The sequence below is a fragment of the Barbatula barbatula genome (genome assembly GCF_947034865.1).
Source record: "Barbatula barbatula genome assembly, chromosome: 3".
NCBI classification, from domain to species: domain Eukaryota; kingdom Metazoa; phylum Chordata; class Actinopteri; order Cypriniformes; family Nemacheilidae; genus Barbatula; species Barbatula barbatula.
The window spans coordinates 9,241,215-9,380,214 of record NC_136764.1 but is presented as its reverse complement, the minus strand read 5'-3'; the positions used below and the strand labels follow the sequence as shown (position 1 = coordinate 9,380,214).

The following is a 139,000-nucleotide window of genomic DNA, read 5'->3' as shown; positions in this document are numbered from 1 at the left end:
GCTAACAGATAAAAAAAACATCCACTTCCTATGTAGACGAACAGAAAAAACAATCACAATCACATGATCACCAGCCAACCAATCAGGTAGGTCCATCCTAAATCAACCGTTTCAAATACGTCAGAATTCCCCCTCAATGTCCCCTTTTCCAGAAACTGAAGGGATGGCAGGTTTCCAAAATACAGTGAGACGGTTTATGCCATGGATCATAGCAGACAGACATAAAGCTTTCACCCCATGCCTCCTCTCATAGCAGCGACTACATTAATACAACATAAATCAGAGGTCAAAGTGCATTAAAGAAAATAAACCTGACGTCAGACAGAGAAACCAAAGACCTGCAGATGTGATGGTTCAAAAACGTGTTGAAAGCTTTTTTGGGGGGTGAAAAAATAATAATATTTTCCACCCTCTCTCTTTTTGATTCACGCCTTATTAAAGCCTGTCCTGCAAACGTCACCTACACAGGGAAAATCATGAGTCATATAAAAAAAATAAGTTATTTGCATAAGGATGTATGGAATCTTTATATACAACAGAGACTAATGCCGTTGTGCGTTTTTCTTGGAATGCGCAAACTGCAATAAATCCCTTATATGAAGCACCGGGTGCTGAAACCAAACATGAAATATCTACAGTGTGTCAACTTTTGAGAAGTCCATCATTTTAGGGTTAACACTGTAGTATTTTGTCCTCATAGCTCTAACTTAGAGGTTCGATGAGGACAAGCTCTGAGTTGGGAGGGTGGGATGGTTTAGGCTGTCTAAAAGGCCGACAGTTTATTTCTGTTCCTGCATAGCGACTCGTTTTTGCCAACTCAGCGAAACCCCTGCAGCTTCTGAAGAGTGTGGGTGGGATAGAGAAAGCGAACAAACCCACAAAAGTCCTGCGCAGCCTCTGAAGACACACTCCTTCACACAATTGCATGATCACGAAACGCACTTGAATTTCTTGGGCCCCCGAGCAGCTGAAACACAGTCAAAAGGAAAATCACACTGCTCTTCTAGCCACACAATATGGTCATAAAAGAGAAAGCGCACAGCTATGGCCGGATGGAACAAAAGGATGGGGACAGACCGTCGGGCACCAGAGCCACATCTATAACAGATGAGGCCCTGGATTATAGAGTCCTGCTGAATGCATATGACTGAGACAGGAAGGCCAAATCTCAGCCTGACCTTAAATAAACTCATAAAGCATACAATTACAACCTTAATATGTTCACAGTAACAGAAGTGTATTTTTGCCTTCATAGAATGCAAATAAAGTTGCAAACAAACAAGTCTCAAAGCTTAAATAACTAAAACGGAGAGAATCTTTCAATAAACATTCACTAAACCACTAACAGGGATAATTCACCCCAACATTTTATTTCTAAATGATTTACTCACATTCATGTCATTTTAGACCTGTATGACTTTGTTCTGCAGAACACAAAAGGTATTTTGATGAACATTGGCAACCATCAACATTGACCTCCATTGTACGAACGAACACAAACATTTCTCAAAACATCTTCTTTTGTGTTCCACAGAAGAAAGAGTCATATACAGGTTTTCAACGACAAGAGAGTAAATAAATAACAGAATTTATTTTTGGGTGAACTATAAGTTTAAAACTCCAAATGGAAATTGAGCCTGTGCGCTGTGTCAAAGTTTTTAAAGCATTCCTCCAATTAAAATGAAAGAAAAACTCATATGATCACAATCCCTTACATGTCTCGCTGATAGGAAGTGCACGTCTGCAGTGATGTTATGTTGCAAAAGAAGAAGGAAACATAACATGTGATTTACAAACCAACACTCTGCCACACAAAGATTCATTATTTCACAGTCGAGACCTTCGAGTGTAATGCCGCCCGTACCCTCTTATTCTCTGTTCTGCTACTTCTGTTCTTCGCCCTCTACACCTCACTCTTTTCCAACGCCTCTGCAGGAAGTGCACACTGGAGTTTATTTTTGAATCGGACAAAAGGAATGCGTGCCATTTCCTGTTCATTACATATAGGCTAGAGAAATGCACAGGTCCAACAGAGGACTTTTCCAGCTGAGATACAACAGTTCAAGGCAAATAATTTATACAAAAATGATAATTCGTCATTGACTCTCCCTCATGAAAAAAGTTGGTTGCCAAACACTGGACTCTATTGACCTCCATTATGAACACAAAAATCCCAGAGACTTTTATTAAAATGTCTTCTTTGTGTTGTACAGAATAAAAGATTAATATACAGGTTTTGACCCCACATAGTAGGGAAAATAAATACTATGGGAGTCTATGGGGGATTAGATCTGTTTGGTTATCGACATTCTTCCAAATATCTTCCTGTGTGTTCAGCAGAACAGAGACATTTAAACCAGTTTGGAACAGTAAATGATCACAGAATTTCTTATTTTTTGGGTGAATTATCCCTTTAACTTCCTTGAAGAACCATGACTGACATGGGACCAATCAGTTTTCTTTCCTTCATGTGGCATTTAAAGACAGGCAAACCTAAATGCAGATGTAATCCTGAAAGAAAAGCTTGTCTTAAAAGACTTGGTAAACACAATTTTCAACAATAAAATAAAAAACTGTTAATAAAAATCCACACTCTTATTTCAGGGAAATTGGATAAAGGCCTATTAGATTGAAGATTATTTTTAATAAACTTTTAATTTTTGTGCAATATGCATAAGACAAACTTAAACAAGTGTGCTTTCAAGGCTGAGACAACTTTATTTCAAAAGTAAGCATATTTCAAGAATAAAAATACACCTACTAACAGTTTCCAGTAAATTTTTTGGGTCCTGTCAAAATAACTGAGAAAAGTCAGCAAACTTTCAGGCGCGATCCTCTACAACAGCCCCAAAAGTTGAGTTATTATGTGGATTTTTTTGTACTAGGAGCCACATATGTTTAGCTTCTGCTGCAACTGAAAGACAAATCGGTGGCTTCCACAGAAGACAAATTGAGAACTCTAAATAAAGAATGCGCTTTAATGTGGAAAGAAAATATGAAATAAAAAGACAATTCTCCATATGCCAAAACCTCTGAACCAACCCAACCCAGACTTGTCTATGATTCAGAATCATGCATTTGATCGGGTAAAAACTCACTTTATAAGTATGAGAAAATATTTGATTGGGTCGGTTTATATGGAAAGACAATAAATGGATATTTCTCTCTTCACAAAAAAGAAAATATAATAAAAATCATTACGCCACACCATTGCCATGAAAACGGAGTAACTAAATACGTGATTTTGTCATTTTCATCTCTATGCAGATGAAATGAACAAAACATCTTATTTTTTACCTCCTTGACATAATCAAATGAATGAAACTTTCAAACAGTTTGCGCTCATTTTTCACACAGAGAGGGGTAGCAAGCGAAAAAGGAAAAGGGGAGAAAGCGGAGGAATAAACGGCTCATTGCTTGTGCATCCTACAGCAGTGGGGTCCCACACTGTGCCCAGTGGGGTTTAGAGCATTATGGGTAATGAGAAGAGAAAAACCGTAATGTTCAAATGGTTTAGACTAGCTGGGTGGTTGTCTTTTGGAAGAGAGAGAAAAAAATTGGCTTCTGTTTATCCAATAGACACTCCAGTAGAACGTAATATTCTTTATGAGCGTGTTTGTGTGCACTTCAAAAGATTTAAAGTGACTGAGTCTGTAACAACAGGCCAGGGCAGATTGCAGCCAACAATACACGAGTTTAATACAAACAGAGACATATAAAGCAATCTTGCAGTTTCATTTAGGCATTTGCTTGTTTTTTTTTAAATAACCTATAGCATTTTGGTATTACACAAAAAGAGACGCTCTGTTGAGAAACTGCTGTGTAAGATGTCTGTGGTTTTATCCTTCGCCATAAACACATGGCACATTCTACAGTCAGCAGGTTTAGAACATGTTTCAACACACTCTCAGTGTTAACAATGACTTTTAATTAGGTTTCCATTGAAAATGCTGTTATGACTTAACAATAAAGAGTAAAACAGTAAACGAATCAATTTTACTGTTTATGAGACGTTTCTAACAGAGAATGTATTAATACAACAATGATGTGGAAAAGCACTTTGAAAGCACTTCAAGGTAAAAAAAACTGTCGAAACAAACTACGACCAAGCACTATTAAAAATCCAAATTTCACATACAGTAGCTGTGACTATTTTTACATATAAACGTCTTGAAGTGATTGAACGCTTGAGAAGTTTTAAGCCAAGATGTGTTTCACAGTAACACCGGGGGTAAAGTGTGAGAACAAAACTGTAATTGTCAATTGACATGTCATTAAAAAAAAATACAAGGCTAACATCCAACCACTTTGGCCAAATATAAAACCGCAAAAAGAAACAAAAATTATAATGTTCAATGAACCATCCTTAAACTGTAGTTTATAATGTGCTTTTGAAATCATAATAATGGTGTTTCTTCACAAATGCAGCAAATGAGAGGTGTAACAATATTATCACGGCACAATATATCGCGTTATCAAAAATAAAAAATGTGTGCCAATATATTTTTAAGATCCCTGTGATTTCTTTCATCCTGCTGGTTGAGCTACGGTCTGATCTCACAAGAGTTCGTAACTATTTTGCGAGGTGACGATTACTCGAAAAAAGCAATACTGAAGCCCCACCCCGAACCCTGACGTCACGGACGCAAAAAAAATCGTACTAAAATGTAAGAGAGATGGCACGTATTCATACAATTTAGCCAAAATTAGTCACACCGTAAAGTAGCTTCGTTATTGCTTTGAAATTGTGAAGGCTACAAACATGTAACCTTCATCAAAACATAAACTGTAGATTTGAATGTGTTTTTTATTTTATGCTTTTACTGCTTTAAGAAGTTCTCTCTAAGGGTTTCCTTTCTTAATTTATGTTAAAATGTAGTTTTAAATTTGTAGTGCCATCCTACTCCGAAAACCTCAACGTTGAATGTTAATAATTACAAACCAAGTTGTTATATTATCCCAAAATCTTGCGATTGTATTTTAAACTTAAAGTCATTTCAAATCTAGACTATACTAGTACTTGGAATAAAGGCCCATAGCATTTCATCAATCGATAACTGTATACAGTATATGCAGTATAATATTTCTATAAATGTTATATAGAAAGCCAGAAGGATCAAACTGTTGGGATCTTTCTTCTCTCATCATCGCTACAAAAGACTATACAAGTGTACTCTGTGTACTGCTATATTTTGTGTTACTGTAACAATTGTTTAGGCCAACTTAACATTCGCCACTGGCTGGGCTATTTCAGGTCACTTAAACAGTGACGTTTTGAAAGCTTTTGCCCTTTTTTGGTAAATCTGTCTATGAAAAGCATACTTATAGTCATCTCTGCACATTAAGCTGGGATAAAAGAAAGTACTTTTAAAATCTGAAAAAATTTGAAAAATGATTTAACGGTACAAATCACATTACTACTGAGCCCTAGGTAGTAGACATTCAACATGATATATTATTCCCCCATTAAATGTATAAATGTATAAATGTGTCAGTGCAGCTGAAATCACGCTGTTATGGTAAGAGTTTACCAACCAACCGCAGTCATGCTCCAGGGAGTTACAACTTGCCCTGTAAGTTTGCGAATGAAGAGGTTGTTAGCATAAATCATTTGCCACATCAATGGTTGCTGGGGATCTAGATGCAGAAACGCTGGCATAGTGTTGCCCCCACACAACCCAACAACGCTCCAGATGGGGACAAAGTTTATGCAGATTGGCTCATTAACCTCACTATGCTGATCTCTCTGCGGTAATGACATACACAGCACGACGGGACTTCAATAATACATGGCGACATACTATCCCCAGAAAAGATTACAGTGTAGCTGCCACATTCCCGGCCCCCTGAAATAGCGAAGGCTCGACATGGAGTCTACATATGTGAGCACACATGCTCGCAGACACTCAGATAAAGTGTTTAAACCCAAAACATAATGGCATCTGCTGTCATATTCCCTTTGAAGATGTTTATGATTGTTTCAATTCTTCAGATGAAAGGAGCGAACATACTCTGAAGTGCAGACGACTTTGTGCGTTTGAGGGAAATATACCCTATAGAGAGATACAGTATGTACAGCAGTATATTAAATTGCATATTGTAGTGGGTTTTGTTGAGACTTGGACAGGGCGTGTATCCCCTTAAGACACACTGTGCATTCTCTGGATTTTAGAGCTGGGTCTGAAAGATATCGTTGAATGGTGACTGGTTTTCACTGTTCGCAATGAATGGCCACATTTATGCTGCTAAATACCACACACCTCAAAACAAAACCTCGATTTTTTGCCTGAAAAGCCATCAGTGGGCTTACTTCATTCAAGGGATCATGCACTTCTAAAGAAACTTTCTAAATAAATAGCTCAACACTTGATCATATAATATTTTATTAGTTGTTACAATGTTCATGCTACCAGAAGACTGCATTGCGAGGAATATATATTTTGCGAGGAATTTTATATTTTCATAGCTCGAAGATAAAATATGCAAAATTAAAAGAAAGGGCTTTAAAGAGATACTCCACCCAAACATGAAAATTGTGTCATGAATGATTACCATAGTGGAAAAAGTTGTAAATGGTAGTCAAATGTGCCCTAGAACCGCTTGCTTTACTAAATTCTTCAAAATATCTAATTGTGTGTTTAACAGAACAAAAAATAATGGTACAATTATATATATATATATATATATATATATATATATTTCCTACTATGGTAATCAGTTATGTCCCGGAAATGTCAGTTGCTAACAATTTTCGCAACATCTTTTTTTCTTTGTGTTCATCAGAACAAAGAAATCTATACAGGTTTAAAACAACTCGAGGCTGAGTAAATGATGACAGAATTTTCAGTTTTGGGTGGATTATCCATTTAATTCATCTACTTTAATCCTTTCTGGCTTTTCTGAGACTTTGTGCAGCTCCAAACCTACTCTTCTATGCTGTAGTGAGCAAACGTGATATCCCAAATTGGAAAATTTTGATCTTTGCAGTTTATTTAAAATGTTATACATTTGTCATACCACAAAATACCAAAAAAGATCAAAGATCAATAAATATTAATCACATAAAATGGTTGTTACTGTATGCTTTACTTAATGTGAGTTTTTTTCTATGCATTTTTCTATATTAGAATAAACCCCACATTCTCTACACTGTAGTTAGCGTTTTATGCCAATAAAACAAAATACCCTTGTCCATTTTGTACAACACTGTAAATCTCATTTGGACTGTTTAACGAAACCTAAGCAAATACTGCACAAGCACAAGTACCTACTACAGCTATCTACATCATTCATATTTGCTAGATTCAGATAAGATGGAGAGAGCAACTGTCACTTTCAATGAATTTATATCATGGCAGCTAATGGAATCGATGCGCACATTAGATCAGGCACATTAATTTATCAATCACTTGTAGAGATAATGAGAAATAAAATGTAGTGCTGAAAACACGGGCATATATTAGTACATTCTGTTCAGAAACAACTCGAAGTTGGAAACAAATGTAGTTTATTGTTCCCTTTAAGATTAAACAGGTTTCCACTGACTAACCATACTTGTTTTTCATCACATTTAACTATATACATTGTACACAATGCAAATACCTTTACATTTTGATCGGTATTGTTATCCAAATTACAAATTTACTTTAGTGCAAAGTGTGCTTCTTTCTTTTTTTAATTGCAGTAGCTTTCTTCCCTTTTAAATGTTGTACATCTCTGAATCTACTTCTAGAGGCCTCTACATCCAAATCTGTAGATATTTGAAACACAGTATTAAATTTGAGTATGCCTGTTGCATGAACTGATAAAAACCCAGTCTGGTTCTTGTCGTCTCTTTAGGCCTGTTTATCATGTCTGGTGTTCAGGTGTCTCTGGAGGCAGAAGTATACCCGTGGATTACATTTGGAGGATGTGTGTATGGGGGGGGGGGGGGGGGGTGGTTGAAGAGATTATAGACAAAGAAAGTGGAGGTGTGTGTGTGGGAGGGGGGTGGTCCGGTACAGATCTGATCATGCAGCTTGTAAAATATTTAACAGCCAACTCTCCAAGTGTATTACAGACCGGTAAGGCAACAAACAGATTTCACATATTGCAATTAGACACATCTGGATCCTGTCAATGCCAGACAGATTTCGGTTTTCAACAATAAATCTGAACCAGTACAGTAAACAGGTTCATTCAAGTGCATTGTGGTTCTCTGAGATTCAAACCTAAAGTCTTTGCTTGGCTTTTAACTTTTAACCCTCTCAGGCACACAATATTAAATCTCAAATGCAAAAAACGTTTTTCATTCTAAGAACTTTTCCAGTCTTTGTCCATCGAGGATAACGTGCATAATCTATAAATGTTATTGCACCGCCAAGTATATTTGACACATTTAATTTATGTTGCAGTTTTTAAAAAACACTGTTTAAAAACAATGACAAAACATAGAAAACAACAAAAACAGCTATAGAATATAATGGTGAGGGTCAAAGAAAACCATCCATAATGGTTTGGATTTAACATACTGTAATATCACACCACTGCCCGGAATGGATATAAGTGGCTTTTAAAGACTGTTCTCACACCCACAGCATATCTTGTTTCAGAACAAGACAAATAGACTGCTTTACTACATACTGTATGGTCTATTTACTTCAATAATATAAAAATTGCTATTATAAACAAACGGAACAACAGATTACTGTAAAAAAGAATGATAGAATTAATATCTAAATGTTTACTTACTAATAGCCTACTCCTGGGACCCGTTTCAATAAGGAGGTTCATGCAACACTGAGTTAAAATATGAACTCTGAGTTGATTTACTCAGATAATCGCTACTCTGAGTTTTCTGTTTCAGAACAGCTGGTTTCAATGAGTTCAATCCACTCTGAGTAAGTTCAGCCGAGGTTACGCGTCATCACCGCGGCTTTAAAAAGCCATCATCAATTGAGCGAAGATAACACGATTCACCATGGCAACGCCACGTGACAAAAAGCGCTCCGTTTATTTCTCGCCAGTCGAATTGGAGGCACTATATATATATATATATATAATGTATATCGTATCGTATATGTATAAACATATATACCTACGATTTTTTGTCATGTAGGTGCAATCCTTCTGCAATAAAAAGAACATGGCAGAAGCTGGAAATGAAATATAAAAACATCCTTCAGTCCGGTGAGTTTAAATGCTCTTGCTAGTAGGATGCCTGACTGGGAAATGTTTGATATATTTAATAAACTGGCCTTGAAAGTTTTGAGGATATGAGAACCGAGCACTGTGGCTGTAGAAGACAGAAAACTGGCCATGCTTGCCCCTGCTCCAGCTATGTGTAACGGAGGCCAGCTAGAGATGCTCTAGCGACAGACGCAATAGAGAATGCGGTCGTTAGGCTCGTGGTTAGAGCGCCCGTCCCTCGTTCTGACCGACGGCAGTTCGAAGCCCGCGCAGAGCGGGGCGAGTTGGACCTTTTAAATGTGCCCCCAATCACATTGGGAAATCCTAAAGGGTATTTGAATTATTAGAGTTGGCAGCAAGAGCACATTTATTTGATCAGCTTATTCAGAAAGACGTTCACCATTCACCTGCAATCCTATGAAACTCCTCTTTGATGGCTCTCACAGTAAACTTAACACAAATGTATAAAAAGAGCTTGAGAGCGATTCACACTTTTCTTACTGCTCTGCATACAGTTGCCTTGCTAACGTGTTCTGCATCCCCGGTGTTATATAGAAAGCTTCCATTAGCAAAGATACGTAACAGAGAATCTGCTCAGATGTAAGAGCGCAGCCACGAGTGAGGTTTGTGATGTAAGGATGAAGCAGATTGTGAATATATTTAATGGACTGTAAAGAAAAACTGTATCGCTCAAATAAAGAATCCTCCGGATATGATAAAACATCCAAACGGGGCTTCACCATATATTCTCTCCCGACGTAAATGTAACTCTCTCTGAATGAATGCAGCTTCCTCGTCTACGGGTACTGAATAAACGGACATTTAATGTCTGTGTTACGAACTTGTGCGCGATTAAGGAAAACGAATGAAAAAACAAACGGCGAAGGCAATTTCAACACCGCTCGTGCTTCTAAAAGGGGCGGGGATTGAAACAAACCTCGGGTTAGTGGAATAAAACCTGCTCCTGACCAGGTTAGGTTCACAGAGTAGGTTACTATGGTTACTCACTCTAAGTAGAAGATACCTTGATTTCTGAAACGGGCTTGACTTACCCCACGGTCACGGGTTTGATATACCTCGCGTTCTGAAACTGAAAACCCAGAGTATCCCGTTTTCTGGGGTTAACTTACTCTGAGTTTGCACTTACCCTGCTTTCTGAAACGGGTCCCTGATGTCTAACAGATCATTCTGGTAAATAAGTACATTGTTAGAAATATCACAGTGCGTTAAAATATAGGCTGCTGTGAACATTCTGAGTGAAATGGATCAATGAACCTGCAGAGGAAGCACTTTAATATCATGCATCATGCATCCAAGTTAGAGACACAGATCCCAGTTGATGCGCACATAAGCTACAGCCTGAATTCACAGACTGCAACCGTTGCATCGTACAAGCCAAGTAAACGTTACTTACTTTCGTCATTTTGACTCATGAACCGATGTGAATAACGACAGTCCGCGAGAGGTGCATTCGCACAATCGCACAAATCTTCCCGGATCCTCCGGCTGGTCAGAGTCGCGCCGGTGCCGCCGAGTCGCTGTACTTCCACTCACGGTTTCGGTGTCTACACACACGGGGAGGTTACATTGTGTCATATGGCCTGCTGGAAATCATACGATTGGCCGATGGGATGTAGGTTGACACAATGCTGTTGTTTAGGATTGGCTAAATGTAAAGCTATTTGACTCCGAGTCCGCCTTCAGAATGAACATTTGTGTGGCAGAATGTGGTAAGGACGAAAAATGAGTTTGGGGTGGGGTCCGTGGAAAAAACAGAGAATGTCAAATCATACTTGCTTATTTATGATGCATGTTTAGTTTAGAAGTGTCTAAACCAATGTGCTATATGAGGTGCCTAAGAGATGTTACTGATATCCTTCTGATATTTTGCAAGTTTATTTATTGTGCTTACAACGGCCATACATTCTTAAAAATGAAGGTTCGTCAGGAACCTTTAACATCCACAGAGCCGTTTTGTTGCACAGAAGGTTCTCTGTTAGTGCAAAGGGGATGAAAGGTAAGAAATTGTCATTTTAAGAACCTCTGACTGAAATTATTTTGGGGGGACCACACCTCGCTCTTCAATGGCATCATTGCAAAGAACCCTTTAGCATCTTTGTTTTAAGAGTATATGTCATTTGTTTTTAAACACTTCCTGTTTACTCTCCAGACCACAAATCTGAATGAATTTTCTTGGTTTACAGAATCAGATTATTGCTATTGGAGCACATTCAAACAGACTCATTTGTCTTGGCAGGAAAGCAGAAGGAAGTATATTCCAGTCATGTATGTTTTTGACCATGATCTGGAACAGATCAAATTTTTGTTGACTAGTGGCTACACAAAATCCGAACTACAACAAAGGGGAATAAAGAACATCTTTATTTTCTCTGTGTGCCAGTTCTGCTAAAGCGCAGACGTCTGCCACGCATTTTAGTGAATTATTTACAAAAGAGAAATGCAGAATAGAATTGAATAAATGAGTAATGTAAATTATTATTTGGATATTAACCTATAAACTAACTAAACAATATTTGAAGTGCATCATTACCATTACACCAGGAAATACATTCTTAAATCAAATTAATTATCTTCTCTCTGTGAATTTAGAGCTATGCGGAATACATGGTTACTGGTTTATTATGTTATCTTTTGAAACCATGATTTAAAAGGACGTGGTAGACAGTGTGAAAGAATAATAATTACTCTCTTCTCTCTCTCTCTCTCTCCTCTGCACACACACAAACAGAAAGACACTCGTGTGTTCAGCAGTTATTTGCCAGGTTGATAAGTTCACTCCCGCTAAAGGATAATCCTTAATGAAAGTGTTGCAGGTTTGTGCAGCAGAGGCTGAATTCGGTTGTCTCCATGGTGACATGGATGTTCACACGTGGGTAAAACATTTTACTGGGACGGTTTTCAGTGCAGGAATTTATTGCTAAATTTAGGCAGGACATTTTCACAGCTGTGTAGGGATCACGACATGATACGTGTTCGGCAGAATGTAATGAGACAAACTTGTGCATTCCATCACGAGCAGAAATTCCAGATTTCATTTAAAATGTTTCCAGTTTTCGTATTTCTATAGGAAATAATATGAAGCTTGTCTTGTTTCACGTCCTTTTGCATACATCCTCAGTAATGTATTTGGCGAATATATCAAAATCTCTTACAAGGTCTTACAAGAGAATTTTGGAGATCAGTGTTGGACAAATTGTGCTGCTGTTGGTAACATAATGTGAAGTCTGCATTGAAATTAACTGTATGTATGTACAGGTAAAGCATTCATTGTGGCGCACAAATGACCCCACAATGTTAGGAAAAACTGAAATCAATAAACATACATAATACTTAAACAAGTTAATAACATAATTAATGATATGTAAATTCAAAAGAGGTTTCTGTGAGTGTTTACTGTAGGGCTGGTTAGGAGAAGGGAATAGAAAATATTATTTGGTCAGTATAAAAACAATGGAAGTCTATGGCAAGTCTCTGTGTTGGTCACTGCCAATACGAGCGGAAATCTGATCTGCTACACGATTACCATGGCAACCCACCAAAGCATGTGATTTAAGCACATCGGGGCCAAACAATACAGAGAATGCAAATTTGCATGTGTGCTTTAACAAAAGCATTTCAATGATCGTATAGTGAATAATAATAAGTCATACACTCGTCTATCATGTAGCGAGCATGAACACCTTGATGTTTGAACTCTACATTATTTTTGTGCCTGGTGTGTCGGATCTCAGAATGACTGTTTGATTCTTGACGTGACTTGAGTGAGGGCAGATGTTTGTTAATTAGAGTGATTAGGTCTTAACTAGGGGAGAAGTCTTTACAGAGAGCCCCACTGTTTTAGAGAATAACACATACAGTAGTTCATGTCATCTGCTCATAACAAGCACGGCAATATTCCCAAAAAGAATAAACAAAGGAAACAATGTTCTAATTCTGAATTCTGATGGTTCCTGGTTTACATATCTTGAAACAGAGGCATCCAATAAATGTAACACTGTGGTCTCAAACATCTCAGTCCCACAGTTCAGATGGAATGAAACCCAGAGGTGACGTACATGTTAACACGTTTTCATACTGAGCTAATGATGTTTTCTGTCCCTTGGTCCAAATTAAATCATTGTAATGTAATTTGTTTATCAAGACAATTTCAAAGATATCAAAGGAGGTTACCACAACGTATATGTTGTCCGTTTTTACTGTTCTTGTTGGAACATTAGTCTCTGTTATTTCTCAAATTTAAATTTATTGTGATGGTTTTAGTTCAGATGGTTTTTTAGTTTAGATGGTGAATAGTTCAGCCCAACAAAAAACCTGTCATCAGTTATTCATTGTGTTGTTCCAAACCTGTTTTTGACTCTTTCTTCTGTGGAACACAAAAGAAGATATTTTGAGAAATATCTCAGTGGTTTTGTGTTCACAATTGAAGGACCAATGTTGCTATCAACGTTCATCAAACTATTTTATTTTTTGTTCTGCAGAAGAAGAAAAGTCATACAGGTTTGAAATGACATGCGAGTGAGTAAATGAAACAATTATTTGTATTACTGGTTTGGGTGAACTGTGCTCACAAATTACTTCGCATATTCAGTGGCCAAATATGTAATGCTTTTTATTTTGCTGAATTTTTTTTGTTAAAGCAAGTTTAGGATTTATGTGTGGTGCACTTTCTGGATTGCAGAAGTTATTCTTCCTGTTTGTAGTTGCTAGAATCTTTCAACAATAATTAAAATCATGTGAATGTCCTGTACTTCTTGATTTCTTGATTCTCAATTAAAGGGAACAGAAAACATAAAAATGCGACCCTTTTGCTGCTTCATATGGCATGGCTTAATAATGAATTAAGCAATGAACGCTGCATTATACACGCTGCATTCTACACTTACTGCTTGTGTATTGCCCTGACCGTCAGCTGATTTGGTGTTTCCATGACATGGTGGGCTGCAGGTGGGCTGCAGGAACAGAATGAGATGCTGAGTAATGTGCCCAGGCTTTGGGGGACTGCTGAAGCTGTTATGCAACTGTGACTGTTTGCTGGGAGCAAAAACAGAACAAGGACATTCTGACCCATCAGGAGGAAGAGACTTCCCTTCGTGCGATACTCAGTTGCATTGGTACCCTTTCCATGACAAAAAATTATGAAGGTATATCAGTGGCAAAACTTGAAAGCATGTCGATTTTTATTTGTGAATTTGTAAAGTAAGTAATTTTACCTGTACACTCACATCCCCAATGTGAACTCTGGTAAAATAAAAAAACTGAAGTTGAATGTTGAGATTTGCACTCGTGGAAAAAACTCACCAATCTGTCGAGGACAAAGGCAGAGTGGTATGACACGTATACAAAAAACACGATAAACACCTACAAAAACATAAAGATAGACACATCATGAACCAAAGATAGTAAATTTCCATTACAGAATTTTCAATGCTGAATTTTTGTACATTTTTATTTAGATTTAGGGTCACCAAACATGAACACTAAATAGCCAGTGCCATTGGTGTCTTTGTTAAATCCAATGCCGCTTTGGACTGATAGCTGAATTATCCAGTGAGCATTAAGATATTCTCCGGGGCGCCGGGCCTGTCGCATCGATGCAAGCGAGCAGCGCCTGAATGGGGCGAGTGACTTGCTGGGGGAGTTTTTTGGCATTGTTGTTGGCTTGGCCTACATGCTCATCCAAGCATATTCTCTTATCGCAGAAACACTTCGAACATCATTCATCTCTCCGAGCATCATCCCGCTATTTCCTGATGCTTTTCAGTCTTATTTGAATCAACGACTCATGATGCTGCCAAAAGCCATTACACTTTTGATCAAGCTCCGGCTAATGCCATGTTGTTGCTGCATAATTTAGACCGGTTTTAAAAATAAATGGTAGTACTGAGCTCGTAGCTCCTGCACGGTTTATTACACGGAAAACATTTTTAAGATGGCAACTGATGACAGTGAAAAAGCACATTTTCCCCACATTAGCATGCTTTTAATATTGGATGTGTATAAGTGGACATGGTCGACTCAGAAATGAGGCTAAAAATGATGAGCACTTTTCTGGCTAGATTGCGCTGTCGTCTGTCACTATTTTTACCACTCCAGATGGACAGACAGGTTTCATGAAATGTTTATCATGGCCGTATTAACAATCCTACACTTCAGACATATTCCTTGAAATTATATATTTATATAACATCGATCAGTTTTTAGAACCTTTTGTTCAGTTTTGTAAACATTTCAGGTTAAAATATTTTTGGAAACATCAATAAACTGATGTTAATGAACATCATAGGTTTGGTTTGAAAGGAAGCTTAGTTTTTAAAGGTGGCATATGACTGGTCGTGTCTTTTATTTGAAACCTGTGTTTGTATTAGCCCCGATTCACATTTCACGCCATAAACCACGAGGAAAACGCAAGCTGCGCCGGTTTCTCTCTTCAAATGACGCCCTATTGCAGGTGTGTTTTGTTATCTTTATAGTTTATATCAAAATCTTTATATATTGTTGGTTTCTCTTGTTTAGCTAGCTTGTTTGTGTAATCTGCCATGTTTATGGACTAGTCTGTTTGTGTTTGTCAATCTCTCATGGTCATATCGTATCATATCGACAATAAATGATTTTAAGTTTGCTATGTTTTTTCACATTTAGACCTTGTGAAAGCCACAGTTCATTTTGGAGCAACTGTACTGCATGTTACTTGGATTTATTTTTATTAAATGTTACTGTTAAAAACGGAGGCTAATATGTTTCACAATGGCTTCGTAAGCTTGTGAATTGTGTGTTTGTGTCCCTTGTGCTAGGATGTGTTTCCAATTAATTTAAAGCAGCAATAAGACTAAAAAAGTGGTCTGTCACAACTTCAGATAGTGGCTTTTAAAAGGTTGGTTTTAGTTTAAAAAGAAACGTTATGGAGCTTTGGTCTCAAAAAGATTAAAACAAATATTAGTGCAGTATTTTGACTTTGTCATCATGTATTTCTGATCACGATAGTTTGTCCAGGTTTAGGTGTTCAAAACATAAGACAGATTCAGGGAAAATGATTATTAATTCAGATTTAAATGAGATTTTCTGTTTAATAGTTAAGTGTTCTTGGCAGATTTCTAGTGGAACGGCTCTCCAGATGTTACTTACACAGGATACAAAGGTGCAGATTGAAACGTTATTTCATCAGATTCTCAATTATATACTGGATTGTAGAGGAATATGAAAAATTCATAATGCAATTTAAATCCAATCCAAAATGCCATGTGGCCAGTGAAGTGATATCAACATTGTGTCCTCTTGTCTCTTGTGAGGATATTTCACTTCCAAATAAAAAGTTCCCCATGTTTTACTCACCCTCAAGGTATCCTATCTGATTATGGTTTCCTTCCGGAAGAATTATCCAGTCAAGAGTTACAATACCACGTATCATTTTGCTTCCAAGCGGTAGAATGGAAGTGAACGTTTGTTGATTTTTTGAAGCTCCAAAAAGTGCATCCATCAATCAAAGAACTCCATGGTCTTAACAAAGGTCTTCTGAAGCAAATTAATGCGTTTGAGAGAAATGACTTCCGGCTGAAACTAGCAAAAACACTTTCAACACATTGCGCAGGGTATTCGAAAGGGCCCAATGTCTTTATAAGTTCATGTTTAAAACTTCATTCAAATGTGTAAATATTAATATATGCATATATTGTGCATTCCCTCTCTTCATATATGACCATCCTCTCAAACAACTTAAACATACCCTGCTGAAAAGGTAAATCAATTCTTTAAAAATAATTGTTCATTGTTTATTGTTCATCTGATAAAATGCTAATTATTACAGAAAAAATAAATGAGAAGCATAACATCCCACTATGCTTTAACATCAACTAGGATTTATATTCAACTTTAAACAGGGGATTTATCAAACAACCATATGCTGTAAAATGAGTCTTATTTCTCCGATGACAAGATGACCTTTGCAGTTATGTTGTGTTGTTTATAACTGTAAAGCCTGCAGCTGAGGTTGAGAGTTGGGCAAACAGGAAGTGACACGGTTGTGTGCGTGATTTGTGTCTGTGTGCACTGACCCTAATTATAACAGACAGTTTGCACTTATATAAGCAGCTCAAAACAGCCAGCAGGCTTGAAGACCATCCTCGACCAACATATGTAACTTATGGGAGGATGAACCTATGTATGCATCTGTGTCTTTCATTTATGCATTCAAGTGTCTTTTTCTGTCCACCTCGCTGTGATTATCATTTAAAACAGTAAATATTGCATAAGATTACTACATTTTTACATTAAAAGTATGCTACATTGTTGTCTCATTTGCATACTGTGAACTAAACTATTTCTGACATTTGTCATCTTCCAGCAGATCAGTTTTTCTACGTCTCTGTACGAGAAACATTATACAACACGTCTCAGTAAAAGTGCTGATCTAGAAGCAGATTTTTTCCAGTTTCTGGAACAGCCTCTGTCATACAAACAAATTCTGGCTCAGCGCTACTACACATTCGACTATTCAAGGTAAACGTCTAAATGCTGAGGATGATAGAAGATGGGCACAACAAGCAGCTTTATCGATGGGAAAATATGCACAGAGGCAGAAGGATGAGGATTGCTGTGGTGTTTACTAATGGATTGGATAACTATTATATTAAACGAGTCCACTGTATGCACATTGCTGCTGACGATTAGTTTCCCTTGAGAGTAAATCTTCTCGCTGTAACATCATAAAGAACAAATGAAACACAACTGAACTTAAAGCTGATACATGGCAAACTGGGTACAAAGGGACATGCACACTTAAAGGAACTGTTCACCCCCAAAAATACATTTCTGTCTTCATTCACTCACCCTCAAGATGTTCTAAATCTTTTTTAATTTCTTTGTTCTGATCAACACAGAGAAAGACATTTGGAAGAATGCATGTGACCAAACAGTTCTTGGCCACCATTGACAAAAAATAACTTCTGTTCTGTTAAACACAAAAAAACGGAGTATTCTCAAACTAAAAGTGAATTTACCTGGGTACAAACTCAAACCAGGTTTGTGATACAGGCCACAGTATACACAAAAAAAGATACAGATTTGGAACAACTTGCGGGTGAGTAAATGTAGAAAGAATTTTAATTTTTTTCTCTTCTAACTAAATCTAACTAAAATACGAAATAAATATATATAAATTTTGTGTTTTCTGATGTTTAAAATTACTTTTCTGATTTTGTCTAGTATCATAGAAACATGCACTTTCTCTAAAGCTGCTTTAGAACTATGTCTTATAAAATGTGCTAACAAATATGAATTGAATGGAGTTAGGGTCACATAAATAAAATATGAAATCTACCGATAAACAAAGTGTCAGGCTGTGAGTGTGTACTGAGGTGAGGGTTTACACAAAGCTTGTCATTCTCCATTCTCAGCTCACTGTCATGCAGGCCAAGACAAAATCCTGCATCCTGACTCAAGAGATAAAACAACAATGTGTTTATCTGTGAGTGAACAGGTTCATTAAATTCGAGTGGCACTAGTCTCCATCGCTAGGAAGGATAATGAATGTTTCCTAAATACTACCTAAACATTTATTAATAGTAAATCCATCTCCTGTGTCCAGTTTAAATAAAAAGTGCATGCAACATGCACATGCCTCTGAACAACAGACATCATTTGAGACACAGTAAAAGAAACTGTCATGATTCTGCCGCATCATGTCATGTTTCTCTTGGTTTAGTGGCAGGATCATGACAGAGTCTCATGTCTTGTTTGGAGAGAGGCAGTAATTGGCCTTCCATTCACTCTCTCCTACACCTGTTCCCCTTATTTAATGCCCTTGTGTCTTCTGTCTTGTGCTGGTTCATTGTGGTTGTGTGGTGAGTTCTTGTGCTTGTCAGTGTAGTCATGTGTAGTTTGTCAAAAGTTAATTTAAGTTTTGTTTCAGTGTAGTTAGTCTTAGTCCTGTCTTGTTATTATATTTCCATGTTTTGTTATGTTTCCCCCTCGTGGGTGTTTGTTTTATATTTATTAAATATCTGTTAACCCCTTACCCGCTGTCTGTACCTGGGTCCTCTGTCCGTGTCTCACCCCACGCTCATGACAGAAACACCATAGTGTTCACACAACGAACAAATGAAGAGACTCACTCCTCTCCACCTTTAGCTGGAGTGTGGTGAGTGTACTGGCGCCGTTGTACTGTGGCTGCCGTCGCATCATCCAAGTGGATGCTGCACACTGGTGGTGGGTGAGGAGAGACCCCCTCATATGATTGTAAAGCGCTTTGGGTGTACAGCAATAAACAATAAAGCACATCAGTGTCAAAAACACATCCGAAAACAGCCTATTCAGTTCATGAGAGGAGCAAAAATGATTTAGAACACATGCAGGCCACATAAATGTGCAAGCAGAACTGAAGCAACACAAAGCAAAATCAACAACTTTTAATTAGCCAATAAAAAATAATTTACTGTTCATGTATGCAGAAAAAGACACCAAACTCCTTTAGGAATTTATGCTCATTATTTTTGTCTTTCGCTTTCATTCCAGATTTCTTTTCATAATACACATACAGACTTTCCTATAAATAAAACATAATTTTTCTACTTAGGTCGTGTGAAAAGGCCCCTTGTCGAAATGCCAGGAAAGCTTTAGCAATTTTCGGCTTTAGACATTGTGACATTCCTGTAAGTTTTGTATGGATGAATGTAAACAAAAGCTGCACACTAGGCGGATTCTGAACCGCGGGCGTTACACCAGAGACATCCAGTCCTTTAAAAGGGATAGTTCACAAAAAATTAAACTTGTGCAACCTTTTCTCACCCTTTTATAATTTCTAACCTGTATATGACTCGTTCTTCTGTGGAACACGAAATAAGTTAGTTGAGAAATGGTTTTGTGTCATACAATGGAAATCAATGGGGGCCACTGTTTCTTTGGTACCTAACGTTGCAAAAAATTTCATTTTTGGCTGAATTGCTTCATTCCTATAGAATTTCTTGAATTTAACATACTTGAAGCAGATAAGGACTTCAGGATTACTCAGAATTGCTCTCCAGATGATGTCTGGAAACAGAATTTACCCCCCTGCCCTACACAGAACAGGACAGAGCACTAAAGGGATATGGACATTACTGTCTCATTTGTGTGAGTCTGGTACACAATACCACCTCCAGTACTTCAACTTTCTTTTTTTGCCATTTCTTTTATTCTTTTTTGGCATTTCTATTTTCATTTAGTAAAAACAGTTGCTAAATGAGCTTTGAGAGAACATGTTGAAGATGTCTTAACTCTTGTTTTATATATCAAGACGAGTCAAAGCTCAGCGTGGTGTCGCCGCTGCAGTCACAGCGTTTAAGAGAAGATAAACTTTAGGGCATATGGAGCAGACTCCCCTCTGAATTTTATTCAGATAAATACAGGTTTTTGATGCCAGTGGGGGAAGCACAGCCCAGCGTGACCCCACCCTCTAACTACAGCCTTGAGGTCTGTGTGTGTTAAAAATACCCCACGCTGTCCCAGACACAAGAGTGATCCCGTCTGCCTGCATTCTGTGTACTCTTTCTTCATTCAATTCTCATTTTTCTAACTCAAATGTAATGGGGTCTTTAGTTTGTTTACTATTAGATATCAAACTGTATTTTAAGACATCATCACTCTTATTTTTATTTTGTGGTCGTGTGACTGAAAGATTGTGAATTTGTGTGTTCGAAGGGGGAAATATTGTTCTTAACCAGGTGTTGCTTTAACTTTAAAAGGGTGTTTCATGATATTGTATATAAACCATTTTTGGTTAAATCATTTCATAAAGAACATTCTGAGAAATCTAAAGGTTTCACAAAAGGTTCTTCAAAGTGGGCAATAGACTAAGCCCATAAATGAATACATCTAGGGATCCTAGCTGTTAAGCCTTATGTCTGTTGTTATATATGATATATATACTCTATAAATGTGTAAAGCGTCACTGTCCTTCTGAGACCTTGAATGTCAGAATGTGCTAATTTTCAGGAAATGGAAAAAAACACTGTACTTTTTAAATTATTACAGATACTGTGTTGTCTGTCATGGTTCCATCTGATCCATCTGCCCCTGATTGCCTCTCGTGTCCCTCTTTGCACTTTTAAAAAAATGGACAGTTTCCCAGCATCCTCTTCACCTGTGCCTCATCATTTATCACCTCACCTGCCAGCTATTTCCTCATCACCCGCACTCTGTGTGTATATACAGCACTGTTGTGTTCCTCGTCCAATTGTTTGTGTATATGGTGTTGTGTATATTCTTGTATCTTCTTCATTGGATTCTATTAAGTTAGCCTATTGGACTATCTTCGTCTCTTGAGTGTTCGTCTGCACGAACCGTTACATTGTCAAAGTTGAAAGCACTTTTTAATAGTTTTTATTGGTTAAATATTTGCACTGATAAACATAAAGTTTGACTTATAATATTGACTTGTGGCCAAAATAAAAATCACAAAATAAGGAGATACAAGGTTTTAGGAGGACAGCAGCAAAGTATGAGAATTTTTGTCTCCCTCAATTTTTTTACAGGACTGGACATAATAGGACAGCTATTGTGGGAAAACAAAGGGAGTATCTGCGATAACAGTGCAAGGGCACCGACGTCAGATAGCAAGAGACATATATCTGCTCGGAGCAAAGAGCATACACTGCATATAGACATACTGAGATCAGCGACTGTCTTTTGTGTGTACTTCATAAAAGATGGGGCTTATGTGTGTGTGGGAGTGAAGCGTGTTGGTGTGGGGGTCAGTGGAAAACACACTGCCTGTGTTGTGTCTGTGTGAAGGCATCTTTGTATGAAATATGTATGCACATTGGGAGTGCGTGTGGCTGGGGCTTGGATGAGTCTGGTAGCATTTTGCATGATAATGGCTCACACTTTGAATTGAACGTCATGTGAATAATCAAACATCTGATGGTCTCAATCATGACATTCTTTGAATGTTTGTGAGGGACTTTTAGTCTGACTGAGACATAATTTACAAGTAAATAATATCAGAAAATAATGTCCTAAAAACAAACGTTGTTTATGTCATGTATTTGAATGCAACGTGTTCTAGTTTCTTGTTCATGAAAAGGAAAGATTTTGGCTTTTTGTACTTTCTTAACAGTACTGTATTTTCAAGTGTTTCAGACACATTTAAAATATTCTGATAGCAATTACTAAAATCATATTTTATCATCTGGAGTTTTTTACTTTTTTCAAAAGCAACGACAAAAATTCTTTAGGATGAGCAAACTAAAGTTAAAACGTTTGGATTATGCTGCCATCTAGTGGTATTACTACAACAACGCAAGCAATATTCCAGCTTTAATTTACTGCAAGGCAATTCAGCGTTGGATTGACTGGTTATGGTCAATATGAGTTGTATTCTTTTTTTTTTTTTTTTAAATATTATTTATTTATATTAGTATCCCTCCAGTTTCCATTGCTAGATTTAAATTTATTTATCTTACCATCAAATTTCGTTTTTCATATTTTAGTTAATATAATATAATAACATCCGAAAATCAGATAAAAGTCACGGACATTCAGGTTTCTCCCATTCTTTTCAACCGATGACCAAAGAGTGTCCGCAAGAGGACGACATTTTTTCATCAACGCAGTTCTCGTAACTTTTCTCTCCATTGAAGTCAAAAACATTACAATTAAAACACTGTTTGTCAATATTTTGAGGAAAACATCAGGTGGTCATCAATAGATGGTGGTTTCAGCAATCGATTAGCAAACTATTTTTACTCCCAGTCCAACATCTGATTCATTGCAAATGAACTGCTCTGTGTTCACAGAAGTGATGAACTAGACGTTAAGGACATTAATAGTGTGTAAACAGCCAACTGCTAAAAGGAGATTTAAGTCATGTCTGGATGTCTCTCTCTCTCTCTCTCTCTCTCTCTCTCTCTCTCTCTCTCTCTCTCTCTCTCTCTCAAGATTCAAAGAAGCTTTATTAGCATGATAAAATCAATTTTACATTGCCAAAGCACAGGAAAATTAAATACAAATATTCTGCACAAATTCAGATTAAGATAAAATAAAATAAAAGTAGCCTATATAAGCGTGTTGTGTGTGTTGTGTCAGTGTTTTGTTCTGTTGTGCTGGTTGTTCTTTTGTCATGGCAGAACTTGACATATCTTGCAGCTAGGTTCGAGCTCATTGAGTTTTCTCCCAGATGAAATCTTGCCCTTTAGTCTTTGTGGAAGTTTGTAAACTGGGGGAAGAATGTTTCTTTGATGTGTGTATAGTTTGGACTTGAAACCAAAACTCGGTTTCCACTTGTTTCTGTGTGCAGTGTGGACACAGTCGCTCTTCTCTTGGTGTCCATGTCTGTATGTGTCTGCCCCTTCTCCACAGTGAGTTTGTGAACGCTGAGTCTGTACATGCTCAAGACTTTTCTTAAGTTTCTTAATCAGATACGGTATTATGCCAGTTAATTTTCTCTGTTCAATGACAGATCATTCCAATTTAATTTGCTGAGCCGTTGCTTCTGTTCAGTTTGAGATATTTCTCTTTTTGTGTTTTTATCATTTGGTTTAGTCTGGCTGGGGTTTGGGGTTCGGTTGGGCATGTTTCGGGTGCAGAGTTAGTTCTGAGATCAGTTGGATGAAGGGGCTTCTCATTGGGATCAGCTCTTGAAGGCTTAAGGCTTTGTGATGGAGTGTCTCTGTATCCCTGTTCTTAAGGTGAGTGTAGAATTGTATAGCTCTTTTATGTATTTTAATTATTAAAGGATATAGTCCTAATTCTGCTCTGCAGGCTTTGATTGGAGTTTTTCACTGTAGCTGTAGAATGCTTTTACAATTTTCTGTTTTCAGAGTCTGTTCCATATGGTGAACTAGTCTGAGAGGGCCCCAAACCTCACATCCATACAGCGCCATTGGTTCTATAATTGATTGGATTATTTTTAGCCAGATTCCAGTTGGGGATGTCAATTTTCCATTTTACACATTTATAGCCTTGTCTAAGTTTCAATGTTACCAATACCCCCCCCTCTCTCTCTCCCTCTCTCTCTCTCTTTATGAGTGTGAGTGTAAAAGCTCAATAAATGACTTCCATTTGTGCTCAAGCATCAAGGGCCTCTCTTTGCCAGATAAAAGTCTTCAACGTAATGGTGTGTGTGCGTGTGATGAAAGGGTTGTGTATGTGGGTAGAGGGCAGTAATTACAGCCATTCTCCAAAGCTGATAGTCACATCCAGCCACTGCCACGGTCACACCCCTTCCTGTCTGAGAGATGTGATTCCACGACTGCTGTGATATACAACTTAAAGACTACACCACGATTAACTTAAGTTAAAGCTATAAAGCTGTCTCTCAACAGCTCAGTCATACTGTCAACACAACTGTGTTGCAATCTTGTTCCTCAACCTTAATAAAACATGTGTCACTAATTCAATTGATTTGTATTGGGGTTTAAAGGCATCCCGAAAACTGCATTTGTATTTGTATTGTCGAAGCCTTCGACACAAGCAAATCAAATCAATTAAAGACATATTAATATTAACGAATAAATACAACCACAACGTGAAATATATTTAAAAATAAGGATAGGCAATACTACAATAACATAAAAGTACAGTACAGAGTACACTAAGAGGAAATTAGCTATTAATTTATTAAAAATATAAGAGAAATACATTTAAAAAAAATAATGAAGTAATTCATCAAGTTAAACTTGACTTCATGTTTTTAAGCTTAACTTTGCTGCTTCAAGATCAGTCTGAATCGTCTGAAAACGCATCTCTTCCGGCAACATGTAGCTGATTTTAACCTCTAATTCTTTTCTGTCTTCTTATCAAAGAACATTTTAAATAAAAAAATAATAATTGTACTAACAACACTATTCTTAGCTTTGTATACTGTGCTAGGCTTTAATGGACTAGTTTTGATGCACTTATGCACTTTGTTGCCTATGTTGTTATAATTGCTTCCAATGTTTCCTCATCTGTAAATTGCTTTGGATAAAAGCGTCTGCTAAATGACTAAATGTAAATGTTATATTATAACAATTATAAAAATCTTAATACAATAACACAGCGAATGATTAATAACCGTAAAATATTTATCATTTTAGCATAATTAGCTATTTATTAATCCACAGTGTACAAAATTTGATTTTGTAATGAGAATTGTTGCCATCAGTAGTGCTTGTATGCGTCTGGGCGTTTCGCGCATGCGCGCTCAGCTCTCTCCTTTACCAGGCCACCAGTGCGGCAGGCGGACCGCAGGGAGAGGGAAAGATTCGAGGACGGACAGTTAGAAAAGTTAAAAAAGAGGAAAAAATCATGACAAGAGACAGCGATCTCGTCGACCGTCCTTTCGCCATTGAGTGAAACATCCCTCACCACGGTTATCGCGTCACCTGTTATTTATCGATGTTTATAACCCACAAAACTTGAAGATCATAATGCCGGGAAACCGATGAAAACTACTGCAATCGCCTGGAATTTCGTGTTTGGATATTGAATCCAGCGCTCGGAGATGCTGCCGGGATTGTTTTCCGTACGTACGGTTATCATAATAACGCATTGCGAACGAGGAGTCGGGATTATATAGTTACATTCTATCCGTTATATTTCACGTCATATTTGGCGCATTGGATCCGACCATGGGAATGTCATCCACTGGCGTGATCTCATAATCTGGGACGTGATGCAGCCACGCGTGGATGTCAAGATGGGTGATGCCGCAGAGATCAAGGAGAGGAAGAGGATGTTCGTCGTGCCTGCGATCAAACCTTTCGATCACTATGATTTCACGAGGGCCAAGATATCGTGCAGTTTGACATGGCTCATTGCCAAAGCCTTTGGGTCGGGTAGGTGGTGCTTAACATTTTCGAAATATTACTATGGCCGAGAACGCGCAAGTTTGTTATGCGTGTTTAATGATAGCGTTACACCTACATACTAACTGTGAGTGTCATTTCTGAGTAGGGCAGTGTCTGTATTAAGTGTTGATATGAATCACTCATTAATAGCTGGAATATAATGAATTGATGAATTGAAGCAAGCGCATGACTAACATAATAATCGACAAACTGTTGCGCATTTTCTTTTAAGCACGACCCACTGGGTATCCTCTCCTATAGACTAAGGATTGATGAATTCTTATATAAGCCACACAAATATGTTAAAAACGAGCTGTTATGTACACAATACACCATCAGTGTACATTTAACCATTCCTATAGCCAACAAGGGCTGGGGCATCCTTATGTCAGCTACAATATATGACATATAGTAGCAACTTTTATCTAGGGCTGTGCAATTAATCGAAAATTAATCGTAATCGTGAATTTTGGCCTTCAACGATCACAACGACGATTGTTTTGCGTATCATTTTGCAAGGATCCTCTCTTTTCTCATGGTATAAATCCACAGTGCACCCACCCGTTTCCTTTAACGTGGTTCAGCTGTGCTATTTCTTTAAAATATTAAAAACATTTCTGTTGTTTTTTTAAGTTAATGAGTAATCCTGTAAATAATCGGGATCTCAATATTATCCAAAATAATCGTGATTATGATTTTTGTCATAATCGAGCGGCCCTATACTTTTAACCTAGTCAAAAGTCATATAGCATGTGTACACTATTGGCATTTCTTTCACAGTTAAATTGGGACCAATCCAATGATCCTAATGGTAAAATCGAATGCATCTTATCTTGTAAAATGAAATCCGGGATTATATACGGCTTTTATTTTTCAATGTAGTACACATGTGACATCCAGCAGTATGCAGTGGTTTACATGGTGCTGTAACCTTTGCCAAGTCTGCAGAAGTCATTAGGCCAGAGCTCCACATAGGACTCATGAAAATCTGCTGTCTGGCTTATGACTCTGGGTCAGTCCCCGCAGTAATGAATGCTTAAAGCAGATTCCCCCTGCTCTCTCTGTACACAACACAACACAACGTAATAGGATTGAATTTTCCAGAATAGCTCCCTAGAGAGGATATTTGAATGAACACACAAACACACAGAATCAGACTTGCATGGATGTAGAGCAGTGTGGCTTTGAGTGTGGAGCGGCCCGGCCCACAACAGAGAAGCCTGTGGGGTGCAGTGCATCAGGGCCAAGATGAGTGTATGTGTGCGTATGAAGTCGGTTTTCTTATTGCAGTTGCTGGTCTACGTGAACTGTAATGTGGTTGGATTTGCTCTCATCTCTATTCCAGATGTCAGTGCTGCTGATACCACACTTATAAGAATCACAGATCAGATACTGAATAAAAGTACTATTTGAAAGGGTAATACTGTAACATCTTACTATTAGTTATCGCTTGTCACAGCAGAATAAAACTGCTGATGTGAGAAACAAAAATTTGAAAATGAAGCCCGCCATTACATGAATGACCCCTGTTCAGTCTGATCAGAAATTGAAATATAAACTGAATACAAAAATCAGCTTTGAGCATCAGTTAACTCTCATGGCAATATTGTCCTGCCAGTATTTCTTTCCTCACATCTGTGGCATACTGAACATACCACGACAGAGGCCATGTGTGCCTGTTACATCACTGAAGCCTGCGGGGCCATGAGACTGTGTGACGAGCACATGTGACCCTGTGCTGGAAAACAGTTCCATCTAACATGTTATTAAAGACAAAAAAGGCATGTTAAAGGGACAGTTCACCCCCGAAAAATGCTGTCATGATTTACTCTCCCTCAAATTGTTATTCTGAATTTTTATACATTTTGTTCTGATGAACGCAGAAAAAGAAAGCTTGTAACCAAACAATTCTTGGCCACCATTAACTAAGCCCCAGATCTGTTTGCTTTTCCTACATTCTTCAAAATATCTTCTTTTATGATTAACAGAACAAAGAAATGTATACAGATTTGGAACAATTTGAGGTTGAGTGAAAGTAGGGCTTCAGCTACCGATTGTTTTACCGAGTATTCTACTGATTTTTCCATCGATAAATCAAGTACTTTTTCCTTATTAAAGTTACCATTCTTTTGGCATGTTTCTAGTTTCAAAAACGCTTTATATTTCACATTTATCAAGTCTATTGTTCACCGCTGTCCCTCTTTTTACAAAACGATTAGATTTTTTCCGGTTTGAATTAAGTCCCTCCTTTCGAAACGCTCTGATTGGTAAAGCTGACCTGACCCAGTCTGTCGTCATTGGTTCCTCGCTTAGAGCGTGTGTCTGAAGATGTCCAACCCATACCATATCAGCGAGCTTCCGCTTTTCAGGCTGTTGTGATTGGTCGGTCCCCCTCTCATTGCACGTGTATTCATAAGCTTTGGCTTTTAGCTATAAACAATAACAATGGCGTCAATTTCACATCATCAGTTAAAAACATGATGATCGATCGAAGTGTAACGGTGGACTGCTAGTGCATGTGCAAATGTCAATCTTTGTTAGAGATCACCATTTTTTTCATACTATAGCGAGGGAAATGACACCAGCCCGATTGGCGTTAGACCGGTTATATTAACACAAATAACAGAAAGTTATTTTTGCCTTTTTATATTGGACCCAAGTTGGATAATAAAACGAGCATTTAGATGTATGCACGCACACACACACACACACAATATCAGTGTATTGCACAGAACAGCTTTCACAGCCGATGTTAGTCATGGAAGCGGTTATTCGTTCGTTGGAAAATTGGCATCACAGGGAATGGCTCCTTTAAAGAGCAATACTAAATATACAAGAGAAAATAAGACAGGTCTCTTAAAATGAACAGCACATGTTTTTCCATTTTAGAAAAATAAAATAAATGTATTGGTGAAATTGCATACATTAATATCTGTGAAAACTAATCCCATTTAGGAAATTCCATTGCCATATTACATTCAAAATGCAATACAATACAAATATATAAATAAGAAACATGAATAAAAAAAGAAAGAATCATTTCAAAGGTGAACAACTACAGCGTATGCATGATGCATTTAGTTTATCTAAATTAGTTTTGGGCCTCTTCTAGTAGTCCACATCTAGTTTTATGGACTCAATGCATCCGTAAAACAAGTTTCATTTAACTAAAACTGAGTAAAATACCAGTTCACAATTTCAATAAGCTATCACTTATTTATCAGCATGAGAAATACGTGTGACCGTGTGTACAGACTAAAATGTGTGTGTCTCACGGTGACATGTACAGAGTTTGGGAAACGCCCTAAGTAAAAGATGACAGAATACATTTTTTTTAGTGAACCATCACTTTAATGTAAATGCAAATGTTTAAGATGGCAGAAAACTGGGGAAATCCATGGTGCAGAATGTGAATATTATGAGACAATAAGATGCTTGTAAAACCCAATAAATGGATGGGAGTGTGTCAGCATTTTTATGTATTTTAACTATTTAATTGGCAACAAAATGTTTGTGGTTTTAATTCCCAGGACACACATACCTGTAAATTATACATTTATGTGAACCATTAGAATATTACTGTTAGGACCTATAATGCATTTCTCAAGCAAATATTATTTTACCACACAAGTTGTCCAAAAAGCATGTAAACAGATCATTACATTAGTTATGATTTGCATTTTATAAGCAGTATGCCAAATATTTTTATTGATTGTGAGGACTGAGATTTAATTTCTCAAGCAAATATTGTTTTACCACACAAGTTGTCCAAAAAGCACGTAAACAGATCATTTCATTAGTTGAATATTACCTGCATTAAAGAGAGTTCACCCAAGAATGAAAATTCTGTCATTATTTACTCACCCTCAAGATTTCTTGGAAATGTACAACACAAAAGAAGATGTCAAAGGAAGTAGGGAAAGCAAACAGGCACCATTGACTACCATTGTAGATTTTTTCTTACTATAGTTAATAGTGCGCCAGAACGTTTTGGTTACTAACCTTCTTTCATAAATATATATATATATACAGTATATATATATATATATGTACTGCATATTTGTGTTCAGCACAAAATCGATATTTATACAGGCTTAGAACAACGTGAGGGTGAGTAAATGAAGACATTTTTCAGTTTTGGATGAACTATCCCTTTAATAAGCCTGATTTTTGCGCTAGAATGAAAAGTTTACGAGTTGCTGTACTGTTCCAAAAGTGCAGAGTTGTTTTTTGTGGGATGTGGTGAGTCAAGCTTTTCTCTTTTTGACCCCAGACTTCCTCCAAATGTTTGTCGTGCCTCTGGGAGCTGCTTCCTGCCTCTGTCCTCACTTTAGTTGGGATGAAACAGGAAAAAACCTTTAGCCTTACCAGGCTTATGAGCATGTTCAGGAAAAAACTGAGTTTACAGACCGTCTATGTGTGTGTGTATACACTTTTGGCTCTGAACTACTAGAGACTGGCAGAGAAAGGGTTTCCATTGACGCAGCAGCTTTACATAGAATAGCTCAATGTTTTTAAGAGATTTCTGATACAGTACTTCGGTAAATACTAAAAGTACACATAAATACCGTAGTCAGCAGTTTTAAGTTAATTGCAAATATTATATTGCAATGAAGGTTTTTATATTGTCACAGCTAACAAACATAACCAAGTGTACACTGTAAAACTGTGCCAGTAACTTATTGTAGATTTAATTGATAATACTACTTTCCTATTGGCAAAATTAAAACACTTCAAAATGAGCAGGAAGAGACTGGCATTAGCACAGCAACACTGCAAAAAATGACATTCTTCCTTCGCATTTTTCTCTTGTTTTCTGGTCAAAATATTAAAAACTTCTTAAATTACGATACATTTACATAACAAGAAAAGTGACCCGCCATATTAAGTCTTGATTAAAATAAATACTAAACTATGTAAGTTTATGCTTGAAACTAAATTGTAACTTAAATCTACAATAAATTACTGGCAAACCTGCTGCGAAGTTGTGATGCAAAACTGCATATTTAAAAATATGGGTGTAACATTTTCGGTGAGGTGTAAATGACTAGTTCACTAATCTATGGAAAAGCAAAGCCTTATATAATAAGACATTGTCAATTTTTACCTGACATGCTGTTTTAAGATCACAAAGCTTGTGGCCGGAGGCATAAATAACAGTCTGCAATGGCAGAAGCAGTGGTGCTATTAGGGGTATGAACCATCATATTTCAGACACTCAGACTCAAAATGCATGTCATGTCCTGCCATGTGTCCAAGATCACTCAGGAGGAATTGTACTGCACCTTTAAGGCACACATTTCCTGCTGATAAAAAAGAAAATGAACACACACACACACACACACACAAAGATATATTGAAAGGAAATGTCCTGGGACGAACAGGAATCTTCATGGCCTGAAGTCTGACTCACAGTCAAGCATTATGGGATGCCAGGAATTTCCTTGACCTTCTAGATTTGATTTTGTTCTTCAGACATTTGCACTGTCTGTGTTGTCAGTCTGTTTGCAGATGTTACTGGTGCTGTTTATTTGGCACCTATCCTGATTCCTGTTATTAAGTGTGTGTCATGTCTGCAGTGTTTTATGACTCAGTGTTTGTCTGTCTGTACACAGGTGTTTACATGTGTATCTGTAGTGCAGTGTGTGTGTGTAACTCAATTCATGTCTGTACCTGTCTGTGTGTGCCTGTGAGTCTATTGTGCTGCTCTTAACCATTTTGTTTATGGTTCCCCCATGTGGTTGAAAAGTGCAATTGTCTGTTATCACTGTCATAAAAACTGTCAGCGTGGGCAGGGCAATACACGCGAATTTGTTGACTAAGCAGAAGCTGCTGTTCATCATGTCACTTCATAAACTGTGCATGTACTAAAGCACTCCTTTGGCTCCTGCAGGGTATACTACTGGGCTATACTACTAGCTCAAACTAGATTCTGAGCTAGAAGCTGGTTGCTAGCCGTTTGCGCATAGCGTGCACATTTGCAGTCACCCAAAACACAATGCATGGACGTGAATGTGTTTAGTAACCGATGACATTTTCTGTAGTTATATTTTCGGAAACGACCAGTTGAACCAGTAGCTCCAAAACAACCTGAGCTCAGCCTAATAACTAATAAGCTTAAAACTACAGGATAGTAAGAAAATTTATGTATAACACTTTCAAATCCAGTAGCAGGAAGGCTAACGTTAGGTCTCCATCCGTTTTGCAACCTGTTGCCTCTTGCAACAAGTGTAAGTGCATCATATATTGATTCCTGTTCGGGCTCGCGTCTGATCACTCTCTATCTTTTCCTCTTTGTTTTTATTTGGGTGATGGTTTGGAGATTTGTTGAACTAGATCGTTTCATCTTATTGCTAGATTTTTCGCTAACTTAACCCAGGCTACAAGTAAAACGTGACGTATGCCGCAAAGCAGGTGGACCTACCCGCACACCGAAGTTACAAGTGTGATTTCGGCCGATAGAGGGCTGCTTAGGTAGGAGCGGCAGTAAAATTCGTCCAGTTAAGAGTTGTCCTACCACTAAAATAATTTTAGAGAGGATGCTGGAAGAATGAGCTATGCTGTGCAGCATCATGTGAAGTCAAACACACCTGTTGCCGTTACAGAACTTAGACCAGCGGATTGTCGCCAGTGATCAATGTTTCTCCTTCCGACACTGCTGTAGGTCTCCATGGTGTTTAGATGAGTGTTTCCGTATAGCGATGGTTTGGTGTTGACTGACTACTTTGAACATAAAATGTTACTGTCAACACATTTGGTGCTAGCTTTTTACATTTATATTTACCTTTTTGCATTTGGCAGACGCTTTTATCCAAAGCGACTTACATTGCACTATACTATACATTTTTAGTTTTTTGAGGTGTTTACATGTGTGTCTGTGTAACTCTATTCATGTCTGTACCTGTCTGCGTGTGCCTGTGAGTCTATTGTGCTGTTCGGAAAAAATCTGATATAAGCAATAGTCTCTCTCTCCCTCTCTCTGGTTTACACTTGTATTTGTCTTTTGTTTATGTTTCACATTTACATTTATGCATTTGGCAGACGCTTTTATCCAAAGAAAGACTTAAGACTTATTTTCTCCAGCAACACAACAACACAGTCTGAGTTATATTAAAGGTTTAATGAGTAATTTTTTGGAGGATCTATTGACAGAAATGCAATATATTATACATAACTATGTCTTCAGAGGCTTATAAAGTACATCATAAAGTGTACCTTACAGAATGAAGTGTTATGTTTTTATACCTTAGAATGAGCTATTTCTACGTACACCGCAGGTCCCCTTACATGAAATTCGGCATGTTATTTCTACAGTACCCCTAAACATACAAACTGCTCTACAGACAGTGTTTCGTAAGAATGTTACATGGTTTAAATGACCTCGTAAATTATAAGCATGTGTTCTAAACATGTACGTTGATGGTTCTGTTCTCTCTTCCTCCTGTAGACTGTGTACCTGTGGAGTTGGAGGATCCATTTTACCGGGACCAGTATGACCAAGAGCATGTGAAGCCTCCTGTTGTATCACTGCTCCTGTCTGCAGAGCTGTACTGCCGTGCAGGGAGTCTGATCCTCAGGAGCGATACGGCTAAACCTCTACTCGGTCATAACGCTGTCATCCAGGCCTTAGCTCAGAAAGGCCTGTACGTCACTGACCAGGAAAGACTGGTGACCGAAAGAGACCTTTGCAAGACCCCCATACAGATGGCAAGTGATTGTGTTCAACTTTTACTGTTCATAAAACTGACTTAAAGGGATAGTTCATCCAAATAAAAGATCTTTCATTGTTTATTATTTACCAGCGCATCGTGCCATTCAAAACCAGTATGAGACGCTTTCCTGGATATGGACATGAATATGTTTTGCTTTGGTCATAATTTTCATACGATGTTTCTAGTTAATGCAGCGATAACATAAACTAGTCATGGACTGGTATGGCAATGCATACTGTGACCTTATGTTGCTATCTCTAAGCTGCTGTGTCTGCACTTTATTCAAGCATGTAGTGTGTGGGAAAACTGGACACCTATGAGGTACTCCTGATGTCTGCAATGCAGTACTCTCTCTCTCTTTCACACTCTTTCTTTCTCTCTGCAGTCCTAGCCACTATCCTGTCAGGTGCATTTACCTTTAATAAGCCACAATACTCAGACTATTTGTTGAAACAATACATACAGTACACACAATGTACTACAGTATCAGCAGCCTTGCAGCACTCTTATAGAGAGAAAATAGTCCCTTTGTTGCAATGTCACCATGTACAGTATATCCTGTATGTACAACAGAAAAACATACCTTTCGCTTTCAGATTTTCCAGCTTAGACATACACATGAGACGAGGTTCAGGTGAAGGGCATGACCTTATTGTCTCGCAGTCCACTAAACACACTTGTCTCTGTGCAAGCGTGCAGTAATATGCGCACATGGGTGGGCATGTCCTTTGGCATGCCGATTAGCACTGCGGCATTGTGTCTGCATGTCGAGCTGTGTCTGATTTTCAGTAAGAAAGGAGTGGTCTGTAGTGTTGTGAAACTCTGCATTGATGAAATTCTCTCCGTTCAGCATATTTTTGAGAAAAGTGTTGACTTGGCTGCCAGGTGCCGCATACTGTAGGATGTAATGCAGCATTTGCCATATAGATTATACTATAGGCGTAAAGAGTGATAAACTCAGAACTTGTCCTGTCGCTGACCTTGAAGTCAAGAAATTATAAGAATAGAATAAGAATCTTTCATATTCATTATGTATTGCATGCTGTTGACTTTTTTGGCTGGCAGGGCTTCACCCTTTGGTTACTCTGTCAACAGGATGGAGGAAAAACACAGCGGGTCTCTATGTAAAGGAGAGAATGAAAGAAAAACATGTTTGCGTAGCAAAGCATAAACTTTGTGAACATGGCATCACATACAGTATATCAGCATATTGCATCATGTGACTACAAGACTTATGCTGCGTTCCAGACACCTCGGTTTAAGGATATTTCCCACATTAACCCGGAAATAATTTCTAGAACAGCGCTTTTTAAAAGTTAGAAAAATACTTAAATCAATGTAAAGGGCTAAAAAAATGTAAAGTAACTGTGTAAAAGTAAAAATGGTAACAATGTAAAGTTCTTTGTCAGAGATTTGGACTGCTATGGCTATGCTGCTCATCTGGACATATGTTTGAATCTGGCTTGCTTCAGGTACATCCCATTCTCTTGTCATTGTTGTTTTTGTCTTTCTGCAATTATTATAGTTTACTCTCTTAAAATGTCAAAAATCTTTCTTCCTCTAAAGCATGGCTACTGTGTGTTTAGTGGTTTGGACGAGGTGTTTTTAGCCTGGGGGTGACTGTGGTTAACCTAAAATAAAGAAACAAGCTGTTATAGTCTTCAAAACAACATCTTAAACACGCAGGTGCGGCATAAAAACAAACAAAAACTAGTCACAAAGTGGTGTGTGAGTGCTGAAGTTGTGTGGAAGGCAGCACTTAAGAGGGGTTTGGGATGAATCCATAACATTTGTGGTAAATGCTTGGTAAGCTTCTTGGATTTAAGCGATTTCCCCAGACAGATTGAGAGTTAAACTAAAGATGTCCAAAACACTTATCGGCATTCATAAAGAGAGCTTTGCATCTGAATGTTACATTTTATTTTATTAAAACAAGGCCAGTGTTTTATTGGCACATACACACTTTTCATATTGCTTGGTTGTACCTTCTTTTATTTGATATGGAGCATGTTTAGACATGTACCTAAACTTAAGGTTTGTTATTTAAGGATGTTGATCGAGTTGAGCTGATCTTTAAGGATTAAACTGTTATTTGTTCATTTTGGTGGCGCAGGAATTATGGGTTAAGTAAGAAGTCCCTTTTGTAATAAAAAAACTAGTGATAGGGTTATTAAATATTATTCTAGTCACAGCCTGCATCAGTTTGCGCTGATGTTCTTGCATGGCCAAGTAAAGAAATAACACAATTTCAGATGGAAAGGCGCAATTATGTTAAAATTGGCCTAGTTTTACCATTACTGGACAACAAAAGATATAGTGTACCAATTTTTCATATTAGTAAAGCAGGTTAAGGAGAGTACAATATGGAGTGCTGGTCAGGCTTTTTTCCCAGACCCCACTTAAAAAAATTGTTCTAGAAACTATATGTAGACTAGATGTGCCCTTTTCCATTCAGAGCCCTCAATGTTGCTATAATGTAAACCAGCATGAGCGTTTTAGCATGCAACGCAATATTGTGGTTTATTTATAGCTGAAAGAAAACATGCAAATATGATTTAACTACTTTAAGGGAAATCAAGTTGATTCTGTGCCAGGGTTATGCTCATATTTGCTTTCAGAACACTCTCTCTACTGAAGGAATGGCGGCGGTCCTGTAAATCTTAGATTTTTAGGATAAGCCTAAACCGGTTGAAGCTTAAGGTTTAAACTACTTTATTCTGTAATGCTTTAATTTGATTGTTTATGTACAATTTAACACGTCGATTTCGTGGGATTATTTACAAAATAAATAAATCCATTTATTCATGGGGTACATCCATCTACATAGTACCAACAGCACCCTCTAGAGGAGAGGGATCAGGTAGAAATAGTTTGTTACCCAGATCACCAACTATCAAATGTGTGAGTTAACGTAATTGGAATGTTTGTGTAATATTGAAGTTAAGACCTGTTTGAGAAACATGTTTTTTCAGGTAATAATGTTAATGACTAAAAAGGATATTCTGTTCCTGAACTATATAGACAGTCTTTGATTGAATATATACATACACTGTATAAATCAATCTTATATTGTGTGTGGTTATATTTCTCTTCTGTCATTCCAGAGTTCTCATCTGGCCATGATTGACACTTTAATGATGGCGTACACAGTTGAAATGGTGAGCGTGGAGAGAGTTCTGACCTGCATACAGAAGTTTTCACCTTTCATTCCTGAGGAAGACTTACCTTATGATTCTGAAGAGGCGATGATAACATGGATCAATAAGGTAAGATTTTTACAGCTTGTCACAGCTAAAAATGTCCCTAACAATAGCAAAAGACATTGATGGCTCGGACGTAAACCATCAACGTCTTTTGCTATTGTTAGGGACATTTTTTTCTAGAAAACATTTATTTGGTCAAAACAAGGGAATGCAGTTTAAGTCATCAGTATTTTTAGTACTTTACATGAAGAAAAAGAGTGAACTTGACCTCGTACTAATCTTTGACAAAAAAAAATTTTTACAGCTTTTAAAGGGATTAAAAAAATAAAATTTCTGATCATTTATTCCCTCGTTTGTCATTTCAAACGTGAATGACTTCCTTTCCTCTGCAAAACACAAAATAAGATATTTAGATTTGGTTCTGTGTCCAAACAATAGAAGTCAATTGGTACTGTTACCAGCATTCTTCAAAATATGAAGATTTGTGTTTTGCAGAAGAAAGTCATACAGGTTGGAAATGACGAGAGGGAGTTAATGGTGACAGATTTTTCAGAATATATACTAATGATGACTTCAAAGCTAATATACAGCCTATTAAACTAATAAAAAAGTTTATAATTACAGGGATAGTAGGTTTGTAACAGAAACCAATGGTTTTCTGTTACCAACATTATTTCAAACATCTTCTGTGTTCTGCTGAAGAAAGTAAGTCATACACGTTTGAAATGTCATGAGGGTCAGTAAATGATGACAAAATTTCAGTTTTTGGGTGAACTATCCATTAAAGTTCATTATGTAACTCCACTTCAAGAGTTTCCCTTGAGAGGTCAAAAACCTAATGTGTTTACATTACCTGTCATGTATTTTCACCTAATGGCACCCAGTCAATTCAGATTACAAATATTTATTTCAAATCATTGTAAACATTAACAGATTCATTATATAGGCTCTATATTTTTTCTAGATTTCTTAAGTTAGAACAAGAACAGTATGTTGCTCTTTGAAAATTTGTATAACTTACATTAAAACAAGTCTGAGGCATCCTTTTCCATGTAAACCCTCATGCCTCATTCCTACCGATTCCTTGGTCAACATGATTAAATATGGTGTAATGTAAAACAAGTGATCTGTTTTTTCTAAATGCCTAAAATGATATTATCATAACTGATCTTTTAAGAATGTCGCTAGAAGCATGTTTTAGCATTTAGTCCATCTTTATGTGTTCTAAACATCATCTTCATACTGAATGTCGTAAGCAAGCGGTCCATCCATGGCAAAGCCAATGTAGAAGGACACTTTCTCAGTGCTGCAGCCACTTCTCACTCCTCCAAGGAAAGCAGGACGCACTGGGATTCGAAGATTTCCATACTCTGTGAAGACCTCACCTTGCTCAATCGTTCCATTCACTCGCAGAAGCTTGTTTGCTATTGAGGGTTCCTTAAAGATTTCCGCTCTTTGCCAGAGAACATTGCGATTCCTCACACTACTGATTGATCTGTCCAGGAAAACTTTTGGCACCAGCCTCGGAAGTCCATCAGATGTTCCTAGAAAGAAGTGTGCAATTGTTGACCTCTTTCTAGACAAATGGGAGAGATGTTTTCTTGCTAAACTTTTAAGTTTATCAACATAAGTCTTAATGTTCCTGCTGTCAACATTTCTTCCAGGCCAGAGTAAAAGTATGGCGAGATAGTACGGCTCTGGGTATTGATGCTGTGTGCCAACATCTTGCAAAATTTCTTTCAAAAGCTTGTTGAGGTCCTCCATGGGTTTTGCTGAGTGTGATTTTGGATAAATCAGCTTCAGTATTATATGTACCAGCAGGTGATTTGTTTTGTCTTTAGATGTTTTGATTTCGGATTTATCGAATATGGATGAGTATTTCTTAGCAATCATTTCTACAGTCTCTTTCTTTTGGTCCAAAAACTGGAGAAGCCCTGGGAATGTATCTGCCCTCTTTTCTTCCAGGAACATTCGGCACTCTTCAATCTCCATGTTCAAGCTTATTTTGGGTTTTTGCATTCTCTCAATTTGTTTTTCTGTTGCAGAGGAGCAAAACAGTGATATATAACTTTGAAAGTGTATGGAGATCATCTTGCGAGTCTTCTTGTCTTTCCTGTCATCGACTCCCCTTTCTTTTGTGTAAGTGTAGTACATTTCAATGAAGTTAAAGGCCTCTTTTACCTGCGATTTCAAAGATTTAAGGAAAGTTTCGTATTCCTCAAGAGCAAATACAAATTCATGACTGGATTCAGTTTTAGACACTGGCATGTTAGAGCAGGATACGTTTCCCTTGAGAAAGCTCTGAATATAATGATCTTTCATTGGATCACATTCATCAAACAACGGCAGTTTTTTGATGATGTCAAAAACGATCATGGCCGTATCGATTTCACCCATGTAGCCAGATATATTATAAGGGCTTAACTTTCTATAAAGGTCGTTTTCATTTTCAGGGGCATCATCTGTCTTCGCAAGGCTTTGAGCTCTTTTAAAGGCTTTCGTCGCTGTGTATGCAAGCTCGAAATATTCCTTTAACTCCTTCGCTGTCAGTGGTTTCGTATCTTGCTTTTTGCACTCAAGTTTGTATTTCAGCTCACTTTTGGAGACTTGTCCGATGGTGTCTACCGTATAAGAATTTTCTTTAATGTCCTTGGCTTTGTTTGCCCAAATTTTTGCTTGCGCAAAGTTCTTCTCATTCAAATAGAGATGTCTCGCTAGAGCTTGAGCAATTGCAAAGTCTTTATTAAATCTCTGCAGGGCAGCGTTAAAAATTTCTTGAGTTTTGTTAAGACCATCCTTCTTGGAGTTGATGTCCTCTATCAAGGGTGAAAACAACGTGTCTTTCTCATCGCCTTCAGTCTTGCGTTGTCGAGTGATCAGCATGCTTTTCAGTGACTGAACAAGAACATCTTTAACTGCGAAAGTTTTGAAAAGGAGATCACAATGGAGTATGTTAAGGACTATCTCAGCCCTAGAGCAGTTATGTGACTCGTCTAGCTGTTTTACACATTCAGTCGCAAGGTACTGATGTACGAAGCTAACTGCTTTTAATCCACCGTATTCTTCCGCCTCATATTCGATCAGTAAACAAGAGTACGGCTCCATTTTCTCCAGCACAAGTTCTCTTCCCCATAATGCACTTTTAATACCCAGAAAATCTGCACATAAAGAGTTTGAGATTGCAGGTTCAGCCACATATGAATTCAACAAAGCCAGTATACAGAAGAGTTCCTCTCGTTTGCTCTCAACTTTGAAATCTTTCAGGATGTTAGATGCAACGTTTGCAACATATTCTGGGTCAAAGTTGGATTTCAGGATCATGAAGCTGTAGAAGTTCTCTGTTGTGAAAGACTCAATTTCTTGAAGTTCTTTAAGCTTCTTTTCAAAAGCACATTTTTCTTTGTCGGTCAGCGCCGCTTTAAGGAACACACTCTCAATAACACTTTCCTTGTATCTAACGTCTGGAAAGTTTGTGCGTATGCAGTTAAGGATGATGACAAATGTACCTGTTTCTGCTGTGATTTTCCTCAAAGAGTTCTGGAGTTCTTTTTTGTTCTCTGTTTCTTCTGAGTCTTCCACTAAGAGCAGGACTGGCGTTTTGAACGACTGCTCATTTTTCCCACACTGCATCAAAACAGCAACATGTTGGGCTACTTCTTCTTTTGAGACGGTGTTGTCCTTTAATACGGCACATCTGAATTCTTTTCGTAGGTTCCACATCACATGCATGGCCATTGTGGTGCCACCGCAGCCCGGCTGATGAAAAAGATTCACCATGACACAAGTGTTTCTGGAGTCTTTGGTTTGAGATCTGATGGCATTCTCAAGTGATAGGTGTTTGTCACGTTTTATAAATGGATTTGCTTCAGGTAGCTCTGAAAAATAGAAGTTCCACCATTTCACTTTGCCTCCTCTATAAAACTCGCTCTCGTTTTTAATTATAAAGTCTTTAAATTCTGCACTGCTCTCATCATATATGTTTTCACATTCATTTTCACATAGGATATCAAGGGATGTCATTAGGTCCTCGTCTTTCTGTTGGAGAACCACTGAACTTCCTTCAGCAGATGGAAGAAGTCTTTCAGCATTTGACTTATTCCCTCCCAGTTTCAGTATCGTGCCATTGATTTCGCTGAGCTCCAGGTCGTATATACTCTGCAGACTAATGTCATGTTCACATCTGGCTTGAATGAAATCCCTCCATTTCTGAAAGGAAGCATATGAAGGGCAGATACTTAGAATGTCCTCAGTCCCTCCAAGGTTTTTATAAAATGACATGAATGTGTCAAAAATTGGATCATTCATAGCTTCAACTGTTGAAAGGAGGAGGAATATGACTAAGAATCGTCCTCTTGGAAGTGTGTCTGAGTTACAGAGGAACGAGATCATATCTTGTACTTCTCCTGCTTTGTTTCTTAACCATTCGCTTGGTTGGAGTGGTTTGTCAGCATCATTGTCAAGGTCTTTTCTGCCATTACAAAATACCCTACTAGGTTGTTTGTATAAGTTAAGAGTATTTACCACAGTTCCTGGATCCCCAAAGAACTGGCTTGGTTTGTGAAGATTTGCAATTCTATCTTTTCTGTAGTAGTGACAGGACCCATCTTTGGTGGAGTTTGGATCAAAGTCAAGTACACAAAACAGTTTCAGTGTTGTCATGAACTGAAGATGCTGGAGTTGTTCAGAATGGCTTTTGTTTGTTACAATTATGTAGTAGTTGTAATGACCAAGCATGTTTTCTCCACACATCAAAAGTTTCTTCAGCTTTTCCCCCTGATTTGACATTGTTTTGCTTTCAGGTCTTTTTTCCGCCTCTTTTCTCCTATTGTCTAGAACATTCAATTGTGTGTTTATTTGGACTATTTCACATTGTAAGTCTTTTGGGTTGGCGATTTTACAGATATCCCGGGTTGCAGCCCCCCGTCTGATAAAGAGCGAGTTCCCTTTGCTCTTTTTCCATTCATTGTCCTCGTCCAGAGTTTGGATGTAAAACAGTTTACCCTGAACTACACTGTGGGATGGAACCACATCCACTTCTATGACATATTTACCAGACATGGTGCTATTTTGGCACAGTACTTCTACAAAGCGTGGTTGTCTGATGCATCCCTTTGCTTCATCTGTGTGACCTTCAAAGTATGACTTAATGCCCTGGTTGAAGTGGTCTATAATGTTGTCCTTGTTTTCAAGTCCGACACCAATGATCTCACCGTGTGCGTATTCAGAGTTTTTGGAATCTGCCACACCAAAGTGAATGGTTCCATTTGTGCGACTGTTCATACACCCAGCTGCAAACCGAAACACCTCTTTATTAAATTTCTTCTTCATCACAAGAATGTCTTTGGTTCTGCCCATGAACTTGTACTCGTGAACTGGATCAATCAGATTGCCTGGTCCTGTCTCTGGAGGTAATGTGTAGTTTTCAATGTATCTATGAGAAGCTGAGTTCTGATCAAATGGATATAGGCTACACAAGTGTTTTTTATGTGATGATGTGTCTTGCATGACCTCTGCATGCTCTGTGTGGGAGTGTTCTGATGACTTAGAATTTGCACCATTTTCATAAAGCTTTAATAACTCATTAAGCCTGGTGATAATCCTAACAGCTGGGCCATGCTTTATATTAAGATCCATGAGATCTTTGGGCTTGTAACAAATTAGGTCTTTTCCTGATACTTCTTCCTCATACAATTTGTCTGCATGTTTTTCATCAACTTCAATCACCTTAGTTAACCAGTAATGAACATGTTCTTTTGTCCACTCTTCCACTTGATGAGGAAGTTCTGTGTTTTGACTCACGGTAGACATATCCTTCTAAAACAGTAATGAATAAAGAAATTAATATTCAGTATTTTCTATTAAGTCTGATTTGGTATTCTTGTCATTCTACACATAGCGTCTCAGGTTACTTGGCTGTAACCCTGTTCCCTGAAAAAGCGGGAACGAGATGCTGCGTTTCAGATGCTATGTGAGAAAATCTTTGTTTGCAGGTTGTAAGGCGCGTGTGTCAAACACAGCAAAAAATTTTGGCTTTAAATGACCTTGGCAGGTGGCGTGGCTAATTACTTCAGCACCTGCAATGGCATCCCTCACCCAATGTGACATTGTTTGCGTGGTGGCAGCCCCCCCTTTGTTGCGGCTCCCATAACATATGAAAAGCTGCTCCGATTTACCCCACTGGCTAGTGCGGTGGATGTAATTCTGAAGAGCACATACTGGACACAGCAGGTGTAGTCGTTCCTGCTCCGATGTAGTGAACGGCGGAGGACAGAAGGCCTCAAGAGCACCTGCAAATCTCCAATTCTCTTAAGAGAGGTGATTGCCATTAGAAAAAACATTTTAAAGGTCATACGCCTTATAGGTGCTGACTCCATAGGTACATAAGGGGCGACCCGAAATGGCGGCCACATAAACCCTGAGAGTACCGGTGTTAGAGTTTCTCTTGCAGGTGTTAGAGTTTCTCTTGCAGAAACTCTAACACTGAAACAATCTGGCAGTGAATTGGGTCTGCATGGTGTACGCTTCATCTAAGGGTGTAGCTCCTTCTAGTGGAGGGAACCCTAGCACTTGGAATAGTATCTACTACTTCGGGCAGAAGCCCAGCACCTCTCAGCATGGAGATTCCAAAGCTCTGGACGGGGGTGAAGTATTGCCCTGTCTGCTTGAGACAGGAGATCCTTCCTGGCTGTGATCGCTCATGGCGTGTCGTCGATACTAGGTCTGAAAACTAGATTCTGGTTGGCAAACGGGGAGCTATCATTAAGAGGCGAGACCCCTGTTGACGGACCCTCGCTAGGACTCTCGGGAGCAGAGCTATTGGAGGAAATGTATAAAGACTCAGTCTGGGACACATATGGGCCATCATGTTCAGACCCAGGGGAGCTGGATGACTCAGAGAGTAAGGGGACATTGTGCTGTCTCCTGTGTAGCAAAGAGGTCCGCCTCTGCTTCGTATAATCTTTCCTTGATTTGTCAGACTATGACTATGGAGTTTCCATTCCCTGTTCCTCACAGCTTGTCTGGACAGCAAGTCTGCTCCCACATTTATATGCCCCGGGATGTGAATCGCTCTGAGGGACAGGAATTTGCCCTCTGCCCAGGGCAGGATCTGCTGGGCCAATTTGTTCAGGTGGTGCGGCCGCAGCTCACCCTGGTCATTTATGTATAAGACTACTGACGTGTTGTCCACCCGCACTAGGACATGGTAGCCTCGTAACTGCTGGAGGAAGAATTTCAGGGCCAGAAATACAGCCATCATTCCTAAGCAATTGATTTGCCAATCGAGATGATGACCTCTCCAGATCCCTTGGGCTGGATGGCCATTTAAGGCCGCTCCCCAACCCGTGAGGGATGTGTCTGTCGTTAGCATCTTGCGACATCTAGAGTCAGAAACGGAGGTCTGAACCTCATAGAAAGGGTGCGAAGCCCCTGGCACGTCACCCTTATATGCCTCTGAGGGTTGGCCCTTGGATGAAACCCCCTGGCTGTGAGCCACAACTGAAACAGTCTCATATGCAGGAGGCCAAGAGTTATTACTGTAGAAGCCGCTGCATGAGACATAGAACTCTTTGAAAGTGATGATTTGTCACTTTCTGGCCTAACCTGATGCTCCTCAGTGTGCTCTGGATGGATTTGACATGTGCCTGCATTGCGATCCAGTCCCGTATAACCCCCAGATACGTTGTATTCTGCATAGGGGAAAGAATGCTCTTTTTGATGTTGAGTCTTAACCGTGCCTTGGCTAAATCGAACCACGAGCCCAAGAGCGGGGGAGAGGCAGCTCGGTCGCTCTTAATAAAGGAACACCGAGCACGGAGAACTCAAATGTCAAATACATCGCAGAGTTCGCACTCTCCCTCTAGCTAGCCCAGGGTCGCATGATCAACCCCCAAACACTCAAAACAGAATTCATGTCAAGGAACCTCTGACAAGGAGGCACACATTTACGCTCTGGACTAGACATTACTCTCTTTATATATATATTTTTTTTTTGTTTGTTATATAAGTTTAAGTTGCAGTAGTGCTTAGAACCTATGTACAACGAGCCTTACTTTGAGTTACACTATGTCTAAATGCTTTCACTATGTAAAAACACACATACACACAAAGCGTTCCTTGAAGACAAAAGTTTCTGAAGACGCGTTCGCGCTACGCGTAGGTGCTTGTGTAATTAGCCACGTCACCTGCCAAGGTTATTTAAAGCCAAAAAATGTTGAAATGCTTGACACACGTGCTTTACAACCGGTCAAACAAAGACGTTCTCCCATAGCGTTTGAAACGCAGCATCGAGAGTAGCTTTTGATAGGGAACACAAAATGCCCAGATATTAAAAGCACTGAAAAAATCTAAACATTAATCCATTTAGTTTTATTTACATTATAGTTTATTTCATAGTGCACACATTATAAACCTTTATAATGGGTTTCAGTTTTATAATCTATCTGTCCTTATCGAGACATTCGATGGCTACATGAAAATTATGCCTCAAGGATTGTTTACAATGTGCAAATGCAAAGTAAATGCAGTAGATTATACACAAGGTAATACTTTTATTTTCACCTTGATAGACGGTATATTTTAAATAAGATTTACCTTGAGTTTGATTGGGTTTTAATCTGTCTTTATCATTGGGGTTTTCCTCTCATGTTGTGCTACCAAAAATCCTGTCATAAATATCAACAAGAAAAAACTGTCAAATTCACACAATGTAACTCAATATTTTGGCACTAGATTTCCATAGCGCCACACAGAGAATAGTTTTGCACATTGGTACATGTACTGTGAAGCAGTTTTGATTTTATAAACTTTTGTTTTCAATGCAGGTAAATGAATATCTTCAACACCTTTTGACAGACACAAAAGAACCCTGTACAGCTCAGAAGGTAAGAAAATATTAATTCATATTTCTATTTTTGATATTGAACAGGTTCTCTGTTGTAGAGTCTCACCTCCCAAAACATATTGAGCTCAGGTAAATCTTGACTAATGCCTTTGACTAATCAAGAGAGAAGGACTGCAATGACCTTTGTACTCAAGTTGTGCATCTTTTCTTTGTGCTTTTTTCTTTTCTTCCTCTTTTTGTTCTATAGAGCCATTGTTCCCTAATTTATTGACAGACCAACAATAAATATATAAATGTGAATCTTGTCCAATATCTTGTAATCAATATCACGCTCAGTATATAGAAATTTGTGAACTTGCACACATGAAATTTATATCTGCCATACAGAAATTGTGAAGCCTTGTGAATTTTCAGTCAGTGTCATCAAACATATTGTTGTCATCAGGAAATACTGACACTGAGTACATTGTCATAACATTACTAACCAAACTTTCTTGTTTGTGAGAATGATATCATTGACATGAATATCTACCTTTTGAGAGATAAACTAAAGGTTTTGAGCCATTTAGAGACTTATCCTGGCAATCTATTGTATGGTGCTGTTATAACAAATTGTTTTATGTAGTTACTTCTTAGCAAATGTTAAAGAGCACATATTATGCCCTTTTGTTTTTAGGGTTTACTAGAATAGGATCCTCATTATTGAGTCTGATAATAAAGCAAGAGGAATGACCAGAAGCAAAGATTTCAGATGTGACGCTAAAAGCTTTGTAAAATAAGGTTTATGCACGCACACAATATCTCGGAGTTACACAGAATAGGTTTCATAGCATTAAAAATAATAGGTTCTATCGTAATTTTTTCTCCCTCAGATTGTTTCAAACCTGTATAAATGTATTTAAACACAAAGACAGATATTTTTAAAAGTCTTAGCAATTTTCAGCTCTGGGACATCATTCACTACCATAGTAGGAAATAAAATCATCAGGAAATGATATCATTGAAAATATTGTATCTTTTTTGTTCTGTTGAACACAAAATTTTATATTTTGAAGAATTTTGGAAAAGTACCTTTGACTACCATTAAATTTTTCCTACTATGGTAGTCAATCATGACCCAGAACTGAACCAAATATATTTCTCTGCGTTCATAAGAACAAAGAAATGGATACAGGTATGAAATGACACGAGGGTGAGTAAATTAATACAGAATTCATCCATTTCATTTTTGGGTGAACTATCACTTTAAATTCTGCACCTGATCGTTAAAAAACACAGAGAGGGTGCTTTGCTTTTTCATTTTCTTGCTGTCATAGCAACTGAAATGTGCTTGCAATCCACACAGGGGCTGCTCAAGAGAGAGGACTGTAATACCCGACCAGCTATTTGTCTCCCCCTGGTGGACAATCTACTGAAAGACAATACAGACGGCTGTTCGCTGGCTGTACTTCTGCACTATTACTGTCCTGATGCAGTGCCACGGGAAGGTAGGAAAACACATGGTCTTAGTTTAGACTACATTTAGACTCTAATCTTCTCACAGTCCACAGAAAAGTGGATTAAACAGTACATCTTAGGCAGAAAGAGTGTGTTCCCACTATCAGACACTATGAGAGGTATTAATATTAGTTTTTTGAGAGAGAACAGCCCTTTGGCTTGGGTTTTGACCGACCTCACCAGAAGTCTTTGCTGATAAAGCAAATGCATAGTATAATGTAGCCCTGTAGATAAGAGACCCATCAGGAAGACTAGACACTCCCTGACAGCAAAATCGTGGCCATTATATTACAATGGCAGAGCTCCTTTGGCCTTGTTATTTTTTGTCTAAAAGTACTGTAAATGAAAAGAAAGAAAAAAGTCTTAATAAGCGGAGACACAGGGAGAGCTGGGTAAAAATGGAAAAACAGAGAGAGTGGGTGTGAGCGAATGAGCGAATGGAAGAGAAAAGAGAACAGTGAAGCAGTTATTCAAACATAAACACATCTCCACCCCATGACCCTGACGGTTCTGCTTATTACATCACACATTCTGGTCCCGCCCACACAGACGTTTTTAAAACTCCATTGGCTTCAACTTGTGTCCTGTAACCGTTCCGTCAGATAAACTCTTAATGCTATTGGCTGTCGTGTGATATGTTCCCTCCCCGACAGACATCTGTGTGAACGAAACGATGTCATTGGCTGATAGTCTGTGCAATCTTCAGCTCATCCAGGAGTTCTGCAGAGAAAACCTTAACAACTGCTGTCATTTCACCCTGGAGGATATGCTGTATGCCTCAAACACCATCAAGGTAAAGCATGACATCCGCATCTGATCGATTTATGAAGAGCATTACGATTTTTATGAAGAGTACAGATTTTAACTTTTTACATGAATTAAAAGGGATGTGCACGACTGTTCGAATATTCGATCCGCAAGAACTATTCGAGTATTGAAAAATTATATTCGAATATTAAAAATTATATTCAAATATTCATATTTTTCATCAGAATAAAACTGCGTCACCACAAGTTTAAGTTACCACCTCAAAAGACCTTAGAGTTGTCTCATCTTATTTAACACTTCTTCACTGTAATTATTTTACAATATACAGAAAATAAAAAAATCCTTTGTTTGTGTTTCTAAATCTTTGTTCATTCAGATCGCAAGCTAGTTTAAATATTATAAGTTTATACACCGGATAACCGGAATAGTGTTATGTTCGGCACACATCACCATATTAAAATGTTTCAAAACTGGTGAGCAACATGAGTTAACATTACTTACATTAGGTATAAAAATACCAACGTAATATTAAATGATTAACAATAATTAATTTATTACCATAACTTGTTCGGAGTAGTTCCTCTTAGTAAATTCATATTCGTTCTTTAAAATATATGAAGTAATGCTAATTGAATCAACTTTAAACATGAAAATTTACATTTCACTGAAACTAATGTTAATTATTTTGTGCTTAAAATAAAACTGGCACCGTTATCCATACCTAAAAGACTGAATTTTCCTTCTAGATGTTCAAATAGGGTCGTCACGTTAAAGTTACAGCGACGACCCTAAATAAGTTTGCACGGATTCCTTTTTTTTGTTTACTTTAGTTGAAATAAATAGGCCTACCTTATTCATTGACATAAATGTAATGCAATGCTAAACAAGACAGACTATGAAGGTAAAATGATGCTAAAATGAACAAATGTGTTCTCTTCTCATGCTTGACATGGTCCGAGTTGGATGCATGTCATAGTATTTCAGTGCTTGATACACTCCCCCAGTGTCCGTAAAGGTTTTGGAAAGATTTTTTCGAACATGAAAAATTGTTACGCAACAACTTTGCCTAGTCCCTTATTGGACAATTCTCCCGGAAAAGCATGTGGCGCGCTCACGCATCAAACAATGAAAGAGGGGGAAAAGGAGCATGCGCACAAGTCACTTTCACCTTGTGCGGGAGAGAACTACGTTCGCGAAGTTTAGATGTGTTTGTCGGTTTACTGCATTTGATTGATGAATGTTATATAAACGGTGGATATGACGCTGGATTTGCAGATTGTTTGAAACTTATAGATGGAGCGGCATGAAAGATGCCGGACACGAACCGAACGTTTTAGCATTGCCATCTTTACCTTACTGATAAAGAATATAACTGGATACAACTCAGACAAAATAACCATTCAATGTGTTGTATTGTCTGTATATCATGAGCTCAGTTTTCCCATTTATGCAATTCCAGCACTGTTCAATCACGTGTACTAGGCCACACAATGCAGAAATGAATAAATAAGAGTTCAAAATACAGCATGCAAACGTGCAAAACATATGTAACCTGATTAGCATTAACAGTCATATCTGTACAGGAGCTGGCTGATCAATTACTCAATCTCAAGCCATCCAAGAAATATGTGACATTATTTCTTAGGTAAAACAATAAAGATTCTGTCCATAGTCCACGTCTTTAAGGTTCAGAATACAGATGTGGGCAACATCAAAGTAATCCCTGCGGCTTCTTTCGATGTATTATTGACGTCTTCTGTTCAAGAACTTGAACGTTATTTACAACATAATAACTGGTTATGCACAGTTTGCAAAATGTGTTCCAATCGCATATGTTCCCTACTCACGTATAAGGGCAGAGCACTTGATGTAGAGACTATGGGAGATATGGACAATTTTACCTCATGATATAGCTGTTTGGATGACACTTGGCGAACGGAGTGATACAGGTACTCAATAGACTGCCTACCGCACACTATCAAGACACTATCGTCTTGAAATCTGTGTGACGCAAGGTTTGAGTGGATGGGGTCACCTGACGGGACCGATCATTCTCCTTAGCCAATCGCATGTAAATTAAACATATACATAAAGTAACGACGGCAATGTGAGAAAATAGAGCGCAGTAAAAGTACAGATAAAGCACTAAAATTGTACTAAGTAAAAGTACACTGTTTTAAAGTACTTAAAAAAGTAAATTTCCTTAATAAAACTACTCAATAACAGTAATTTGAGTATTTGTAATTCGTTACTTGTAAAGAACATGTAAAGCAAGATTGTTTCACAGACTGTCAATATACGTTGCGTTTTGTTTCGCCTGTTTCCTTTTTGTATTAAACAAAATCCGTGCAGGTATAAATGCAGTTTTTATGTAATTTTCCATTTTTCTCTCTTTTTTTCTCAACATTGAAAAACCTACATACAGGATATAATATGAATGTGTTATGAATATTGAATGATAATTATAAGCTTGATGTGAAATTGTGACTAAATAAAAACGTATCAAATTACGTCATTATTAACCTTATTTAAATGAACAAATATTTTTTCATATTAGTTTTTTATGAGCTCAAATATTCGAATATGAAATGATTGAAAAATGCACAGAATTTTGTAACTCTGAGCCACAGCTCCTGTATTCGTCTTGAATGATGATTGAAACTTGGGGTTGAAAAGAATAGTATCATATACATTGGATTGTATTACAGTATAAAGTAATATATGTTGTTTGGTGTTGTTCCTGTGGGTTTTTCCTACAAAACGTAAATATTTCCCAGTTGTTTCAACACAATAAACACGACACAAAGTTTGCAAGATGATTTTTAAAGAGTTTGTATTAGGTGGTTGTTATGATACAGATTTCTCTTATGATGCTCAACAGATGTCTGTTTTTAGTTAAGATGTATGAGTGGTAGCTGGAGTATTCCAGTGGATTTTACCAGGACTGATGCGGGGGACCGTTTGGGAAGACTGAGTCATAGTATGTGTACCAGAATAGACATGCTGCCAAACTCTCAGTATTTTAGTGAAGTGGTTTCTATAGATAGACATTAACTATATTAACAGTGTTGCCTTATTTCACACACTAAACGTCATAACACCAACCATGCAGCACATTTTGCGTTACAGTATGTTTTCACAACTGGCTTGTTTGGAACCGGTGGCTTTATGTCCTGGGAAATAACTGTTATGTCATGTGAGCACAACTGCAGTGGTCGGTTATGTAACCCAAATGAAAATTCCTGTCAGATGCCTCAGACAGTCACCGTCTCTCCAGTACAAAAGAGTCACATTGGATTCTTCTGTGATTTAGACCTCGTGTTGTATCATTTAAATAACTTTTCATGTTTTTGTGGTCAAATAAAGGCAGAATAATTCAGCCAAGAATGAAACAGAGAGTGCTTGGCCTGTTTTGTTCGTGTCAGGCTGCCCCGGTTGTTTTGTGTCTTTATTTGGGTCAGAACACCCTTTGATTCTCTATAGAGAAGGAGATTCTTTACAGCAGTTGGGCTGTCAATGCGAACACACTATTTTAAAGTATGCAGTATACTACAAAACCTTATTGTGATCTTGCTTTTTATCTATCTCTAAAGGAGAAATCGTATAAAACATCATTACAAGTGCAGCACATCACCAATACAATGTGTTACAGCGTTTCATTCATTCATTCATTGTTTTTATTTATTTATATACAAGGTCACAGATTTAAAGCCCTTAGGCTATCATTATCTCTTTAAAACTTCTCTGTATGTGTTCTCTGTCATTTTTTATGTGTTAACTGTTTATCGCTGTTGTTTGTGTGATTTCAGAGTAACTACCTTGTGTTTATGGCGGAGCTGTTCTGGTGGTGTGAAGTTGTCAAACCGTCTTTTGTTCAGCCACGTACTGTAAATACCAAAGGTGAGGTTTGTATTGTGTCATTATACATTTTTGCATTTAGCAGACGCTTTTATCCAACGCGAATTACATTGCATTATCCTATAAAAAGAATTCTAAGTATGTGAATTCCCATGAGATCGACCCTACGACATTGGTGTTGATACGCCATGCTCTTACCACTGAGCTACAGGAAAGCTACATGTATTAATACAATCTAAAGTCATCTGTTTCTGTACCCATCAGAGACCAATGACATGGCTCCCATAACCAAACAGAACCTGATTCACAGACCCGACAGTCCAGATCAGACCAGGTTTGTATTACAGTTTAAATACAGTTTAAGAAGTTAAAGGTCCACTCAGTGTATGTAATTTAGCTGCATCTAGGGGCGAGGTTGCGAATTGCAACCAATGGCTCACTCCACCCCTCCCTTTCGAAACACTACGGTGGCTGACACAGGACCAAGATGTCATCGCATCTTTGCCGAAGGAGATCGTATTTACGAAAATGCGCTTTTCCGTTTAGGGCTACTGTAAAAACAACATTGGGAATTCCATGCAAGGGAACCCAAGGTTTATGTTGATATAAATAGCTTAAGTAATTAAAACATAACGCTTCATTGTGTAAGGTCTTTATACACTTCTGAAGACTTAGTTATTAATATTATTTTGCATTTCTGTTAATAGATCCTCCAAAAAATGGACCTTTAAATATATTGAGTAAATAATTTAACATCATATACCATGTCATTTTAATAAAGTCTGATTTTATGTTTCAAACTGTTTTGTATCATAGGTCACAACCTAAAACGGACAGCTCAGGTAATTCAATTTATGTCTATTTCTGTAGCTCTTTACATAACTTTGCATTTAGCAAAACACGAAATAAATAAATGAACAGAAAATAAATGTAGTTTTTCACAGCTGTTATCAGGCGGCCGTCCTCCATGTCGTATGTGGAAGGGTGTGTGGGGACATGGCCAAAAGAGAAGCGGTTTGTGAATTCTGTGTTCCTCCATTCATAATACTTTATAATCCAAATGTTTAATATAATTTATTATATGACCATGACACGACAGTCTCAAGGTTTTACAAGGGCAATGGATGAATACAGTTTTCTACACCACAGGTCTTCAGCTCATGGGATTTCGTTTGAGATTCCACTTGACGACAACGTGAGTCCGTCTTTGGGTCGTGGACTGAGCCGATCGGCGAGCACTGAAGGTTTGGGTTTTAAGGTTCACCACGCTGCTCGAGGCTTGCGGAGGAACCTGTCGTTCCAGCCTGTAAATGGAAACGCACACGGCAACATACACGAAGTAGATGATGAGGAGAGCAGCAGACACCCTACCAAACTGAGACAGGGAAACCACACTGGGTACATCTTTTGTAATTTCTGTTTGTTTTACTTTGCCTTCTTCATCACTTGTGGGTTTGATTTCAATGAACACGGATACTAATAAACTGTATAGCTAGAATGCACAGTAAGTTGCTTTGGATAAAGTGTCTGTCTTTACTTTCATAATTTCAAGTGACTGAATATTTTATATTTCAGGTACTCAAACGGTGTGTTGGCAGATGACCGCAGCCCTCCGTATGACCATTGTTCTCAACCCAGCACCCCTAGCATAGAAGAAGCACTGAAGATCATCCACGACTCCGAACGACCCCATAGCAGCCTACAACCCCCACCAGACGAAAGCGCATTTTTCCTCCACGACCCATCTTCCCCCAACCCCGCCGCTGACCCGAACCCCTCTGAGGACTCTCTCTCCAAAGTCCGGCCAGATGACGTGGACCTAAACTCCGCCTCTACCGACATGGATACAGGAATCCATGTCCGAACGGAGGATATTCAAGACGGACAGGATGAGGATTCCTCTTTGAAGGATTACTCAGATATGGATCAGGACTTTGAGGCTCGTTCCTGTCCCCTTCCGGACACCGGAGGTAGTCCGTGCCCCACCCTTTTAGGAATGCGATCTTTGGCCACCAGTATCGCCTCCTCACTTGGACCAGCAGTTCGTATGACCAGTTTTGCAGAGCAAAAGTTTCGTAAGCGATGCGATGGCCGCAGCAGCGGTAGTGGTGGGAACACGCCCGAAGGTGCTGAGATGAACGTAGGAGCCACCAGCTCAGTTACGCCTGATGCTTGCAGCCCTGCTCGGGTCACTTTGCCTCGTGACCCTTCCCACTTGCTGGCATCGGAGATGGTGCAGCTAAAAATGAAACTGGAGGAGAAACGCAGGGCCATCGAAGCTCAGAAGAAGAAGGTTGAAGCTGCTTTCACACGTCATAGACAGCGAATGGGCCGGACTGCGTTTCTCAACGTGGTCAGACGCAAAGGAGTTGTGTCACCACTCGTGAGTCACAACGATGCTCCGGATGATCAAGAAAAGCAGACCGGTGAACCACAACCCCCAAAGTCGCCTTTAAGTTCAAATGAATCTGATTCTAGACTTGAAAGGTGTAGACCAGATGGCGCACCTCCGAAATCTCCTTTGGAGGAGGCAGGCGTGGAGGTGGACCTGACTGAGTACACGCGATCCATCGAGCGTCTGAACACGTCTCTGAACTTCTTGCAGATGGAGATGCAGCGATTGGCTCAGCAGCAGGAACATATAATGCAGATGAGTGAACATCAAAGCTGGGTAATCTCTCCCCCGGATCCATCACCCCGGAAACAATTTCGAGAAATGCGCAGCAGCAGCGTGGTGGGGCGGGGCTCAGTGGGGTCACTGTCGCCCATCCTCTCATCCACTGGGTCGCCACGAACTACGCACCGATCACCTTCTGCCATCAAAAGGAAGTCAGCATCCTTCCACGCCAGAACACCACGAACGCCACGTCCCAATGAGCTGAAGGTAACCCCCTTTAGCCGCATGCTCAACACCCCACAGTCAGTGGACAGCCTGCCTCGACTGAGACGCGCCTTGCCGAACCAGATGCAAACCACCTCGTATGCCTACTTGGGACACGATGAAGGTCCTTCAAGCGAGAAGCCACAGAAGCAAGAGTCCAAAGACAAGGAGGTGTCTGGACACATGAACGAGAAGCAGGGTGAGGAAAAACGGGGAGATGGTGAAAATAAGAATGTGAAACATAAAGATGAACTTAAGAATGTGGCGACGTCTGAGGTGTTTTCTCAGCCAATAACAGCGGTCTCAGCCACCGGGAACACAAGTCAAGAAGATTTAGGAAAGAAGGCTCTGATTGAGGTTCCACTATCAAAACTCAAGCCTTTGGAAGGACATGACGTGGAGAAAAGCAAAGAAACAGAAACTGGACTGGAGTCCAGACCAGACCAGAAGATGTGCTGTGGTTTTTTCTACAGGGTGAGACTCTTATAAGATATACATCGGAAATGTAGAAAGCGGTTGCTCACACATATTTAAAGAAATGTTTGCTCAAAGGGATAGTTCGCCCAAAATTTAAAATGCCATTGTAGGGAAAATAAATACTTTGTGAGTTAATGGGGGATGAGATCTGTTGGGTTGTACTTTATGACAGAATTGCATTTTGGGTGAACTGTCCCTCTAACAATTTAAACCTAAAAACATAACATAATTCCAAAGCAAGCAAGACATGCTTTTATTATTACTTATAGTAATGCTGCACAATGTTAAAGATAAATGCATTATGCAACTTGATACAACAAGATGCGCAATGCAATAGTGCTTTAAGTTTGTAAAATCTATTTTAAAATCATTCAGTTATTGCAAATCATTGAAATATTTGGATATGTTTGATACACTGTGGAGCTCATACTTCCAAAACCTTTAAACCACTTCATAAATGAAACAGGAATTTTCACAATACCAGACTTGTGATTTTCTCCTGGCTTACACTAAAACACATGAACAAATAAAAGGATGTTGATAAGCTTCGAGTCCTCAAAGCTGTACACAGGAGTGTGTTAGAAATGATTTTCTCAGTGGATGCTCAAAACTAGCAACCAAAATATAGCTCGTTCTTTTAAGAGCTTTCTTTTGTTCTAGCACCTGCTGTGGTATAGAGCGGCCTTAGATGAAAACCCATGTGGTTAGCTTTGTGCTTTTTTCTTACTAATTCAGAATTGGAATTTGTAAGTAAAAGAAATGTCAACTGTTAGTACAGTTTTAGCAGGCTCAGTTTAAGTTCTATAGCTAAATGTATATACTATGAATATATACTGTATATATGTATGTGAATATACAGTATATATTTTATCTGAATATGAGATTCAAGAGTGTCTTGTTTGTGTTTGTAAATCAGGATGACCTAAAGGGGGAGGATGACATTGCTCAGAAGAGAGCTGCATTATTGGAGAAAAGGCTGCGGAGGGAGAAAGAGATGCAGCTCAAGAAACAACAACAGGAGGCTGAGATAGAGCAGCAGAAAGGAGCAGCGCGGTATGAAAACACCACCGACAGTAATACAAACCATAGACTGAACACTACACAATGCACACAAATACACAGACACACAACACAATAATAGAAAACGTGAAATGGCTCTATTCTTACAGTAAATACATACCGAAGTAAATGCATTTATTCACTGCTTATATGAACAGACTAAAAACGGACGAAGAACATCAGAAGAAGGAAGATGAGAAGGAAAGGCGAGACTTTATTAAAAACGAGTATATGAGGAAGAAGCAGCTCAAACTGATGGATGACATGGATAGTGTTGTTAAGCCACGCCCCCCGAGTGTCAAGCAAAAGAAGCCACGCCCCAAATCTATGCACCGGGACATAATGGAGTCTCCAAAACCTCCAGCCCGGACTGCAACAGGTACACTGTTAAAATCCAGGTTTATCCAGCTTTGGTGAATATATCATTTATATTTAGGATATTTTCACTAAGTATCTGATTTTTCAGTATTAAATATGTTATGTAGTAGCTTTGTTATTTGTTCAGAAACCCAGATTGGCTTATAAAACATATTGTTTGTAAATCATATGCAGATACATGTACTGTGTTTTCATGTTTAGGGTCACGGCCACGCGGATACTCCGTGTCCAGCTTGTCACTCGCCTCCCTTAACTTGGCAGATAATGAGAGCGTCCAGTCAGATAAGAGAACATCCAGGTGAGACCGTTTCTCGTGTCCAATTTGTTGACATGACTTACATGACTTTTGTTTTTGTAATACTGACACACATCTATTCCTCTGACGCAAGTCTCGTCTGTAACCCGTCTTTGCTCTGTATGGTATCTTTGTCTTTTCTTTGTGCTGGTTGCTCAGAGGCAGCAGACTGTCGCCTGGCAGTCTGTGTTTCTTTCTGAGCTCTTCTAAAGGGAGAAAGGGAAGGTCAGTCTGCAGACAGCATCACACTCATTGTCATCTTCTCATAGGGCCGACCGCTGTCATTTCCGCTTGGACGCTGGTTAAATTCATGCTGTGTGTTTGGACATTGAATACATTTTATGAAATTATCATTTTATGGTTTTGGATAATAAATTGCAAACATTTATAAATTGTTTTCCAAATTCATATAAATTGTTGTATAACATTATCAGATTTTATTCAACATGACGGTTCTTGTTTATTTGATTTTCTTGTGACTTCATTTTTTGGTTGTTTTTTCTGCTAAAATTGTCTAAAGCAACACAATTTTGACTATTGCATAAGCTTATAAGCTTTAAAATTTCACATAATTTTGTGTGAGACGTAGCATGGCATTGTGTTGTAACTAGGTGTGTTGTGATGTAATCAATATGGAGTCAGTATGGTTTAGTCAGTGTTTATGAATTTTCTCATATGATGCAACATTTTTCCTTTTACTAGTTAAAACTTTATTAGTAACACATTAACAATACAGTAATTGGGAATTTTCCATTTTAACAATATCAAAAATAAACAAAACAAAAACCTTTATGTGTAGAATGAAAGTTCATTGTTGCAAGACACTAAACGTGTGACACCTGGTTAAGACACAGTGTGATGAGTTTGTCTCTGCTATTCAATCAATGCTTTGCTTTGGTGAATTTTTTAACCCTTCAGCTTCTCAGCATCAGAGTTATCATGCATTCTGAAACACTGTCGTATTTGGGGGCGGTGTATTTGTTGATTTTTATATGAAAAGCTTTTCAGTAGAAAAAATGTGGTCACAATGCTAGTCATCACGAAAGAGTAGCTTATAGAATGTGTGTGTTCATCCTCAGGCCTGACTCTGCAGAGAGCTGCTTGTCACCGTGTCCGTCGGTCAGTGGTAATGGAGAGAACTGGGAGCTGGAGTCAACGACATCATCTGCGGCGTCCAACACAGAGTATACAGGTGAGCTGAGGAGAATGAGAATTTGACACCAACGCTAGACCTGTGGTTTGGATCTTGATCTGCAATAGTATTATCTGTAAAAAAACACAAGTTTGGGATGTTTGCCTACGAGTGACACTAAAAACTTTAACACAGCCAGTAGAAATGTGGTCTTCATAAAAACAGTACTTTCAAACAGTAATGACAAAAGTGTTTTTATTTTTTATGTGTATAGACTCTTCTGAATCTTAAAGTACATTTGTCCTCTTAGGGCCAAAGTTATACAAGGAGCCCAGTGCTAGGTCAAATAAATACATCATCCAGAATGCACTGGCTCACTGCTGCCTCGCAGGCCGAGTCAATGAAGGACAGAAGAACAAGATCCTGGAGGTAAGGATTGAGTAGCTTGTGGGTGAACAGATTTGCTGTGATATTTGTCAAGTTTCCTCTTCACGGGTTTGATTCCCAGAGAACACATAACTGGATCAATTGTACTGTATATAATTGGATAATCCACATTAAACTGTAAATATAAAGAGATAAAGATTCAGCAAAATCTGAAAATTTATTTATTAATTATTAGCTATATTTATGTTTTATATGAAATAAGGTGTGAAATACTTTTTCTTTATGGGGGCTTGAGCATAAAGTGTGGACCATGTGCACAGATTACAGCTCTACGGCTATGAACTTTTTTCTCTTTTTTTTGTGTGTGTTTTCCTTTTCTTAATAACTTCTACGTTATTGGGTATAGACTGCTGGATTGTGTTATAGCCTAAATGGTATAGCAATATTTGTAACTGTAAGTATCGGCCTCTTTCTACAGGAAATGGAGAAAACACAAGCCAACAACTTCCTGATTCTGTTCCGGGACTCTGGCTGTCAGTTTCGCTCTCTGTACACGTATTACCCAGAGGCGGAGGAGATCAACAAGCTAGCTGGCATCGGGCCCAAGACCATCACACCCAAAATGATCGAGAATCTTTATAAATACAGCTCGGACAAGAAACAGTTTAGCAAAATACCCGCCAAGACCATGTCGGCCAGCATAGATGCCATCACCATCTACTGCCACCTCTGGCAGAACAAGAAACAGAACACACCCAAGAAACTTTTTAAATAAGGGACGGATACCGGGAACTTTGAATTGTTCCTGTCTAGTGGTGCACAACCTGAATGTAGAGAAAACACTTTTGCAAGCTATTACTTTATTTTTATGTTAAACTTCTGTGGCCTTATGCTTGTCTTGTCGCGTCTCTTTTGCCACAGTATGCTTACGGCACAGTTATTGAGTTTATGAGCATTGCATTGTATGAAGATACAAAAAAACATTAGGGACGTGTTACATTTGAAGAGTTACTTCTCTGAAGGTCATGCAGTTGTATTACAGTATTTCATGTACTGGAACCGTAGAAACTCACTGTGTTATTTAATGTCTGAGTTTGTTTATATTTTGGATAAGATTTGTAATGCTTGTTGCACATTACTTCTAGTTCGGAGGAACGTGTGTGTGTGTGTGAATATGTATCTAAACATAGTCTGTGCAAGATGACGCTTTCTACAAAAGAACACATTAGCTTTAGAAATATGAAATACATTCCTAGATAAATTGCTATCACTTGTAGTATCTCGGCCTGAAATGTTCGAAACATGCATTTTAGAATTACAGTCAAGTTTATTTGGCTTTTTATGTGAAGAGGAGACATTATTGAATATCATATAATGAAGCTTTTGTTGCATATTATTGGTAAATAATGTGGTAACTCATTTTTAATTATAAAGTGCATTTTAAAGAGCTGGGACATTTTGACGTGCTGTTGTCTGGCGATGTTTTGTCTCCAGATGCAAAAGAATTGCAAGACATGTGTTATTTTTACTAAGTGAAGTAAATCATCGTTTGAATTAATTGATGCTGTACAGATAGTTTTTCATACTAAGCCTATTTTTTAAGCCATCGAATATTAATATTTTTCATATGAACAGATGATGTTTAATAGGTCCAAGTATGGATAACTCCTATCAGTGAGCGATCTCTGTGTGATTAAAGCAGAATAAAACGAGAGCTGTTTGTTTTTACACGATGTTTAATCTTTTTGCAGGTCACGTCACAGCTTTGTCCATCATACGCTTTTGTCTGTTTGTATTTGAATGTTAACCTCAACATAAATACAGATTTACATCTCAAATTCTTTGACGAGTTTGATCATTTCTTTCCTTGTAATATAACATTACCTTGCGATTGCATTTGTGATTCAATGAGGAATTGTGGGTAAAGGCGAATGTATGATTATTATAAGATAAATTCACAAAACTCTAAACAGTAGAGGTAGTAGATACGTTGTTAGTGAACAGTTCTCAGGCTTGGATTATTTCTTAAAGGAATAGTTTACACCAAAATGAAAATGTTGTCATAATTTCCTCACCCTCGTGCTAAAACTGTATTCTTGTGTCGAACACAAATGAAGATATTGTTATGAAAGTTTGTAACCAAGACATGTTGGGTCACCATTGACTCCCATAGAAGTATTTTATCATATTATGGGAGTCGATGGTGACCCAAAACGGCTTACTTTTCCTTTATACATTTTACACGCAAATCTAACATGATCTAAGAACATAAAGCCGTCAACCTCAACATACAGTATTCATACATGATGCCTTAAAGGCCTTCTATGTTATATGTACATTAACCATATATATTAGCCTCGCTATGTTAAATAACGCGCAGATGAACGGGACTGGGCGGGATGTGCGGCCTCGCGTGCGTGCCCGCGGATTGGTGGGGCGCACAGAGGAAGCTCGCGCTTGACAACCAGCGAGCGCCAGGGACAACAAGAGCTGCTCGCGCCAGGATCCACGGAATCAAAATATCACGTCGCCTGCGTCAAACACTCAACACCCGTAGAGGATTTCTGCTCTTCGCGTATATGTAGATATCACCAGGTGAGATTTAAATAGCTGTTTGTGCGCGTCGTTTGAGAAAAGGCGAGGCCGGTGAGGCTGCTGCTGCTCCGCCCGGATGACACACTCTTCCCCCCGCGGGTCTCGAGATGTAACCGCGGTGGATGTTCACGTCTGCAGTCCGTCTTTTTTAAAGTCCGGCGGTGAATTAAGAGTGCGATGTGGCTTATCTTGCACCTGTTCTGCTCTGTGTTATCGGCCCGAACGCACGTTACGATAGATGCGTTGCGACGTTGTTATTACGGACCCATGCGGGTCTAGCAGTGGTCGAGAAAGCAAATCTGGGTGGAGGTTTTGGTTTTTGGCTTATTGGTTCAACGATTTAAAGCCTAAAACGGAGCAATTCATGAGCTACCACACAGTACCATTTATAAGGGTGGATTGTCGTCAAACTGTGCTTTTAATTCTTTACAGAATGAGTAAAGCTAAATATAAGTACCATATAAAGGGAACTGTTGTGTGTAATTGTGTTTAAAGAAAGGGTGAATCTGGATTATTAAAAATGTTTCTGTTCTTTCATCTCAAACATGCCGATCAGCTGAAAAATGTACAATGGTTTTGTACTAGGTACTTGATGTAGGTTGATATGAAGAACAGACTGTTTTGGGTAAACAGGCAGGTGGAATGTCAGGTCTCCTCCCATTCTTGTTTTGTTTACAGTACATGTGCTTTTTCTGGTGTGATGGGCCCTCTGGGTTATCATGATGTTCTCAGATATCATAATTCAATCTTTAGGTTGGAATACTTAAACGTACAATGCTTATATTGGGGTTATACTTGGTGTGGTCTTAATATTCCATGTTATGTTGAATTGGGTTGATGTTGTGTAGTGGTTGAGAATGCCTTGGGTTAAACATGTTGATCAGCCTCAGAGAAGAGGAATGTTGTCCCGACCCATGCAACACGGGGCGCCGCTAAAGTCCAAATCTCATTGAACAAAAGATGTGTCCCTGAATTGAACCGCTGTGCGGGAGTTGTCACCCCTTGTTTTCAATAGAAGTTACTTTGCTTTGTGCCCTTTCTCAGACAGCTTGCCACCATGACGGCTGAGGAGATCATAAACGTGAAGGAAGTGGAGATCATTAAGGTGATGCTGGACTTCCTGAACTCACGTAAGCTGCACATAAGCATGCTAGCCCTGGAGAAGGAGAGCGGGGTCATCAATGGCCTTTATTCCGATGACATGCTTTTTCTCAGGTACGACACACACTGCATTCAGACCTGATTTGATTTGATTTTGATTTTGATTCAATTTATTGTCATTACACACATACAAGTACAGTGCAACGAAATGTATTGTATGCTAGAAGAGAGGAAGAGCTGTCTGTTGACAGAATTATTGAAATGTTTATTCACTTTTATCTGATGTTTTTATTGCTCTTAAGAAAATATTTCACAATACTATGGTATTTGTATTAGGTGATGAGTACTGTAGTGTAGTCTAAATTTGTCTGAACTACTTGTTGGCCTTGAACTTTGAATATGCTATGAGTCAAAGTGTCAAGCCACCCTTTCTAAGTTTAGACTCTTTTTCTTTCACCCATGCAGGCAGCTCATTCTAGACGGACAGTGGGATGAAGTGCTGCAGTTCATTCAGCCTCTCGAAGGTCTGGATAAATTTGACAGAAAGAGGTCAGACATCAGCTTGTCGAACTGATAAATAAAAGTGTTTATGTTGGAGACCTCAATTAATCTTGACTTTAGATTATTTTGATCTTAATCACTTTAAAGGTTTTCAAGATATGAAACATGAATGTTATATTTTAAAAACAATGAAAGTATTACAAATAGAAAACTCAAATTATTACGAATAAAGTTCTAAACAAAGGTGGGAGGAGTTTGATCATTTTTCAAGCGTATTTAAGCAACCACCTACAGTACAGTATAGCTGCACACCTTTCTTTCGACAGTTTACATGCATTCCTCTGGCACCTTGTGAAACACATTTCAAATAAATTGCGCACTGTTGCAGTTCTGTATCTTTACACTATTTTAACATATATTCTCTCCTCTAGGTTCCGCTACATTGTTCTGAAGCAGAAGTTTCTAGAAGCTTTGTGTGTAAATAACGCCATGTCTGCTGAAGATGAGCCACAACACGTAAGTGGCAACAGCGTCACCATAGTAACAGATGTCGTATCAGATGAGTTGTCACATGTCATCTCTGACTCATTAAGTTTTTATGGCGTGGCTGCTTTATTTCACTTTCTATGACTACTAAAAATAATGAAACATTCTAGAGCACCTTTTAACAATAGATTTTGATTATATTGAAGAACAAAGTCTGCAGAGCTACTACTAGAGCTGTTAAACTGGCACAGTGTAATCATTTTAAATATGTCATATAGGAATATATATTAATATTGGCCATATTGACATACAATGGTATTTTGATGGCATTACCGTTGTACAATGTCAAAAAACATGATGCACTTTTGTGAGAACGATGTGGTCCCTTTTTGAGATTCAGACTCCAAAAAGCCAAGTTTTCTGATCAACATTGTCTTGATGCACAATTTAGTTGGAGCTGACCATGCAGGAAGCCGTGAAGTGTCTTCATGCTCTGGAAGAATTTTGTCCATCTAAAGAGGATTACAGTAAGCTCTGTCTTCTCCTGACGCTGCCCCGCCTCACCAACCACTCTGAGTTTAAAGACTGGAACCCCAGCACGGCACGCGTCCAGTGTTTTGAGGAGGCCTGCGTTATGGTGGCGGAGTTCATCCCTGCAGATCGGAAGCTGAGCGAGGCGGGGTTTCGCGCCAGCTCCAATCGCCTCTCCCAGCTTTTGATCAAAGGTGTCTTGTATGAGTGTTGTGTAGAATTCTGTCAGAGCAAAGCCACCGGAGAGGAGATCACTGAGAGCGAGGTTCTTCTGGGTATCGACATGTTGTGCGGGAATGGCTGTGATGACCTAGACCTCAGTATGCTCTCTTGGCTCCAGAACCTGTCACCCAACGTCTTCTCCTGCGCTTTTGAACAGAAGATGCTCAGCATCCACGTAGATCGTCTTGTAAAACCTGCCAAGACCGGTTACGCAGACCTGCTCACTCCACTCATCAGTAAGCTCTCCCCGTACCCCGCCTCTCCTCTGCGACGGCCGCAGTCTGCTGACACCTACATGTCCCGCTCTCTAAACCCAGCGCTGGATGGTTTGTCTTACGGCCTGTCTGGGCAGGACAAGAGAGGAGCGGGTACAAACGGAGGGAAAACCTCACCCATGTCGCACTCGTTTGCTAACTTTCAGCACCTGAACCGTAGTGTGATGATGGACAATTCAGGATGTCACAGCATCTTTGAGGAGTCACCTGACAGGTAAACATCACCTGTTACACACTTTAACATCTGCACTGGAAGATCATACAATGTTTACGAGCACACAACCTTTTCATCTCAATTACACGAAGTGTTCATTGTTTTTAAGTGTTATTAATGAAGTGTTAATTGTTTTTAAGTGTTATTAACAAAGTGTTAATTGTTTAAAACACCTTGTGAAAATATGGTAGTGTGTGACATAGTAAAGACTCTAAATAAGGTTCTTGGGCGGGGCTGAACGACCAACGATCAGATCAGAATCACTTCCGAACATGTGTGTGTGAGATGTCTGTCTTGAGATAATAATGTAAACTCTCTGTTCTTTCAGCTCAAGAACTGAGACTCCATCTGATAAAATGTTGAGCTCACCTGGCCCTCAAAACTCTCGCCCTGAGTCTGCCCCGGGTCAGGACGCCTCGGAACCAGGTTCTGCAGAGAAGAATGAGGTATTCTGTCATTTGTCAAAGCTATTAATAAATCTTCTTAACATTTGATAAAACTCCAATTTCGATTAATGACTCCCAAGTAGGTTTTATATTGTACTTGTCATTTACATGTTACTGTATGAGAGATTACCCTTTGCATATATCTCTTTGGTTTTAAATGATGTTAGTCAAAGAATATTTTAATATATATAGATTAGCATTCCAGTCCCTTGATTTATTTCTGCAGACTGTTATTATTAACAGGCATTGTTGAAGGTTTTCAGCATTAGATTTCTGCATGTGCAGAATCAGCTTTTTGCCAGCCACCTCCTTCATAAACCGCAGGGTCATAAATAACTGGCCAGCTTTTGCCTCAGATTCAATACTGTGTAGTTACCGTGAGCTTTGATTGGTCGTCTCCTGTCTACGGTTGCTAGGAATGTATTTGTGAGGTAATAGAAAAAGCTTCTAGAATGTTGTCTGATGGAGATTTTGTGAGGTGGGATCTGATCCAGTGATTTCCAAACACTAGGCTAAAGCCCCCCCAGTGGGCCATAGCGGGGTATTGCAGGGAGGCCGTGCCACAGAATAAACCCAAATGTTCTTCGAAAAACAGACTTTTGATTTTATAACTTGTGAACTGTCTATATAGATTTTGTTAAACACTTTGATGTCATGTGTAAACTGTATGCCGTGTAGGTTTAAATGCTATATGTAAATAGATGTTTGGATCATTTTACCTTCACCAGAATATGATTAGCAAATTTTGTGATTGTGCCCATAACTCAAACAAAACCCTTACAAACCATCAATCAATGTTTATTTTGTGCAGTGAGACAAATTAAAAGGTGGAGCTGGAAATCTCACATTGTGGAACTATAGAAGTAATTTTATTATCAGCGTTCTAGAATATCTAAAATAATACAGAATATACTATAGGAAAGGGTGTCCAGTGAGGGCTCTGTAATTTAGAGTTTTTTTAAAGTTAAAACTGAGATTTATTTCTGATGTGCAGACGTCCGGTTGTGTTATTAGAAGATCACACTCTGTATGCCTTGTAACGCACGCACGCATACAATAACACTCCAGTGACAGCTATTGTAAGCTCAGTACGTCACTTTCCGACAGGAAACCCACCCATCTTGCTTTTTTCTGAGTGCACACATGGGGAGGTGAGTTATGACAGAGAGACTTACTGTCCTTGATTTCATATACTGTGGTCACAGAAAATGTGACTGTGGTATTCTAATTTGTACAATCCTATATGTTTAGATATGATCAACTTTATGGAAATAACTCAACAAGTGTGTGTTTTAATTACATTTTCAATTACCTAAAAAAATTTGCCCAAAAAAAGTGGAAAATGAAATAAACTATGATTAAAAATATTTACTGCTGGATAAAGATAGTATTTGTTAAATTGTTACTATACTTGTTTTGTCACATTGTCAGTAATGTGAAGTGGTTATAAGTTTGTACTGTATGTGTTTATGACGGAGGTGCACTTTCTTGTTTTTAGTGTGTGTGAGTCATAGTCACAATTTCACAGTTTATTCCCTGACTGGATCTTAAAAACATTACAGGATCAGTCAAGCTTCTCTGAGTTGTTTAATGTCTTCACGATGATAGAATGTCTTGTGTTTGTCTGTAGCTGCGGGACTCCACAGAGCAGTTTCAGGAGTTTTACCGCCAGCGTCTACGTGTGCAACAGCATCTAGAACAGAAGCAGCAGCAGAGGGAGCTCTACCAGCAGATGTTACGAGAGGGCGGAGTCCAGCAGCACGAGGCCCCACCCACCGCTGAGCACAACCTCACAGAGACCTTCCTCTCTAGGTCAGCAAAGCTGTGCATTACCAACACCATCGCTTCCTAAGGTCAAAAGTCAGTTTGTATTCGTAAACTTCAATTGGTTTGCAATCCAAAGACACAGAGTGGAGTTGATATCTGATGCCGAGAGAGAAAGAAGAAAAGGGAAGTTTGAATAGCAAATGAAAGGCTAATGAGATGACAATAAACCTGACCTCAGAGTTCTCCAGAGTCCAGATGGTGCAGCATGTGGGTGTAGAAATCCCTCGGGACACACGTATACATCCTCAAATTCTGAGACCTGTTTTATATTCCACTCATTTGAATTGTCGTTGTTTAAGTAACCAACAGAGGATTCACACTGCCCAGGGCTATGTTTCTTTGGGTGGACAAGGTGGCTATATCATGACCCCTGCCTTAGTACAAAACTTGATTTACAAATATAAACTTTTTGATGGTGGTGGACAGGTCAAGGAAACCATTCTTGTGTCTCCCCTCATGTGATGCATTATTGCTCAGATTTCAGTTTTTCCCTTTTTAAACCTAGCAGGAAATGATATCACTTTAAGACCCTCCCCTCCTGCTCAGCTTCTTGCTGTGGTTACTGAGAAATCCTTAAACAGAATCCTAACAAAGGGAGGTTTTGAAACCGTACCGTTCATCTGATGTCATCACTAAAGTTCAGAGCCGTACATAATGCAATGTGTCAGAGAGGAGGGGGACAGAAGAATCATTCATTATTCTGTCAAGACAATCTTTTCAGAATTTAAGTAGAATACATGCGTTTAACTGTTTTCTTTTTTAAGTTAATTATGGGGCTGCAGAAATAAAAAGATTTTTACTTTTTGTCTAATGCCATCTGCTTCATGGCTTTAGAACAAATCCTCCCTTGAAGAAAGGGTAATGACCGGCAGTGGTTACTATGCTGTTGGGCGTTGTTATACACACGGGGGAAGGCCGAGATTTAGAGGGAGGGATGAAAAGTTAATGAGATGAACCCCTACAGATGGTGAAGCGAGGATGGAGGAGTCCCTAAGGAAACATTTTGGTATATATTCAAGGCTTAGTTTATGTGTGTGATGAACAAATGTAAAAAAACAGCTGTGATGAACAATAAAGTTTCCTACGAAAGTCTTTTGATCAAAGCTAATCATATAGGCAGAAATGTAACTGAATATAAAGCAAACTGTTCAATTGATATATAATGTATAGTATGCTTATCATAATTTACTTATAGTTAGTCCCGGTTTCAGAGACAAGGCTTAGCTTAAGCCAGGACGGTATGCTTTGGTTAAATTAGGATATTTAAGTCATTTTAATACAAATATTTTTAAATTAATGTAGAAAAACATTACTGGTGTTCATCTTGAGACAGATCAATGATACTGATATATTTTAAGATGACGCTCAAATATTCATTTTTAGTCTATTGTATTAAATCCCTCAAGCATCTTTTGGTGTAACAAAGCTTGCGAAGTACACTACTTAACAGTTTACGGTGACTTTAGTTTTATTGTCAAGACCTTTTTGTTTAAATGTATGAAATAAGTTTTGTAGGCAAACATTTCATTATGCAAACGTTTATTTAAAAATTGGTTTTGTATTAAAAGAAACCAAATGTTCTTGATGGGATGATATGAACTGAATAATTAAGAAAGCATCCCAATAAAAGCCCTAAATAAATAGGAGCTCCTTCACCATTGTTTGAAAAGCATCTAAGGGAGTTTTTTGTGTGTTTGCAGGTCTATTCAAAGGCTGGAGGAGCTGAATGTTGGAATGGATGATATGGGAGAAGAAGTGCAGATTCTCTCTCAGCAGTGTAATGGGGCCAGTAATAACAACAGTGTATCAGGAGAAGCTTCAGCCACACCACACACACAAGTAGAAGGTAGAGGAGCCAGTGAAGTGGTGACCAGCACTCCACAGAGATCAGAAGGACAGACAGCCTTGCCTCCGCCCAGTCAGTCACCTGTGCTGTCCCAGAGGTGAGAGGTCACATAAGATTTTATCCCGACACTTTTGTTCTTTCTGTTTATTTCAGGTACATAATCATGCAACAATGTTTGTGTTTAATATACATCTTTTTAGTCCTATCATTTGCTAAATAGTCGCGTAATAAGGATAATGTGGAACAAATCTTTGCATCAGTTGTGATCACCCTGTCAGGGTTTGTTTTTTCAATAAATGATGGTACAAAATATTGTTAGTTATCAGTCATTACATAAAAATAATAATCGATCATTGTGAGAATTGGAGTTAATCACATGAGAGTTGGTTACACATGGGTCAGTGGATGAGGGTCTTAACAACAGTTTTCTGCAGTTCTCAGAAGGACCCGACTGAACAGAATAACAGCAACCTGACCTGCTCCAAAGGCCTAGAGGTACCCCCTAAAACTCATTATAACTAACATGCATATCATTTACTACTATCTAATCTAGCAAAGAATGAGGGGGATAGGTATATTACTCTTTATTAACATGCAAAACGGTAATGCACTGAATGAAGATGTCTGTTTATGTGTTTCAGAAAGAGAAGTCTAAAGCCAAGTATGTAATTGTGAACACCCTTGAGGACACACAGGCGGTGCGTGCAGTGGCCTTCCACCCCACAGGAGCGTTATACGCTGTCGGCTCAAACTCTAAGACGCTGCGTGTGTGTGCCTACCCTGATATACTGGATACAAGGTCAGCTGTTTGCAAGTCTGTAAAATTATTACAGTATTAAAGGCGTAGAATTTAGAAACTATGCTCAACTCAAATACCAACTGTAAATTGTTTTGTTTGTGTGGTTTTTAAATAACCGTATTGATATCTGCCTGGAAAAAAACATTGAAATGTGTTAGACAAAGGTGTGGGAGTGCTGTAAATGACAAAGTAATGATAAAATGTGTTTAGTAGAGGACGTCAGAATTTGATGTGCACTGTGGTTGTTTGTTTTAGCGGCTCGGGAGCAAGCAAATCTCCAGAAATCCGCTTTAAGAGAAACAAGCATCACAAAGGCTCCATATATTGTGTAGCATGGAGCCCCTGCGGTCAGTTACTAGCCACCGGATCCAACGATAAATATGTCAAAGTGCTGCCCTTCAACCCCGAAACATGCAACGCTACAGGTGAGAGATAGGGAGCATCCTATACAGTACACATATTGCGTGTATAAATGTATATATTTTACCACGATGTGCAGTGCATGTCAATGTCCAGGATTTACTTTGGTGTAGTTTGGGTCATGGTCAGCCAGCTGGGCTACGGGAATATTAATAATGGCTTCTCTGTGCTTCAGGTCCAGATCTGGAGTTCAGTATGCATGATGGGACTATCAGAGACTTGGCGTTTATGGAGGGTCCTGAAAGCGGAGGAGCCATTTTAATCAGCGCGGGTGCTGGAGACTGTAACATCTACACAACTGACTGCCAGAGAGGACAGGGTCTGCATGCGCTGAGTGGACACACAGGTACAAAATCACACACACACCTGAAGATCTAAAGGGAAAGCAAGCATCCCACTTCCCTGCAAACTAAATATTTTTGTGTCTTTTATTTGTTCGTGGTTTCAGGTCACATCCTTTCTCTCTACACGTGGGGGGGTTGGATGATAGCATCTGGTTCTCAGGATAAGACTGTGCGTTTTTGGGACCTGCGGGTACCCAGCTGTGTTAGGGTGGTAGGGACGGCCTTTCATGGTTCAGGTGAGCTTTAACCTTTTTCAGCATCTTGTCTTACAATGAGCACCAAGATAATACTTTATGGTTTCTAGATGGTTTCAAGTGGTGGAATTTAAAACATAAATTGACAGTGTCATGTCTTGATTTGCAATTGTAAATGGCTTGTCACTGTGAATGTTCGTTCATGATCGTATTGTGTGTGATATTACAGGCAGCCCTGTGGCATCAGTAGCGGTTGACCCGAGCGGACGATTGCTGGCAACAGGGCAGGAGGACAGCTCCTGTATGCTGTATGACATCAGAGGCGGACGCATGGTTCAGACGTACCGGCCGCACTCCAGCGACGTCCGATCGGTGCGCTTCTCACCAGGGGCCCATTACCTGCTCACGGGATCCTACGACAATAAGGTCATAGTCACTGACCTGCAAGGTGAGTTATTCTGTGTGCTGTTAAGTTTCATTTACAATATGAATCTGTTAAAATTACTTGCTACAACTAAAATAGTTGTGTTACTATATTATTATTATTACATCTCTCAAGATTGCACAATTACCTTTTTATGTGTGTTTTTAATATTTGGTTATGGATGTAAAACTAAACAAAAATTATTTTCTCCACATATTTAAGAATACAATTTGCGTTAAAAATATGTTTGTTGATGTTTATTTAAAATGATAGTTCACCCTCCAAAAAAATTCTGTCATCATTTATTCACCATCATGTTGTGTGAATTAATGAGGATCAATTTCATTGGGAACCAACATTTTTTAAGATATCTACTTTAGTGTTTTGCAGAAAAAGTCATACAGGTTTAGAATAACACAATGGTAAATAAATAAAAAGAAGTTACATTTTGGTCTGAACTGACCCTTTAAAGATTTAAACCATTCCTTTGGAAATTCTTTGTGATTTCACAGGGGACCTGACGAAACCGCTGCCGTTGACTGTAGCTGGCGAGCATTCTGATAAAGTGATCCAATGCCGGTGGCACACACACCACCTCTCTTTCCTCTCCTCTTCTGCCGACCGCACCGTCACACTTTGGACAGAGGCAACATAGAGCCAGCTCCAAAAACGAGAGCAACACACACACACACACACACACTGCAGGAGTATGTCTATATGGCATTCTTTGAACAAATCCCTGTGTGCTTGTGTTGTCTGTCTGTAACTTGTATGTATTTTCTTTCCTGGGCCCCTCGTCCTGTGCGTGGCTGTGATCAATAATGCAAGCTTTATTTAGGTACATATTTAAGGTGTGCGTGTGCGTGAACTATATTGGGTTTGATGTGTTATAGTATACTTGGCTATACGTGTTCCCTGAGCCATTCTAGAAATAACTCTTATTAAACACTATATCATTCATCCATTCAACTCAGATTACACAGGCTCAGTGATGGCATGTGATCTGTACCGTGGCCTTCCTCAGATTATAGTGTCTGCATCTACCCTGCATAAACATCCACTCTCTGTTTTAATCCAGCGTTTCTAAATACTTCTCGATGTTTAGCATCCTGCAGTATTCATTATTTAAGTTACTGCTTTCTAATGTGTAACACGCTAATGCAAACCGTGTGAATGAATGTTTGAGTGGCAGGAGGGACCATGCTTGTGTTTGGCTAAAATATGGACATTATTTTATGAATTGCTGCAAATAATACATCAAAGTTCAGCTGTTTTTTTGGACTTAAAGGGAAAAGTCGATGTGAAGTGGCTGGCCTTGTACATCAAGTAAGTGTTATTTAAAAAGTTTTGTTTGACTCTCGCTGTTTGCAGCCCTTTTGAGAGCCTCTTACAGTGATGTGAAGCAAAGTGTTACATTTTGAATTATAATTTTATGGAAGGAATTGATGAGTTTTTCTGTTCAACTTTTAACACGAAACGTTAAATTGCACTTTGTTATGGTTTGTCCATATTGTATATTTTGTAACGACGTAGATTTTATCATTTAATCTCATTAAGTTTTGTTATTTATAGATGTTAATTTTAAAACTGACATGTTACACATTTAAGCTAATGAACGGTCACTAAACTCATAACAGTGGAATGTGTTGTTTCTGCCTCTTCATTGACGTAAGCGTTTACAACACAGGAAATGTATTGTTGCTGCTGATATGTCAAAATAAAAGCTTTCATCTCCATCTACTGTAGTTTAAAACTTCTACCGGATAAATTGCCTATTTAATCAAATGAAGCTACCAGGTGTACTGTAAATAAACTAAGATATTAATGTACAAACTGGTGAATGTATGGCTTGTAAATGTTGAATAGCAAATAATACGTCCAGCCTCCTACGTTTCGTTTTACAGAGCGGAAATCCCGCGCATAGGTGTTGATCGGTTCCATATTAAATGCTCTTGATGTCACGTTTTATTTCGCGGATCTAACACTACAACAATGAGTGGGTGCAAGACAGAGAATCGGCTGTCCTGTACAGGTACACATCATCTACATGTTTGAAAAGTTAAAGTGATTTTACAGGTGTAGTGCAGTATGCATTAGAACTTATTAAAACTGTTAAAAGAGTAATTTAAAAAGATATATATTGCATTAAAATATATAACCTTAAATATTCCAAGAAAAATGATTGTTTTATTTTAACTGTAGTAGTGAATCCACGTTTTATTAAACCATGGTTGTTTTTCGTAAGGGATGTTTAAACGTTTCATACCATTTTAATGGTTCGCGATCAATAACAATATGAGGCACGAATTTATTAAAAAGCATTGAAATGCAAATCTGCACAGTAAGACATTTAATGAATTTATTTCAGAGTTTTTGGAAAAGAACTATGCCGCGCTTGTTGACAGGGTTCAGTCGGTGATGCCACTGGCAGATGTTTTAAAAGGTAAAAACATGCTGCATGGAGAAATGTACTCGGAGATCAAAGCCGAAAAAACCAACCAAAGGAAAATGAGAAGGCTTTTTGAAGCACTGCATTCTGGTGGAGACGTGGTTAAAGCTGAATTTTATGATGCCCTGCGTCAAATTGAAAAGCACCTCTTCATTGACCTCGGTGAGAGTCAACACTAACACTTTATGTTCATCTGTTAGTTGACAGCTGTATCTCTTTTAATTGACTTTAACAGTATGCCTAGTTGATATGAACTATAATGATCAATACGTTTTACAGCATTTAATAAAACAACTATTGTCAAGTATATTTAAAGTGTTTAATCTGTTTATAATCTCTGTATGTGGGGTTAACATCTGTGATTTGTTCTTAGGTGGTGACATCTGAACACAAACTGATCCTTACACAGCAGCCAGATGTAAGTGTGCTTGCACGATGAAGTTTGCAACAGAAACATTTAAACATGACAAACTCTCAATGCATATATTAATGCATCCTCGGACTCTCTACCCACGAAATAAGTGGAAACGGATTGTGTCGGGAACTCGTTACGTCATTCGTTCGTGCTGTTTCACCCAATCAACGCGCTACTTTCCCTTTTCAGCGATGCTGACAGCCTATCATTCTACTGCTTTCCCGCCACCGTAGGCTCCGCCTTCCCCGGCAGGATGGGGGTTTGCAGAGGATCGGACTGCCTTGTAATGCCAAGAGCGTGATTTATTAAAAACGACATGTTTTTCAAATTCGTTTCTGAGTATTTCTGCAAGGAAAGGAAAAAAGAAAAAAAACACCCCCAGTAATGATCTGCATTAAAGAAACAGATTATTTGGCAGATTAATAAAAATGCTATTAAAGAATTAAATCTCCTAAATTATTCTACACTAAGGGAGACATTAAGTTTAAACATAATGGGCCGGTTTCCCGAACAAGGATTAGTTCAAACCAGGACTAGGCCTTAGTTAAATTAGGATATTTAAGTTTATACTTTACAAAAAACATCACTGGTGTGCATCTTGAGACAAAACAATCGCACTGATATATTTTAAGATATGCCAGTGTAAATTATTTTCGTTAAAGACACCTCTAACATTTCAGTAAGTCTGGGACTAGCCTTAAACCCTGTCCGGGAAACCGGCCCAATATGATTTGTAATTTAAAAACAGTGAAATTATAGTGTTTCAAAAGTATGGCTAAATGTAAACAGTTTTCAAGGAGTTTGGAAGAGTCCCTGACACAAGAGTCCTTATTGAGTAAATAATGACACTAAAGCAAGGTTTAAATCACATTATGATAATATCAATAAGGGGTTCCCAGGTATAACCAAAGGTCACGGCACTCTTCTGGCGGCACTCTTTTTAAATAGAAATTAAGGAAACACACATTCAATCCCTTTATTTTTCTTGTCAAAATGAATGTTTAATTAATATCAAAATAACTTATTGTAGGTTTGCACAATTATGGCATACTTGTTTATATTATTCCCCTTGATATTGTAATAATTGTCATTCATAATGTTGATTCTATTTTAATGTTTTAATAAACGCGGCCATAAGCTACATGCTTCGCGCTGTACATGCTTCGCTTGCGCATCCCGTGTCCAAGCACAAAACACGTGTGAACTTTACAAGTAATTGCTAGTTTCTGGAACAACATTTTTAATGCACCGAAACAGCAAGTGGCTTTGCATGACCTCTGACTCAAAGTTTAAGAACCTTTGATATAAATGACCAAACTGCCAACTTTATTTCTCTTGTTAAACGCACTGTACACGTTCTTAGAATAATTTGTGAGCTCTATATGTCCATGACATGCAAGTGAATGATGCCCAGAGCCTCAAGAGATGACAAGAGGACAAGTAAACCCTTTGTAAGGCTACTAAAAAGACAACCATAACGAAAAAATAAGCTCATGTTTTGATAGAATTGCATATTTTCACAAGAATGATATACATTTTCAAAGTTATTGTAGCAGTTGACATTATTCTTGTGAAAGTTTCCAAAAACACATTTCGGCTACCACTTTAAAACCAGTGCAGTCCTAAAATACAGGAAATTGCCACAACACATGCTTATGTTCTTCAGTAGCCATGGATGGCAAATTGATGAAATTATATAATAACATTTTGTTAAAATTTTTTAAATGAAAATGCAGAAAACAGATATTGTTAGGCATGCAGATTGTAATTTGTGTTTGCTACTATAAGAAAATGAATGTAAGAAAATGTATAAAAAAATGTTTAAACTTCATTAAGACTATACATTGTACAAAAGCCACTAAGAAAATGTACCATGTAAAAATGGGCACTTTTTACAGGGTACTGTGTTCAGTGGCGTAACTTTGTTTTGAAAAGTGGTGGGGATGGTTAGTCCCCTTTTTAACTCTCACAATAGGTGGTTTTCAAACGGTCATTTGGGGAAGGTCACTTTTCACTTCAATACAGTTTATTCCTATGACTAAAAATGTCACTTGTTCATTGGTTTACGCGTTTTTGTTTGGACATTGGATTCAATAGCGAGCGTGGATGATGCACGAGAAGGGATACAGCTTCACGCTGAAAAATAGTAGATTATTATTTTGTATTATTAAAAGTTGGGTTTAGGGTTGGGGTAGGTGTAGGTGTAGGCATTAGCTTATGTTATCCATTGTAATTATATGGTGAGATTTTGTAACACTTCCGGCCTTATTTGTATCCCTTCAAGCAACAGCCCTCGTTTCATGAGTTTGCCTTTGCAAATAATTAAATAGGCGATAGTTTAGTTAAGCAGAGAAAGTATATGCGTATTTGGCATGCTGTCCAGGGAGTGGGCTCTGGGGTCTGTATTCTTTCCCTATGACTGTATTAATTTTCTGTATAGATGTTTGAATTTGCCCTGTATTGAGAGGGTTTCCTAAATTAACGAAAATGTCCATTAAATGAAGGAATAATGTACTGCAGCACGATACCGGTTCATTTTCAGTTTTTTACTTTGCTAAACAAAAAACTGCTTACACCTTCAAATCTTTGTACAAGCCACTAACAACGATGGAGTCAGTGTATTCGTTTAGACAGATCGCAACAAAACTTACGTACCCTATTGTTGCCAGCAACTATTGAGCATGAACCAGTACTGACATTCAATACATCCTGTTGAGGTTTGTTGAAGTCGACTTGGTGCTAAACCCCACCCACTTTAAGCTGACTCACCCATTTGGAGCTCCCTTTATACCCCACTAGGTATGTAAACACGCCCATACCGTTTAAACTAAGCGCTTTCGTTTTCTACGGCGGGAATCCAACAGATCCTCATTTGCAAGAAACTGTTTTAACTTGTCAATCGTGTAGTAGATTTACAAACTAAACGTTCTTGGTTGATAACCACAGGTTACAGTATCGTTGTAAATCAAAGTGCTCTAGTCTGTACCACAACAATGAGCAAGGAAGACCAAGAGGAGCAGCATCCCTGCAAAGGTAAGCCCAACTGATCCAGTCCAAGGTAAATTTGTAATTTGTCAAATTTTAAATAGGAAGGTATTGTAATGATTCTGCCACATCATGTCAGGTTTCTCTTGGTCTAGTAGCAAGATCATGACAGAACCTCTTGTGCGGAGAGAGGCAAGTTGTTGATTTGTCTTGCCATACGGTCTCGTCTCTGTTCCTGTCCTCTCGTTTCCTCATTTTTTTGCTTGTTATTAAGTTCATGCCAAAGGTACATTTTAGTTGTTTAAGTGTAGTTAGTTTTAGTCCTGTCTTGTTATTATATTCCCCTGTTTTGTTTTGTTACTCCCTCGTGGGTTTTTGTTTTGCAATTTATTATTAAATATCAGTTAACCTCTGTCCGTGTCAGACCAACGCGATCGTGACCTTTATAATTGGTAACCTTGTAGTTTACTCCGAGTAAACTAAAAATATTCCACAATATGTGCTACAGGTATCGAGTCAACCATTATTATATCCATGTAGATCTGATCCATGTACACGGTCACACACAAAATCGTGGACACGCTCTGGATCCGCTCATTGGCAAAGATCTAAACTTCATCCACCTTTACTACTGATGTGGCGCTATTTATTAATTTCTGTATTGTCTTTAATATATTGATCTGTCCTGATGTATCTGTAAAAAAGAGAAATTTGATTTTTTTTTCAGAGGCTCAGTTTGTGAATGCCAATCGTGCAGCCCTTATTGGAAGGGTTACTTCTGTGATGCCACTTGCAGATATTTTGAAAAGTCAGGAAATGATGCAGGAAGAAAAATACTCTGAGATAAAGGCAGGAAAAACCCACCAAGACAAAATGAGAACACTTTTTGAAGCTCTGCATGCTGGAGGAGACGAAGTTAAAACTGCATTTTATCATGCACTGTGTAAACATGAACCGCACCTCATCAAAGATCTGGGTGAGAGTCACAGCAGGTTTTTTTTTATGAGCTCAGTACATCACATTTGCAGTCTATGACCTGTTCTGTGTCTGATGTTAACAGGTGGTGAAAACCGGAAACGCAAGCTTTCTGATTCTGAATGCCAAGAAGAGACAAAATATAAAAGTAAGTATGATCTTGTCATTTATATCAAACACTTTACTATAGGTGTACAATTTATCATGTCCTAGGGCCTGAACTACATGTTGTCATGGTAAGAAACGCATGGAATGATCAGGAACCAAGATGTGTCCAACTTTGATGGGTGGACCTCTTAAAGTGTGGGTGGGCCGGAATATTCGCAATGATTTACTCACACTAATGTTGTTTTAAAGCCTTGTTTTGTCTGCACAAAATGAAATAAAGAAAACGTGGTTTTAAAATTGTAAGACAATACATGTGTCATAAAATAAACCCATGCAAATCATGCCACATTTTCGGTATGTTTCTCATCACATTTGAATGTATTACATGTATTACATACTTTTACACTGAGATAAGTTAATATCTTTATGCACTTTATTAATTGCTTTCATGCAATAAATAGTGTGCTTACGTTGTGACAAAAGCATGCATTCATTGTGCTTTTACCTTTATGCAGCTGTTCAAGCAAGGTCAAATGGGTCAATAACATTAACCGGACAGGTATCAGTGAAACCAGGGAACAGTTCAGGACCTAAATATTGAGTCAGTGTGGACATGATTGCAGGAATGCTATAATTTAACAATTCATGTTTTCGTTCTTTGTTGTAGAACCTAAAACTGAGAAAAACAATTTGAGTCTTCCTGCACCCAAAATGGAGATGCAATTTGGGTGCTTCCCTCCTGCACCCAAAATGGAGAAGAAGCCTCCTGCACCCAGAATGGAGAAGAAGCCTCCTGCACCCAAAAAGAAGAAGGAGCCTCCTGCACCCAAAAAGAAGAAGGAGCCTCCTGCACCCAAAAAGAAGAAGGAGCCTCCTGCACCCAAAAAAGACAAGAAGCCTCCTGCACCCAAACAGGAGAAGAAGCCTCCTGCACCCAAAAAAGACAAGAAGCCTCCTGCACCCAAACAGGAGAAGAAGCCTCCTGCACCCAAAAAGGAGAAGGAGCCTCCTGCACCCAAAAACGAGAATAAGCCTCCTGCACCCAAAAACGAGAATAAGCCTCCTGCACCCAAAAAGGAAAAGAAGCCTCCTGCACCCAAAAAGGAAAAGAAGCCCCCTGCACTCCAAAGGGAGAATTCCCCTGCACCCAAGAAGGAGAATAAGCCCCCCGCACCAAAGAAAGCGAGGAATCCCCTCGCACCCAAAAAAGTGAAGAAGCCCCTTACACCCAAGAAAGTGAGGAAGCCCCCAGCACCCAAAAAGGTGAAGAAGCCCCTCACACCCAAGAAAGTGAGGAAGCCCCCTGCACCCAAAAAAGTGAAGAAGCCCCCCACCCCCAAAAAGGTGAAGAAGCCCCTCACACCCATAAAGTGAGGAAGTCCCCTGCACCCAAAAAGGTGAAGAAGCCCCAGCACCCAAGAAAGTGTGGAAGCCTCCTGCACCCAAAAAGGAAAGGAAGCCCCCTGCACACAAAAAGGAGAAGACGCCCCTGCCCTCAAAAATTAGAAGAAGCCCCGTGCACCCAAAAAGAAGAAGCCCCTTGCACACATGAAATAAATGCTCATGTATTTTTTCTCATTTTAGGTCACTAAATTTTAACTACTGTATTATATAGTTTGTGTTAGCTAGAGCATTAACTCATGTTAGTGTTATATACAAATGTAGGTAACAATTTACAATGGTACATTTACACTTAACAGGTGTTATTAGTTAACATTAGATAACAATGAACCATTTAGTTTTTCAGCATTTTTAATTCCTAGTTAATGTTAGTTTGTGTCAATACAGTTATTCATGTTAGATCGTGGTACATTAATGTTAAGAGTGACAACGGTTGATTTTCATAATGTATTAGTAAATGCTTAAAGTAACATGAACTAACATTAATAAAGGTCTTAAAATTAATGCTGTCCTAAAATTTTTCGTTGTTAGTTCATTTAAGCAAATGCATTAACTTATTATTAATAAATAGCACTTTATTGTAAAGTGTTACCAAAATGTATATAAAAAAGTCAAAATATATTTTTAAATTGATATGGAAATGATTAAAATTGCTGTTTTGGCATTTTTCCACTTTGTCATTGTTGCGTCCACTGTATGAATGCTGTATCCACCCAATAATCTGTAATTATGCTATTCAGCCAGTTTTGGTGACAAAAATCATCAAACAGCAATAAATGTTTTTGGAATGAATAAAAAATTCTACTTGAACATGTGTTTTTCATAAGAGAGTAAAATCTAGCGATTTTAAGAATAGACATGTGTAAAATAACTCTTGTATTTTGACAAGTTATCGCTAACGGAATCAGACAAGATAAGCGACACAATGTCTGTTGATTAAAGCAAGAATTATGCGCAAGTACTCCGTTTACTTGTTATGGGTTTGTCAATTTTATGTTGGGATGACTGGCTCTTATTAGAGAGAATAGGATTGTACCTGGACAAAATTTACGTTCAGATAATAAAAATGGATGATGACCTTATTCTCTAGGTGATCATGCGATAATGTTATTTATCTCAAGCTTTACCACTGGGACTGGTAATAGGAAAGTTTAGTCTGCATTCAAGTGATAATTAAAAGAAAACTTATTCTCCAGAAAGAGCTCTTTGTACAAAACATTGCATTCTTATTATTCTCCGTGATGATTTTGTCACTTTAGAACAGCAGCTGCATATAAGACATGAGAAGACAGGTTCTTCACATTTGATGACTGAGGACCTGCCTTTGAAGGTTGCTGGTTTGAGAAATAAAGGCAAAGACAGACAAAACTGTATTACTCGACTGTATTGCAGGTTATTGTTGTAAATTCATTTTCCATTTTAAATGGTGGTCATTTTCCTTTTAAAACTCAGAAATATACAAATATACAAAGGCTCAAACATGTAGACTGCAGCAAGATATTTTATTGTCTGAAAAGTATTAAATAAGAAACATTTTTTTTCTGTACAGGTTAATTTCTTTAGTCCTACTTTTTTTAAAGGCCTACCTATGTTAGCAAATAAATTGTGACATCACAATAAGAAAGCAGTGCTATTTATCTCATGCCTACAAATGCCATTCTAAATGGTAAATAATGGTAGTAAAGATGTCAAATAAATACAAACGTGCAGTCTTGTATCAAAAGATACATTTGTTTCATTAATTGCAATTATTAAAAAAAACAAAGCAGCTTATAACTAATACCGTAACCTGCTGATTAAATTATAAATTTTTAAGTACGAACTAAGAGCTTACGTTTGAAAAAATAAAAGATAAAATGTGCTATTTACATTTTTTTCCCATAACAGTTGTTTGTTACAGCTGTACATAAAATGATATTGAATGAGATCTGTCCATAATTATCAAAGACACAGTTCTGAATGATGGTCAAAAACCTCTTCATCGTTGTGTGTATACAGCATGAGGTCCGTATCACATTTTGTTTGCAGAGAATAATTTGTTTTCAGCGGCAGGAGGGCAGCGTGACTCTCTGCTCATCCATCCTTTTGGCCTGGGAGCGCATAATGAGACTGAAGAAGTCTTCATCTGGGACGGTGGGTCCTCGAGCAGAAGAAGGAGGAGGAGGAGCGCAGCGCTGATCATCCAGTCGAGACCCCTGAGATAAAATGTCAAAACACATGTTTTAAACAGTAATATTGCTATAATGAATATTTAAAAAGAACTGCATTAGAGTAACTATTTCCTTTTCCACAGCATTGCAATTTCGCACCTGACACTTGACAAGCATGTCGAAGAACTGATCGTTGGGTTCAGTGGCATCGGTGCTAGCCATGACTTGACTGAGGATCATCCGTCTATTGTCAGTGTGGTCGTGTTCAGATAGTGTGCGCAGGCCAGGCAAACTGTTGCCTATTCCTGCCCTCTGCTCGTCCAGTCTCCTGCCCTGAGCGTTCTCCAACAGCCTGAGAAACGGCTCCTGACCTGGAGTTGCAGCAGACTCTGAGACGGCTGGAGAGACAACAAGACATATGATGTTATGATCTATACAGCCCTTTAAATCCAATGGCACGATTAAAGACAAACTCATTGAATAATATTGTGGCGAAAGAAAAGAGTCTAACATTTCCTGATGGTCCTTGGTGGTGTGTTGGGTGAAGAAGAAGAGCCAGAGTGAACAGACAGATGGCTTCTCCTATCCTGTATTGCACACCGCTGGTCATCCATCCTGTTGCTCTGAAAACGACTCAGCAAGTCAAAGAAGCCCTCGTCTCCTAAAATATCTTTACTGCCATTCTGAAAGGTCAAATATCAGGTACAAAAGCTCACCGTTAGCATTTGTGTATCAACAAAATGCACAAAGACAAACTATTGTGTGTTCTTCAGTTGTTGGATTGACATACTTTGTTCTGAGGAGTTTCTCTTGTGTTGCTGGTATCCTGCAGGATATTACTGGAGCTGCTCTGCAGTTTGTGTTTCTTTCCTCGGAAACGATTGACGAAGGAGAGTCTTGATGACGACTTGGCCAGGGTGGATTTGGGCTGCTTGAAGAGAATGTCACTAGTCCATTTCTGAGCCTGCAGGACAGGCATAAAAAGGATGAACATTTCTTCTTGTTGATGACTGTGAATATGACTTGGAAACCAGATAAATACACGCAATAATCGTCATTTCAAACTCACAGCGATTTTGTCTGGTGTAAGTTTCAGCAGCTCTAGGTTCTCCATACTGTGCCGTCTGCTCATCTTGGGTCTCGCTCCTGGACAAGAACAAACTTTACTTAATTAGAATACAATCAATTAGCTGAAACGCATAACAACAGACATGCTGACTTATGGTGCTGTACCGTGGAGGTTGTAGTCGATGTCTTTGCTCTCCGAAAGGACAGAATTGTTTGTGCTGTAACTGAGGCCGAGCACCATCTGAAGATCTGAGACGTTCATGCGAGCAGTGAGTTCACCGCCTCGATCTCCAGTCTGTATACAAGATGTTTCATAGCAAAGGATATGGCCTTCAGCAACAACATCAATACATTATGGAGTTCGTAGTGTCTGCTTGTGGTAAGTTATTGACATCTGCACTACATTTAATAATTAAAACGGATGTGTATCCTAAACTGACATTGATTACTCGTATTAAGCCGGCTTAGTCTAAATGGGAAAAAAACATACATTTGTTTTTAAAAGGAGTATAGTCTTTGTAACCAAGCAATGACTAATAATGACTTTGTGTTAAAATGTGCATCCAAGGCAACAGTTGAATGAATGTGTGACTCTAGTGAAGACAGACCTCTTTTGAGATTTCCAGGTGTTTTTCAGCAAAGTGCATGGCCTGGTCATGATTCCCCAATGCCGTATGTGCATTCCCTAAACTCCAACAGGCCCTGCCTTCACCGATCCTGAAGAAAATAAATAATTAGGGAAAAAGTACATGCCATGTTATTTGTAAGTTATGTAAGTAACTACTTAAATTTCACATTTGCTGGCTGGCCGTGCCAGAGCACATTACCTATCATTGAGGTCCTGAGCGATGATGAGATGTTTCAAATGGTAGTCTATGGCTCTCTCATAGTCCTGCAGCAGCGTGTACGTGTTACCCAGACTGTAGCAGGCCTGAGCTTCCACCGCCAGATCTTTCAGCTGGCGCGCTAACTGTAGAGCTTTCCTACACAACACAAACACAATCCCCTCATCACTATCAGAGCTCATCTAAATAACTCAACTATTACTGGGCATGGCAAGCAGAGTCGTGTAAGAGTAAAATTTAAATGTATAGTATTCAAAGGTGCACTGGAGAAAAATACTAACCTGTAATGTTCTGCAGCCTTCTCAAAATCACCAAGGAATATACAGGCATTTCCAAGGTTGCAATAGGCTCTCCTCTCTGCAGAGCGGTCTCCAAACTCTTTAGCTATGAGCAGACGCTAGAAAACAAATTGTTCACGCACACGGCAGTGTAAGGGGTTAAGCTGTGTGGTACATCAATACACTGTGATCTGTGACTACCACATTTCATTCACCTGTTCATGGGACCCCACTGCGTCCCGAAAGTTTCCAAGGAGGTAGTATGTGTTCCCTAGATTCCCATAAGTCCTTCCCTGTGCTGCTCGGTCTCCGAGCTCCATTACGATACACAGGTTTGCCCTGAAAGAAAGGAGGGTCTTTAGGACACAGGACGGTTTAACACTAGTATGTTGTTGCTCTCCACACATTTTCATCTCTATACTTTGTTGGAATTCTGAGTGTTGGTGGCAAACTCACTCGTAGTATTCGGCTGCTTTTTTTAGTGCCATCGTGACCTCATCAGGGAAGTCTCCGGGCTCCGCCCCAGTCCAGCAAATGCTCTTTCCCTTGGAATGGTACACATTTCCAAAATTATAAAGCGCTCGAGCTTGCCCCACCTGCGAGAAAGAAAGTAAATCAACAACAAAAATCACTTATTACGTTATTACTACTTTAATACACCTGGACGGGGATATTTTGTGATTGAAATATTCAGCAAAGTAGGTTTGTCTCTCCTTTCTGCAGTCTTCTATGAAATCTATTATCCACAACCATTTATTCATTATTTATAGAATATATCATTTTTGTTGCCAGTTTTGGAAATAAAAAGGTACAATATACAATTATGCACATTTCTATTGTATCTATTCAATTCTAAACGTACCATGTCGTCCAGTTCTCTGGCGATATCTAAATGCCTCTGGCAGCAGAGCACTGCTTCATCAAAGCGTCCCAAAACCTTTAAAGTGTTCCCCAGGTTACCACTGGCTTTTGCCTCACCAAGCCGATCCCCAGTGGTCCTGAAAGAACATTAGGTCTGTTAACAACATCCAACACAAATATCAAACAATATTCATCCAAGTCTGATACTCTGATTTTATAGGTTGTCAAAAACTATTTGTAATCACACATCATCATAATGAGTACTGTATGTGTACCTAGTTAATGTAAGATCATGGTGATGGAACTCCAGAGCTTTGCTGTAGTCATATAGGTGAAAGTAGGCATTGCCCAGTTGACTGTAGATGGCACTCAGAACCTGCAGGTCTTCTGTGCCAACTTGCATGGCGGCCTCGAAGAAAGATACCCCAGACCTGTAATCCCCCATTTTACACAGGCGTTCCCCCTCCAAAGCCAGATCCAAACAGGATGCCTCCATCCTGCAGGGGGCAACATAAACTATTTAGTTTTTTCCTGATTGGCTGACATCTTAGCCTTTGTTTGTCGGTTTATTATGACACACACATCTTGATAATACTACTGAATGTACTGCACAAGACAAGGTTGTTACACAATTCCTCACACAACATAAACACGAGGTTAACGAAACAAAATCTATTAATACAAATCTCATTTTTGACACATGCATAAACAGGGGGATTGATGTCATGTTGTAAACCCAGTGTGGTGTGTTCCCACATAAGTATTGAAACCACTTTAAATAATACAATCCAACACAAATATCGCTTCACAAATGAATCTGGCACAGCAAAACCTAGTCCTTGTAAATATCTACTATTTTCCACAGTGAGTTAACCGCTACACAAGGCCATACCTGGTGCGTCTCCTACTCACACACTTAAAGCAAACGAAGCATCTGAAAGGCATTTAAAGTGCTTCGTTGTCTCCTTAAAAAATCCTCCGGCCGGGCTGTAATCTCCAGAAGCGACTGTCCCAAACACGCATACATCCCGAAGAGGCAACGATCTCCAATCAAATAAACTCACCGATAAAGAACACTACACATCCTAAATTCATTTCTAAATAATATTCGACAAAGTGGTTATCCCTTTCAACGTCACAGTGGACGTCTTTGACAGCAGAGGTTGAAGATGGCTTTGGGAAAAACTGTGGGGCTCAGCACTTGTGCAGCTAATCTGATTGTGTTTCTGTTTGCAACTGTCATGTGTGATTAGAGACCACTGAGAGAGACACAACAGAGATTAGACCCCGCTGTGTTCGCCTTATTTCAACATTAGACAAGTATTCCTAAAACCTGATCAAGGAAAAAATATGTAATTTGAAAACAATAAATGACCCCTATTGTATTGTTTGCTTGTAATATCAACCTATTAAGACAGATGTAAAAACAGATACTAACATGATCTTCATGCTTCTGGGATTGACCTGATTTCAAAACAGACATATTCATAAACATTTTTTACCCGTGCAACATATGTTTGCCGAGTGCAAAGGTTGACAATCATCATAAATGATTCAAAGCATTATTAAATCTTGAGGACCGTGACAAAAGTCTGCTTCTCTATTACACGCTGGCACTTTTCCACGTATGTGACCTTGGACAACAAAACCAGTTTGAGATTTTTACATAATCTGAATAATAAAGCTTTCTATTGATGTATGGGTTGTTAGGATATGACAATAAATGGCTGAGATACACCATTTAAAACTCTGGAATCTGAGAGTGCGAAAAAATCTAAATATTGAGAAAAATTGCCTTTGAAGTTGTTTATCAGAGGCACTATAGCAGGCCATCCACTCAAAATAAATAAAGTTTTTGTATATTAAGGGCAGGACTTTTGCTAAAATATCCTAATGATATTTGGCATAAAAGAAAAATCTAACATTTTTACCCATACAAAGTATTTTTGGCTTTTACCTAAAAAGTTCCTGTGCCACTTAAGACTGGTTTTGTGATCCAGTGTCACATATGTACACGAGTGAGGAAACTAGTCTATTCATATATAAAGCCTTTTAAGGTCCCTTTCAGATCCCTGGCAAGATTGGATTCAGTTTGATATTCAATATCAGTCACACACAACATGCAGGAGACAATGTTGTAAGCAATAAACAAATAACTAGTTGCATGTACTTTCAGTCTTTACTTAAGTCTACATGTCTCTTTAAAATCCATCCTCACGCATGACATTACAGCTAGAAAGTTTTGTAGTTCCCAAGACTCATGAATCCATCCTTATTAATGATCACAATTACATCAAATAATTCAAGTATTTGATGTAGTCAAGCAAAATCACACTATTTTTATTGTAAAACTCTTTCCAAGAAAACTCAAAATGAATGACCGCATGCCTACCTGTAGTGGACATGAACGGTTTGGTTGTCATTCGGCATGCTAACTGCTGCACTGCTCGAAGCCATCGGAGAACATAATCAAGTGCTGATCCGAGCCAAATCGAAAAAAGTAGTCCATCCAAAAAAAACGACCCAATTCCCAGGAACTGGTTCAAAATCCCTTTTCTTCCAATTAAAGTCTCATTGATAATTTGTGGTGCCAGAGTCCAGTGTGAGAACAAGAGTTGTGCTTATCCACATTATTATAAGTCAGGGGAACTGCCTTTCCATAGCAGTGGGTCTGGGAAGTGTGTATTTGTGTGTGTGTCGTGTCCGGGACTCTCTTCCGGAGCTCTCTGTGAAGAGAACACAAGATGCCGAATGTGAAGCCTCATTCTGAGCGTAATGCCATAGCAACACCCACTGAGCGGCGGATACATGCAAGGGGGGCAGATATTAAGAGCCTGTGTGTGTGTGTGTGTGAGCTTTGTGTATTTGAAAGCCGAATCAAGGGGCCCGGCAAGTGCCGGCACATTCATTATCATCTTCAATACATGCAAGCAAGAACCAAAAGCAGCCACAGAAAGAAACCTTATTCAGGTCTGATCTTAACTACCTTATTTCCTCCTGTCTGACCAGTCTGCTACAAAAATGTTCAACAGTGTTCCATAACAACAGTCTAAAAATGATGGGGTGTTCAAATCATGGCTGGGTTAAATATGGACAACCCAACCAGGGATTCAAATATGCCAGGTCGGTTTATCTCAAAATGCTAAACTGTTTTAACCAAGATCTGGATATTTTCTCATTGTATACCAATGTTTGGGCCTTTCATATCTTACCCAATCATTGGCTGAAACACTCCACCAATAATAACAAAGAACTTCAATGGTGACTGCCATAACTTTCGAAAATATTACAACTCCGGTTACATTTGGAAAGCTGCTTTGTCAAACTAACCCAGAAACAAGTTAATCGGCTTAAGGAACCACATAGCTGTGATCATCAAAGCGTTTACATTTTTATTTTAGAAACGTATGGATTAAGAGTACACCTCATATTCTACTTTTGTATGCTACTTTGAAACGCATTAACATACAAACATTAAACATAATTATCACAGTAAGCGCGAATACTCCTTATGCGTATTAATCTGCATTAGTCATGATGAAATAACACTCGTAATCCTTTTTACTTTCGTAACGGGACACACTGCGATGTGACACAATAATGCTTTAAATTAGTAAAAACTTATATCAAATAAACGTTGACATGTATGTTGGAAAAAAGCATAACTTGCCGTGTTTTACAGATGAAGTATGTAAAAACGAATCTAACAAAATATTATTGCAAACTACTGCAATATGCTCATAGTACAAACTGTAGAAAATGGAGGAGTCGAAAGGAGAAACAAAATAAGTGTGGAATGAAAAGAACAACACACGTCACATTTTCTTCAAAAGAAAGACTGCATGCTAAAACAAACACGTACCAATATTTTTTGCCAAAGACATTCTAAAACTATTGTGCTCTCTTGCTCAAGACTGTTACAAAACTGGTTTGGGTGTCATCGTGCTCACAAATAAACAGCTGTGTGGTTTTCAGAGGCAGGTTAGCTTGACAAGATGAGACATGAACAGAGGTAAGCAAGAAGAAAGACATAACCCCCGTGACACACAGGATGCGATAACTTCAGTCATTGCGAAACATTGAGACCCCTTATGAAGAAAATACAAACAAAGCACAAAGCGACAGAAAAAGAAACAACTTTGAATCAAGGGGTTTTCCAAATAAATAAATGAGAAGATATATAGACAGACAGACAGAAGCAAAAACTATTGTAAGGCAACGCAAGGGATGCATATAACAGTCAAAATGTCAGTCCTCATACACAAGCAGTACAACAAGAGCAAACAGGACCCAACACTCCCAAAGCAAACAGTGACATATAGCCTGGATTTGTGCACGCTGAAATATTCATAAAACACAAACATATAACACACTACAACCTGAAATATGTTTCTGACGTATAGGGCAACCTAAACAAGCACACGGGGCAAAACATGACCATTACGATTCATAATAGGGTACAAAAATACAGAAAAGGTCAAACGTAGAAAGCCTCGATGCCTCGACACGATAAGACAAACACTCGTATGCTGTTACATATTTACTTTTAGACATTTTATGACAGTTTTAATTGTTTATTGTTGTTGTTTTGGTGCGTTAGCAAGTTAGCGCGTGCGGTTCTCCGTCTCCTAACGGCCGTTACGGACAACCTTTACTCACACTTACTCAAACTCCGCCGTTTCCTCACAGATCTCCCCCCGGTTTCTTCTCTCGGGACCAACTGATGAATACAACCGAAATCCAAGTATTAAAAACGACCGATAAGATCAAACGTTAAAACAATATATGCGGATTCATCGAGGCGGTGTGTTGAGTAAACTTTACCCGGAGAGAAGACGTAATGGGGCGCGGCCGAGACTCGAACGGCCAATCAGAGTAGAGAATTCAAAGATACCACGCCTCGTAGGAAGGACCGATTCAATTTGAATGTTTATCGGTGTACTTTGCCGCAAAACGATGACTTCTTTATTGAGTACCGTAACGTTATTGTTTCCTATATTCTTACTAAACGAAACCAACTAAGCGATCTCGCTCTCTCTGTCTACTGTAACGCTTCAAATTAATGTTTTGGTGCATAGCTGACTGACAGACGATCTTGAAGCTTCACGTTCCCATAGCAATCACCTGTTTCACCCTACCCCCACGCCCGCGCAGCACCTGCCCAGAGGATCAGCATCAAATACGGCATTTATTATTTAAAATGCTCAAGAAGATGATCCTGCGGCGCGGACTTGAGAAACTCTGGACCTCGGTAACAGGATGTTATGTCATTCTTCAAAACGAAGTGCGTAAAACTCTTGTCTGACCCCTAGAATCACAGGGCAAATATAAAGCAAGCATCAACAAGTAAGTGCAATGTTATATTACGTAGCGTTTATCCGTAGTTTCTGTATTAAATGTATTTATTTAGTTAGTTAGTTAGTCAGTTACACAGACTTGAAACCTTCCTTCAGAACAGTATACAAGTGCACATGCATTAGTACATTGTTTTACAGTTTACTAAAGTGATGTGTCTTGTTGCTAAGAAATGAGTAGAGGAGTAAGCCAGACGCGCACGAGCTCACGGAGCGGGTTTGATGGGATGCCAGCCGGAGACGCGGACGATGAGGATGACGCTTGCGGAAGACCTTCATCTGTGCTGTGGGAAAAACGCATCGAGCAGATTATATGTGTGGATATTAGTGATGATGACAGCCTGCATTTCAGTGATTTGCAGGACGCCTTTGCTGTTCATCTCTCGCAGGGATCAGGTGCACCCGGAAGCCCGCAATTCACAGGTAAGAAATACTTAGTGCACAATTGATTTCAAGTATCTTTTTTGGACTTATGCATGGCAATACAATCAAAATATTTTATTCCAAAACTGTCTTGAAATTATATCAGCTTCAAACTTAGGCTGCTTGATTTGATAAAAATGAAAACCTCTCATTGATTTACATGAAAGGTTGCAGAAACCTTATGTATTCAGCATATATAATGACATTTGATAAAATACAGTGCTACTTTGCCAAGAGTTTAGAGATCATTTAATCTCAACATTTGTGTCTTAAATTAAAATGTGTGTGTTTGTGTGTAGATGTGTCCTGTGAGACTGAAAAGGCGTCGATCGGCAGTGAGTGTGTAGAGCATATGAACAAGTCCAGAAATACCCCAATGCACAGATCTGTAGTAAAGGCAGTTGTTGAAACACGTGAGGATGATGCAATCAACACCAGCGATGAAGAACACGAGGAGCTGCCGTACGACGGTGCACACACCCACGACAAAACATGCCTAGATGTCCATGCAACCTATTCAAATGGGTCTGAAATAGGTGCTATAATGTCTGTTAAAAATACATCGAATCAAAAAGCAACAAAAGCGGTGACTCCTCCCTTAGCCGCGAGCCACATCTCTGACTTCCTACTCAGACACTTCTCCCAGGAGGAGCTTCTTAACTCAAGCAGGATGATTGCAGCAGAGACCCTACCAGAAATCTCTCTGATGGACAGCATTGATGAAACGGTGTTGAGTCGAGTTTCTCATGCTCCACAGATCAACTCGGAAGAGAGGGAAAAGGTTGAGAACCAAATACAGGAACCTATTTCCACAACAACTAAAAATCATGGATTGCTTGAAGTTGAAAACGACTGCAGCAATACAAACATTTCAAATGTGTCAAACTCATCTAATGAGCCTGAAAATATGTTTATTAGAGCTTCCAGTCGAGGCAGTGATGTGGTGTCCGCCGGTGAAGATGTTCATCCTAAACAGAGCTGCAGTGCCAGCTCACTAGATCTTTCTAAAGAAGAAGCACCCAAAGTCTCCTTCAGCAGGACCCGGTCCTTCGGTGAGATGAAATATGGACAGGGAAAGGTGCACTACCCCTTACCTGACTTCTCTAAAGTGGCACCTAAAGTCAAAATACCTAAAGGTAATGGAACCGCTAAACCCATCAGTCAGTCACCAGCTTTAGCACGAGTCCAGTCCTCCCCGGTAATTCTGGGTAAAAACACCTCCTCAGCCACAGCTGATGTCATCAGCAGGGTTTTAGAGGACTCACACATTGTGTTCTCGGATAAGGAAGAGCAATCTGCACTAGCACATCAATTGCAGGTGAATTTATATTTGTTACAGGTCTTTTATTGAAAGGGTAGGATTGACTGTATGTGTTTTAATGAACACATTAAGTTTGAATTATCTAATGTGTGACTCTGGGTTTGTTGACAGGCTGAGTATGACAGGTTACTCGCTAAATACACAGACACAGAAAGTCGTATCGGTCAGGTAAGACTAACCAGCAATTAAAGTGGGTTCGTGTCATCCATGTTGCATATTTTATTTCCTAGCATTTCTTTTATAGAAGTTAATGTGTTGTTTTTCATTTTCTCAAACAGCAGATTCATGCTTCCAGTGAGCCTTCTGTGTCTATTAACTGGAGTGAGACAGCTACTAACAATGACAACACCACCAAACTGACAGCTAAGACCCCACAAGCACCAACTGCAGGCAAGAAGCCATTTTGTTTCCCGTTTCATATCACAGTGTCACCCTGACAGCAGGGTAACAAAACAGGGTTTCAATGTCATATTAGTTTGACACGTAAATAAGATACTTGATGAAAGTTCAAGACACACGGTTTACATTAAGGCAGTTTCTTTATTACAGTGGGTACAACAAAGTTCAATAAACAGTAGACATAATGTTGCTTGTTGTAAGTTATCGGAGTAAAACAGCTTTTGGAGTGAGAGAATTTTGATGAGGCCGCATGAATAAAAAAATACACAGAAAAACACTTATAATAAATTGTGAAAATTGTGAAAAATTCTGTCGTCATTTACTTTTACACATACTCTTGTATGACTTTCTACATTCTGTAGAATGTTGGTAACCGAAAACTGTGGTTGACTTATTTTCTATAGACGGGGAACTATCATTGGAACCTTCACTTTTATGTTTTTTCTGGGGGGTAAACTATCCCTCTAAATCCAAATTCTAGAAAAGTGAATGGAAAGGGTAATTTTGTCATCTTTCTTTAAGCTACATTTTAACTCTAATTGACATACATTGTTCGCATGGATCTTATTACATCTTTCACTGAAATATTTATGTGTTATTGTATTACATAATAAGAAGTTGAAATTAGATAGCTGGTAACATACACAAAACATTAAAGTCACAAACATTAGAAAACGAAGACCACCTGAAGAAAAGCGAATAAGCATAAATTGTAGATAATGGCACCGTGTCTTCATGTCATGGGCGTGTGTTTAGCAGGTTCAGGTGAGGAGCAGTGCTGTCTGGTGCAGAACTCACTACCCGTACAGACAGAACCACAGACACTGACAGACGGGGAAAGACTGACCTCTGACCTCAAGGAAATCATCAGCTCATTTATGCAGAAGGTATAGCCAATCATTACAAGCTGAAGATTGTTGACGTCTTTATTTCCTGTTTTTTAGTTATGTAGTTCTGTGACATCAGCTTATTAGTTTTTGCAGAAGCCCTGCACATGATCTTGTTTTTCCCATTGTTTTGCAGGTGGATGAATTCAAAACATGTGTCAAAACCATGTCAATGAATGTGCAAGAGCAACAGATGGTAAACACATTATTTGCCATAGACAAAGTATTTGTATTCCCATGAATAATTTGATAGAGGACCAACCAAAAACAATGTCTCACAATTCAATAATGTTCAAACATTTTACAATGGTTTAAAGGCATAACTAGAATTAGTTTTTTTCATTTTGGCTTTGCAGATGCTGAAAAGCATGATGGAGGCCCAGGACCAGTTGGAGAGGAATTACCTAACAAAAAGGGAGGAGCATCGTGCTCTTGAAATGCAAAACTACATGGGACTCGCCAGAAACACAGGAGAGTTTGATCCTGACAGGTAAACATCACGCTGGGCCAGAAAAATGGACAGCATAACAAGATATCTACCTCATACGATCATATTCATGAATGTCAACCTAAGCAATGTCACACACTATGCTCAATTTGCCAAAGCAGCCAAAACAGATTCTAGAGAGGTCAGGTTAGGTCTTTCTGGATGGGCCAGGCTGGGACAAACATCTTCATATTTGTTTTTAAGGGAGGTGGAGGGGCAGATTTTCAGGATAGGCATGCACCTGGAGGACATAAAAGAACAGATCGACAGAAACATCTGCCTTCTTTTCAATCCTCCTCCTTCATCACCCACTCCCTCTCCTCCACCTTGTAAAGATACCTCTCTCGCATCATCCCATCCATCACTGCATGAGGTAACATACATGTCATGTGTGCATCAATAATTACACTAATCTACAAACTTAAAAACTATTCTCTCATATATGATATCACAAACCATTTAACGCGCAATGCTTTTGAAAGAAACAACTTGCATGAAATTGCAATATTAATGTTTAAAACAGCATTATAGATTTAATCTCATACTTGTGCGAATAGACTTAACATGCCAACAAAAGAAGTTAAGCCATTCACTGATGCAAAATACAAAATTATATTTATAAAAAATGGACTCATCACTCATTTCTTTCCTTTTATCACTTCCTAACGCACCACAACTTCTCCATCCATCTTTCTTGTTCTTTCTTTCTTTTATTTGAACTCCTCCTTTGTCATTTGTTCACCTTCCAGAGTTTGAAATTATTAATGTTAAATACACCACGTGGACACACACACACAGTGAAGCTGATATTGTTGTTTACCTCATATCCATTTGCATGCCTTGTTTTGCTCTGTAACACAATCTCTGAATGACATGGCCAAACGAAGCATGGCGGTTTTGTGGATGCTGGCTTTGAATTAATGGCACGTGTCATATTGCAGGAATCACTCTTCTGCATCTCCACCATGAGAGAAAACGTGGAGATTATAGAAGACGAGGATTTTGAAGTGGGCGATGAAGATAACCAAGCCGAAAGCAGCTTCATTTTACAGTACAGCCACGTTTTATTCTTCTGTTTTTTTACCAACCCATCCCTCTATGTAGACTAAAAAAATATTATTTAAAACTAGGCCTCTATTATTTCTAGAGATAATAATGGGCAACAGTAACTTAGATGTTGAGCTGTTCTTAATTTAGATGACTGAAATGGGTTGTAAGATGAGAGTATATCATGCTAGTCAGTACAGCTCACTAGAGGCTGGTCGGGTTACAGAATATCAGTTTCATTATGGAAACACTAAGTACCTCCTGTTAGTTCTTGTGTATGTTCCTCTGCTCTCTGAGATGTTCCACCTTCACCGTTGAAACACTTGGAACTGCAGAAGAAGAAGACACCCTGACGGCAACAGGAGACGTTCTGGAACAACGGTCCACTCCAGCTGCTTTAAAGCAAAAGCTGACAAATGACAGGTCAGTATTTAAAAGTGGATTACACTATTTTAATGTAAAATGCCATGTTATGCAATATTATGTATCAACAAGACAGTTTCGAGAAAAGTTCTTTTCTGACGTGTGCTCAAAAATGTACAAAAATGTATTTCTGTTGCATGACTTAGTTTTGTTTGTCACATACTACATGGTATTGGTAGGGCCGTCATATGATTCATCACGATTAATCGCATTCAGAATAAAAGTTTGTGGTTATATAATATACTGTATGTCTTTATACTGTGCATATTAATTTCGTATTTATAAACACAACAACATACACAGATATGTATTCAGGAAATATTTATATGTATATATTTATATTTACAGTACCAATAATTTTAATTATATATAAATGTTTATCAAGTTGTCTATTTTTCACAGACATATATTATGTAAACACAAACGTTTTTATTCTGGATGGGCTGTATGAGACCAGTTTTTACTGCACTTATACATTTTGTTTTCCTTATGTTGTTTCAATTGCTTCTATTGTTTACCCAATTAAGTCGCTTTGGACTCAATGACTAAATGTAAATGTAAATGATTAATCGCATTTAATCGTTTGACTGCCCTAGTAGGTATAAAATCATGGTAGTAACATGTTTTCTTCGACATTTTCCAACACAATAGTATACTTTGTGTACCCTATACCGTAAACTTAAGACTGATTGATGGGTATACTCATATACAATGTACCATGGGGGTCGAATTTTGTAGATGTGAGGATAAGACAGGACGAGTTGAAGGCTCCTTCTCAAGTGTAGGAATTCAATATACAGGACCCTCTGCTGAGAACTCTCCCGAGCCAACCAAAGACAAAACACAGGTAACAAACACATACAAAAACAGCGTAAAAATCTCACAGCAATAATCCAAAATTTTAGGTACATTTCCCCAAACTTCTTTTAGAATTAAGCAAGGAGGATTTTGCCATATTCTATTATTTCTATTTTTACCAATCAAATATGATGTGTACTTGTCAAAAATGTCCCTTAATCACATATTTTACAAGCAAGTAAAAGATTACACTTTAATATACAGCACACATTATAAATCACAATGCAATAGTAGAAATGTATATAACACTCTATGTCCTGAAGGGAGGATGTTTTCTGTCTTTTAGAGATTTGTGAGACCAGAAATTGACAGTGGCTTTGGCAGTTCTGATATAAGCCGGCCAACCACAGGACTCTCCCACACATCCCCTAATGCTTTAAGGTACATTCATACAGACTAGTGGAGGCTAATGCATGTTAGTAAGCATCTGCAAATCATGAATTTAGATCTATTTCTGTGTTTCCTTCGGTGCAAGGTCTCAAAAGCAGCTAACCCTCTAACTACCAAATTATATGTATTAAACAGTCATCTTCAAATGAAAATAACTAAGAACTATATAAAAAATGCTATAGTGCTATAGTTAATAAAATATAATAGTGATGTGTAATATTGATCATTTTATTTACTGAAATGCATCAAGAACAGTATGTATATAAAGCATATAATGCATACGATATATAAGTACATCTTTTGTATGTATTTTTTAAAGCAATCACAGCTGACAAACATAAAATACACACAGCTTTATATTCATACTTACTCCTAATGAATAAATGAAACACTAAACCTCCAACTCATAGCTGTTTATACATTTTCTCTTATTAATGAAAGAATTATTTAAAAAACCTTTAACTTGCGTTCTTTTTAGTTCTTCTGCATTATCTGATGATGTCATCAGCGTGGCGAGTATAAGTGGCTCTGACAGCGATGCCTCCTATTCCAATGAACGAACAACTATATCTATAGCAACACACCCTGTACAGCCTACAGTGTACAACATGGATTATGAAGAGCTGGACAAAACCGCCTCTGATACAAGAAGCAACTACATCACCCAGAATGCACCATTAAAAGTGAAATCAATAGGTGGTGCCATGTCCATTCATGAGAAGAGGATTGAGAGTGGAGGACCCGTTAACCTGGGAGAGAACAATGCTGCAAATGAGACAACAAACAGAGACAGACATTCATCATCACACTGTTCATGTCACAAGTGAGTGCTACTGAATTTATGAAATGTCACCTGAAAATCTGTTGCTATATAACGGTGAATCGTTTACATTACGTATACGTTACGTATGTCCAAAACGGCACATATACATTTTATATATATACTTTTCTTTTTTGTACTAGAATTCCTATTAAAACCATCCGGAAGATATTTCCGGTAATGCTAGATCGATAAATTGTGTTTATTTCTGCTTTATTTTGTGACAATATGCTGACAGCAAGTCACAATACAATGTTTAGTGTCATCACATAAACTGTTTATGTGGGCCTGATTATCACATTATATTTCTGTAATACTATTTCCAGTAGTGAGGTTATCCTGGCACTGCAGTATGAGGTGTCCCACCTCAAGAGGGCGCTAGAGGAGAGTCTTAGTCACCTACCTCATATGAGCAGGCGGGCCGATTACGTGACCGGCAGGTCTCATTCAGAGAGAAGGCACCGGGCACAAACCCGTGGCTCCAACAGGTACTTTAGGGTCCACTGGGTTTAAGGAACTGGCCCATCATATTTTTGGTTGCTGTCTGAAGCTGCTGATTTTTAGCAATTTGTCAAATCAATATACGTCTATTCTACCAGCAGACGCGTGAAGACAGACACAAGCCTTCAGAGAACTGAGGACTGGATCTCTTCTGATATGGAGCCCAGTAACAGTAAAGGTTGACAGCTATTCGATCTAGACCTGCTTATAAAATCTGGTTTTATAAAGGTGAAACTTGACATCAATATTATGTCAAAAGAGTGCATGCGAACACTTTTTGTTTTCATGCACCACAGGTTCACACTTTAATTTGAACATTAGTGTTTGGTAATATAGAATTATAGTGGCAGGAATTGAAGTCATTTGAATGAAAAAGAATTATTATGTATTTGTGTACTTTGTCACAGAAGGTGAAGATTCAGATCATACAATTAGTTTCCAGAGAGCCTTCAGTCCATCCCATGAACAAACACACGGCCACCTCAGCTCTCTCTCCGACAGAAGATGTGACAACAGATCCCCATCCAAGGGTGGGATGAATACACTTGATAAATAAATATTTAAGATAAATATACAGTATATTCATCATTTAGGAAGATAAACTTCTAACCTTTGTGATCTCAGCCTCAGTAAAAAGCACATCTCAGTTTGACCCGTCCAGAAGTCATCAGATGGCCAGCACTGGGCTGTCCATCCTCAACAAAAGTGCAGACACAAGGCCAACCTACAAAAGTGCCACCCATAGACACGCGAGTGAGGAATTACATTCATTTTTGTTGTGTTTTGTTGCATGCTTACAAAATGTTTGCCTAGGGTAATAAAGCCCAATAGACAAACTGTGCCTTTTGTTGTTTCAGTGGGGAATATTTTTTTAAACAGCAAAAAATCTGCTTCATTTTTTACTGCACATACTTCCCACAAGCCTCTGCTTCAGGTCAACTATGGATCATCCTGTAGTCTACCTGCTGGGTAAGCAATAAATCCCATTAAATCACTAAAATACTATTAATCGTATATCCAATATCATCCATACCAACAAAGTATCTTCAGTTTAACACTAATAAATCATTTTAATATTAAAATGTTGTCATTTTATATTTTTATATGGGATCCAATAGGGTTCCAAAAAGCACATCAATCATAAAAATAATCCAGCCAACACCAGTGTCTTAATAAATGTCTTCTGATGCATCATCATATTTTGATCCTATTAAATTTAAATTCTGTCATCATTTACTCACCTTCGAGTTGTTCCAAATCTGTATAAATGGCTTTGTGCTGATGAACACAGAGACAGATATTTGGAAGAATGCTTGTAACCAGACAGATTTTGAAAAGATAAAGTAACTATGGGAGTAAATGGGGGGCAAAATCTGTCTGGTTGTTAACATTATTCCAAATACATTTCTCTGTGTTCATCAGAACAAAGAAAGTTGTACAGATTTGGAACAGGTAAGTAAATGATGACAGAATTTTCATTTTTGGTTGAAGTATCTCTTTAAGCAAAATTGAAACACATCAGGACCTTGTGACAAGTTGTAATAATATTTCCTCAGTAGATTTGAAATTCCACCATATTCCTTTAAGCAGTTTCATTTAAATGGACAGTTCACCCTAAAATGAAATCATTTGCTCACCCTCGTGTCATTCGCACCTGCAGAACACAAAAGAAGAGTTGTTTGGTTACCAATATTCTTCAAACATCTTTTGTGTTCTGCAGAAGCAAGTCATTCAGGCTGGAAGTGACAAGAGGGTGAGTAAATGATGACAGAATTATGCCTTTAATAGACCTTTGATCTTTCAAGGTTAATAGATTATATTTTTTTATAATAGATTATATATCTTTATAATCTATACAGATTGTTTATGAATAAACCACTGTGATATCTTTCCCCGCGCTGGCTGTTTTCTCAGGTTTAAAGTGCGGGATCATGAGTCAGAATCGCCTGTGTCCATCAGAAAGCGCTCTACTCAATCTGACTCAGCACTGCTGCCCAGTAACATCTTCTTTCAGCGAACGTCGCCGCGGACCCCTGGAAAGAGACATTACACCAGCAGGGTGAGTTTGTCGTACGTTTAACGTCCACACTATGAGCTGCATTCGTACGTTCACAATGTATTTATGTATGCAGTGTACAGAAAACCTACTTTCAGATTGAGGTCAAAGGCAAAATTGACATAAAAATGCATTCTACTTAGGTTTACATGTTTGATATGTCATGTTGTTATTTATTCTCATTAGGAGGAATCAATCCATAAGACCTTGGACAAGGCCTTGCAGGCGGCTTTTCTGATGAAGCAGACCACAGACAGGATGGCTCACGCGCTCTCTGGTGACTTGGCCAAAGCTCAGCTCCAGAAAAAGTTATATGACTTACATTCTCTAAGAAGCAGAACAAGAAACTGTGATTTACTTTCTCTAGGAACCCGCAGTTCTCAAGCAAACTGAAGATGATAACTGTCTGCAATTTTCACAGTGAATGGCAGGACAGAATGAAACCTCCTGATGTAGCCAACAGAATACAATACTGTTGCAACAATAGTTACTTGAATTGTTCTCTATATCAGCAGCACGTTTCAGCCGCACAGTAATTTACAGTATAGCATATTATCTGATAGGAGAAGCGAGTGCTGTATTGAAATTCCTTGAAATCGTTTTGGAAGGATATCTCCTTTTTTCCTCTAAGCTGAATGTTACATTTGACACTTCAGCTTAATCATCTACTGGAAATCACAGACAAAACAACAAAAGTCAAGTTTCGGTCATTGTGTGTGTGTGTATGTGTGTACTAAGCCTTTTGTCATTGCTGGTTTTGTTCGTGTAGGGCAGCTCTGTGCTCTTTTGTTGGTGTAGAATGTATTACTTCTTTCCCCCCTTAAGTATAATCTAAAATGTAACTAAACAGCGTTATGTGTCTAACACGTTAAAAGATCACACATTATAAATTGTGACTGCATAATTTACAACGCCAGAACGCACTGTAATGATAATACAACAAAATTAGATTAAGACTATAAATCATTTTTATACATGATATTTTCATCATTTACATAATTTAGATTTCAAACATTGGTCTATTTTTCAACTTTTATCAGTAATTTTTTATATTAATATATAGTTTGGTTTTTGTATATAATTTGTATTAATGATATATAATCTTAGTTATGTATGCTTAATAGCTTTATTTTACTTAAATACTGTACAACGGGGCTGAAGGCTCCATGGGGTAAAAGGCTCCTTTGATTTCTTTTCCCCTGTTAACCACTACATGACACAAAAAAATGCTGTAGCATTTTCCAAAACATGCACTTTTCCTGCTGGATGTGGATATTCAACTGATCTTTGACATGATCACCATATCTCCAATGCTTTTACATTTTTCTTTTTAAAAATAATTTTGTTTCTGTTTTTTATATATTGTGATATTAACATATTTTATTGACAGTATATTTATCTATGGAAATAAACAAAAAAATCGTGCAAACTTTGCTAAAGTGAAAGTTATGAGCAAGTCTTTACTTAAACATATCTAAACACTATTATTTCATCTAAAGTTCTCTTTGTCAATACTGTGTGCCTTTTACTCCATGCTGGTGAGCATTTTGGGGTAATATGTGGGGTAAAGTAAAACCCTATACTTCTTCATACTACATCATCTCCATTTCTGGCAAATGAATCTTGCTTTGTCTTCAAAAGCCACAATTAGATGTCGCTACACTTTCACAACTGCTTTTCTGGATATCGGTGAATATGACTTTGAAAATATCGCTGTACTAAAATCCACCTCTGAAAGCAATCATTTCAAAATCAATTCAAATTGATGTAACACACTCAAAAAGGAAACGAGTGGATTTGTATTTACTTGTACACTAAAACCGTAACACTGCCCTACAGCACTCTTAGTGTAAAATAAACTTCTGAGGCACTCGAAAATGCCGTGGACATATCAGGTGGCCTTTTCTCATGACTTGTGAACATGTTCCCACTCTAATGCATTATGCTCTTTTCAAAACGCGACAAAGCTGAGACTAATGCAACCCATGCGTGACCCAGATAAACGTGATTTACTGGGTGGGATTTGGAGTAGACTGTTCTCTGTCTCTAAACAAAATGAAACTGATACACTGTTATTTTTTAAAGATATGGTTATTTACCTAAGATGACTTTGTGTGGTGGACTGTCCTTGTCTACAGCCTGAAGAGCCTCTAGCACTATTAGCAACAGTATGATCTACACAAAATATATAAAATATCATATTTTTACAGCTACAGAAAAAAATGAAGAGACCATCAGTTCTTCTGATTTAAAAATGTAGCCTACTATTTATAGGTATGTGTTAAGGGAAAAATGATAATTTTTGTTTAATTCTGTGGATTACCTACCACGTTACCGGTTATGTGAACCTAATTTAAATTAGAAATCTATTTGCATTTAAAAGCTGCTCTGTATTTTTACAGATCTCAAATACTGCAAAGAAGTTATTCACTTTTAAGCAATAACAATATAAAATTTAAGAAATTTAAGAAAAGTTCAATTTGTTTATGTGATAACCTATTTTCATGTTTTCACGCTGTTAGTCCTTCTCATTGCTGTTGGATGACTTTTGTCAATATTGAGGTTTGATTTTATTTAAATATAAAATGACACTTGACTGGAATGACAACAATTCATCCAGAAATGCTGTTTTGAAATAAAAATTTGGAATGGTCAGCGGCTGTGTTCATCAAACAGAAATACTGTGTAAACAAAAATAAAAAATGTAATGCAAATACTGTTAATATAATTATAATAAATATGAATTGCTCTTCACAAAAAGAACCATTTCTATGCTGCACAGAAAGAGAAAGTTTAGAGAAAGTGTTATGACATTAAAACATTTGGGAAATAATGTTAGTGCATTCTGGGTACCCAATCTGGCAACAAAACCAATGCTCATGCAGCACCGTGATACCGTGGCTGCCCAGAAAAGGCATAATCTGATCTGGCATACGCGAACTGGCTTTTGCCAGCCTGGCTGTTGACACTGAGGAGGTTTGCCTTGTATAAACGGTCCATGCTGAAAAAGGGTATACCATTTAAAGATACAATGGTGGTCTTTTATTTCAATAAGATTAATATTGGGAATAGAAGAAGACACTGTATTGGTCTTTGTTACAGTACAGGAAAATGGAATGTGCTTCACCCAACCAGAAACTGTGCGGATCTTCAAGACCTACTAATTGCTTCCATTTCTCTCAATGACCTAAGTGTAAATTCTCCAAGCCTTGACAATAAAAATAACAAAAATGCAATGTCATTTTTATCAAAAAGGCAAGCTGGTATCATCGTTGTTGCCTGTATGTGTCAAGACCCCTGAGCTAGAGTAACCTAGCGCTAATAAATCATGCTGTTGTACAGTTTCAATACTGACACTAGTTAAACTGTTCATATCAAATGAGAATGTAAAAACATTGATGTGCCCCTCAGCAAAATAAAACTGTAAGTTTACATTTACTCATTTGGCAGACGCTTTTATCCAAAGCAACTTACAAGTAGTTTTTTTACAGTGGTACATTACTGCAGAGCAATCAGGGGTGAGGTGCCTTGCTCAAGGGCCCTTCAGTCATGACCTGCTGGCACCAAGATTCAAAACAGGAACCTTCTAATCACAAGCCCAACGCTCTAACCACTAGGCCACAGCATTGTAATAATTTTTTAATAGTTTGCTGCAATAACTGGTATTTTCACAAAGATGTCATATTTGACACATTTCTTCTTGGTGGTTTTATGTGCAAGATGACAAAGCCTTTGGGAACGTGCTACTCACCCTCGTGTGTCCCATATGACTCTATACTGTGTGGAAAACAAAATGTTAGGTAGAAGTTAAATGCTTGTCAATCACAATCATTCATTACAAATGTTTGCATTCCACATGGTTTTGGTATGACAAGAGTGATAAAATAATAGAAACTTAAAAAATTAACTAAATATGCCACAAACTTTCTACGTCAGTGCCTCTGAAAATCCAAACTTCAATGTTTTTCATATAGACAGAAATTACACTGGAGAACAGATGGAGACTTTTGTTTTGTTTGGAGACCCTATAGTCTCATGTGTATCCTCTTGAATTTCAGAAGAGATCTTATCAAATTCTTTCCAGACCAAATGATCTCAGATAGGCTACTTTATATCTTGTTAGTTTCTTTAACTTCTCCTACAGTGTTTTGAGGAAATGTCTGAGTTAAAGTAAATTTTTCCATGAAACATAACTGAATAAACTTCTGATCTAAGTGCTAACTCCCAGCGATAAAATCAAGTGTATGATATGATAGAATGCTCTTCGATGCTAAATTGCATCATATTATATTCATGTTTGTAATAGGGATTATAAAGTGCTCTTAACAATGCTATTGTTTCGGTTTCAACGGGAGTATTGAGTTAGATACTTTAATACAGATAGGGTAATGATACGTTCTTTTTCTTTTCTTTTATAATTGACAACAATAGAAAGCATAATGGTGAAGAGCATGTTTATCATCTGTCATCAGGTGTTTATGTTTAGCCTCCTTCTGCGCTGATAGGTCAACCCTCCCTCCCTGCCAAAGGGAGGGGCGCAAATGAACACTCACTACTCTCAGAACAATAAAATACCTGTTGGATGGTACGAAAAAAAAACAGAAAAACTCAATCTTCCGTCCCTACCCTGCAGATATCTAGAGTCAAAACAGCAAGATAGGAGTGTCGAGTGTGCCCTCAAGGCAGCTGAATACCACCAATTTCGAGAAATGGAGTCTAAATATTTATATCGAACAAACATCGTCTTATTGATTATCACCGTGTCACAGGTAAGAATGAACATTTTGCTTTCTGTATGCAATTTTAAACACAGCTGTATCCTTTGTGAATGGTGGTGCATGGGCATTGCTAGCAGGTATGGCTATAATTTAAAAGCACACCATTTTTCTGCCTTAAAACATTCAAACTTTTTCTAACATCACTGTCATGTAATGCAGTTGTGTAGACTAGTGTCATTCCAGACAGGAGGATAAATGCTCAGGGTCTAAAATCTGTGCTGAGTGATGTTTAAATAAGCTTCCTTGCAGAGTAATGGCACATAATACCCTTATGAAAGCATAATAAGGATCCCTAAGAAAGAAGAATAGAGGATATAAGATAAGCAAGAATCTCTGCAAATATAAAAAATGTGTTTGTCTTTTATTTACAGATATGCGCAGCACAAAACGGTAAGAAAGATGATGAAAATTGACATGTTTGCCACACAACCCGACTAAATAAATAGAAACCATCACAAACACTTAAATTATGAGTTTATTGGGTAAAATACTATATTTGTTAAATGGGAACTGCAATGAGATTTGTGAGTCTTTGGTTTTATCAATTAAGTTCCAAACCAGGGAATTTTGTAATTGGTTTAATGGTAGAAAGCTGACTCGAAATGTTTTTAAAGGAGTAGTTACCAATTTCACGCATTTTTTATATTTATAGAAAATGCCAATGCTGTAAAAAATATGATTTTGTGCTGTCTTTACAGACTTTAGTTTATCAGTGTTCACCGTCACCTCTAAAAGCATGACGGTGCGCTGGAGCGTACATACGGGCGCGAGCTCGTACAAGATCACCGCCACGCCGAAGAACTCGCCCGTGCCGTCCGTGTTCGCGCAGTTCAGCGGCAGCACGGTCATGGGCTCCGTTAACTCTCTGTCGCCGAATACCGTGTACAGGATGCGGGTCGAGGCGATGGACAACGCGGTGAACGTGCTCAGAAGCGCCGAAACAGAGGAGACGACAGGTGACTGTCGCGAGCTTGCGTTGTTGATGAGACGCTGACGTAAATCGTTCAATTTTTTTGTAATTTTGTGCATATTTTGTATAGATGGGTACATACATGAAAGCATTTTTCATAGGGGATTGTAACCTTGAAGCATTTGATTTATCATAAACATATGTGACCCGAACCAGGGATGATAAAACTATAGTCACATTTTCTCTATAATTTAATTTATCTTCAATTAGTTTTCCACCATTTTTAATAAAAGTATTTTATTTATAATTGTATTTATGTTGTTTCATGCCCCACCAGCTCCCGAAGTTCCCTTTATACTGCAGGCGTACTCTAAACACAGCGACAGCATCACTGTGGAGTTCGGGCAGGTGATTGGTGCCACCGGCTACATCCTCCGGGCGGAAACCGACGACGGCTTCTTCTCTGAAACACCGGTGCTCAATTCTCCCGGGACAGTGATCAACCTGCAGCCCTACACCCAATACACCCTCAGTGTGATGTCTCTCAACACCGGGGGTCGGAGTCAGCCCTCCCTTCCCATGACTGCTAGGACAGGTTAACTCTCATTGAAACAACCAATGATGCATCACTCAATATTTAATAAATGTGCAAAAATAGCCTGAACCAGTCAAATTTGGGATGCTGGTCTTAGCTGGCTGATGATGGTTTGGTTGGTCTTTCAGCATGGTCGAACTAGTGCTAACTGGTTTAACCAGCTGACATGTGCCTAAAATACTTATTGGACCATGACCAAAAAAAACCTTTAATGTGAGGCTACCAGCATCCCAGCAGTGAAAACTAAATGAGAGCTATTTTGTAAGAATTATCGATATGAGTTGACTCATGAAAGCAAGCCTATATAATTATACTTTAATTACTACCTACACATCAGTTTATTCGTCAAAACAACAGTTAAAATGTACATATTAAAGTTAACACTGTAAACAGAATAAAGTTTACATAAAAACGTGTCGTACAAACAACTATCTAAAGCTTTATTTTTATAATTATAATTGTTACTTTTCTAACAGAAGAGAGTTAAACAACAGAAGAAAACCGAGCCCCGTATTCTGTTTAGATGACAATAACTTGGCATTTAAAACCTGGAGCAATAATGCGGTATTGTGTAGTAACTATTGTGTGCGTTGGTACTTCTTGGCTTTACTAACTATTGATGGTAACTGCATCTTGCTAGAAGAGAATAAAAAGATAAACCATGAGAACTAGGCTGTCGCGTCTCCCCAAGGAGAAGCTGGATGTAACATAAGAGGGACGGATTTTTATAAAGTTTCATGTGTAACAACAGAACTTTCGCTCTACTCTATTTCACCCCAGAGTTACGCTGTAGGTGACTGTATATCAATCTCAAGATCCCATAGCTCTATCCCTACCAGACTATATATGATATTTTTATTCAGTTGCTTTATACTTTTATGGATCTTTATACCTAAGATAACCAGTAAAAATGTCCACAGTTGTGTGGTTTGTGTTTTCCAAAAACTACATGTGGGAAAAACCCAGAGGGACTTTTCATTTTAAGATGATCCAAACTTACCTCCAGGGGGCAGTATTTGTCTTTAGCGTCTTTCACATCAAAACACAAACGTTTTTAATAAAATAAAAACATGGCTTCTGCCTATTCTGAATCAAATATTTTATTTATCTCATTTTAATTGTTCTTTCTTTTTTGATCCATCACTTGATCACTGTCTGTCTGTTTTTTCACTTTACTCTCTCTTTCTCTCTGCAGTGCTTGTGGCCCTAGAGTTGAATTCAAGCTCTCCCAGCAGTGACATCATCGTGGTAAGTTGGAATCCAGTGGACCACGCTGTGTTGTACACCCTTTGTCTGATCATGGAAGGTTCAGACACACGGGTCAAACTCAACACGTCAGAGACCAATATGACCTTCAGTGCTCTCGAACCTGGCACAACCTACAGCATCAAAGCCAATGCCTGGGATGCTGACGGTATCCAAGGAGATGACATCACCATCTCCCAAATCACACGTACGGATCAGTCACCTTAGTCCTTAAGACTTAAACTTTGTTTACTAGCTGTCAGTCATTCAGTCATCTGCACCCTTACAATTTTTTTATTTAAGTGTGCTTTTAGTATACACTAAAATAAGAAAGTATAGTTTCAGTCTACTTAATGTGCTTTTCATAAATTACACGTAAGTATGCGGTCTAAGTCTAGGTATGTTTTTCTTAAAAAAAATCCTATTAAAAAACTGGGCCTGTTGAATCCCAAAGAGTACTGAAATAGTACACTAACAAGTATATTATTAGTACATTGATATTAGTATACGTACCGCTAGGGATGCACCGATATGTACATTCTGGCCGAAAACGATAACCGATCATTCTTTAGCACTGTTAGCTGGTAACCAATACATATAAGTAAGTTCCCATGGCAAAGAGTAGGGGTGTAACCCCGATGCCCTGGCCAGATCCCCTTCACTGGCTCTTCTCAATCACGGCCTCCTAATGTTCCCCTCTCTCTGAATGGGCTCTATCTCTCTCTACTCTCCATCTACAGCTGGTGTGTGGTGAGCACCAATGCACTCTGACTGCCGTCGCATCATCCAGGTGGATGCCGCACACTGTTGGTGGTTGTGGAGAAGCCCCTCTCATATGATTGTAAAGCGCTTTGGGTGTACAGCAATACACAATAAAGCGCTATATAAATGACTCATTCATTAATTCATATACAAAATCGAATTATTAATGTAGAATTCCCTAAGACTGAAACTAAAGGCAAAAAGTGGACAACTGCTTTTATTTCAAAACATTCACTGAAGAAAACAAGGTACCCACTAGTTCTATTTATCCCCTGAAAAACATGCACCAAGCCTACTTTACACTAGGTAACGATTCTTTAAGCTTTACATTTTTCTAGTATATTTTTCATGTAATAAACAAATAACTGATGTTTTTCCAGAGCGACCCAGAAAAAATGTCTTAATAGCCACGAGTCTAATAGGTCTCAAGACAGAAAGCATTCTGACAGCAGTCTCATTCAAACAATATGCTTTTGATCCTATAAATTCACACGACACGACAAAAGACTTTAGAAATGCATTAGAACCCATTATAATTTTAAATGTTGTCCAGACGGGTAGGATGCGATAAACCCATTAAGAACAAGCAGGTTGTCATGTCGCGTTGCACCAGTTGCGTCCAGTGTAGACACGGTGTAAGTGAGGTATTGTGCATGGTTATACAAATTTAAATCATGTATACGTAATTAATAATTCAATAATGAATTCTAACTTTGATGTTCTCTCTCCTCAGGTCCAACTGTCCCAGGGGCTGTGCTGGTTCAATTAATGCCAGGCCGTTCCGTGGGTCTGGAGGTGTTCTGGGTGCAGGTCCAAGGTGCAAATTGGTACATTGCTCTGAGCTCAACCGGTCAGAACTGCAGCTCTCTGGACGCCTACTGCGTCATCAGTCCTCTGAGCTGCGGGCAGAACCACACTGTCACCGTCATAGCGTCCAATGACGCCGGACCCAGTGAGCCTTCAAACCCAGAGGATGTCCTCACATGTATGTATTACTTAAATACAAACACACATGAGAACCAAGGCAATACTAAGTTGACTAAATTAACAAATTAGTAAAATTAAAGTAGATAATGTTACAAGACAAGTAAATGGCACCAGTATTTTCACACTAAGGTATTGATAGTATCCAATTCCATTTACATTTATTTCTATAGTGCTTCTTGTTTTTATAATTTCTCACGCTCTTCAGACCCCTGTCCTCCGGAGCTCGTGTGGATCGAGGAGCCGACGGCGGGCAACTGTTCCGTCATGTGGTCTGAGGTTTCGTGGGTGGACTTCTACATCGCCTACGTGAAAAGAGACGACGGCTTAGAGGAACAATGCAACACAACTGGCACGGACTGCCAATTCAACTGTGTCTGTGGTTACACGTACTTCACCACTGTATTTGCTTACAACCAGGCCGGCTCCAGTCCACCGGGTCAAGTACTCAACTATACCACAAGTGTGTACCAAACATACATATCAAAGTGCTATACCAGTACAACCGGTCATCTTCATTGTCATCTTTAATTCACTCTCTCTCTCTCTCTCTGTTCAGTCCCATGCTGTCCAGGGGATGTGTTCGTGTCGCTCATATCAACAGAGACGTTGGAGATTTCGTGGTCATCTGTTCGAGGAGCTGAGATATATGAGACAATCGCCGCCGACGGGCCCGAAAGGATCCACTGCAGCGACACGGCTCCTGTGTGTGCGCTCTCTGATCTCACCTGTGACAGTCTGTACAGTGTGGTGGTGCGGCCGTGCAACGATATACAGTGCAATAACACATGTGTACCGCACACACGCCGGACAGGTAAACACAACAGGCCAACTGGACCAATACTGACCTATAACAAAAGAGATACATTCACAATTATTGGAGGGGCAAACACACACTAACAAAAAAATGTATAGAAAAAGAAATGAAAAGAATGTATTTTTTCTGTTACTGAAACATATTTCTCACTGTTACGTAGTTCTGAATGCCTATATTATTATTATTTATTCAACCTTATGTCATTCAAAACCTGTATACAGAGAAGATATTTTGAGAATTGTCTCAGTGGTTTTGAGTCCATACAACGGAGATCAATGGAGTTCAAACTTGCCTGGTTACCAACAGTTTTTAAAATATCTTCTCTTGTGTTCTGTTGAAGAAAGAAAGTCACACGGGTTAAAATGACATAAGGCTGTGTAAATGATGAATCCCTTTTATAAATCATCATTCTCATTCATTTTCTTAGCTCCCTGTGCTCCTGAGATCCAGAACGTGACACAGGTGGACTCCTCGACCGTACAGGTGTCATGGACGTCTGCGAACACTCAGGCTAATTACACAGTGCTTGCCGTGAGCGGTACCGATGCCTTCTCCTGTTCGTCCACCGGCACTTCCTGTACTATCAGAAATGTGACCTGCGGGGCCACGTATGACATCAGCACCACCTCCTTCACTGAAGCAGGGCGCAGCTTGCCCAGCTACTCCGTTCCCCTGGAAACAGGTCAAGTGTTACCATTTAGAGATGTCAAAGTGATTTAATTGATAAACGATAAAACAATGTTTAACTTACATTTGATTTATGAAGTGTATTTCTTTCTTTAGGACCCTGTTGTCCGGATACTTTAAGCGTAGAACAGATGACACAGGCCATGACCAATGTGGTCTGGTCGCCCGCTATTGGAGCACAGTCTTATGTCACCTCCCTGACGTCACCCAGAGGTCATGCCAAATGCCATACCATGGACACCCACTGCCTGATGGGGTGCATTACATGTAACACCCACTACAATGTGTCCCTGGAGGCCATCAGCATAACCGGGCATAAGACACAATGCAATTACCATGGTTTCTCTTCAAGTGAGTTTAAAATTTGGATTCTTATGCTATCGTTACATATTAAACACATCTGCCCTGATTTAACTAGATGACTGATAAAGACAAAGCTTTACTGTCATTTGGTACTTGGCGGGTTTTAAATTCAGATTCATCTACATCATTTCTGTACCTTCTGTTTTCTCCATCTCATTCTCAGGTGGGTGTTGTCCATCCAGTGTGAAACTCTACCGCATGGCGAACAACACTTTGCGGGTCTACTGGCGCTCTTCTCCTGGTCTGTACAACTACACCGCCGATCTGTATGGTACCAGATCCAACTACACCTGCAATGCACAACAAGGGTCAAACTCATGTGATGTGGACGAGATCTTGTGTGGGGAGGTGTACACGGTTGTGGTCGCTCCATTGACGCAGGACGGTTCTAAAGTCACATTCTGCTCAAGAAGACTCTACTCCGGTACACCTCAGTTTATCCTTTTGAGATATATTTCACATCATTAAATACTGTGACATTCATGTGTTTCAAACACTGTAGAGTTGAAAATTGTGGTATTATTTTTGTAAATAAGGATTAAAGACTTTGTTATTGACCCTTGTGGGGTGTTCAGGTTCCCCGGACCCCAGTTAAAAAAAACCTGTACTAAAGTAACTAAAAAGATGATGTAGTTAGTGTTTTTCAACCTTACTTTTATTCAAGATAAACAGGTGTTTTCCAAACATCATTGGATTTGGGTACATTTTCCAAAATTAAGATTTATACATCTGAAAGCTGAGTAAATAAGCTTTCTATTGGCAATATTTGGCTGAGATACAACTTCTGAGGGAATCTGAGGGTATAAAAACATCAAAATACTGAGAAAATGTTGTTCCTTACAGAGAAGTCCTTGGCATAGCGTTTTACCCACAAAAAAACTTTTGATATATTTACGGTAGGAAATTTACAAAAATGTCTTTGTGGAACATGATCTTTACTTAATATCCTAAGGATTTTTGGTATAAAGGAAAAATCTATAATTCTGACCCATACAAATGTCGTGAGTCACAGAGGAGGAACGTGGTGGAAGAACCCAAGTGCAGGCAGACACGGGGATGAAGGGGTTAACACAAGACTTTAATAAACAAGAACAAAAACCAAAACACCCTCGATGGGGAAAACGCTGACAAAACTAAAATCCAGAACTCAAAACAAAGACTTCCCACAAGGGGGGCAAAAAGAAACAACTAAGAACTAAACAAACAGGGTACAAGACCATAAACTTTACCAGGGAACTTGACAGGAAACATGAACAGGGACCAGGTACAGGGACCAGGTACAGGGACCAGGTACAGGGACCAGGTACAGGGACCAGGTACAGGGACCAGGTACAGGGACCAGGTACAGCATACAGGTACAACGAACGAGCACAAGACAATAGACAAGAGGGCATTTTATAGGGAGACTAACAAAGGAGATAACAATGGGCAGGTGTGGGTACTGAAACACTCAGGGAAGGTTAACGAGACAAAAGGGCGGGAAACACTGACGAGACACGAGAAAGCACATGGCAAGTCAGAATCAAAACAAAGCCATGTCCTTCTCACACAAAACCTAAGGCTATGCCATGACTCCGCTGCAAGACCAAGAATAAACATGACATGATGGCGGAATCATGACATACAAATATGACATATTGCTGGGTTTCAGGAGATAAACGACACAAATAGATTTGGATGAACTATACTTCAAATAATAATGGCTTACATTTCTAATAGTAAAGAGGGAACAAAAAGATATTTAAGGCGATGGCGTATAAAATAACCGTTTCTGTTTCCCCAAAGAAGCGTTCGCTCAAGAGTCTTAAAAGAACCATAACTTCTTCACTCTTTCCACAACATAGACTCTTTTGTTTTTTCTTCAGATGTTAAGAGGTTCTTTACAGTTAAAAATGGTTCTTCTATGACATCGTGAAGCACCTTAATCTTTAAGAGTGTATAATGGTTACCCACCAGTATTAACATAATAAAGGAAAACATACCAAAATCTTCATTATAATGTCTATAATTATAATATTAATACGAACTAATGTTTTCTGTGATTTTATTTTTCAGTGTCCTGCTCTGGGAACAGTGTTGGAATGGGTAGGTATTGCCTGGAACCTGGTATAAAAATCTAATGCAATTAGATTAATGCAATCTAAAACTGACATAACTTGTCTTTCTGTGTCTCTGCAGTGATCTATCGAGGGAGGAGGAGTGTGGACTAGAACTCTACTACGTAAGAGCAAATAAAATGTTTACAATTATGTAATGACCTCGAAACACACACGGGAGAGTTTCACACTGGTGCTTGTGTGAATTACAGGCTTCTCTATACTTTGACGTCTTTGTGTCCACGTGAGATAAAGCGTACCATGTGACCCTGTGGTCATCTCACAATAGCTTACTGCTGTACAGTCTTTGACAATAGAATCGTATTCTCTTGGGAATCTTATTCACAACTTGCTATGGCATAACAGATAAAGTTGTCATTACATTTATGAGGCACAAATGTGATTTATGAGACACATTTAGGAGGGTAATTGGTTTAAATGTAAAGTTGTCCCCTGAGGTCCAGTGACAAGTCAGTTTTTGTGTCTTTATATATTTTCCACTTATTTATTGACCTGTATAGAGTTGTTCAGCAATATGTACAATATGTACACTGCTTAATAAAATGAGAATCAATGCCCAATATAGCCCGTATAAGACTTTTCGATGATGGAAATTAAAAAATTGTACAATGAGAGGACTTTGCAGCCTATTTTTAATACACTGAGTTTGGAATTACTTAATTTTGTTCAGTAACTTCCATATATCCTGAATGTAGCCTTTAGATACAAATGCCTACAAACGTGAATGACATCACCTTGAAAGATGAGTGAAGGAAGTAATTGTGGTTACATGAGACAAAAGAATAATAAAGATGAAGTGGGATTAGTTCTGGATGACGTGAACAGGGCTTACTTAGGTCATAAAAAGATTTCCGTGTGACCGCCCTCAAATGTCTCGGTTTGATATCTTTTTGTCTTGTGTTAAAGGGCTCGGCTAAAAGAAGATCACGCTATGGCATCACGAACAACAAGAAGACTTTATTCCACTCCCACATTTATATGTTGTTTCCCAGAAATGTAACTATACTGTACCTTTGCAGCGATCGAAAATATATTTTTTAATCAAACTTTTAACCATTTTAGCTGTCTCTGGATTTTATACACTTTTTAATGTTTGGATTTTATAGATCATGCTCTGCATTCAATGCAAATTCTTAATGTTATATGTCTAGAACAGGAGAATACGTTTTGCTTGTTCGATGCTACACAAGTTACACTTTAGTTTGTCACGCTATAGATATACAAGTAACATACCTTAATGATTGAAACTTTAAGAATTTGTAAGAAAATCCCCTAAGCAGAAAACCTCCAAAGGATTGTACAAGTGTGTATACAGCAGGGCGGATCTCTAAAGTAGGTTACAGAGAAATCTGAACAAGTTTCAGGATTAGTGTCCGCCCAGGGTCATGTTTGCCCTTTGGATGATACAGAGCTTCTTCTGCAACTTAATACAATAACATTGTTTAGCACTCTGAATAAACAGCATAAAGCATAAATGATTGAGATTATATATTTTTTAATTTGTTGTGATTATTATTTCAAACTGTCTGCTTGCTTGGTTCTGTTCACACGGAAAAAAGACATTATAGAAAGATACAGTTATGTTACATAGAAAAGTGATTGCTCCTCTTTTAAAGATTTGCTTTATAACATTTAAAAGCATCTCTTACATTTACTTAAATTAAGGAATCGTATTAACTTACTTTTATGCATATTGAATAGAAGTTTCGGGCCAATGCCAGATTCATTATGTCATAATGATGCATTGGTGCGTTGCAAAATTTGGTCCATTGGTGCATGGCAAAATTTGAGCTCCTACCCCTTGGTTGTTACAACCAGTCCAAAGATAAAATGAAATACAGGCTAGCTGACCCTTGTATGTACAGTGTTCAGTCATAACTGGTGGACTATTGGCACCAAGGGTCCATCTGCAATACACAAACAACCTGGTTATTAGATACATATGAGGAAATATTCTCTGATATGCCTTTTATACAACATGTATAGTTAATAAACTGGAGGTAAAACATTTATAGACTCCAGCAGTCTATGTATCGATCATTTATTTATTATTAAATACCAATTTATAATTTAATGTAAGCAGTGTGCAGTATGCTCAATGGTTACATTTGGACATTTACTTTACATTTATTTATATTCATTAAGCAGATGCTTTTATCCAAGGGGAAATGAGAGAGCACATAACATTTAGCCTTAAAAGCAAGCAATAAGTTCAGTACACAAAGCGATGAAACATCATCTTTTAGGAAACTAATAATGAGAAGATGGTGACCATTGGTGTTCTGTTGTGAGCTTCTTCCCATAAAAGTTGTAATGCTTAAAAATGGATACAGCATTTTCTATAAAACAAAGTGTTGATGATACATAGATCCAAACGTATATGTTAAGCGTAATGGCACAGACAGAAAAAGAAAAAAGTAAACAGAATAACTGTCATATATGGCCATTTTAAAAGATGACAAAAATAACAAATACTGTAGAGAAGACAATAGGGAGGTGTATGTGTGGGAGAAAAGAGAGAGCTGGGTGAGCGGCCTTATCTTCAGAGAATATGGAACATCCAACACAAAATAGGATGTAGTTCTTGTGATGAAATGAAAGAATGTCAAAAATTGTGTTATGTTTTATTGTTATACTTTTTTAAGTTATCAATAAAAAAACATGAATGATCCCAAATGAATCAAAAACACTTCAAATAAAATGAAAAGATCTAGTGATGGAATTCACCATTATTAATAAGCCTTTAGACTTAATGAGAATCCAGACTAGATCAAAACAATGAGTGAATTTAATGCTTTTCCTAAACCAACTCACAGTTCAAGTCTACACCCTTATCAGTTCATGAGCCATGCACTATACACTATCAGAACTACAGGCACAACTAAACTAAATCTTACACTGAAAATAATCTGTTAGATTAAGATAAAAAGTACACATTTAAAGTTATGTTTACTCAGGTTTATAAATACATAAACTATGTTCAAGTCGCCAAATTTGTGTTCCAACATAAATTATGATCCAATTTTAGCACAGTGATAATAATCCTCTTGGTCTTTTATTACAGCAGCACTTCCTATTTGAATCTAAATCTATTTTAATTTTCAAATATAATTCAGTGGTTGAAATTTGCTTGTTTAAAAGAGAACCCGGATGACTCTCATTGACTTCTCGTGGGACTAACAGGGTCATAGCATTCATGATGACATTGACCTTAGATCAAATATAGCTGGATAAGGTAGCTGGACACTGAAATGGTGTGTGTTTCGTAGTGTGAATTGAAGAGGAAGATTCTCTTTCCCTTACAACTTCTCGCTTGTGAGATCAGAGAGACCCAGACAAAGACCCTTTACTCCTTCATTATCCATTCCTTTAAAGTCCCGGCACATTTAAGATACAGTGATGGATTTGAGATGGGAAAACATCAATCACAAGGCAGCCTGGGAAAAACTCACAAACTGTAGCACTTTATGTATTGACTGTCTCCTGGGTTTAGACTTAGAGCTGAGTGATGAGACTTTAAGCTTAGATCCCCGTCAAGTATTGGCCAGTCCATAAAATAAATATTTTGGCATTATACTAAATCCACCTACATTGCTGTTTTTTATGTTATTACTGTATATTAAAAACCAAACAACTACTGTAAAGACCACATATTTCCTGCAAGTGGATAATCTCACATTTGATTTTAGAGATCACCGTGATGTTTGTTTCGATTCCGTCATCTGACTGAACGGATTCGAGTCTAATTTAGTAAATCCCATTTTCATACAGAATCTAATACTACTGTGAAGAAGATTCAAAACAACACAAAATCTTCATTTCAACTGAGAAAACTATAAAACCTGGATTAAGTTGAAATCTTAGGGCACATTTCTGGTTCGATATTCAGAAATCCAATCTGTCATTCACAGTTACACCTGAATGCTTGAGGCAAGCTAGTTTTTGTACAAGGACGGGAATATTACTCTTTCCATTATACTAATCCTGTTTTCTTGAAACCTAATGACTTCAGCATCCTATCCAATATCAGTTCCCACTCTAAAATAAGATAAAGCAGTATATATATATATATATATATATATATACACAGTATACATATATTTTCTGTTAAATTCGTAAAATAAAAAGGCTGATTTTTAAAGTTTTACAATTTGTAGTCTTCATGAAAAACATCTTTCTTAATGAAATTCCCCCCCTCCCCACACAGTAGTACTTATGATGTCTTATGTCCAGAGGCATTCACCTGTCCTCATTTCGGATGCACTGATTGGTTCTCACACAGCAGGTATACTAGCATCAATGCATAGAGGATTCCAGATTCCCCTCAGTATTGGTGTATGTACATCTTATGTGCACCCTGAACGTCTTATTAAGGATGCGTGTTTTAGGGACACTGTGGTTCTTCGTAATACTGGTTTCGCTCACACAGGTAACATTCAATCAAAGATTAATTTGTTTTTCTTTTTTAAATTCATTATTGTAAATTTCTCAGCTTCAACGTATTAAAGTGTAGCTCTTGTACTTTGTTTAAGGTAAAGGACGCTACTGGAGGTAAGTATTGATAAGTACATTGTGTATAGTATCTGTATGTATTTATGTAAATATAAATAAAGGTGACATATGAGTTTTCTTTGTGTGTAGCGGACTGTAACATCACATCGATCACATCGACGGCCGCATCATCTCTGCTTGTAAAATGGAAAAGTTTTCCATCAGCTACAAGCTATCTACTGGACGTCAGGGTTGTGAATTCAACCACAATCGCACCGGTTTTGGTTCAGCTTGCTTCATCCTTTACCGAGAAACTGGTGCAAGGATTAAGACCAGGACAAAATTACATAGTGATTTTAAAAGTCTTCCAGTTTTACAATGTGATGTGCATCAATTCACTGACAGCATTCACTGGTAAGTCTTTGTGAGTCAGGCACGTTTTAGGTCAGCTTTGTTGCACGTATTAACTACAATTTATGCGCGATTCTTCAATCCTCATTCTTTTAATCTTAATGTTTTATCGATGTTTCAACATTTATCACATGATGTCATGTGATAAACTATGAAACATGCAACAACAAAGGTTGGGTCAAATATGGACATTTTCCTCGTTCCTCGTTTCCTCGTCGGTCTTGTCCAAATTTAAACCAATCCCAGATTGAAACGACTTGGCATCAATAATCCAGTCATTTATGTCAATAATTTTGCGGTTTGTTTTCCATTTAAATTTTTTACAGTTCCCGCCACCTCGCAAATAACATTTTCTAAAGCGATATCGAGCACCTCGATCAGGTTTGAATGGTCCAGTGCTGTTGGAGCTGTTGGATACACACTGGGAGTGGACAGATCACTTGCTCCGACAACACATCATGAACAGATATTTACAACATTAAGCGGTCAAATAGACAACCTCCAGCCATCCACAGCATACAACTGCTACATCTACGCCTATAACACTGCTGGTCTCAGTGCCAAGAGCCTTGTTAAAACCATTAGAACTTGTAAGTCTGCTTGTTTGTTTTTACAGTTGACCTCGTAATTTTGTGTTGTTACAATGATAGCTTAAAAGCGTAACTTCCTTGTTCTGCAGTGGTGCAGCCGCCAGAAGGAGTGACTGCGGTGAAAGCGAGCCAGAGTAGCGCTCGTGTCTCATGGATTAGCGTTCCTACTGTCCTGCTCTATCAGGTGACAGTATCAGCCAATAACAAGCCATTGATCGCTCCGGTTAGTTTGAATGCCACTTCTACCGCTTTGGAAATCCCAAATCTTGTGCCGTGTACAACATACACAATAGGGGTTTCATCAGTCAGCATGTTCCTGGAACCAGGAGAACCCGCAAACGTCACCTACACAACTCCTAGTAAGTCAAAACCACGTCAAACAGACCTTTCAGTAACATACATTCAGTCGAGGAAAGATGTAAAGACAAAATTATTTTCTGTTTTTCTAAATTGACAATTTAGTTAGTTAAGTAGATAGTTGACTTAGTCAATCTGTTATTAAAGTTATGTGTTTCGGTAAAATGATCACTATTTTTTCATTCTGTAAACTACTAAGAAAACTTCTGCCAAATTTCCAATACAACTATTGTTTCCATTTGCTTTTATTGGCCAACAACGAAAACTGGAGAAACAGGTGAAAAAAACAGAAAAGATGTTCTGTATTGATTTTGAAATTCAACAGACATTGGACTGGAATGGCCACAATACATTTAGAAAAATTCGGACTGGTCTGTGACTGTAAATACAGATTTTTAAAAAAATCTTTCAGTTTTCGGAAAAAACAACCTAATCAACTACATTTTAAAAACACCAGTTGGGCTAAGCTGGAAACCCAACCAAACCAACAAGACGTCTGTAAGCTTCACAAAAAGCTATTATCCTTGACCAAGTGAAGCTGGTCCACAAATCAGACCATCATTGAGCAGCACGTCTGCTTAATTGAAATAAACCAACAGGAGATGAATACATTATTTCTTTTTGCTTTCAGACATTTTACCAGTTACCGAAATCTCAGCAGAGTATAACTGCATCAGTGCATCGGCATCTGTCACTTGGGGCGTGGTATATGGTGCCACGTCGTACCGCGCAGTAGCTAAAGATGTTCAAGGCACGACACACAACTGCACATCCACAGGCAGCTCCTGCCAGATTTCCACGCTGTCCTGCGGTAAAATCTACACTGTGCAGGTTATAACCGTGGCTGACTGTGAAAGCATCTCAAACGCCAGCTACGTCTTTGAGACAGGTAAAGATACCTTCACACTGCCATAAGTGAGCTGAGCTTTTACCAGATCCAAGGGGAAACAGTACTACCGTATAGATTAAATGAGCCCCATAGGCTATTGATTTTCTGGAAAGCTGTGTGGTGTCAGATAGCAGAATTGTTCTAGTTTCTGTTGGATCTGTTTTAGCCCTTAAGTCAGTAAATCAAGCTCCTCTATGTACTGTATCATTCTCACTTTTCATAATAGATTCCATAATAGAAACGTTGCTCCATTTGCAGTTTTGTAAGGTTTGACACATTCAACAGGTGCTGTCAAGCGCAAAAAAGCACCATTAAAGAGATCATCCAGAAATGACAAATATATCATCATTCACTCTCCCTCATTCCAAACCTGTATGAATAAAAGAATACAAAAGAATATATTTTGACCATTGACCTCCAATTTATGGGCACAGAACCACATTTGTCAAAATATTTTTTTTGGTGTTCCACAGAAGGAAAAGTCATATTGCTGCTGTGCTTCTGAAACCTTATATCTCCATATTTTGTTTTTTGTTAATGTTGCCATAACTGATTATTATTAGTCAGTCAACCTGTATTTATGTCACTGGGTTTTGCAAATATCTAACCAATAAAAAGTATTGCTTTGACAACACAGTATGCAATCATTAAAAAAAATGATTTCCTTGGATATACAGTATACAAAAGGTTTCAAAAGGACGGCGACGATATAGTAATTCAAGTTTTGAATGATATGAATGGTGAACTATCCAACATTTCAAAATCGAAGACAGTGTTCTCTGAATTCCCAATCTTCTAAAAAAAACTTTATGCAAAGATGCATTACTTGTAAGTGATATCATACGCTTGTCATCTTCAGAAGACTTGGAATGTAACACATTAGTCATACAGACTACTGAAATCAAATTTATGTTGTTTTGTCCAGGTTTTGAAGCCAAACCGCTATTACTACAGTCTGAACTGTCAATTCATAGAAAAAATGTATATACAGTTCTTTAAAAACAGCAAACAAGAATTACATTTGTGACAGGAATTATTGCAAAGTTTTCTTTCATTCTGTGATTTTTCTTTCTTCACAGCACCGTGCCCACCTGCAAACCCAGATGCATACCGTGAGTGTTCCAGTAACGTCATTCTGTACTCCTGGGCTGCCACCAACAACACAGCTTACTACATGGCCACGGCTCAGGACTCGGACGGCAACATACGAGAGTGCATCACCGTGGACACCTCCTGCTACTTCACCAACATGATGTGTGGCAAAAACTACTCCTTTACAGTCAGCTCCTACTACTCTGGAGAACTAAACTGTAACAGTGGAAACACAAACCCTGTGACGGTCGTCACAGGTGAGCTCTATCAACACACACAAAAGATTATCAACACATACAAAAAAGAAACAACCCGTCTACAGACATTTATGTGATTCTTAAATGTAATCCCTATTTTTAATGAAGTGTTGCTATACTTGTGTTAAGAAGTAATGCATTAACAGGGCCAAGGTCATAGGTTTGAATCCCAGTGAGCAAACATAATGTGCTGCAGTCGCTCTGAATAAAATGCATGTTAATGTAAATTTCGGTCACCTGTGTTTCCCGTAGCTCCATGTCTACCGTATAATGTCTACTCGACCCTGGACTGTAGCATTGGCACTGCCGTTGCTAGTTGGGAACAGGTGGAAGGTGCCCAGTCCTACGTGGTGGAGGCCCGCGGTAACCGCAGAGATTTCTACAACTGTTCGTCTCAGGGCACCAACTGCACGATAACAGGTCTGGACTGTGGAGAGAGCTTGAGCGTGTGGATTATTGCCAAAAATGAATTCTGTACTACTGATCCAGTGCTTGGGGAGGTGGCTGAGACAGGTGAGCGTATACGTGCCACTTATGACTGTTGAGTTTTAACTAACTTCTTCAGTACTCTACTAAGTTGTTTGTACTCACCTTGGAGGACCATGTTAATACTTTAGTTTGTAGTAATCACACAGTACCATGGAATGTATCAAAGTACCATACTGATACAACAGTATTTGTTACAAGGGTTCTGTGGCATTTCTCACTGTCACATTATTGTGTCTCTCTCCAGTTCCCTGCCCACCTCAGAACGTGTCCGCTGTGGAAACCTGTAGTTCAACCTCCGCCACTCTTTCTTGGATTACCAGCAGCGGCGCTGTCTTTTATATAGGTGTGGCCACACACTCAAATGGTACAGTCCACAACTGCGTTTCCATGGCAACAGAGTGCGAGTTCCAGGGCCTAAGATGCGGGGAGACCTACGATGCCTATATCTTGGCAACAAACATGAAATGCAACAGCTCGAACAGTGAACATGTCACCCTGAGGACGGGTAGGTGCATAAATGAATCAGTATCAAAACTACTGTATATCAAGTCACATTGAGTGCAAAATTACACAAGGTACTCAAAATGTCTGGACAAAAACGATCCATTTTAAAAAGAACAAATATTATTATTAAATATACGTAAAAATATTATCATACATTTACTTGTTTTTTTTCTAGCACAATTTCAAAAATACATGTCCAATCACAGTACACCACTCAGAAATGAATAAATTCGGAATAATATTTTGCATGTTTACATGTAAATGTTTTGCATAGAAACATAAAAGCTTAGTTTTTGTCTAAAAGTACAAAATACGTGTAAAATTAAATACTACAGAGATATACCAATAATAAATGTATATTATATTTAAATATTTAGATTTATAATGATAAAATGATCAAAATGTATGATCGTAAACCAAAACAATCATCACAAGATTAAATAAATACATGCATAATAATCTTTATTTTTATGCTTAGTTTTATCTTTAAAAATTGTTTATTTTACAATTATATTTTTTTATTTAAATGTTTATGTTTATTTTTTACTCTTAAGAAAAATAAAAATTATTTTCGTAAATCATAATTCATGATATCACAAGAAATAACAACTAACAATTATTTTTGAACAAATTTACTTTTTGTTTTCTGGTCTCATTTTGCTAATTGAATCAGTGTATCGCATTTTAAAGTATAAAGCTCTGAAATGAGGTTTCAGCAAAAATAGCATTGAACACTTAACAGCAATAGATTTAAAAAGAACCATAACCATTATGATACATTGGACATCTTAATCACAATGCGGTAAACTTGAACTTTCGTGTTCACATCTTAATCACAATGCGTCCTGAAAAACACTGCTGGAGTTTGAGGAAAGGAGTGGAGTGGTCCTTCACAACTGTATTTTAATATGGAAGCCCACTTTTCCAAATCCAGAACTCCCATCCACACTATTCCTCATGGAATGTCCTGTTTCACATTGATGTAAAACATGCCCTTATTAGACAGCCAATTCTGATTTGTATTTGTACCTATGTTCCAGCTCCTTGTGTACCACAAAATCTGTCTGCCAGTGTGAGCTGTTCCAATAACACAGCGAAAGTATCTTGGGGGACTAGCCAGGGGGCGGTGCTTTACTCTGTGACAGCCAACAGTGGTAATGGTAGCTCAGCAAACTGCACCTCAGGCTCCACCTCCTGTGTCCTTTCACCTTTGACCTGCGGAGAGAGTTACACGGTTACATTGAGGGCAGTGGGCACCAACTGCAGCAGTGAAGTCAGCGCACCTGTACAGATCCAAGCAGGTAACACAATAAATAACTAATAAAAACCTCAATCAGTTTCATTTTTTACTGTCAAACGGGCAAACCTTATTAATAAAGGCTTTACAAAGTTTTACAATCAAACTATGCCACAATTAATTTTTCTTCTCTTTAGGTCCTTGCCCTCCACAGAATATCCAGTCTGTTACAAACTGTGGCAACAACACAGCGAGAGTGTCCTGGTCCCGAAGCAATGGATCGGTTTCCTCCGTTGCGACCCTGGAATGTTCTAATGGGCAGACGTTTATCTGCAGGACCACCACGACAGGATGTGACATCACTAACATGCCCTGCGGACAGACGTGTAGTGTGAAGGTAGCGGCGGAGGGAACTTCCTGCAACAGCTCCATTGGCATTGGACCAAATATCACAACAAGTAAGAATAAAAGAGACTGTTAAATAATGTATTAAATCTTTCCCCGGCAATGACAAGTTATCAGGTCCGTTAAGTAGACAATGCTTCCCTTGCCAATTTTATGGCAATCCGTATTTATGCTATTATGCCGTAGGTGGCACTGTTACCCAACTTCTACAACAGTACAGCATACACGGATCCAAAAGCAGTAAATACTCCATGCATGTTTGTATCATCGTTCTGAACCTAAAAAATGCTGGTGAGGAAAGAAGTAATGGTGGTTAGAGGTAACTTACAATTATTTTTCGACCTAATTTAAATTTTTTTCTGGTCAAATTTAGCAAATTGAATCAGTGTACAGCATTCTAAAGAATAATGCTTTGAAATGGGGTTTCAGCCATAATAGCATTGAACGCTAAAAAGCAATAGAACCATTACCATTATGATACGTTGAGTATGTAAACTTGACCTTCCGTCTTCACATCTCAATCACAATGCGTCCTGAAAAACACTGCTGGAGTTTGAGGAAAGGAGTGGAGTGGTCCTTCAAAACTGTTTTTTAAATATGGAAGCCCACTTTTCCAAATCCAGAACTCCCATCCACACTATTCCTTATGGAATGTCTTGTTTCACATTGATGTAAAACATGCCCTTATAAGACAGCCAATTCTGATTTGAATTTGTACCTATTTTCCAGCTCCTTGTGTACCACAAAATCTGTCTGCCAGTGTGAGCTGTTCCAATAACACAGCGACAGTATCTTGGGGGACTAGCCAGGGGGCGGTGCTTTACTCTGTGACAGCCAACAGTGGTAATGGTAGCTCAGCAAACTGCACCTCAGGCTCCACCTCCTGTGTCCTTTCACCTTTGACCTGCGGAGAGAGTTACACGGTTACATTGAGGGCAGTGGGCACCAACTGCAGCAGTGAAGTCAGCGCACCTGTACAGATCCAAGCAGGTAACACAATAAATAACTAATAAAAACCTCAATCAGTTAAATTCTTTACTGTCAAACGGGCAAACCTTACTAATACAGGCTTTACAAAGTTTTACAATCAAACTATGCCACAATTTATTTTTCTTCTCTTCAGGTCCTTGCCCTCCACAGAATATCCAGTCTGTTACAAACTGTGGCAACAACACAGCGAGAGTGTCCTGGTCCCGAAGCAATGGATCGGTTTCCTCTGTTGCGACCCTGGAATGTTCTAATGGGCAGACGTTTATCTGCAGGACCAGCACGACAGGATGTGACATCACTAACATGCCCTGCGGACAGACCTGTACTGTGAAGGTAGCGGCGGAGGGAACTTCCTGCAACAGCTCCATTGGCATTGGACCAAATATCACAACAAGTAAGAATAAAAGAGACTGTTAAATGATGTATAAAATGTTTCCCCTGCCATGACAAGTGATCAGGTCAGATAAGTGACAACGATTTCCGTGCCAATTTTATGGCAAACCGTATTTATGCTATTATGAGGTAGGTGGCACTGTTACCCAACTTCTATAACTGTACAGCATACACGGATCCAAAAGCAGTAAATACTCCATGCATGTTTGTATCATCGTTCTGAACCTAAACAATACTGGTGAGGAAAGAAGTAATGGTGGTTAGGGGTAACTTACAATTAATTTTGAGCGAATTTACTTTTTATTTTCTGGTCTCATTTTGCTAATTGAATCAGTGTATCGCATTTTAAAGTATAAAGCTCTGAAATGAGGTTTCAGCAAAAATAGCATTGAACACTTAACAGCAATAGATTTAAAAAGAACCATAACCATTATGATACATTGGACATCTTAATCACAATGCGGTAAACTTGAACTTTCGTGTTCACATCTTAATCACAATGCGTCCTGAAAAACACTGCTGGAGTTTGAGGAAAGGAGTGGAGTGGTCCTTCACAACTGTATTTTAATATGGAAGCCCACTTTTCCAAATCCAGAACTCCCATCCACACTATTCCTCATGGAATGTCCTGTTTCACATTGATGTAAAACATGCCCTTATTAGACAGCCAATTCTGATTTGTATTTGTACCTATGTTCCAGCTCCTTGTGTACCACAAAATCTGTCTGCCAGTGTGAGCTGTTCCAATAACACAGCGAAAGTATCTTGGGGGACTAGCCAGGGGGCGGTGCTTTACTCTGTGACAGCCAACAGTGGTAATGGTAGCTCAGCAAACTGCACCTCAGGCTCCACCTCCTGTGTCCTTTCACCTTTGACCTGCGGAGAGAGTTACACGGTTACATTGAGGGCAGTGGGCACCAACTGCAGCAGTGAAGTCAGCGCACCTGTACAGATCCAAGCAGGTAACACAATAAATAACTAATAAAAACCTCAATCAGTTTCATTTTTTACTGTCAAACAGGCAAACCTTATTAATAAAGGCTTTACAAAGTTTTACAATCAAACTATGCCACAATTTATTTTTCTTCTCTTCAGGTCCTTGCCCTCCACAGAATATCCAGTCTGTTACAAACTGTGGCAACAACACAGCGAGAGTGTCCTGGTCCCGAAGCAATGGATCGGTTTCCTCCGTTGCGACCCTGGAATGTTCTAATGGGCAGACGTTTATCTGCAGGACCACCACGACAGGATGTGACATCACTAACATGCCCTGCGGACAGACGTGTAGTGTGAAGGTAGCGGCGGAGGGAACTTCCTGCAACAGCTCCATTGGCATTGGACCAAATATCACAACAAGTAAGAATAAAAGAGACTGTTAAATAATGTATTAAATCTTTCCCCGGCAATGACAAGTTATCAGGTCCGTTAAGTAGACAATGCTTCCCTTGCCAATTTTATGGCAATCCGTATTTATGCTATTATGCCGTAGGTGGCACTGTTACCCAACTTCTACAACAGTACAGCATACACGGATCCAAAAGCAGTAAATACTCCATGAATGTTTGTATCATCGTTCTGAACCTAAAAAATGCTGGTGAGGAAAGAAGTAATGGTGGTTAGAGGTAACTTACAATTATTTTTCGACCTAATTTACATTTTTTTCTGGTCAAATTTAGCAAATTGAATCAGTGTACAGCATTCTAAAGAATAATGCTTTGAAATGGGGTTTCAGCCATAATAGCATTGAACGCAAAAAAGCAATAGAACTATTACCATTATGATACGTTGAGTATGTAAACTTGACCTTCCGTCTTCACATCTCAATCACAATGCGTCCTGAAAAACACTGCTGGAGTTTGAGGAAAGGAGTGGAGTGGTCCTTCAAAACTGTTTTTTAAATATGGAAGCCCACTTTTCCAAATCCAGAACTCCCATCCACACTATTCCTTATGGAATGTCTTGTTTCACATTGATGTAAAACATGCCCTTATAAGACAGCCAATTCTGATTTGAATTTGTACCTATTTTCCAGCTCCTTGTGTACCACAAAATCTGTCTGCCAGTGTGAGCTGTTCCAATAACACAGCGACAGTATCTTGGGGGACTAGCCAGGGGGCGGTGCTTTACTCTGTGACAGCCAACAGTGGTAATGGTAGCTCAGCAAACTGCACCTCAGGCTCCACCTCCTGTGTCCTTTCACCTTTGACCTGCGGAGAGAGTTACACGGTTACATTGAGGGCAGTGGGCACCAACTGCAGCAGTGAAGTCAGCGCACCTGTACAGATCCAAGCAGGTAACACAATAAATAACTAATAAAAACCTCAATCAGTTAAATGCTTTACTGTCAAACGGGCAAACCTTACTAATACAGGCTTTACAAAGTTTTACAATCAAACTATGCCACAATTAATTTTTCTTCTCTTTAGGTCCTTGCCCTCCACAGAATATCCAGTCTGTTACAAACTGTGGCAACAACACAGCGAGAGTGTCCTGGTCCCGAAGCAATGGATCGGTTTCCTCTGTTGCGACCCTGGAATGTTCTAATGGGCAGACGTTTATCTGCAGGACCAGCACGACAGGATGTGACATCACTAACATGCCCTGCGGACAGACCTGTACTGTGAAGGTAGCGGCGGAGGGAACTTCCTGCAACAGCTCCATTGGCATTGGACCAAATATCACAACAAGTAAGAATAAAAGAGACTGTTAAATGATGTATAAAATGTTTCCCTTGCCATGACAAGTGATCAGGTCAGATAAGTGACAACGATTTCCGTGCCAATTTTATGGCAAACCGTATTTATGCTATTATGAGGTAGGTGGCACTGTTACCCAACTTCTATAACTGTACAGCATACACGGATCCAAAAGCAGTAAATACTCCATGCATGTTTGTATCATCGTTCTGAACCTAAACAATGCTGGTGAGGAAAGAAGTAATGGTGGTTAGGGGTAACTTACAATTAATTTTGAGCGAATTTACTTTTTGTTTTCTGGTCTCGTTTTGCTAATTGAATCAGTGTATCGCATTTTAAAGTATAAAGCTCTGAAATGAGGTTTCAGCAAAAATAGCATTGAACACTTAACAGCAATAGATTTAAAAAGAACCATAACCATTATGATACATTGGACATCTTAATCACAATGCGGTAAACTTGAACTTTCGTGTTCACATCTTAATCACAATGCGTCCTGAAAAACACTGCTGGAGTTTGAGGAAAGGAGTGGAGTGGTCCTTCACAACTGTATTTTAATATGGAAGCCCACTTTTCCAAATCCAGAACTCCCATCCACACTATTCCTCATGGAATGTCCTGTTTCACATTGATGTAAAACATGCCCTTATTAGACAGCCAATTCTGATTTGTATTTGTACCTATGTTCCAGCTCCTTGTGTACCACAAAATCTGTCTGCCAGTGTGAGCTGTTCCAATAACACAGCGAAAGTATCTTGGGGGACTAGCCAGGGGGCGGTGCTTTACTCTGTGACAGCCAACAGTGGTAATGGTAGCTCAGCAAACTGCACCTCAGGCTCCACCTCCTGTGTCCTTTCACCTTTGACCTGCGGAGAGAGTTACACGGTTACATTGAGGGCAGTGGGCACCAACTGCAGCAGTGAAGTCAGCGCACCTGTACAGATCCAAGCAGGTAACACAATAAATAACTAATAAAAACCTCAATCAGTTTCATTTTTTACTGTCAAACGGGCAAACCTTATTAATAAAGGCTTTACAAAGTTTTACAATCAAACTATGCCACAATTAATTTTTCTTCTCTTTAGGTCCTTGCCCTCCACAGAATATCCAGTCTGTTACAAACTGTGGCAACAACACAGCGAGAGTGTCCTGGTCCCGAAGCAATGGATCGGTTTCCTCCGTTGCGACCCTGGAATGTTCTAATGGGCAGACGTTTATCTGCAGGACCACCACGACAGGATGTGACATCACTAACATGCCCTGCGGACAGACGTGTAGTGTGAAGGTAGCGGCGGAGGGAACTTCCTGCAACAGCTCCATTGGCATTGGACCAAATATCACAACAAGTAAGAATAAAAGAGACTGTTAAATAATGTATTAAATCTTTCCCCGGCAATGACAAGTGATCAGGTCAGATAAGTAGACAATGCTTCCCTTGCCAATTTTATGGCAATCCGTATTTATGCTATTATGCCGTAGGTGGCACTGTTACCCAACTTCTACAACAGTACAGCATACACGGATCCAAAAGCAGTAAATACTCCATGCATGTTTGTATCATCGTTCTGAACCTAAAAAATGCTGGTGAGGAAAGAAGTAATGGTGGTTAGAGGTAACTTACAATTATTTTTCGACCTAATTTAAATTTTTTTCTGGTCAAATTTAGCAAATTGAATCAGTGTACAGCATTCTAAAGAATAATGCTTTGAAATGGGGTTTCAGCCATAATAGCATTGAACGCTAAAAAGCAATAGAACTATTACCATTATGATACGTTGAGTATGTAAACTTGACCTTCCGTCTTCACATCTCAATCACAATGCGTCCTGAAAAACACTGCTGGAGTTTGAGGAAAGGAGTGGAGTGGTCCTTCAAAACTGTTTTTTAATATGGAAGCCCACTTTTCCAAATCCAGAACTCCCATCCACACTATTCCTCATGGAATGTCCTGTTTCACATTGATGTAAAACATGCCCTTATAAGACAGCCAATTCTGATTTGAATTTGTACCTATTTTCCAGCTCCTTGTGTACCACAAAATCTGTCTGCCAGTGTGAGCTGTTCCAATAACACAGCGACAGTATCTTGGGGGACTAGCCAGGGGGCGGTGCTTTACTCTGTGACAGCCAACAGTGGTAATGGTAGCTCAGCAAACTGCACCTCAGGCTCCACCTCCTGTGTCCTTTCACCTTTGACCTGCGGAGAGAGTTACACGGTTACATTGAGGGCAGTGGGCACCAACTGCAGCAGTGAAGTCAGCGCACCTGTACAGATCCAAGCAGGTAACACAATAAATAACTAATAAAAACCTCAATCAGTTAAATTCTTTACTGTCAAACGGGCAAACCTTACTAATACAGGCTTTACAAAGTTTTACAATCAAACTATGCCACAATTAATTTTTCTTCTCTTTAGGTCCTTGCCCTCCACAGAATATCCAGTCTGTTACAAACTGTGGCAACAACACAGCGAGAGTGTCCTGGTCCCGAAGCAATGGATCGGTTTCCTCTGTTGCGACCCTGGAATGTTCTAATGGGCAGACGTTTATCTGCAGGACCAGCACGACAGGATGTGACATCACTAACATGCCCTGCGGACAGACCTGTACTGTGAAGGTAGCGGCGGAGGGAACTTCCTGCAACAGCTCCATTGGCATTGGACCAAATATCACAACAAGTAAGAATAAAAGAGACTGTTAAATGATGTATAAAATGTTTCCCTTGCCATGACAAGTGATCAGGTCAGATAAGTGACAACGATTTCCGTGCCAATTTTATGGCAAACCGTATTTATGCTATTATGAGGTAGGTGGCACTGTTACCCAACTTCTATAACTGTACAGCATACACGGATCCAAAAGCAGTAAATACTCCATGCATGTTTGTATCATCGTTCTGAACCTAAACAATACTGGTGAGGAAAGAAGTAATGGTGGTTAGGGGTAACTTACAATTAATTTTGAGCGAATTTACTTTTTATTTTCTGGTCTCATTTTGCTAATTGAATCAGTGTATCGCATTTTAAAGTATAAAGCTCTGAAATGAGGTTTCAGCAAAAATAGCATTGAACACTTAACAGCAATAGATTTAAAAAGAACCATAACCATTATGATACATTGGACATCTTAATCACAATGCGGTAAACTTGAACTTTCGTGTTCACATCTTAATCACAATGCGTCCTGAAAAACACTGCTGGAGTTTGAGGAAAGGAGTGGAGTGGTCCTTCACAACTGTATTTTAATATGGAAGCCCACTTTTCCAAATCCAGAACTCCCATCCACACTATTCCTCATGGAATGTCCTGTTTCACATTGATGTAAAACATGCCCTTATTAGACAGCCAATTCTGATTTGTATTTGTACCTATGTTCCAGCTCCTTGTGTACCACAAAATCTGTCTGCCAGTGTGAGCTGTTCCAATAACACAGCGAAAGTATCTTGGGGGACTAGCCAGGGGGCGGTGCTTTACTCTGTGACAGCCAACAGTGGTAATGGTAGCTCAGCAAACTGCACCTCAGGCTCCACCTCCTGTGTCCTTTCACCTTTGACCTGCGGAGAGAGTTACACGGTTACATTGAGGGCAGTGGGCACCAACTGCAGCAGTGAAGTCAGCGCACCTGTACAGATCCAAGCAGGTAACACAATAAATAACTAATAAAAACCTCAATCAGTTTCATTTTTTACTGTCAAACGGGCAAACCTTATTAATAAAGGCTTTACAAAGTTTTACAATCAAACTATGCCACAATTAATTTTTCTTCTCTTTAGGTCCTTGCCCTCCACAGAATATCCAGTCTGTTACAAACTGTGGCAACAACACAGCGAGAGTGTCCTGGTCCCGAAGCAATGGATCGGTTTCCTCCGTTGCGACCCTGGAATGTTCTAATGGGCAGACGTTTATCTGCAGGACCACCACGACAGGATGTGACATCACTAACATGCCCTGCGGACAGACGTGTAGTGTGAAGGTAGCGGCGGAGGGAACTTCCTGCAACAGCTCCATTGGCATTGGACCAAATATCACAACAAGTAAGAATAAAAGAGACTGTTAAATAATGTATTAAATCTTTCCCCGGCAATGACAAGTTATCAGGTCCGTTAAGTAGACAATGCTTCCCTTGCCAATTTTATGGCAATCCGTATTTATGCTATTATGCCGTAGGTGGCACTGTTACCCAACTTCTACAACAGTACAGCATACACGGATCCAAAAGCAGTAAATACTCCATGCATGTTTGTATCATCGTTCTGAACCTAAAAAATGCTGGTGAGGAAAGAAGTAATGGTGGTTAGAGGTAACTTACAATTATTTTTCGACCTAATTTACATTTTTTTCTGGTCAAATTTAGCAAATTGAATCAGTGTACAGCATTCTAAAGAATAATGCTTTGAAATGGGGTTTCAGCCATAATAGCATTGAACGCTAAAAAGCAATAGAACCATTACCATTATGATACGTTGAGTATGTAAACTTGACCTTCCGTCTTCACATCTCAATCACAATGCGTCCTGAAAAACACTGCTGGAGTTTGAGGAAAGGAGTGGAGTGGTCCTTCAAAACTGTTTTTTAATATGGAAGCCCACTTTTCCAAATCCAGAACTCCCATCCACACTATTCCTCATGGAATGTCCTGTTTCACATTGATGTAAAACATGCCCTTATAAGACAGCCAATTCTGATTTGAATTTGTACCTATTTTCCAGCTCCTTGTGTACCACAAAATCTGTCTGCCAGTGTGAGCTGTTCCAATAACACAGCGACAGTATCTTGGGGGACTAGCCAGGGGGCGGTGCTTTACTCTGTGACAGCCAACAGTGGTAATGGTAGCTCAGCAAACTGCACCTCAGGCTCCACCTCCTGTGTCCTTTCACCTTTGACCTGCGGAGAGAGTTACACGGTTACATTGAGGGCAGTGGGCACCAACTGCAGCAGTGAAGTCAGCGCACCTGTACAGATCCAAGCAGGTAACACAATAAATAACTAATAAAAACCTCAATCAGTTAAATTCTTTACTGTCAAACGGGCAAACCTTACTAATACAGGCTTTACAAAGTTTTACAATCAAACTATGCCACAATTTATTTTTCTTCTCTTTAGGTCCTTGCCCTCCACAGAATATCCAGTCTGTTACAAACTGTGGCAACAACACAGCGAGAGTGTCCTGGTCCCGAAGCAATGGATCGGTTTCCTCTGTTGCGACCCTGGGATGTTCTAATGGGCAGACGTTTATCTGCAGGACCAGCACGACAGGATGTGACATCACTAACATGCCCTGCGGACAGACCTGTACTGTGAAGGTAGCGGCGGAGGGAACTTCCTGCAACAGCTCCATTGGCATTGGACCAAATATCACAACAAGTAAGAATAAAAGAGACTGTTAAATGATGTATAAAATGTTTCCCCTGCCATGACAAGTGATCAGGTCAGATAAGTGACAACGATTTCCGTGCCAATTTTATGGCAAACCGTATTTATGCTATTTTGAGGTAGGTGGCACTGTTACCCAACTTCTATAACTGTACAGCATACACGGATCCAAAAGCAGTAAATACTCCATGCATGTTTGTATCATCGTTCTGAACCTAAACAATACTGGTGAGGAAAGAAGTAATGGTGGTTAGGGGTAACTTACAATTAATTTTGAGCGAATTTACTTTTTATTTTCTGGTCTCATTTTGCTAATTGAATCAGTGTATCGCATTTTAAAGTATAAAGCTCTGAAATGAGGTTTCAGCAAAAATAGCATTGAACACTTAACAGCAATAGATTTAAAAAGAACCATAACCATTATGATACATTGGACATCTTAATCACAATGCGGTAAACTTGAACTTTCGTGTTCACATCTTAATCACAATGCGTCCTGAAAAACACTGCTGGAGTTTGAGGAAAGGAGTGGAGTGGTCCTTCACAACTGTATTTTAATATGGAAGCCCACTTTTCCAAATCCAGAACTCCCATCCACACTATTCCTCATGGAATGTCCTGTTTCACATTGATGTAAAACATGCCCTTATTAGACAGCCAATTCTGATTTGTATTTGTACCTATGTTCCAGCTCCTTGTGTACCACAAAATCTGTCTGCCAGTGTGAGCTGTTCCAATAACACAGCGAAAGTATCTTGGGGGACTAGCCAGGGGGCGGTGCTTTACTCTGTGACAGCCAACAGTGGTAATGGTAGCTCAGCAAACTGCACCTCAGGCTCCACCTCCTGTGTCCTTTCACCTTTGACCTGCGGAGAGAGTTACACGGTTACATTGAGGGCAGTGGGCACCAACTGCAGCAGTGAAGTCAGCGCACCTGTACAGATCCAAGCAGGTAACACAATAAATAACTAATAAAAACCTCAATCAGTTTCATTTTTTACTGTCAAACAGGCAAACCTTACTAATAAAGGCTTTACAAAGTTTTACAATCAAACTATGCCACAATTTATTTTTCTTCTCTTCAGGTCCTTGCCCTCCACAGAATATCCAGTCTGTTACAAACTGTGGCAACAACACAGCGAGAGTGTCCTGGTCCCGAAGCAATGGATCGGTTTCCTCCGTTGCGACCCTGGAATGTTCTAATGGGCAGACGTTTATCTGCAGGACCACCACGACAGGATGTGACATCACTAACATGCCCTGCGGACAGACGTGTAGTGTGAAGGTAGCGGCGGAGGGAACTTCCTGCAACAGCTCCATTGGCATTGGACCAAATATCACAACAAGTAAGAATAAAAGAGACTGTTAAATAATGTATTAAATCTTTCCCCGGCAATGACAAGTTATCAGGTCCGTTAAGTAGACAATGCTTCCCTTGCCAATTTTATGGCAATCCGTATTTATGCTATTATGCCGTAGGTGGCACTGTTACCCAACTTCTACAACAGTACAGCATACACGGATCCAAAAGCAGTAAATACTCCATGAATGTTTGTATCATCGTTCTGAACCTAAAAAATGCTGGTGAGGAAAGAAGTAATGGTGGTTAGAGGTAACTTACAATTATTTTTCGACCTAATTTACATTTTTTTCTGGTCAAATTTAGCAAATTGAATCAGTGTACAGCATTCTAAAGAATAATGCTTTGAAATGGGGTTTCAGCCATAATAGCATTGAACGCAAAAAAGCAATAGAACTATTACCATTATGATACGTTGAGTATGTAAACTTGACCTTCCGTCTTCACATCTCAATCACAATGCGTCCTGAAAAACACTGCTGGAGTTTGAGGAAAGGAGTGGAGTGGTCCTTCAAAACTGTTTTTTAATATGGAAGCCCACTTTTCCAAATCCAGAACTCCCATCCACACTATTCCTTATGGAATGTCTTGTTTCACATTGATGTAAAACATGCCCTTATAAGACAGCCAATTCTGATTTGAATTTGTACCTATTTTCCAGCTCCTTGTGTACCACAAAATCTGTCTGCCAGTGTGAGCTGTTCCAATAACACAGCGACAGTATCTTGGGGGACTAGCCAGGGGGCGGTGCTTTACTCTGTGACAGCCAACAGTGGTAATGGTAGCTCAGCAAACTGCACCTCAGGCTCCACCTCCTGTGTCCTTTCACCTTTGACCTGCGGAGAGAGTTACACGGTTACATTGAGGGCAGTGGGCACCAACTGCAGCAGTGAAGTCAGTGCACCTGTACAGATCCAAGCAGGTAACACAATAAATAACTAATAAAAACCTCAATCAGTTAAATGCTTTACTGTCAAACGGGCAAACCTTACTAATACAGGCTTTACAAAGTTTTACAATCAAACTATGCCACAATTAATTTTTCTTCTCTTTAGGTCCTTGCCCTCCACAGAATATCCAGTCTGTTACAAACTGTGGCAACAACACAGCGAGAGTGTCCTGGTCCCGAAGCAATGGATCGGTTTCCTCTGTTGCGACCCTGGAATGTTCTAATGGGCAGACGTTTATCTGCAGGACCAGCACGACAGGATGTGACATCACTAACATGCCCTGCGGACAGACCTGTACTGTGAAGGTAGCGGCGGAGGGAACTTCCTGCAACAGCTCCATTGGCATTGGACCAAATATCACAACAAGTAAGAATAAAAGAGACTGTTAAATGATGTATAAAATGTTTCCCTTGCCATGACAAGTGATCAGGTCAGATAAGTGACAACGATTTCCGTGCCAATTTTATGGCAAACCGTATTTATGCTATTATGAGGTAGGTGGCACTGTTACCCAACTTCTATAACTGTACAGCATACACGGATCCAAAAGCAGTAAATACTCCATGCATGTTTGTATCATCGTTCTGAACCTAAACAATGCTGGTGAGGAAAGAAGTAATGGTGGTTAGGGGTAACTTACAATTAATTTTGAGCGAATTTACTTTTTGTTTTCTGGTCTCGTTTTGCTAATTGAATCAGTGTATCGCATTTTAAAGTATAAAGCTCTGAAATGAGGTTTCAGCAAAAATAGCATTGAACACTTAACAGCAATAGATTTAAAAAGAACCATAACCATTATGATACATTGGACATCTTAATCACAATGCGGTAAACTTGAACTTTCGTGTTCACATCTTAATCACAATGCGTCCTGAAAAACACTGCTGGAGTTTGAGGAAAGGAGTGGAGTGGTCCTTCACAACTGTATTTTAATATGGAAGCCCACTTTTCCAAATCCAGAACTCCCATCCACACTATTCCTCATGGAATGTCCTGTTTGACATTGATGTAAAACATGCCCTTATTAGACAGCCAATTCTGATTTGTATTTGTACCTATGTTCCAGCTCCTTGTGTACCACAAAATCTGTCTGCCAGTGTGAGCTGTTCCAATAACACAGCGAAAGTATCTTGGGGGACTAGCCAGGGGGCGGTGCTTTACTCTGTGACAGCCAACAGTGGTAATGGTAGCTCAGCAAACTGCACCTCAGGCTTCAACTCCTGTGTCCTTTCACCTTTGACCTGCGGAGAGAGTTACACGGTTACATTGAGGGCAGTGGGCACCAACTGCAGCAGTGAAGTCAGCGCACCTGTACAGATCCAAGCAGGTAACACAATAAATAACTAATAAAAACCTCAATCAGTTTCATTTTTTACTGTCAAACAGGCAAACCTTACTAATAAAGGCTTTACAAAGTTTTACAATCAAACTATGCCACAATTAATTTTTCTTCTCTTTAGGTCCTTGCCCTCCACAGAATATCCAGTCTGTTACAAACTGTGGCAACAACACAGCGAGAGTGTCCTGGTCCCGAAGCAATGGATCGGTTTCCTCCGTTGCGACCCTGGAATGTTCTAATGGGCAGACGTTTATCTGCAGGACCACCACGACAGGATGTGACATCACTAACATGCCCTGCGGACAGACGTGTAGTGTGAAGGTAGCGGCGGAGGGAACTTCCTGCAACAGCTCCATTGGCATTGGACCAAATATCACAACAAGTAAGAATAAAAGAGACTGTTAAATAATGTATTAAATCTTTCCCCGGCAATGACAAGTTATCAGGTCCGTTAAGTAGACAATGCTTCCCTTGCCAATTTTATGGCAATCCGTATTTATGCTATTATGCCGTAGGTGGCACTGTTACCCAACTTCTACAACAGTACAGCATACACGGATCCAAAAGCAGTAAATACTCCATGCATGTTTGTATCATCGTTCTGAACCTAAAAAATGCTGGTGAGGAAAGAAGTAATGGTGGTTAGAGGTAACTTACAATTATTTTTCGACCTAATTTAATTTTTTTTCTGGTCAAATTTAGCAAATTGAATCAGTGTACAGCATTCTAAAGAATAATGCTTTGAAATGGGGTTTCAGCCATAATAGCATTGAACGCTAAAAAGCAATAGAACTATTACCATTATGATACGTTGAGTATGTAAACTTGACCTTCCGTCTTCACATCTCAATCACAATAAGTCCTGAAAAACACTGCTGGAGTTTGAGGAAAGGAGTGGAGTGGTCCTTCAAAACTGTTTTTTAATATGGAAGCCCACTTTTCCAAATCCAGAACTCCCATCCACACTATTCCTTATGGAATGTCCTGTTTCACATTGATGTAAAACATGCCCTTATTAGACAGCCAATTCTGATTTGAATTTGTACCTATTTTCCAGCTCCTTGTGTACCACAAAATCTGTCTGCCAGTGTGAGCTGTTCCAATAACACAGCGACAGTATCTTGGGGGACTAGCCAGGGGGCGGTGCTTTACTCTGTGACAGCCAACAGTGGTAATGGTAGCTCAGCAAACTGCACCTCAGGCTCCACCTCCTGTGTCCTTTCACCTTTGACCTGCGGAGAGAGTTACACGGTTACATTGAGGGCAGTGGGCACCAACTGCAGCAGTGAAGTCAGCGCACCTGTACAGATCCAAGCAGGTAACACAATAAATAACTAATAAAAACCTCAATCAGTTAAATGCTTTACTGTCAAACGGGCAAACCTTACTAATACAGGCTTTACAAAGTTTTACAATCAAACTATGCCACAATTAATTTTTCGTCTCTTCAGGTCCTTGCCCTCCACAGAATATCCAGTCTGTTACAAACTGTGGCAACAACACAGCGAGAGTGTCCTGGTCCCGAAGCAATGGATCGGTTTCCTCTGTTGCGACCCTGGAATGTTCTAATGGGCAGACGTTTATCTGCAGGACCAGCACGACAGGATGTGACATCACTAACATGCCCTGCGGACAGACCTGTACTGTGAAGGTAGCGGCGGAGGGAACTTCCTGCAACAGCTCCATTGGCATTGGACCAAATATCACAACAAGTAAGAATAAAAGAGACTGTTAAATGATGTATAAAATGTTTCCCCTGCCATGACAAGTGATCAGGTCAGATAAGTGACAACGATTTCCGTGCCAATTTTATGGCAAACCGTATTTATGCTATTATGAGGTAGGTGGCACTGTTACCCAACTTCTATAACTGTACAGCATACACGGATCCAAAAGCAGTAAATACTCCATGCATGTTTGTATCATCGTTCTGAACCTAAACAATACTGGTGAGGAAAGAAGTAATGGTGGTTAGGGGTAACTTACAATTAATTTTGAGCGAATTTACTTTTTATTTTCTGGTCTCATTTTGCTAATTGAATCAGTGTATCGCATTTTAAAGTATAAAGCTCTGAAATGAGGTTTCAGCAAAAATAGCATTGAACACTTAACAGCAATAGATTTAAAAAGAACCATAACCATTATGATACATTGGACATCTTAATCACAATGCGGTAAACTTGAACTTTCGTGTTCACATCTTAATCACAATGCGTCCTGAAAAACACTGCTGGAGTTTGAGGAAAGGAGTGGAGTGGTCCTTCACAACTGTATTTTAATATGGAAGCCCACTTTTCCAAATCCAGAACTCCCATCCACACTATTCCTCATGGAATGTCCTGTTTCACATTGATGTAAAACATGCCCTTATTAGACAGCCAATTCTGATTTGTATTTGTACCTATGTTCCAGCTCCTTGTGTACCACAAAATCTGTCTGCCAGTGTGAGCTGTTCCAATAACACAGCGACAGTATCTTGGGGGACTAGCCAGGGGGCGGTGCTTTACTCTGTGACAGCCAACAGTGGTAATGGTAGCTCAGCAAACTGCACCTCAGGCTCCACCTCCTGTGTCCTTTCACCTTTGACCTGCGGAGAGAGTTACACGGTTACATTGAGGGCAGTGGGCACCAACTGCAGCAGTGAAGTCAGCGCACCTGTACAGATCCAAGCAGGTAACACAATAAATAACTAATAAAAACCTCAATCAGTTTCATTTTT

At 38.9% G+C, this 139,000-nt stretch overlaps 7 protein-coding genes across 13 annotated transcripts; 5 read left to right on the top strand and 2 right to left on the bottom strand.

Moving 5' to 3' along the window:
* The first annotated feature begins 25,338 nt into the window (after positions 1-25,338).
* Positions 25,339-60,318, top strand: camsap2b (calmodulin regulated spectrin-associated protein family, member 2b). Its single transcript, XM_079453555.1, has 18 exons — positions 25,339-25,976; positions 33,436-33,695; positions 36,805-36,966; positions 45,726-45,785; positions 47,091-47,232; positions 47,896-48,035; positions 51,820-51,910; positions 52,133-52,202; positions 52,685-52,710; positions 52,813-52,882; positions 53,018-53,266; positions 53,444-55,223; positions 56,143-56,279; positions 56,444-56,664; positions 56,865-56,961; positions 58,038-58,150; positions 58,401-58,519; positions 58,956-60,318. Exons 1-18 carry the CDS (start codon positions 25,814-25,816, stop codon positions 59,250-59,252), a joined length of 4,197 nt encoding a protein of 1,398 aa, XP_079309681.1. The 5' UTR covers positions 25,339-25,813; the 3' UTR covers positions 59,253-60,318.
* On the bottom strand, positions 37,794-45,563 carry LOC306892435 (sterile alpha motif domain-containing protein 9-like). Its single transcript, XM_079453554.1, has 2 exons — positions 45,496-45,563; positions 37,794-42,717 (listed from the first exon to the last, which is right to left on the bottom strand). Exon 2 carries the CDS (start codon positions 42,709-42,711, stop codon positions 38,128-38,130), a length of 4,584 nt encoding a protein of 1,527 aa, XP_079309680.1. The 5' UTR covers positions 42,712-42,717; positions 45,496-45,563; the 3' UTR covers positions 37,794-38,127.
* Positions 60,319-60,870: 552 nt separating the features above from the next.
* On the top strand, positions 60,871-72,532 carry wdr47a (WD repeat domain 47a). The gene is made up of 15 exons (XM_079452522.1): positions 60,871-61,072; positions 62,117-62,287; positions 62,639-62,722; positions 63,106-63,190; positions 63,612-64,402; positions 64,731-64,848; positions 66,479-66,660; positions 68,376-68,618; positions 68,956-69,016; positions 69,163-69,320; positions 69,576-69,745; positions 69,916-70,086; positions 70,189-70,320; positions 70,508-70,726; positions 71,215-72,532. The coding sequence occupies exons 2-15, from the start codon at positions 62,130-62,132 to the stop codon at positions 71,355-71,357; spliced, it is 2,715 nt and encodes a 904-aa protein (XP_079308648.1). The 5' UTR covers positions 60,871-61,072; positions 62,117-62,129; the 3' UTR covers positions 71,358-72,532.
* Positions 72,533-72,609: 77 nt separating this feature from the next.
* On the top strand, positions 72,610-74,705 carry LOC306891900 (apoptosis-associated speck-like protein containing a CARD). The gene is made up of 4 exons (XM_079452523.1): positions 72,610-72,734; positions 73,071-73,313; positions 73,525-73,569; positions 73,756-74,705. The coding sequence occupies exons 1-3, from the start codon at positions 72,695-72,697 to the stop codon at positions 73,536-73,538; spliced, it is 297 nt and encodes a 98-aa protein (XP_079308649.1). The 5' UTR covers positions 72,610-72,694; the 3' UTR covers positions 73,539-73,569; positions 73,756-74,705.
* Positions 74,706-76,377: 1,672 nt separating this feature from the next.
* On the top strand, positions 76,378-79,843 carry LOC306892258 (uncharacterized protein). Its single transcript, XM_079453229.1, has 4 exons — positions 76,378-76,599; positions 77,279-77,527; positions 77,612-77,674; positions 78,302-79,843. Exons 1-4 carry the CDS (start codon positions 76,560-76,562, stop codon positions 79,006-79,008), a joined length of 1,059 nt encoding a protein of 352 aa, XP_079309355.1. The 5' UTR covers positions 76,378-76,559; the 3' UTR covers positions 79,009-79,843.
* Positions 79,844-80,518: 675 nt separating this feature from the next.
* Positions 80,519-89,143, bottom strand: gpsm2 (G protein signaling modulator 2). Of its 7 annotated transcripts, XM_079451556.1 has the most exons (17): positions 89,062-89,134; positions 88,903-88,957; positions 88,617-88,646; positions 86,630-86,963; positions 84,513-84,734; positions 84,239-84,374; positions 83,833-83,972; positions 83,592-83,715; positions 83,380-83,495; positions 83,081-83,236; positions 82,862-82,970; positions 82,419-82,548; positions 82,255-82,331; positions 81,976-82,149; positions 81,697-81,868; positions 81,345-81,583; positions 80,519-81,230 (listed from the first exon to the last, which is right to left on the bottom strand). In XM_079451556.1, the coding sequence occupies exons 4-17, from the start codon at positions 86,692-86,694 to the stop codon at positions 81,078-81,080; spliced, it is 2,013 nt and encodes a 670-aa protein (XP_079307682.1). In that variant the 5' UTR covers positions 86,695-86,963; positions 88,617-88,646; positions 88,903-88,957; positions 89,062-89,134; the 3' UTR covers positions 80,519-81,077. The 7 variants fall into 7 exon arrangements, with proteins under 7 accessions (XP_079307682.1, XP_079307683.1, XP_079307685.1 ...); XM_079451557.1 differs by lacking the exon at positions 88,617-88,646; XM_079451559.1 differs by lacking the exons at positions 86,630-86,963; positions 88,617-88,646 and having other exon boundaries at positions 89,062-89,143.
* A 14,697-nt stretch (positions 89,144-103,840) lies between these two features.
* Positions 103,841-113,949, top strand: fndc7a (fibronectin type III domain containing 7a). Its single transcript, XM_079451900.1, has 14 exons — positions 103,841-103,972; positions 104,353-104,371; positions 104,680-104,937; positions 105,229-105,486; positions 106,682-106,939; positions 108,227-108,478; positions 108,686-108,940; positions 109,037-109,291; positions 109,722-109,976; positions 110,078-110,332; positions 110,508-110,768; positions 112,400-112,429; positions 112,523-112,565; positions 113,368-113,949. Exons 1-13 carry the CDS (start codon positions 103,913-103,915, stop codon positions 112,552-112,554), a joined length of 2,448 nt encoding a protein of 815 aa, XP_079308026.1. The 5' UTR covers positions 103,841-103,912; the 3' UTR covers positions 112,555-112,565; positions 113,368-113,949.
* The last annotated feature ends 25,051 nt before the right edge of the window (positions 113,950-139,000 follow it).

What these genes read in the sequence shown, in the direction of transcription:
- camsap2b (XM_079453555.1), top strand. Translation starts at nt 25,814, where the DNA reads ATGCAGCCACGCGTGGATGTCAAGATGGGTGATGCCGCAGAGATCAAG. An exon ending in ACGTACTGTAAATACCAAAG is followed by an intron (nt 51,911 to 52,132) that starts GTGAGGTTTGTA and finishes TGTACCCATCAG; the next exon opens with AGACCAATGACATGGCTCCC. An exon ending in ACCTAAAACGGACAGCTCAG is followed by an intron (nt 52,711 to 52,812) that starts GTAATTCAATTT and finishes AGTTTTTCACAG; the next exon opens with CTGTTATCAGGCGGCCGTCC.
- LOC306892435 (XM_079453554.1), bottom strand. Translation starts at nt 42,711, where the DNA reads ATGTCTACCGTGAGTCAAAACACAGAACTTCCTCATCAAGTGGAAGAG.
- wdr47a (XM_079452522.1), top strand. Translation starts at nt 62,130, where the DNA reads ATGACGGCTGAGGAGATCATAAACGTGAAGGAAGTGGAGATCATTAAG. An exon ending in CTGAAGATGAGCCACAACAC is followed by an intron (nt 63,191 to 63,611) that starts GTAAGTGGCAAC and finishes TGCACAATTTAG; the next exon opens with TTGGAGCTGACCATGCAGGA. An exon ending in CCTGATATACTGGATACAAG is followed by an intron (nt 69,321 to 69,575) that starts GTCAGCTGTTTG and finishes TGTTTGTTTTAG; the next exon opens with CGGCTCGGGAGCAAGCAAAT.
- LOC306891900 (XM_079452523.1), top strand. Translation starts at nt 72,695, where the DNA reads ATGAGTGGGTGCAAGACAGAGAATCGGCTGTCCTGTACAG. An exon ending in GAATCGGCTGTCCTGTACAG is followed by an intron (nt 72,735 to 73,070) that starts GTACACATCATC and finishes AATTTATTTCAG; the next exon opens with AGTTTTTGGAAAAGAACTAT.
- LOC306892258 (XM_079453229.1), top strand. Translation starts at nt 76,560, where the DNA reads ATGAGCAAGGAAGACCAAGAGGAGCAGCATCCCTGCAAAG. An exon ending in GCACCTCATCAAAGATCTGG is followed by an intron (nt 77,528 to 77,611) that starts GTGAGAGTCACA and finishes TGATGTTAACAG; the next exon opens with GTGGTGAAAACCGGAAACGC. An exon ending in AGAAGAGACAAAATATAAAA is followed by an intron (nt 77,675 to 78,301) that starts GTAAGTATGATC and finishes TCTTTGTTGTAG; the next exon opens with AACCTAAAACTGAGAAAAAC.
- gpsm2 (XM_079451556.1), bottom strand. Translation starts at nt 86,694, where the DNA reads ATGGCTTCGAGCAGTGCAGCAGTTAGCATGCCGAATGACAACCAAACC. An exon ending in CAGTGGGGTCCCATGAACAG is followed by an intron (nt 83,496 to 83,591) that starts GTGAATGAAATG and finishes TTTGTTTTCTAG; the next exon opens with CGTCTGCTCATAGCTAAAGA. An exon ending in CATCGACTACAACCTCCACG is followed by an intron (nt 82,332 to 82,418) that starts GTACAGCACCAT and finishes GTTCTTGTCCAG; the next exon opens with GAGCGAGACCCAAGATGAGC.
- fndc7a (XM_079451900.1), top strand. Translation starts at nt 103,913, where the DNA reads ATGGAGTCTAAATATTTATATCGAACAAACATCGTCTTATTGATTATC. An exon ending in CTCCGTTCCCCTGGAAACAG is followed by an intron (nt 109,977 to 110,077) that starts GTCAAGTGTTAC and finishes TTCTTTCTTTAG; the next exon opens with GACCCTGTTGTCCGGATACT. An exon ending in TGGGAACAGTGTTGGAATGG is followed by an intron (nt 112,430 to 112,522) that starts GTAGGTATTGCC and finishes GTGTCTCTGCAG; the next exon opens with TGATCTATCGAGGGAGGAGG.